General features: G+C 37.2%; 13 protein-coding genes and 1 long non-coding RNA gene across 19 annotated transcripts in view; 7 read left to right on the top strand and 7 right to left on the bottom strand.

Moving 5' to 3' along the window:
• Window positions 1–633: 633 nt before the first annotated feature.
• LOC131326167 (transcription elongation factor TFIIS) lies at window positions 634–6,221 on the bottom strand. 2 transcript variants are annotated; one of them, XM_058358789.1, is made up of 3 exons: window positions 6,083–6,221; window positions 5,782–5,961; window positions 634–1,861 (listed from the first exon to the last, which is right to left on the bottom strand). In XM_058358789.1, exons 1-3 carry the CDS (start codon window positions 6,182–6,184, stop codon window positions 767–769), a joined length of 1,377 nt encoding a protein of 458 aa, XP_058214772.1. In that variant the 5' UTR covers window positions 6,185–6,221; the 3' UTR covers window positions 634–766. The 2 variants fall into 2 exon arrangements, with proteins under 2 accessions (XP_058214772.1, XP_058214771.1); XM_058358788.1 differs by having other exon boundaries at window positions 5,782–5,970; window positions 6,083–6,199.
• Window positions 6,222–19,716: 13,495 nt separating this feature from the next.
• On the top strand, window positions 19,717–21,582 carry LOC131326166 (WRKY DNA-binding transcription factor 70-like). Its single transcript, XM_058358786.1, has 3 exons — window positions 19,717–20,191; window positions 20,496–20,600; window positions 20,948–21,582. The coding sequence occupies exons 1-3, from the start codon at window positions 19,833–19,835 to the stop codon at window positions 21,471–21,473; spliced, it is 990 nt and encodes a 329-aa protein (XP_058214769.1). The 5' UTR covers window positions 19,717–19,832; the 3' UTR covers window positions 21,474–21,582.
• A 9,770-nt stretch (window positions 21,583–31,352) lies between these two features.
• Window positions 31,353–33,722, top strand: LOC131326165 (probable WRKY transcription factor 70). Its single transcript, XM_058358785.1, has 3 exons — window positions 31,353–31,876; window positions 32,523–32,627; window positions 33,067–33,722. Exons 1-3 carry the CDS (start codon window positions 31,521–31,523, stop codon window positions 33,617–33,619), a joined length of 1,014 nt encoding a protein of 337 aa, XP_058214768.1. The 5' UTR covers window positions 31,353–31,520; the 3' UTR covers window positions 33,620–33,722.
• A 6,504-nt stretch (window positions 33,723–40,226) lies between these two features.
• LOC131326164 (uncharacterized) lies at window positions 40,227–42,321 on the bottom strand. The gene is made up of 2 exons (XM_058358784.1): window positions 42,033–42,321; window positions 40,227–41,546 (listed from the first exon to the last, which is right to left on the bottom strand). The coding sequence occupies exons 1-2, from the start codon at window positions 42,216–42,218 to the stop codon at window positions 41,019–41,021; spliced, it is 714 nt and encodes a 237-aa protein (XP_058214767.1). The 5' UTR covers window positions 42,219–42,321; the 3' UTR covers window positions 40,227–41,018.
• A 1,267-nt stretch (window positions 42,322–43,588) lies between these two features.
• On the top strand, window positions 43,589–50,604 carry LOC131326162 (uncharacterized). The gene is made up of 5 exons (XM_058358783.1): window positions 43,589–44,071; window positions 45,331–46,261; window positions 46,830–46,925; window positions 47,066–47,202; window positions 50,184–50,604. The coding sequence occupies exons 1-5, from the start codon at window positions 43,842–43,844 to the stop codon at window positions 50,317–50,319; spliced, it is 1,530 nt and encodes a 509-aa protein (XP_058214766.1). The 5' UTR covers window positions 43,589–43,841; the 3' UTR covers window positions 50,320–50,604.
• On the bottom strand, window positions 46,677–49,335 carry LOC131326163 (uncharacterized). Its single transcript, XR_009199923.1, has 2 exons — window positions 48,945–49,335; window positions 46,677–48,844 (listed from the first exon to the last, which is right to left on the bottom strand). It is a non-coding gene; the product is annotated as an uncharacterized LOC131326163 (long non-coding RNA).
• Window positions 50,605–53,183: 2,579 nt separating the features above from the next.
• Window positions 53,184–60,375, top strand: LOC131326161 (vacuolar-sorting receptor 1-like). The gene is made up of 12 exons (XM_058358782.1): window positions 53,184–53,906; window positions 55,004–55,696; window positions 56,247–56,335; window positions 56,450–56,519; window positions 56,605–56,688; window positions 56,992–57,068; window positions 57,169–57,250; window positions 58,060–58,142; window positions 58,282–58,348; window positions 58,724–58,852; window positions 59,090–59,196; window positions 59,883–60,375. Exons 1-12 carry the CDS (start codon window positions 53,612–53,614, stop codon window positions 59,982–59,984), a joined length of 1,878 nt encoding a protein of 625 aa, XP_058214765.1. The 5' UTR covers window positions 53,184–53,611; the 3' UTR covers window positions 59,985–60,375.
• Window positions 60,376–61,890: 1,515 nt separating this feature from the next.
• LOC131326160 (protein FATTY ACID EXPORT 3, chloroplastic) lies at window positions 61,891–65,065 on the bottom strand. The gene is made up of 6 exons (XM_058358781.1): window positions 64,669–65,065; window positions 63,760–64,159; window positions 63,420–63,587; window positions 62,990–63,036; window positions 62,841–62,878; window positions 61,891–62,274 (listed from the first exon to the last, which is right to left on the bottom strand). Exons 1-6 carry the CDS (start codon window positions 64,894–64,896, stop codon window positions 62,184–62,186), a joined length of 972 nt encoding a protein of 323 aa, XP_058214764.1. The 5' UTR covers window positions 64,897–65,065; the 3' UTR covers window positions 61,891–62,183.
• A 3,044-nt stretch (window positions 65,066–68,109) lies between these two features.
• LOC131326159 (uncharacterized) lies at window positions 68,110–68,702 on the bottom strand. Its single transcript, XM_058358779.1, has 2 exons — window positions 68,395–68,702; window positions 68,110–68,303 (listed from the first exon to the last, which is right to left on the bottom strand). The coding sequence occupies exons 1-2, from the start codon at window positions 68,665–68,667 to the stop codon at window positions 68,172–68,174; spliced, it is 405 nt and encodes a 134-aa protein (XP_058214762.1). The 5' UTR covers window positions 68,668–68,702; the 3' UTR covers window positions 68,110–68,171.
• A 7,151-nt stretch (window positions 68,703–75,853) lies between these two features.
• LOC131326158 (probable LRR receptor-like serine/threonine-protein kinase IRK) lies at window positions 75,854–79,884 on the top strand. Its single transcript, XM_058358778.1, has 2 exons — window positions 75,854–77,857; window positions 78,240–79,884. Exons 1-2 carry the CDS (start codon window positions 76,398–76,400, stop codon window positions 79,678–79,680), a joined length of 2,901 nt encoding a protein of 966 aa, XP_058214761.1. The 5' UTR covers window positions 75,854–76,397; the 3' UTR covers window positions 79,681–79,884.
• Window positions 79,885–86,469: 6,585 nt separating this feature from the next.
• LOC131326157 (arginine-specific demethylase JMJ22) lies at window positions 86,470–89,445 on the top strand. Its single transcript, XM_058358777.1, has one exon. It carries the CDS (start codon window positions 87,309–87,311, stop codon window positions 88,809–88,811), a length of 1,503 nt encoding a protein of 500 aa, XP_058214760.1. The 5' UTR covers window positions 86,470–87,308; the 3' UTR covers window positions 88,812–89,445.
• A 6,475-nt stretch (window positions 89,446–95,920) lies between these two features.
• On the bottom strand, window positions 95,921–100,090 carry LOC131326156 (probable serine/threonine-protein kinase PBL18). Its single transcript, XM_058358776.1, has 5 exons — window positions 99,773–100,090; window positions 97,754–98,437; window positions 97,364–97,621; window positions 97,089–97,208; window positions 95,921–96,953 (listed from the first exon to the last, which is right to left on the bottom strand). The coding sequence occupies exons 2-5, from the start codon at window positions 98,390–98,392 to the stop codon at window positions 96,324–96,326; spliced, it is 1,647 nt and encodes a 548-aa protein (XP_058214759.1). The 5' UTR covers window positions 98,393–98,437; window positions 99,773–100,090; the 3' UTR covers window positions 95,921–96,323.
• Window positions 100,091–107,877: 7,787 nt separating this feature from the next.
• On the bottom strand, window positions 107,878–109,365 carry LOC131326155 (RING-H2 finger protein ATL74-like). Its single transcript, XM_058358775.1, has one exon. It carries the CDS (start codon window positions 108,607–108,609, stop codon window positions 108,112–108,114), a length of 498 nt encoding a protein of 165 aa, XP_058214758.1. The 5' UTR covers window positions 108,610–109,365; the 3' UTR covers window positions 107,878–108,111.
• A 2,837-nt stretch (window positions 109,366–112,202) lies between these two features.
• Window positions 112,203–116,447, top strand: part of LOC131326154 (protein MAINTENANCE OF MERISTEMS-like) — a 6,404-nt gene continuing 2,159 nt past the window's right edge. For 3 of the 5 annotated variants that reach the window (XM_058358770.1, XM_058358771.1, XM_058358769.1), the window contains exons 1-7: window positions 112,206–112,461; window positions 113,412–114,026; window positions 114,497–114,643; window positions 114,906–115,028; window positions 115,102–115,344; window positions 115,422–116,064; window positions 116,202–116,389. In XM_058358770.1, the coding sequence (XP_058214753.1) occupies window positions 112,408–112,461; window positions 113,412–114,026; window positions 114,497–114,643; window positions 114,906–115,028; window positions 115,102–115,344; window positions 115,422–115,715 (1,476 nt within the window). In that variant the 5' untranslated portion in view covers window positions 112,206–112,407 and the 3' untranslated portion in view covers window positions 115,716–116,064; window positions 116,202–116,389. Of the gene's footprint in view, window positions 112,462–113,411; window positions 114,027–114,496; window positions 114,644–114,905; window positions 115,029–115,101; window positions 115,345–115,421; window positions 116,065–116,201; window positions 116,390–116,447 lie in introns of all 5 variants that reach the window. The other 2 variants (XM_058358774.1, XM_058358773.1) reach the window with 2 other exon arrangements.

Here is a 116,447-nt window from a genome sequence, read left to right as displayed (position 1 = left end):
TATATACTTTCTGGTGTATGTGGGAGTCGTGGACACGTTTTTTTCTATTTCTCTAGGATTAGGAAAGCTTACTTGGATCAGGATTTCCTAAAACTATGTACACATTTGAAGCTCGTTTGAGATCAGTTTGTTTCATAAATAAGCCAATAATATATATCTAAAGCTCGTTCAATTTTTAATGAAGCTTAAACACTCAATTGTTCAACTCATTTGGTTCATTTATCTGCCTTACTCAAGTGTAGGATGCAAAGGTGTTTGAAAATCCCATTTTTGGATCTTGCATTGTGTACTATTTAATAATAGTAAATATGAGATTTATCATGTGAAAATTAATTCTGCAAAATAAACTCAAGAATGCTAAATTTAAAAAGTATCTTCGGGGGGACTTTTTAGCATTTTGTTCAAAGTATCCAGGATTAATTACTTGGCATTTTGTTCAAACTTGGAGTTGGAGGGTTCGACAGACCAGGAAATGATAGCGACACCAAACTCTATAAATACTTCTTCTTTTCATCTAAATTTTCTTTGCCACAGACCCAATTCCCATCTGGTTTTCAGTATAGATGGTAGTAAAATCCCATTATTCTTTTACGACACTAGCTGTTCAGGATTTTTCCAAAATTGCCAATACAGTAGCGAGGAATTTGTAGTACTTAAATTACTTATCCAATCTGGCGCTACAATTCTTAAACATTATGATCCAATCCACAAGTCATTCACTACAATTAATAATCTAAAATGTTTCTCTCACCAGCAGAATTCCCTCTTAACAGAACTTCCAATGATTCTGGCAGTTTACACATGTTACAAAGGTTGTCATAGGTTCATCGGCACTCCTGGTCTGCAGTTGAAAGTAAGTAGTTTCTCTTTTACCACAACGACCGCACTTGAATTGATTGGTTGAGGCTTTAGGCGCAGCAGCACGCTCGCACTCGAACAAAGCTTTCTCTTTGATTTGCTCAATCTCACGTTGCCTTTCATCGCTGGCCATTTCTTCCGGGCTCATATCGACTAACCTCTCTGGCTTGACCTGTCCAAGAAGCACTTTTCTTCTTAAATCTGGGTTGTTCACATCCTTTAGGTTGAACATTATAGACCTGTATTTGATCTTCTGGGCCCCAGTAGATCGACCCATTTTCTCAAACATTGCAGATTCTACGGATACAGCAACACGAATTGGGTCGCATGCATCAACTTCATCCTTGAAGTCCTCATTAGCCTCCCCAGGAACTTTCGAGAATGCTTCTAAAAGAAGCTCCCGAATTCTGTCACGTGCAACTTCATTACACTTGATCATAGAAGTCAGCTTTGGGGGGGCACTAGATGCTTGAGGTGGTTTATTTGTGCTGGAAGCCGGTTTCTCTTTGTTGGATATCTTTTCAACCTTGGCATTGGCAGTCTCCCTCCAACCATTCTTCTCAGCCTTGACAGTGTTCACAGTTTCAACTTTCTTCTCAACCTTGATAGCTTCTGATCTTGAAAAAACATGTTCCTCTTCCTTCTGTATCTTAACAGTCTCACTCCAATCCATCTTCTCAGCCTTGAGTGTATCCATAGGTCCTGTTTTCTTCTCAACGTTGATACTCTCTGATTTTGAAAAGCTCCCATGCCTCTTCAAATCGCCTTCAGTTTTCAAAAAATTCTCAACCGTAATCGAAGCAGTCTTACGAACCTCCTCAACTTTTACATTCTTTACCTCTGTCCCCTCAGTCAGTCTCGGACTTCTAATATCAATGCCATCATTTTTCTTCCTAGTTGCTTCATTCACAATAATCTTTTTCCAAATCTCGAGCACATCCACAACCCTTGTCTGAATCTGCTTTGCAGGATGCTTAGTGAGGGGTCTAAGCCTTTTCGCCACCTGAAATTGGGTATCTCATGAAAAATCCAATTGATAAAATGAACATCTGAAGATAGGGGCATCAAGATAATTACATCTAATGTTCAATTAGTTCTTCAAGTTTTTTTGCACTTTTATCTCCTTACAAATAAATATTATTGAGCTGGTGTCCAGTAGCAAGAATCAAGCAAGACCAAGCTTGTTAGAGAAAATCCTCCTATTCCATCACAACTTTAGTCATTTTGTTCTCCAAAGAAATCAATAAATTGGTCTCCGGCTTTCCAGTACACATAAATGGTGCTATCAATATTGTTAAAGCATCCCACTCAAAACCCGTCGGCAATGAGATGAGAGGCCGCCCAGGCTCATATACTTGTTTTCGAGGTGATAATTGGGACAGATTCCAACACTCCCCCGCACGTGCAATCTCCGACTCGCACGGGGAGAGGTCAACAAAGGAATGGAACACACGGCCCCAACGAAGGGAAAAGCCTCCGAAAACCTAGTTCGGATATCATGCTAAAGCATCCAACTCAAAACTAATTGGCAATGAGGGGAGAGGCCGCCCAGGCTCATATACTAGTTTTTGAGGTGATAATAAACCGATGTGGGACAAATTCCAACAAATATTAGAGGAAAACTCCAACTGGTTCGAGTCGTGCTGATGCCAACATTTTTCCATTATTAGGGTGCATATTTTTGTATTGTTCTCTCTCCATTTCCATTAGGTGAGCACAACACCAAACTAGCAACCCACTAAACAAATAAACAATTTCATATCTGCTACACTACCAATAAAGCAATATTGTCATAACTCAAAATTCACAATTTTACAACCGAACAAAAACCATATAGGCTATATAGCTAGGACAGAGTGCCTCCTACCATCTGATGAGATGACAAGGGGCAAACACACTGTAGTGCTGGCAAAGCAGTCAACAGTACCCAGGAAATAGGGATTTATCTATTGACGGCAAGTTAGTGAGAAAGGCAATCTATGACACCTTCATATGTATCAACTTATACCATATATTCATTTATAAATCCCCACAGCAGTAGACTAATAGATCAGTTTACATAAATACATATGATAATCTCTTGCTTGTGCGATACCTATTTCTGAAAAAAAGGAAAAAAAAGAAGTGAAATACTAAGCAGAAGCCCTTGTGAATCATCATATACCAGACCAAATTGAATCTCATATAGGTCATCTTGTTCTGTACAAGTAAAATTTCAATTTGCATCCTTCATTAAACTCAGATGCGGCGCTAGGTGCAACCAACGGAAGTACAATGAATACCCTAGATTAGGAACTTTCAGTACATACATAACCATATGCTAGTCGTGTGCAATTAATTTTAGCTTACTCCACTGTAAATTGAACACTCAAATCACTCTTTTTTCAGTCTGAACACCCATTCTAAGTTCACTCATTCATAATTTTGTTGTTTCACGTTACTTGAATAGAAGTAAGCATAAAAACCTTAATTTGGCCATAAGTAATGCAGAAGAATCAATATTCTACTACATTGTCAGACGTTGTATAACTCCAGACATAACTTACTACATACTAACTATAAAATCTTATGGAGCTAACAATTCATCTGTGATTGTTGTATACACAGAGCCACATCGGATAATTCTAATACATCATCATAATTACATTGTTCTTTGAACATAAAAAATCCACTTTACATGTTCAACTAGAACAATACTTAATTAAGAATCTAGTTTTACTCATGATTTGAGAAGTTCAATTTAATCTATTTAACGATATGATTTGATAAATGCTATCCTATTTAGTAAGTTGGATAATTTAATTTTTGAATGACTACCTAAACCAAAAACATCATCGAACCTCCATGTACCGAGAGTACCTAACAAGATTTCTGGAGCCGCCACTGATTGAAGTAACAATACTCGATTACAGTATTTCTTTTTAACTTACAAATGCTAGGGGCCTCCTACCTTGTCATCCCAATCCCGTTCACAATGAGAGTTGGTAACTTGGCACTGTAACTAACAAGAAGGTCTACATCTTGATCATTGTATCCACTTCTTTGTGCTCTACTTTTTGAGCTTTTAAGTATACCAGTTAGTTTTTCAAGTACAAAGATTTCATAGCTATTAGTAGTTTACATGAAGACATCAATGACAAAGCTGTGGATGTTTAAAAAGGATATGGTATGTTTTAAGCAAAAAAAAATTCGTATTTAAGCTGGCCTTCTACTTTCCTAAATTCTACTAAATATTAGCAGACGCAAAATTTCCTTGAAAATATGAGACGTAAAGGGCTGTGGTTATAAAGGGCTCATGGAAACAGGTTTGGAGCAAAACTGAAACAACGTTCACTACTCTATTATCATATATATAACAGACCAAATTGAATCTCATATAGGTCATCTTGTTCTGCACATGTATAATTTCAATTTCCATCATTGAACTCAGATGTGGCGCTAGGTGCAACCAATGGTAGTCCAATGAATACCCTAGACCAACAGTAGTCCAATGAATACCCTAGATTAGGAACTTTCAGTACATACATAGTACATATCCATGATTCCATATGCTAGTCATGTGCTATTACTTTTAGCTTAATCAACTGTAAATTGAACACCCAACTCACTCTTTTTTTAGTCTGAACACCCATTCCAAGTTTACTCATTCATAATTTTGTTGTTTAACGTTACTTCAATAGAAGTAAGAATAAAAACCTTAATTTGGGCTTACGTAATGCAGAAGGAACAATATTCTACTACATTGTCAGATGTTGTATAACTCAAGACATAACTTACTAAATACTAACTATAAAATCTTACGGAGCTAAAACTTCATCTGTGATTGTTGTATACACAGAGCCACGTCAGATAATTCTAATATGCCATCGTGATTACATTGTTCTTTGAACATAAAAAATCTACTTTACATGTTCAACTAGAAAGATACTTCATTAAGGATCTAGTTTTACCCGTGATTTGAGAAGTTTAATTTAATCTATTTAACGACAAGATTTGATAAACGCTACCCTATTTAGTAAGTTGGATAATTTTAATTTTCAAATGACTAGCTAAACCAAAAACATCATCAAACCTCCTGCTCCCCTCCACGTACCATGACTACCCTAACAACAAATTCTGGAGCTGCCACTGATTGAAGTGACAATACCTGATTACAGTATTTCTTTTTAACTTACAAATACCAGGGGCCTCCGACCTTGTCATCCCAATCCCGTTCACGATGGGAGTTGGTAACTTGGTACTATAACTAACAAGAAGGTCTACATCTTGATCATCGTATCCACTTCTTTGTGCTCTACTTTTTTTGCTTTTAAGTATATCAGTTAGTTTTTCAAGTACAAAGCTTTCATAGATATTAGTAGTTTACATGGTGACATCAATGACAAAGTTGTGGATGTTTAAAAAGGACAGTATGTTTTACGCACTTTTTTTTTTGGTATTTTAAGCTGGCCTTTTACTTTCCTAAATTCTAGTAGTACTAATATGAGACGTAAAGGGCTAATGGAAACAAGTTTGGAGCAAAACTGAAACAATGTTCACTACTCTATTACATTTAAATGACGGGATGACAGACTGTGAAGAACTGAGTATTGCCTTTTCCTTTGGCCAAGTATATAATTGGCCGGTAATGATATTTGCAGTCCACTTTTTTTCTAAATGCACTAAGAAATTTGACCTTTGATGTTTAATTGGCTTGTGTTGTGTGTAATGTTAAACAGAAAAATAATGGGGTGAATTATAAAAAAGTTGGGTGCGAAAATCGTTTTCCTAACCCTAAAAAATCAATTCAAAATCAGATCCCTAAATCTGCAAAAAAAAAACTCCACGACACATGAATAGAAAGACGAAAAAGATCTGAACTTTGCTATAAAAAGCAATGAATTCAAGGCCTAAAAAACAAATTGGAGAAAATTGTTAATGTACCTGCGTTGACACAAGAACATCATAGGAAACGGGAAAACTTCTGAGCTGATTGAGCACATCGAGGCAGCGGTCGACCTTGGGGCCACCCGAGGAGGCTCCTTGGTCCTCCTGCGCAGCCGCATCGGCTGCCTTCTTGGCCGCTTCGAACAACTCCACAAGCTCTCTCTCCATATCTCCCCCTAGATCCCCCTCGTTACAAGCACAATCAAATCAGAGAGATCATAAACAGTTAAACACATGCATGTTACACGAAGTATAGAGAGAGAGAGAGATAGAGATAGGAGTTCATGTATGTTTTTACCAGATCGGATTTTGGAGATGCAAGAAAACGTTGTTGTTTGTTGAAACTGGAGAGCGGAGACGGCGACGAGTGTATCTGGATTCTCAACCTCTGACAGAGCATTGGTTAGGTGTCAGATGATGTTTCAGAGATCGAGCGGTTATTGTTGGTCTAAAGTTAGAATGAAATTGACGGCTGTGATGATGATGATGCTGAGAAAAGTAACCCTGCTGTATCTTTGATCATCGGGTTGGGCCTTGGTTTCTTTGGGCTGTTTACACCTGAAGCCCGCTGCTCTGTTTAAAGGGCTCACTCACCCACAACATGGGCCAACCAGTTTTTTGTCTACTAGTACTGATAGTATAAATACAATAGAAAAATGACGGCTCATGACGTGTTTTGATAATTAAAAAAAAAATTTGGTGTTCATAATTATTACTTTGATTTCTCTATCTATCTCTCTCTCCACTTGTTATCTTAAAAAGCCTCTCTCCAAATCCAAACCAACAGAGTAGTATATTTTTCGTGCTTGTGTGCATTGCATAGCTACCTCGCTAGTCGCCTGTGGTACAATGAGAAGGTGTAGTAGGAGCAAGAAGTCCCTAGTGATGCAGCACATCGCAATTGCGAATTTATGTCATACATGTTTGATGTCGCACAACGTTGTAAGACCATACAATTTCGGAGTGTTAGTAGTATTACGTTGTGGGTTGGAAATTTTTTCATCAAACTGGGATAGCTTCGAGCACGGCAATCAAAAGACACGGATAAATAATAATTCAACTTTCATGTGTTCCTTATATAGTTAATTTTCGGAAATTGTTTTCAAGTTTTTTTTTTTTTTTTGGTTCCTTTTTTGGTGTCATTTATTGCGGTGGGTGCTATGCCAAATTGCCAATGGTAATTTATTATTTAAAATGGTGTAGTACGTGGGACCATTATATTCCCCTTGACTGACTGCCACTCATTTTACGTGCAATATGTATTTTTAAAAATTTTATAAGCACAGTTTGGAAGCTACTACTTTTTAAATTCCACTAAACGTGGGTTATTGGGGGGGGGGGGGGGGGTTCACTTTCACTTCATATAAGCATAGTGTGAACGCGATCCCTCAGGTCCATTTTCAAATTAACCCTACCACCTAGCTACGCATTGCACTGCTGTCAAGAATGTGGGGGTCCAACCTTTGCATTCACACTACGTGGCATTTTTACGATAATTAGGTATACGGGCACATTTACATACACCTTAATTAATTCTGGAAGACCATAAATCCGTCGTCCCATATTACGGCTCCATTTCTACTAACAAAAAAACATTAAGAATTTAACGCATTTTATCATCTCGTTTTCACTAACACAAAGGTTTCAGCATTTTACCATCTTTGTTTTCACTAACAAAAAAGTTTTTACCAACAATTTTTTCACTCACATACCCATCAACAATTTATTCACTACTGGAAATAACTTAACATTTCTCAAAAAACTTATTCAATGTTATTCACTACCGAAAATACCTAACAATTAAATAAAAAATTATAAATTTGTCACTACTGAAAACACTCTCTGCGTGGAATTGGAGTGCAAGATGGAGATTCACTTTTTGGGGGAAAAAAATAAAGACTAGGAGCAGGAGTAGGAGGGACGATCACCGTAGAAGTTTCATATCAGTTTGATCGATGTAGTCATGCGTTCCTGGTAATGAATTTGTAATTAATCAGGATGGCAGAAATTTTGTTTAGCTCATTTTACTTAGTTTATTCGAGTTTTATTGCTGTTGATAAAATAAATCCCGCAAAAAAACATTGTAAAACTTATTCAATCTTAAGTTGGGGGTGCAAATGAACCGAATTTTATCGTGTTTCGAGCTTGATTTGTTTGGCCGAGACTGGTTTATTTACTTAATAAGCCTCTATAAATGAGCCATGCTTTTTCAAGTCAAGCTGAGTTCTAGAGCGTTGGGATCTGCTCGTTTACTATATGAGCCTAAAATTTGAATTCGAGCACAGCTTAATTACTAAAGAGTTGCAAGGGAGCCCTTAATGAGCCGAGCTTCAAGCAGCTCAATTGGTTTACCGCCCTAACCTTAAGTGGAAGCTACATAAAGAGTTTTAATTATTTGACACTTATTTGTGATATATAATAACTCGGGACACGATCTGTTACCAACCATGTTGCAAAGGCGGAACCAGAATTTATTTATACTAAGAGTGATAGGCTCAAACGATATTTGGGCTAGTACTTATACACTTGAAATGTCAAAACTTTTTATAAACAAAAATTCCAGAGGACAGTGCAGATGAGATATTTATTGTAAACTTAAATATGTTGTTCTTGGGGTAGATTTTGTTGAATGGTCCTGAAGAGGCGTCAAGGGTACTGCCGTGTAGAAAGGGGTTCGAATATTTGTATGTATGTATGCATGCATGTATGTATGTTTGCGCGCGCGCGCGTGTTAAGAACCAAATAAGTTCCATCGAATGAAAGTAGTCATGTGTACAAATCATCTAGAATACCAATTTAAGTTCAAACATCGTATTCGTCATTTATTTGAAATACCAAATTAGACCTTTTCATGTACGTATAGATGTTCGGTCAAATTGATTGTCCCTTTATAAATATGATCTTCTTCTCTATGAGATCTACGATCGAGCAATACGATCTTCTTCTCTATGAGATCTTCTTCTCTATGAGATCTACGATCGAGCTGAACAATCAGTTTGGTTCCTTACTTAAGAGAACCACGGATGCTATGTATATACATATTTTTATTTTTTTATATAATGGAAAGCAAATATTATTAGAGCTGTTTAAGTTTTTAGGGCTCTTTTATTATAAACTGATTTAACTGTGACTTATTTGACTCGTTCGGTAATTGAAATTTTTAGGTTCCATAATAGCAGTTAGGAAAATGGTTATTCTTTTTCACAAAATTATGTGGTCATTGAATTCTATTTAATTTGGTTCCTAAAAGCAAAGCATTGGTAGTTTGACACAAGTTTTTAGCAACAAAATGTGTATTAAGGACGAAATTTGGATGGCCTTTACCTTTAGGGACCAAAACTTTTGTTTGGAAAAAGAAATTATGGATTCGGTTGCTGATTCTCCCCTTTAAGCAGCAAAAGTGTTTTATGGTCCCTAATCCAATTTTGTGACTTTTCTCGACCATGTTTTAAGCACAAATCTCGTAACCATAAAATATTGTATCAAAATCTCTATCTATCAAAATTTTAGCTTTCGCAACCAAAATGATTGATTCTTAAAACCATCACATGTCGTATTATTGATGGAAATTGTAGTGATGGAGAGAGCTTAGAACATTTGTTTAAACCCTTCCAAATAGTCACATGTTCTGGTTTCGCCAGAGAATCACCGGACAAAGAGGTTTAGTTGATCCCGATTTTGGCTCGCCTACTTCACCCTCAAGGAGTTTTGTCTCTCGTCTTCTTGAGAGTTTTGCCTACTTCACTCATTTATTACGTGCAATACGTATTTTTGTAAATTTTACTATATGCACAGCGTGGAAGCTACTTTTTAAATTCCACTAAACGTGGAAGCTACTTCATATAAGCATAGTGTGAACGTGATACCTCAGGTCCATTTTTAAATTAACCCTACCACCTAGCGAGGCATTACACTGCTGTCAAGAATGTGGGGTCCAACCTTTGCATTCACACTACGTGGCATTTTTACGATAATTAGGTATTCGGGTCAACGTACGCATACTTTAATTAATTCTAGGAGATCTGATATGCACCCAATAATGCATATTCTTGGTGCTTAAGTCCTCTAGTATGTTGTGTTTGTACATATATGTTGTCGTTTTTATGCAATATTGCACGTAAGGTAGGTTTTTGTGTATTTCAGGTAGTTCGTATAAATAAGGCCCGTTTGAACACCATGGACATGCCTCGAGGGAGTCCGAGCTTACAAGACCAAGTGGCGAAGTGCCACCGTTCTCTAATGAGCAAGATACGAAGCATCGGGTGAAGTTCGGAAGCGTCGGGTGCCAAGTTTTGAAGCTAGAGGCCATTTCTGCAGTTAACAAGGCCGTATCCATACAACCATTTTGGTTGTATCGATACAGTTGCCTTATCTTTTGGGCAACTTCTAGCGTATCCATACACCGTTTTGGTTGTATCCATACAGCTCCTCTACGAAGAATTCCCAACACAGGCTTAGCATCTCGGTATCCATACAACCGTTTTGGTTCTATGGATACAGATTACTTACTGACAGTTTTTCATAGTTTTTCAACCTTCCATATTTGGAAACTTGCTACTTGTAGTAACCTTTTAAGATATTTTGAGAGTCGAAGTTGGTTTTTGTATAAATATATCTCTCCTCTCTCCTAGGAAAGAGTAGTTAGCTTAGGATAGTCTTTTTCCATTGTTGTTGCTCAAGTTTTCAAGCTTATTTTCCTTAAAACTCAAGTAAGTATTTAGTTTCGTTTAATTTGTCGTGTATTAATGTTGTAACTACGGACTAGATTCTTCTTTAAATTAAGTTTATTTTCGGTTCTATCGGTTAAACATGTTTTTCAATTCTAGCATGCTTTCTAGTCTTTTCCTTATGTGTGAGTAGTTGATTAGGCTTGGCACCGGGGTGATTAATGCTTCATAACTTAAGTTAATCTTGCTTTTCTCAATCTTAAAACTTGAGGTTTGGTTTCGGTTCTATCGGTTAAACATGTTTTCCAATTCTAGCATGCTTTCTAGTCTTTTCTTTATGTGTGAGTAGTTGATTAGGCTTGGCACCAGGGTGATTAATGCTTCATGACTTAAGTTAATCTTGCTTTTCTCAATCTTAGAACTTGAGGTTTGGTTTGTAAATGTGTGTGGTTCGTCTTTTATGTAACAAAATTTATCGATGTTAACCTCCGGTGATCATATGCTTGCACATATGGTTCCGTGAGCTATGTCTCGCCTCGTGTTTGCCAAAAGAACCAAAGAACTTGCTCGCTTTCCAAACCATGCTTCTAGTTCTTGACCTTGATATTTAGTTTGAATGCAAGTCTTGGCGTTGTTAATTTCCGGTGATCATGTGCTCGCTCACATGGTTCCGAGAGCGATGTCACGCCTTGTGTTTAGCTTGTTATTCAAACTCTATATCATGTCTAACCATTTTCATAACTAAATCTTCCGGTTGATAGCCTATGCCGTGCGATTCAACCATCTTTTCGTTGAGAATTGTTAGATGGCTTAAGTTACGGGCGTTAGAAACTCCATTGCCTTGCCGCCTTTAATTCTTAGTCCGAACTCATTTTCTAGTCTTTTTCATAATGGTATTTCTCACCTTTCAAAGGAAAACTAATAGTTGGCCGCCTAAACGCCGCAAACTCTTACATCTAATCCAAACAAGCTATATTCGAACTCCCTGTGGATCGACTCGGACTTCCTCACTATACTATGCAAATTTTTAGTTGTAGTCCGGTTAATAAATAATTGAATTTGACGGCCGTTTGGTAAACTTCAACGACTACCGAATGGACGCAATCAAGATAAAAAATGCATCGCCCCATACTACGAGGAATTGGAGTACAAGATGGAGATTCACTTTTTTGGGAAAAAAATAAAGACTAGGAGGGACGATCACCGCCATATAAGTTTCATTTCAGTTTGATCAATGTAGTCCTTATGCGTTCCTGAATGAATTTGTAATTAATCAGGATGGCAGAAATTTTGTTGAACTCATTTTACATAGTTTATTCGAATTTTATTGGTGTTGATAAAAAAAATTCTGTAAAAAAATATTGTAAAACTAATTCAATCTTAAGTTGGGGTGCAAACGAATTAACAGAGTTTTGTCGTGTTTCGAGCTCAATTCGTTTAGGCGAGCCTGGTTATTTACTTAACATGCCTCTATAAATGAGCCATGCTTTTTCAAGTCGAGTTGAGCCGAGTTTTCGAGCGTTGGACTTTGCTTGTTTACTACACGAGCCTAAAACTTGGGTTCAAGCTCGGCTCGATCGAGGAAGCCCTGAACGATCTGCGCCTCAAGCACCTCGGTTGGTTTACAACCCTAACCTTAAGTGGAGAGGAGGCTACATAAAGAGTTTTTTTACTTATTTTTTTTGTCATTCGTTAAACATAATCTATCCTATCTTATAGGACTTGGGGAGGAGGAGAAGTGCTTACAAGAATCGAACTTTGCTAGAGATTGTCTTATATATGCTAAGAACCAAATAAACTCAATATCATCTTGTTCTTTTAGTTGAATGGTCCTGAAGATGTCAACAAGGGTACTGCCATGTAGAAGGGTTCGAATACTTTGGTAGTCATTGTCTCTTTTTTGTTTTGATAAGTAGCTAGAGATTGTCTTATTATATATGCTAAGAACCAAATAACGTTAAAATCATCTTTGTTCTTTTTGTTGAATGGTCCTGAAGATGTCAATTAAGGGTACTGCCGTCAGGAAAGGGGTTCGAATATTTGATCAACTGGGGCTTCAGATTGTCTTATTATATATGCTAAGATCCAAATAAGTTCGATCGAATGAAAGTAGGCATGTACACAAATCATCTAAAATATCAATTTAAGTTCAAACATCATATTCGTCATTTATTTGGTATACCAAATTAGACCTTTTCATGTACGTATAGATGTTCGATCAAATTGATTGTTCCCTGATAAATATATTCTTCTTCTCTACGAGATCTACAATCGAGCTAAACAACCAGCTAATTGCTTTCTTACTTTAGAGAACCACGGATGCTATGTACATGAATTTTATTTTTTTTAATAATGGAAAGCTTAATATTAGAGCTACCTGTTTAAGTTTTCAGGATTCTTTTATTATAAACTGATTTAATTGTGACTTATATGACTCGTTTGGCAATTGAAATTTTTAGGTTCCATTATAGTTAGGAAAATGTTTATTCTTTTCGACAAAATTTTGTGGTCATTGAATTCTAGGTAATTTGGTTCCTAAAAGCAAAGCATTGGTAGTTTGACATAAGTTTTTAGCAACAAAAAAAAGTGTATTAAGGACGAAATTTGGATGGCCTTTAGGGACCAAAACTTTGATTGGAAAAAGAAATTCTGAATTTGGTTGCTGATTCTCCCCTTTTAGCAACAAAAGTGTTTTATAGTCCCCCTAAACCAATTTTTTGGCTTTTCTCGACCACGTTTTAAGCACAAATATTGTAAACCTGAAATATTGTCTCAAAGTCTCTTTGTCTAACAAAATTTTAGCATTCGCAACCAAAATGGTTGGTCTAAAATTTTAGCATTCTCAACACAGACGAGCCATTGTTCACTCGCGTTCAATTCTTTTATTATTTCCCAATCTCTTTATGTACTCCATCGACATCTCTCTCTCTCTCTCTCTCTCTCTCTCTCTCTCTCTCTCATCTTCCATGAACCCAACTGATCTGGTGTCATCTTCTAACCAAAGGACTCTCTGCCGACGATGAGGGTGTCAGTTGTCAGTAATTTATTTTAATCAACAGGTATCTGTAATCTTAACGTGGAGAGATTAATAAGTATTTAATAATATGAAGCTCGAAATATAATTGAGATAAGGACGAGAGTGTAATTATAATTCTGTAGTGTGGTGAATTTAATTACTGAAATAAGAAAAGAAATCCTAATGGGATTAAAGTTTCTTATTTGCACTAGGAGCCCAAACTTATTAATTCTTAGGTAGCGTAGCCCTATATATGTCATTACGCTCTCTAGTTTTGAACATAATTTCAATACATGTGAAATTAAGTTGTGAGAAAGAAAACACAGAGGTTGCGTTTGGAGTCCACGCTCAATTACGCAGTCGAGACGTAAGGGAATACGCTAGAAGATTGTAAGGTACAATCAAGCAAAATTCATGGTATACAGCACTTACAGTTCAACCAGCGTTCGTATCGCTGGAGTTGAGGTAAAACCATAGTTCCGCCTTGTAAGGTTTTGCAGGGGTTTTTTGTTGTCTAATTTGTACGCGTCATTACTGGGTTCTGGGTATCGTTTCTCAACACCGGCGACGACAAGGATCTGGTCGGTGGTCAGGTCAGAATTATGGGCACGTATCGCCAATGTCTTAGGAGTTGATCAGAGAGAGAGAGGTTTCAATCTTCAGCACAAAGGGGCTTGTGGAAGTGGTTTGGATTTAGAACGAAAGTGGTATGGGTTGAGTTCAATAAATATCGTTGAGTTCAATAAATATCAGAGATAGAGAGTAAAGTTAGAGGGAGAGAGGGCTTTTGTTTGATAGTTCAGCCTTTTTTTATAATAAAGAAATAATATATTTTAATAAGATAGTTTTAAGGAGGATTTAATGATAGGTCCACTATAGACATTTTATAAGTCTATAAGTCCACCTAATAGTTTTATAAATTCACAAGTTCACACAACCTAAATCCTATGGGGTACTATGAAAGTGCCTAAAACCCTAAACCCTATGAAAGTACCTAAACTACTAAAACCCTATAATAGAAAAGTGCATTATAAAATCCTAAAAAAAATGTCTAAACCCTAGGGTAACCTACACTAGGTTAATCTACCCTATCATAGGATACCCAATCTTATAATAAAAATGTGCACTCTGAAATCTTATGAAAGTGCCAAAACCCTAGGGTACCATATCTTACTTTACTCTATGATATCCTAAAATGAATTTGAGACCTTACAAAATTAATAGGTGGACTTGTAGGCTTATGAAGTTTACATAATGGACTTAAGACTAATTTTCTATAATTTTAATATAGATAGTCTGATGCAGTAGATATTTTAAAATAGAATAGCTCAAGTAATAAAGTGATTTTTTTCCTCTCTAATTTGGTCCAAATTTTAGAGAGACTGGTGCGAATGTTCTTAGAGCATTCACATTTGTCTCACTTCTTCTCATCCAACAGTATAATAAATAGTAAAACCAAAAAAAACCTCCTGCATCAATCCCTCGCTACTTTGCAATTGGGTTAGCTTGGCTTAGGGCTGCAAACGATCCGAGCCGCTCACAAGCGGCTCGAAGCTCGGCTCGATAACGGCTCGGCTCGGCTCGGTTCAAGACAAAAACGAGCCGAGCTCGAGCTCGAGTCCTGGGCTCGTTTCATAAACGAGCCGAGCTCGAGCTCGAGTCCTGGGCTCGTTTCATAAACGAGCCGAGCTCGAGCTCGAGTCCTGGGCTCGTTTCATAAACGAGCCGAGCTCGAGCCAGTCGAAACTCAGCTCGAATTGGCTCGCGAGCTTGATTATATAATATATTTATATATATATTTATATATATTTGTTTCATAAACGAGCCGAACGAGCCGAGCTCGAGCTCCGTAAATACATATCGAGCCGAGCTCGAGCTCGAGCTCGAGTCCTGCAGCTCGTCACGAGCTCGAGCCAAGCTCGAACCAACTAAATTTTTGCCGAGCCGAGCTCGAACACTCTAAAACTCGGCTCGGCTCGGCTCGTTTGCAGCCCTGGCTTTGCTACAATGGCTCGTGTGTTTACACGAGGCACTATTCATCACATTACTTACTCCCTCCGTCCCTTTTTTAGAGTTCAGTATTTTATTTTGGGCTGTCCCTTAATAAGTGTCCATTTTGTAAAGTTAGTGGGTAAAAGTTGGTGTATTGTCTATTTTATCCCTAAAAGTAGATTTCTTTTTAAAAAGTAAGTGAGTAAAAGTGTAATGATGATGGATAAGTAGGAAAAGTGAAGGAAAAAGTTGATGTGAAAGGTATAATGATGATGTCTTTTTAATAAGTTGGAATTACGAAGCAGGACACTTAAAAAGGGACAGAGGGAGTATTATTTTACTACTATTTAATCTGTATCCTATTTGTTTATGAGTCTTTTGTTATACTTTTATTCTTTTTGATAAATGAATGTCCGGGTCAACTAGAATGCACCCCACATAATTAAGTATTTGTTCTATAGAGTCATAATTAATATTTGTATTATTTTTTTGATAATTTAATCCTAACGAATCATAATTAATATTTGTTTCTATGGCTCTTATAATCAAATATCTGCTCTATAGGGTCCTAAATAAAAAGCATATACTTAATTATAAGAGCCCTATAGACAAAATTTAATTATGACTCTTTAAAATAATATGATCAGAAAAATGAGATTTTCGCCCTAATTCAAACGGATTGAAAATTGAAACACTTAATTTTTTAACCATATTTTTTAATTTATAACCAGTCTAAAAAAAATTCAATCTGCTTGAAACGGGGCGAAAATCTTAATTTTGTGAACAGTTGTTCGTCTTAAATAATGATTAAAAAATAAAAAATAACATTTAAATTGAAAAGTATAAGTATAAAGAAAGAGTAGTTTAATAAAATAAAGTTAGAATAAAGAATTTGATGCAATGTACTCTTGGAAAAGTGAGTTTCTAAAATAGAAAAATGACTTTTTAGATGTAATTTGGTCCAAAGAGGTTCTAGTTGATCCCGATTTTGTCTTGCCTACTTCATCCACAAAGAATTTTGTCTCTCGTATTCTTGAGAGTTGTTCGTTTCGTTTTTAAACAAATATTTCATTTGCAGATCGGGTTCTTTCAGAGACAATGTTACTTTGCAATAATATCTGTGTCAATAGTGCTCTTACACTACATGATGTTCTTGGCCGGGCAACTTATGATGGCTTTGTTAGATCTATAGCTTTTGGAAGTTCATTGGTGCGGTCACACTTAGTTGGAATCCATCTGATCGTCGGAGTATTTGTTGTCTTTTATATTCAACTAACATTTTATCTCTTTTGAGACTGTTGGTTCTAAGTATGAATCTACTGCTAATAGTGATTGTCGTTGTTAGCGTCAAGGTCAATGTTTGGGTTAGAGTAAAAGATATCGATTACCTTGTGTGCTCTCATTTTATATTTAGACTAATGAATGTCCGTACCTGAAGGTACAGCGCAACGTATTCTAAATATAGTCTAAATGAAGTATCAAATTGCACTTTTATGTTTTTTTTTTGTGTGGATATAACTGTTATTTTTAACTCCATCTCACATGAGATGAGTTCCGTGTATGTGTATATCCCATCCCATGTGAGAGTAGGTTACAAATAACCGTTAAGTGGAAAAATTTCCCTCCTCCCAACAAAATGTACTTATCGAAATTTCAAATTCATAGAATAGTCTTACACAACATGTGTTATCAAATCGATGTAATTTCATTAATTGCATCCAAGTATAGAAAAATAAGAACCTTATCAAAACAGGGCCTAACATAAGAGTTTTCGTAAGCTAACATAAATCAAGAATTCTTGCTTAACATAAGAGTTTCTTTAAACTTACATAACCAATAATTCTCGCTCTATTGACTGTAACCTACCCAAACAGCTAGTGAGATAAATAAAGAGAACATGAGATTCAACGAATAAGTCGAATATGTGATAGATACCACAGTATTTACTGTTCTTTCGGAGTGGTGGTCAGCGGGTCCGGTGCTTGCTACTGTGCGTTATAATAAGAATGCCCCAAGCGTAGGGCTAGGTCGGTTGAAAGCATAATACCCAGAAGTCCAGGGTCGAATCCACAGGGAGCGCAACCATAACTTGGTTCGGAGATCAGCTTGTGTAGAGGTTTCAACGTTAGGACCGCCAACCAACTTTGGCGTTGAGACGACCAACTGGACGATTTAGTTAACTGACTACTTAACCTAACTACGGCTTTTTAACTGGAGATTAAACCAAAGATTAGGTTTAGGAATGACTAACACCCATAACTCAAAGATAAACTTGTTCCTCCCTTTTGACTAGAATGTTAAACAAGGTTAAGGCTTAAGGACATTTGATAAACACTTGGAAGGACATAGCTCTGAGCATCATACGTGGCAAGGAATCAAAACCCTTGCCTACACATGATCAAAGAGGTTAACACATCCAAGCTTTGATACATAAAATTACCCTAACCACAGGTTTACCCTTAGAAAATGAAGATTAATAGGAGAAGAATAAGAAATACCCTTGGTTACAGGATATTAATCATCCCGTAATCTAACCTTGCCACACTACTCACCCATAATGAAAGGATGTATGAAATAAGTTAGGGTAAGAGATGTGAGAAACGAAATCATACTGAAAATGAAAATGAATGCTAAATTAATAAAGATCTCAAAGGTACTTACAGCATTAATGAAGCACACCCATCTCAAGACCCAACAATCAAAGCTCCATTTATGAGAGAATGAGAGTTGGTGAGAGGAGGGAGGTAGAGAGAGAAAGAGCTGGTCAAAATGATACCACCTAACCCTAAAAATGTGTAAAGGGTGGTATTTATACTACCCCTTTTTAGTTACATAAGAAAAAGAAAAAGAAAATAGAAGACTGCAGAATCTGGGGATTTCCTACCAATAGGCACTGATCTCCTACTGGTAGAACGACTACAAAGAGAAAGTTGATGCTGCTGAGAAGACTGGGTTTCAACCGGTAGGCTCCGGCCTCCTACCGGTAGGTTTTGGCCGATTTTTTGTGAACTTTTTGTTGGGCATTTGAATCGGTAGGCACACGTTCACTACCGGTAGGGATGAATTTGTATTGGTAGGCACTGATCTCCTACCGATAGAACGACAATTTCTGGCGGCCTTTTACATCAACTTCATCCCAGGCTTGATCAAACTCTCCGAGGTTTCGACGATGCTCCCCCAACTCCGTCAACGCTTCATTTAGACCCTCGGATCCCCGATCCGCGATGAAGTAAGCTCAATATGGAATGGAGGAAGTATGATTATGTAAGTGTAGTTGGATGTAAGTGTCGTTGGGGGTTTATTAATGGTTGTGTTTGTTTTTCATTTTAGTTTTGTTATTGGGTGGAGAGAGAATATGGTAATTATTGGAGAGAGGGAAAATGTGTACATTGAGTAGAGAGGGATAGAGAGAGATGACAAAGTAATAATTAGAGAAATAGGATAATGATTGGAGAAAAAAAATAGAGTAATGATTGAAAAATAAAACTAAAACTAAACTAAAATAGGAAACATGAATACTAATCTTATCTATTTTATTAATGGTCTTGCTATTGTCAGCTCATTAGGCTGATGATACGCACACTAAAAGATAAGAAAAACACGTATTTCTATATACTTTTTATACCCTTTAATACACATTCACACACTTATTATTGTCAGCCCAATTTAGAATTTTCTTTTTATTAATGGTGAGAGGGTAACTTGTAAAAAAAATTCTCCCTCCGTCCCATAATATTTGGCACTTTCATTATTCCAGCCTTATGAGAAAATTAACTATATCTTTTAATCCATAATGTTTTTTATAAGCAATATGGATCTGGTTTGATAGAGTTTGATTTGTTTTATTAAACAAAGTTCAAAAAATCGCCTAAAATATTATGGATTGAAAAATATATGCATTTTAAAAATAGCACGCATTCCTGAAAATGTCAAACATTATGGGACGGAAGGAGTAGTAGTAAAAGGTAGCTGGCGGCTGATCAAAAAAAAAGAAGGTAGGTGGTGGGACCGCGGTGACGAAGTCGAAATGACGGACCGGGTGGAGACATAAGCAAGACGTCAGACCCCTCCTCTCTCACGCACCCATATGGCCCGTGAACATCACGCCTGCCATCACTAAAAATAATGAAGAGTTCAAAAGAAGAGGTATGGTGCGTCACGTGGGGTGTGGAGCGTGGAGATTCAAAGCCTTCCTAGCTAAGGAATTTTTTAAGCAACTTCCCTCTATTTTCCAAGTAAACTTCCTAGCAATTGGCCAAATTACTGGAGCACTCCACTAGTTACTTTTTTTCTTTCATAAAAAGGCTTTCCCGTTATTCCCTTTGTTTACTACTCCAGTACCAGTAGCTAGCTAACAGGCCGGAGCCCAATACATGCATATGGACTCCTCTCCTCCGGCAAACTTATCCGGCGACCGGGAAAAGATAATTCAGGAGCTGATTCAAGGCCGTGAATCAGCAAACAAGCTGCTCACGCTTATCCTTGGAAAGCCGCCCTATGGTGATGATAAATCATCATCTGTGTCGGCCGACGATCTCCTTATGAAAATCTTTGCATCGTTCGCGGAATCTATATCGGTGTTGAACCGGGGGGCCCCACTTGAGCAGGTTTTCGATAAAATTCCGGTAAATACTGTCGGGAGTTTGCCTATTGGCTTGCAGCCCGAAGATTCCGAGGGGAGCAGCAAGAGTACATCGGTTTTGAAACAACGGAGAGGGTGTTACAAGAGGAGGTACTGTACTGATTATCCCTTTTTCCTTTCAGCTGTTTGATCTAATTAATTACCATGGTTTGTTGTTTTTTTCCTGAGCTTGAGGGCATTTTGGTCTTTTTAAAAGAGTGATAGTGAGTGTTTTTCTTGCTATCCACCGTTGGATCCAAGTCAAACGTGAACAAGAAGGAAGACTTTGTCCGTGAAGACAATTCTGTCCCTATTTGCTCCAAAGAATTACAACCAGATCGACCTTGTATCATTATGGAGCTTGAAAGTTGAAACTATGTTTAATTTCTTACTAACCATATGATTTTAATTGCAGAAAGACTAACCAAACATGGACAAAAATCACCCCAAATTTGATCGACGATGGCCATGCGTGGAGAAAGTATGGACAGAAAGTTATCCTCAATACCAAACATCCAAGGTTTGATTTTTCTACTCATGTTCCATCGATTTTTCTTCGTCCCATAAATTCGTATCCTCGATCTTTTCAATGCACTCTCCGGCACATAACATCATAAGAACTGGGGAAAAAAAACGAATCTTCATATACAGCTGTTCGATCAACTTGAAATAAAGAATATAATAATTTCGGTACAGAGAACCTGTCTCCTTGCAATATTAACAATTCCGGCAGGTAAACGCATTTAATCAATTATTGAAAAGATTTTTTTAAATGAGTTTTTGTCGGTGCCCCAGAATAATACTCCGTATGTTTGGTTTTTGGAAAAGTTTTAGGAAGCATAGCTAATTCCAATTTTTGATGTGCAGGAACTACTATAGGTGCACTCACAAGTTTGATCAAGGTTGCCAAGCAACCAAACAGGTTCAAAGTACCGAGGAGGACCCACCAATGTTCCGGACCACATACAACGGCAGTCACACTTGTCAAAATCTACTTAAACCTCCTCAAATAATCCTGGATTCCACTATCCCTGGGGACAGCTCTAATTCAGTTTTCCTTAGCTTTGGTTCAACCAACTATCCAGGCACCAACTTGAACCATGAAACCTATTACCCAACCTTCCCTTTGGTAAAACAGGAATATTCTCCTAACCAAGAGCTGAAGCCTAGTTTCGACCACAACAAATCAACGTTGGCTAATCCTTTATTGACGTTTGATTCATCTGAGCCTATGCTAACGTTGTCATCAGGGTCTGATCACGGTGATATGATCTCTTCTTCCGGAGCTTACTCATGTACGGCTAGCACACATGATGATAGTCATCATAGCTTTGACCTGGATGTGTTTGGGGCTGTTGGTGATATTGATGTCTCTGAGTTTGGATTTTGTTAATTAGTCCTACGTGTATGCTGTTGTATAAGAATTTTCTCTTTTTTTCTTACTTCCTAAACTTGATGTATAGAAGTATGTATCATTTAACATGTATATGTTTTTTCCTCGATCTTGCGCACTATTTTGAATTTAGATTAGTCCTTTCGTTGCGTTACCGAAAAAACGTAGTTATGACTTTTATATCCTGAGATAGATCCAGGCAATAGAAGTGGTGCATCTGTTCTAGTTAAGAACCGACATATATACTCATTGAGAAGTGATTTCACACAAATCTCCAATTGGATAAAAATTCTTCTTTTTTAGGTTATCAGAGTTACACAAAAGTGCATGCCTGTTTTGTTGAATCCTCTCGCGTTCTCCGAGGGGTTCTTCCTTGTATAAAAAAAGAATCTGGCACCGTGCAGTCGGCTGATCATCGGCTTGTACCGAGTTTATTTTCATGATCGAAACTGTTTATGTTGTACGTAGAGCTCGTCGAGAGCCTAAACCACGTCAAAAATCATGTTAATCGAATACTTATTAATACCTAATTGGAGTGAATTTTTCCTTTATTAAATGAGATTTGAAGGGTTTGATACATTGCGGCCATATCCATTTTTGGAAACATAAATGTGATCCGATTAGGAAGTAAACAATGTTTAATTAGCATGATTTTTGACATGCTTAAAGTCCTCGACAGGCTCTACGACATGGATAGTTTCGATCATAAAAATAAACTCGGTATGAGTCGATAATTGGCCGATTGTATAGTGCAGTGCCCATATGGGTACTGCCGACAAGCCAGCTCCTAAAAAAAGTTGCTTATTAAAAATCGGAGAGTACTACTGCAAACATCAGTTTCTACCCTTCATTAAAAAAGGGCTAAATTTCACTGACCTCCCCTGAGGTTCCTGACACAGACAGATACCTCTCTTGAGATTTCTGAAATATCATTGAACTCCCTTGCTTTTGCCGACAATATGATTATTCCCCCTTCCATTACTCTTCCGTTAATTTTTTTAACAGAACTTGGAAATTCACAATGACATCAGCACTCTATACAATTGCAGTACCTATTTTACCCTCCATTAGTCAACCAATTCAACTTCATACAATTTCACACTCTCCTCCCTCTTTCTCCCTCCTCCCTCCTCCCCTTCCCCAATTCTAATATTTTTTTTTTCTCTCTCTCTCTTTTTTTTCGGCATTTTTTTGCTGCAAGTATAAAATAAAAGCTTTATTTTCCGTGTTAAGAAGCCAAAACTCCATTATTCACAAACTTATTTGTAATCCAAACCAAAAAAGAAAAGAAAAAGGAACATGAATTAATTCCTTTGATCCACATTTATAGGCCAATTGAAATCAAAGAGCGCAAGCTCATTCCTTAGGAATCTGTTTGGGGGAAATTTTGATGTAAACCCATAACCAGAGAAGAGAAGAAGATATAGGGACCACGACTTCCCGGCACAAACTCTCAACATTGCGCATGGTCGGGCCGTAATCCAATTTCATAAAATTAAACCCAGGAATTTCAAAGCAAGATCGGTGGGTAATGGGTTGCTTCCATGGAGATGGATGCGGCAACGGTATTTATAGACTTTGTTTATCTAAACAAAAGCAGAAAATTAACTAAAATGATCAATCAAGAATATTAGTGAAGTGGGTTTCAGGTTGGAAAGATAAATGGAGAGTCGAATAGAAAAGGTAGATGATGGAGGCAGAGGTGGAAGGATGTGGTGACAATGGTGTACGTTACTGAGTGATCATTGGGAGTTCCATTGGAGTAGTTAGAAAGAGAAACTGACTTTGCAAAATTGATCATGAGTGACCTTCGGGCAATAGCTTCACATTAATGTCCCATTTTGATGGAACAACAAGGCTAATAATTTTTCAGGGTAATTTTTTTGGTCTTATTTTAAAAAATTTTGCCTTTTTTAGTTTTTCTTCAATTTTATTTCAAATTAGTGGTTCATCTCCACAAGAGAAATTAGAATAAAAAAAAATGAACCAAACTAAAAAGAATCTGGATAATGAAATAAAAATCTAATAAATCTGTTTGCTTTGAATTATTTTCATATTTATTGAACTATTTTAAACTTTTTTTTGAGTTAAAAAAGGAACTATTTTAAAGTTTTGATAGGGATCCAAGCGACAAGCTTATCTCTCAATAAGGAGGCATACCCTGAAAGAAATGTTTGATGGTCGGGTTATAAAATAACCATAAATCTTTACTTTTTAGATTTCTCTTGTTGAGACAAACCAATAACCCCAAAAAATTGACCAAACTAACAAAGCAATTTTTTTTTTGAACAATTAGAGCAATGCTACGTACCCTAAAATGCCTGAAAAGATAAAATCAATGGTTCAGATTCACTAATCTCTCTTTTCGGGATAATTATTTGTAGTGCTTAAAATTCTTAAAATGTTGTTGAAAAGGAGTGCTGTGTAATTAATGTGGATACCAATGATTAGGATTCACAAAGGTGGTAGTATAAGTCAGTAGAGGTGGTGTATAGAACTATTTGATTCTCTTTTCCACGTTGATTTTTAACCATTAAGAAGTCAATTGAGTGGGAGGGTATTTAAGTCTTTTAAACAGTGGGGTTAACGCCATCCATGGGTAGTTAATGGGATGGGGAAATATTGATATTGTCAGTAAAGTAGGGGAGGTTAGTGATATTTCAGAAACTTTAGAGGAGGTCTCTGAAAATGTTAAAAACCTCAGGAGAGGTCAGTGAAATTTACCCTTAAAAAAAGGGCGCTGCTATTCGCAGCCCTCTATTTACTCCCATAGCCTGTTAAAAATTTTCAATTATACTCGACAGTTAGTTACCGAAATTGAGATATATTTTCAGCGTCCAATTACCGAAATATAATATTTTTTTCAACAGATGTTTACCGAAAATGCATGTTCGGCAGTTGTTTACTGAAAGTTGAACATATTTTCGACATGTAGTTACCGAAATATAATCTTGTTTTCAACAGCAATTTACCGAAATGTTATTTATGATTTTCAACAATCATTTACCGAAATTTAGTGGGCTACAGGAGTAAATAGAGGGTTGCGAATAGCGGCGCCCTAAAAAAATTATAGGTGTAAATGGTCCCAAGTCCCAAATACCACTTCTCACCAGGGGTGTCCTAAGAATTGATAGTAATCCATAAGAGGTGACTTTCACACTTTTTTAATTTGATGATGGATGCACCTCTTCTTTTTTTTTTTAGTAGGTGAAGCCACATAAAGCTAGCTTCATGTGTGACTGAGGCTCCGTTCCGGAACTCAATATAAGTCTTTATTTTTTAATAAGGCAATTTTAAGCTCAAAAATAATGTGTTTACGCAAATAATTTTTCTACCAATATGGATCTAGTTTGATAGATCTCATCGAGATTTTTTATACGATGCAAAAAAAATTTAAAAATTATTTTTCATTTACATTATTTTTGAATTTGAAAATGTGAAATAAGTAATTATTTTTTAAGAAGATATTCTGGAACGGAGCCTGAGGCCCTGTTTAAAAAACCTTTTTAAAAAATAAACAGTTTATTTCACATTTTCAAACTCAAAAATAAAGTAAATGAAAAATAATTTTTCAATTTTTTTTGTATCGTATAAAAAGATCTCATCGATATTTTTCAAACAAGATTCATATTGCATATTTTTATATTTTAATAAACCCATAATTTTTGAACTTGAAATTGCCTTCTTAAAAAATAAGAACTTATTTTTTATTCCAGAATAGAGCCTGAATCCACTCTTTCTCTGAGGGGGGTTTTAGGTCATTTGTGCTATATTTGGTTTGGTTTTTGAAAAATTGTACAGGTAATAAGTGGAGAGAAATAGATAGAGAAATGTTGAAAATAGAGAGAATCTAGGGAGAATTTTTTAAATTTTTTTTTTGAAAAGTAAAGAAAACAAGGCATTGATAATTCACTAACACACACAAAATAGAGTGCAATTGTTAATTATTATTATATGGAGTAATATTATAGTATACACAAAGGAGAGTGTGTGTTATACTCCCTCTGTCCCAATTTACTTATCCTAGTTCTATTCTAATTAGATTAAAAATTAGTTATATGAATTTTATATCTAATATGGATCTTGTTTGATAGATCTCGATTTATTCTATAATTCAATGTTTTTGAAATCACTTAAAATATTATAAATTATAAAATATAATTAATTAAAAAATGGTCCGAACTCCAAAAAATAACAAGTAAATTAAGACGGAGAGAGTACTATTCATTAATATTCCTATCCATTGAATCTGATGAATAAAACTGACGCGATGATGCTACAGAATATACTACCCCTAGTACCGATGATGTAGTAGGCTAGCTAGGACCACCCTGTGTGTTTTTATAATATGGAGAGACGTGGGTTTTTAAGCAGGTGGGAAAGCACTCGTGGCTATAACTTGCTAGACAAAAAAGTACTCCTACTGCTAGTACTATAGTTGGATCATTCAAAACAAATAGTGGAAGGGTGCCATAGTGGAATACAGGAGCTTTTAATTTGTCAGAGCCTTTGGAGAAGAAAAGTTACCCGCTTAAATGTTTGGTAGGTAGTGTCCAGGCCAACTGGCCAAGTTATGATACCTTAGCTTGGTCGGGAGTACCGGACCCAATTTAGGTTATAACTTGGATTCATGTGTAGTATATATATATCCATTCGTATATTGGCAATATTTACCAAACCAAAATAAAGTGAAACTAACTGTCCCTCTCTTTACCTCTGACTTTGCCAAACTAGGCTACCCTAACAAATCTTACTGCTTTCCCCGTCCCATTTTGTTTAGGAAAATTCTTTGTATCCCGAAAGAGTACCCAGAAATAATTTGGACCATCGATTTTCAAATTCGGGGTCATTTCTGTGTATTCTTTCAGAGTACCTAGCACTCCTCTTTTATTTGTTCATTTTTTAACTTTGTAATGTTCTAAATTATTTGTCCAATTTGAATTTGACTCAAGTAAATTTCATTAATGCCCCTTCTTTTTTAAAAGTATTACGCACGGAAAAATATGTACTCTCATTTAATGCTAAAAAGAGAGGGGTATTTTTGAAAAAGTTAAGCTTTTCAAGAGTTATCATTATGTTCCTTAAAAAAGTTGAATTCCAAAAATTGAACAAACAAATTAGAACGAAGGAGTAGTACCCTATCGGTATATACTCTAAAGAATTGTCAAACTAGGGTACCCTCTAACATTGCCAAATTAGGGTACTAGCTAGTAAGATTCTTTACTAGGGTATAGATAAATGAAAGATGGAATAAAAAAATAAAAAAAAGGCGTATGAATATAAGATACTAATACTATACTATATGTTTGTGGATGCCGGTGTATGATTTAAAAATCTAGGTGCACATGACCCCTTATCTCAAGACAGATCCGCACCTTAAGAATCTTACTAGCACCCTATTGGTATATGGAAATCATCAAATCAATTATACTCTTGTGATCCTCAAAAGTACGAATGCAAGCTTCAAAATTGGGCTTTTGAATTCGTTGAATTACACAGCAACTACCTGTGAAACTTATTAATTGGATTGAAAGTCAAATATTGTGCTTGATTTTTTTTTTCTTTTTTGAAAAGCAAATATTTGTTTATTGATAAATCTATTTTGATATTGAATTTTTGTCTCCACGTGATGTTGAATTTTTGTCTCCACGTAAATTTCTCGGTCTCTGTTGATCCGTTTCGACATGGTTCATGAATCGGTCATCTGAGTTATCACTCGAGACTTTACTTTGAGAACCACTTGAAGAGATGTTTGCCACAAAAACTCATATGGTAACGAAATTCTAGATCACAGAGTGGTGTAGGTATTATTAGTGTAAGTAGCATATAATGATCTAATTAAGCATGGTTTTGTCTTATTAATAAAGAATACAAATGAGAACGTGTCGTTGGGTGTTGATTGGTCCGGAAGAGGCCAGGGGTATTGCCGTGTAGAAAGGGGTTTGGATTATTTAATAAAACTACCAATATTTAAAAAAATCGTGCTATGCTAAAACCCAAAATATCCCTCTAAATGATGGGTAAAACTGTCAGCTCCTTTTTTTAAACACTTCGAAAAGGGTACCACTGGTAGGTGTAGAAAGGCCATTATAGTCATCTTACCATCCCCTCCAGTTTTACTAGAGGCCTGCTACACACAGACAATTTGTGCATAGATTGTGCAAATATTTCATTGTGGAGCCTACCAAGGGTTTCAAAAAAATAATCCGAGCCGTTCATTAAATGTAAAATAATTTTTCAAGGGTTTTTGCAAAAAATAAACTCAATCCAATACATATAGATACTCAATCCAATCATCTAGCTTTTTATTATCCTAAAATCTGAATGAAAAGTTACATGATTGGATTGAGTACCATAAGCATCGGATTGAGCTGATTTATCTTGAGGGCCTTTAAAAAAATATTTTACATTAATAAACGTTTCAGATAATTTTCGTGAAATCTGTGATGAACCACATAATGAAATCTGTACACATTTTATGAATAGATTGTATGTGTAGACAGACTTTCTGTAAGTCCAAGGAAAACGTGCCCACTTGCATTTTTAATTAATTTCCAATAAACTCCAAAAAGCTAATTGCATTATCATAACGAAGGGGCGCCAGTGGAACCCTTTTTCTTTTCTTTACTTTTTCAACTTGTCACCAAGTGGTGACGCAAAAAACCAAGGCCACGTGACGGAAGAAGCCCTACGTCACCCAACCAATTAGGCCCTCCTACCTTACGCCCCAATATAACCCGTGTAAATCACGCTCGTACCTTACTTTGAGATTTTTTTTTTCCCTTCGGTTTAACACGGTGTTTGGATCAACTTACGCACATCTCAACTAATTTCTTCTCCGACTTGGTCAGAGGCCAGCTATTCATGTCCACGCCAGAACTAGAATATTCTTAAAAAATTATTTTCTTGCAGTCTGACCCTAAGAAACAAATCCTAGTTAATGGTATGAGATGCAAACCTATTAACCAATCAGCCTATAACTCTTGGGCTTTTAACATCTACAATGTAATAATCAAAATCAAAAGGTTGCTAAAGTTAACAATATGTGTTCAAAAAAGTGCTCACTTTGTAATAACCAAACTTAGCAACCTTTTAACAACTTATCAAATTTTGATCTTTTGATAATCAAAACTAGCAATCTTTTGTCAATAACCAAATTTAGTGGACTCCACATCTTCTTAATCAAGTACATCTATCACATGAGAGTAAAACTCACTCTCCATAAAGCAAATGCTTTATTGGTAGGTGAACTCACTCTCCACTTTGGCAAGTTGTTGTGCATTTAATAATATTGATCACTTTATGAATCTTAAGAGCATCCACAATGTAATAATCAAAATCAAAAGATTGCTAAAGTTAGCAACGTGTGTTTAAAAAAGTGCTCATATTGTAATAATTAAAGTTAGCAACCTCCTAACCAATAATCAAATTTGGACATTTGAATAATCAAAAGTAACAATGTGGGACTTCACATTGCTAATTTTAGCAACACTCTAAATGAATTATCAAAAACTGACGTGGCAAATTTTGATTATTCACTTTTGATTATTACATTGCAAATGCTCTACATTTCTATTTATTTTACTAGAATGTCATTTAATGTAGACTATTAGATTGAGAAGAAAAAAATTGACAGTTAGATTTAAATTTTTGTTAATCCATTTTGATTATGGGCAAAAGGTAAACAATGTGGAACTTTACATTGCTTACTTTAACAACCTCTAAATGAATAATCAAAAGATGATGTGACGACTTTTGATTATTCAATTTTGATTATTAATGCTCTATCCACAATGGTATCATCAAAACTAAATGTTCGTAAGGTTATCAACATTTACTCAGAAAAAACTTATATACTGGAATAACCAAACTTAACAACCTTTTAGCAACTCATCAAATTTTAGCCATTTGATAATCAAAACTAATGACCTTTTGCAAATAACCAAATTTGATTTCCTCAAACAAGTACGCTATCATTACACAAAAACTTTCTCTCCTATTTTCAATATGTTTCTAAGAAAAATACTTTTAAAAACAGTTTTCTTCTTTTTGCGAAAACTGTTTTCTTATTAAAACTATTTTAAAACAGTTTTTTTATTCAAAAATTGTTTTTTTTTTTACTTTTTCCCAAAAACCTTTTTTTTTTTTAAAATCAAAGTTTTCAAAAAATATTTTCTCTTTTTCTAATAACCTGTTTTTATTAGTTTGAAAATTATTTTAAAAAAAATTACTCCCTCCGTCTCATAATATTTGTCTGGTCCGCAAAACAAGAACGTAAAAATATTACAATTTTTGCAAGAAAAATTCAAAAATATTTCAACAATTCATTAGATATCGATGAGTTATTGTAATTTATGAAAAAAGTTTAAATATTTTATTGAAAGAAATGTATTATTTTTTAGACCTCATTTTGCGGACCGGACAAACCTTTTAGGACGGAGGAAGTATTTTCTATGTCATTTTTTTAATTTATTTATAATTTTGTAAGTTGAAAAGGTGATGTATCAATTTTTTATTATTCAAATTTAATTGTACCATTGTGGACCTCTACATTATTAACTCTAACAATTCTTTAAATAGATAATCAAAAGATGATGTGACAATTTTATTAAATTTTGATTATTCTACTGCGGATGCTCTTAGTTGGGATTTTTAAAAATTTTAATCAATAAAAGTACCCTCCACTGTGGGTAATTTGTTGAACTATTCCGACGATTTGGAGAATCGAAACCCAACAGGATCATCAAAGAAAATAAAGACATGGGTTTTCTGTCATTGGAGGTGAAATTGCATGGGGTGCAAAACCGATCATATATTTTTAACAAATAAAAGTAGAGTTATTAGAAAATAAGTATTTATTTCATATTTTTAAATTTAAAAATAATGTAAATAAAAAATAAATTTTTGATTTTTTTTCACCGTATTAAAGGTATCATGAGATCTTTCAAACAAAATCTATATTGCATATTTTTAGATTTCAATAAATCCATCATTTTTTAGCTTGAAATTGCCTTCTTAAACATTAGTATTTACTTGGCATTCGGGAATGGGGCCTTATCGCTATTAGAAGTCGTTTTAATCGGTCATCTCCAAGTAAATGATCGGAACAAATTTTAGATGATAAAATTGGGTTTTGCTGGGGTTGTGGTCCAGTGTAAATTGTTTCGATCATGTACTTGCAGATGTTTGATTAAAATAATACCAATAAGTGATGATAGGCATCTCAATGAGATTTAGGTCCAGTTCCGGAACGTGAAATAAATATTTATTTTTCAAAAAGGCAATTTCAAGCTAAAAAATAATGGGCTTATTGAAATCTAAAAATATGCAATATGGATATTGTTTGAAAGATTTCATTGAGATCTTTAATATGGTGCAAAACAAATCAAAAAATTATTTTTCATTTATATTATTTTTTAGTTTGAAAATCTGAAATAAATACTTATTTTTTAAGAAGGTATTTTGGAACGGGCTCTTAAAACACGAGCGATTTGGATTATGAAATTAATGCCGATATCAAGACAAAAAGGTGGCTCCAATGACAGAGAAAGCCATGTCCAAAAATAACGAAGTGTTTCCGGTAGTGAAAAATTTGTAGATTTTTATTTGTAGTTGAGAAGTTTTTAGGTGTTTCCCGCAGTGAATAAGTTGTTAATGGTTTGTGAGTAGAATTACTACAGTATAACAAAAGCAGTTTTTATTAACAAGTTTTTTTGTTAGGGGAAACGAAATGTGAAAATGTGTTAAATTTTTTGTAATTTTTGTTGGTGGAAACACCCTATAAAGATAGTACTAGAAGAATGGAGCATCACGCGCGCTGAAGCGCTAGGGGATTGAAAGATTAATAAAAGTCATCCGAACTAAGGAATTTTCCAGGCAAGCTCTATCCAAACTTCCGAGTAATTGGCCAATTATAATACTATATGTCATTTAGTTCTGAAAATATAATTTATACGCCCTTCATTTTCCTCCATAAAACCCCCTCCCTTTGTTCACTTTGTTTCCTACTAGCACAGAAGCTCTCAATCAAGAAAACACACTACCCATATGGACCCCTCCTCTCCGTCGGTAAACAACTTACTCGGCGACCGGGAAAAGCTAATTCAGTTGCTCGTTCAAGGCAACGAATCAGCAAACCAGCTCAGACTCACCCTCGGAAAACCCTCTGCTGGCGACGATAAATCGTCGGTGGCGGCCCTTGATCTTGTTAAGAAAGTCTTAGGATCGTTTGCGGAATCCATGTCGATAGTGAACCGGCGCCCAATTGAGGGGGTTTTCGATAAAGTTCCGGTGAATACGGGCGGGAATTCGCCTTCATCAAATGGCCGGAAAGCCGATGATTCTGAGGGGAGTAGCAGGAGTACATCCGCGTTTAAACAACGGAGAGGGTGTTACAAGAGAAGGTGATTATCCTTTTTCTCTTTTTCTTTTTTTATTCGAAAGAATTTATCCCTTTTTCTGTCTGTTGATACTCACTCCTATGTTACAATGGTTTATCGTTTTCTCCGAAGTTTGAGGGCTTTTTCTTGGCTCTTCGAAAACAAAAACAAAAACAAAAAATCGGTTTTTTGGGTTCGTTCTTTGCTTTTTCAAATAAATTTGTGTTCCTGTTGTAAATTTTTACTTTTCCAAGTCTACCAATCAGGCTACGTTTCAGTTTCTTTTTAATTCTTGTTTTTTTTTTTAATAAAAAGAATAAGGTAATTTCAAGTTTAAATATAATGAAAATGAAAAAGAAATTTTTAATTTTTCGCACCGTTTAAAAGATCTCAATGAAATCTATCAAACAAAATTTATATTGGTAAGAAAATTAGTTGTGTAAATACATGATTTTTTAGTTTGAAATTAAATTCCTTTTCAAAAAGTACTTTTTAAAAGAAACTGGAATGAGGCCTCAGTAATTTACAAAAATTTAACACAAAACTACCTAAAGGCAATTTAAAACAAAAAAACAAAAAAAAAAACCTCAAGAATACTTTTTTAGAGCCTGGATCTCCTCTATAATGTTTGTGTACGGAATTCCTGAACCGGAAATGATTTAAATTGCAGAAAGACTACTCAGACATGTACAAAAATCACCTCTAATTTGATCGACGATGGCTATGCGTGGAGAAAGTATGGACAGAAAGTTATCCTCAATGCCAAGCATCCAAGGTTTGATTTCTCTTCTTATCTTCCACCATTTTTCCCCTTTGTACGGCCGGATTCTTTGTCCTTCCCGGCCAAACAAATTCACATCCTCTTTCTATTATTGCACTGTGCGTCTTGTAATAATAAAAAAAATTCAAATAAACAAATCTCGATGTAGGATCGTTCAGTTTAAACTGAATTAGAACAGAGAATACGAATCTTGATACATTTGACTTGGTCTCGTTGCGGAATTAACAATTTCAGTGGTTAAGTTTACTTTAATGAATTAGAATAAAGAATAATAACTTGAATAGAGAAGACATGTCTCATTGCAGTATTAACAATTTCCCTATGGGTAAACGATGTTTGTTTGGTACACCAAAGGAATATGTTTGGTTTTTGGAATAATTCAATGAAAAGCCTATAAGCTAATTAATTAATTCCTACTATTTTTGATGTGCAGGAACTACTATAGGTGCACTCACAAGTTTGATCAAGGTTGCCAAGCAACCAAACAGGTTCAAAGTACCGAGGAGGACCCACCAATGTACCGGACCACATACCACGGCAGTCACACCTGTCAAAATCTAGTTAAACCTCCTCAGATAATCCTGGATTCCACTATCCCTGGGGACAGCTCTAATTCGGTTTTCCTTAGCTTTGGTTCAACCAACTATCCAAACACCAAATTGAACCATGAAACCTATTACCCAACCTTCCCTTTGGTAAAACATGAATACTCACATACCCAAGAGCTGAAGCCTAGTTTCAACCACATCCAATCAACTTCGACGGATCCTTTATTCTTGCTATCGGATTTGACGGCTTTTAATTCGTCCGGGCCTATGCCAGTTCTGTCGTCAGAGTCTGATCACGGCGATGTGATCTCTTCTTCCGGGGTGTACTCTTGTACGACTAGCACTACTCATGATGATAGTCATAGCTTTGACCTGGATATGCTGGTGGATGTTGGTGATTTGGATGTCTCGCAATTTGAATACCCTTTTGATAATTAGTGCTACTACTGTTGTATTAGAAGGTTTTTCTTTTTTTGGTTACTTTCTTACGCCCTAAACTTGATGTAGAAAATTTGTACTTATATAAATTTATGTAGTACTATACTAGTGTGTTTCTTCTCTTACAATTTGAATTTGATTAGCCCTTCGTTGCATTAGTGAAGCAAGATTAGCCTTTATATCTTCATGAAATGATGAATCTGTGATATATATAGGCAACAAAAGTGGTGCATCTTGGCTGTTTGTACTCTTGTGAACTGTTTTCTAACATGGTGGATTCTTTGCGGTCCAACTGCAGAGAGTCCCTGCAGTTCAATCACAGCCGTTCATCTTTGTATTCAATAGTCTAAACTTTAAAAACTTAAACTAACTTGGCATACTCCAACCACACCTCTGCAATCTAAACGTGGACTGCAGACAAGCCATCTGCTTCAAACATTATTTTTTGAAGTTCTTGTCTTTTCCTTAATTAGAAAGGGAGCGCAAAAGGTGGGGCATGTGAGAACTCGAATTCATTGAATCATTGGGATGTGAATATTACGCCCTCATACTTGATGAATGCATTTTTTTTTTCCCAAAGGAAGTTACATATGCACTCACGCTAAACTAAATGAATTACAAGCTAATGACAATAGTCAAGTTATTTTTTTTAAAGGACATTTTAGTTGATATAAGTGAGGAGAATAATCTGTCTAAAAATCCGTAAAAACGTGGGTTTTAGTCCATGTTGAAACAACTCTTCTTTTTAGTAATTTCATCATCCACCAAAAGAAGAAAATAGGTTATTTACCAAATAGGACAGCGTCAACATCATGTTCCTATTCATTAATCCGATCCATTGAATCTGTTCAATAATTCTTGTGATGCTAATGAATATGGACGATTAGGTGAGACCGTGAGAATGAAGTACTCCATGAGAGATCAACGATGGGAAAAATTACTCCATTCAGGATGGATGTAGGACCACCTTGGTGGTACCCTGTTTTTTGTATGAATAGTAGTGGCTAAAAAGGGATCTGGGAGTATGAGAAAGCAACAGTGATTGTGAGAAGATTTGTCCGGTCGTTAATTTCAAAGGCCCATAAATAGTCAAGATGTGCAAAGGCTGGCCCGGACATCCGGTTATAAAAAAATTCTCGTGGTTAATTAAAAACTTGCTAGACATAAAAGTCGTTTTTGATTGTTTTCCATGAGGTGACATGTTCAAATTTCATGGAGTCCAAATATTTCAAACCTTAGGGCTATTGGAAGATTTATCTGATCGTTAATTTCAGGAGCCTAGAGTTAATCAAGATACGCGAAAGCTGGTCCGAACATCCGATTATAAAAAAATTCTCGTGCGTGGTTAAAACTTGCTAGACATAAAAGTCGTTTTTTTGTCTTTTGAAAAGCAGAACTAAAAGAGCATAATTTGCCAAGGCCTTTGGAGGAAAAGTTATCCGAACATCGTTGGTGGTGGTGGAGTCCAGGCCAAGTTGGGTTAAATCGATCTTAGGTTCATTTATTGGCAGTATTATAAATATAGGTAACATACAAAATTGTATTTTTCTCCAAACAGCTTATGGTTTCAAATGAGTTGTAATCAACGGGCAAATTAACAGGATTACAATTGTTGATTTTTGGTTGAAAATAACGTGCAATCGTAATCAAATCAAAGTGAGTGGCAGCTCAATCCCTGAAATTTGTCATGAAAAAATTATAGCAAAACCCCTCATTAGTACTCTCAAAATCTCTACGCACGGTTCTAAATAAATTTTCTCTATCTATTTCTCTCTACTTATTACTCTCTAAAACCTCCCTCGAAACCCAAACCGAACAAGGTATCATGTTTGTGGCTTTGCCCATAACAGAATTTTCTAGCAATTCTATAGTAATTGTGAAGTTTGTTGGGGGTTTAGGCCAGGCCAAGGGGTTTGAAGGTTGTACTTAAAATGTCAATGGCTCAGTTAAGGTTTGCACATGATCTTGACATTAACCTTGTATAGGAACGGTTTTAGCTAGGTCATTTAGAGCCCGTTTGGGAGCCGGTGCATTGTGATTATCCACTGTCCAACTTCGTTTTTGGAACCCGGGGAGCTGCATTGTGAGAATGAATTATCTCACAATGCATTTTGAAAACTACACTTTAGAAGCACAATCTCAGAATTAACTGTGGAGGAGGTTTTCCTTTCTCCTTTTGGATTATCTTCCCAAATTCCTAATCTATTTTGAGCATTATCCTCAAAATACTCATTCATAATCTATTTTGACCACTATCTCCTAAACACTACTCTATTCAATTCTAAACACTCTTCCAGAAAATGAAAAATGCAAAAATAATTAGGCTCCCAAACGGGCTCTTATCCACCTCTAACTGATTTTGTAGGAAAACGCTGGTTAATTATATAGATCAATCCAAACAACCTACAAGTACGGTTTATTTGTTTTTAGCAAACTATTCATGTCTGGAACAATGTCATGCCTCTCCAAATACTCTACCGGTTCGACTATCAATTTTTTTTACTTGCACGTTACCTATCGGTACCGGTGACATATCGGGCATCATAATTTATCATCATTAGTGCATTATCCCACATAATAAAATTTAAAACAATAAATCCATTTACCTAGAAAATTAAATTTAAAATAGTCCGATACCCACCAGTATGGGCCAATACCGGCCCATATTTGAGTCAAAACGAAAATGCGGTTCTAGGGTACCAAGTTTGCTAAAAAAATGATACGTAATAGGTAGTGCAGTACGGGATTTAAATCTTTAAGTCGGGAATACTCGATTATTAGCACTCTTATGACTACAGGGATCTCATGACTACAGCTATGAAATTTCTTGTACGGTCACCCTTATATATCATTCTAAAGTTGTTGTATATTTTTCAACCATGTCCACTTGCGTTGCATAAGCATGAACTTGTTTTAGGGGTTGACAAGATCTAAAGGACAAGATTTTTTTATTTATCCTCGATCGAGATAAGATGATATATACCTTTACTTTGCGCAATCATACAATGTACACAATATTCAAACTAGGTTGCACCAATTTGGCCATTTATAGGGCAACAAGACTGATAGTTTGCGTTGATTAAAACCTAAGAACTTTCCATGCATGATATATAGGGTAGAATAATTGGCTGGAAATTTGAAGATTGGCGTTGCATGCGCTCATGTTGTGCTCATCATGATGTAATATTTGTGTCGCCTAAACACTAGCTAATATCTACCTGAAATGTACATCTATATCTACATCTAGCTTATGCATCTTCATTTGTTATTGGTTTTCCACAGTTGATGAAAACGCGTCAAGTTTCAAGGCAATTCATGGCGTAAATTGACAATTTCAAAATTTCAAACCAAACCAAATCGATTTTTATGTCTCAATCACTTGAGATCGGCTAGTGACAATTTAAAGCCCTACTAGCACGTTAATTAGTATATTTTGTAAGAGCATCCGCATTAGATTCTTTACATTTTGGACCAATTTATACCTTGAAAAGTGACTTTATTACTTTAGCTATCCATTTTTAAAATATTTACTACATCAGGCTCTTTAATCTCAATCGTTTTTCAATTAAATATTAATGAAATAGTCCCCAGAGATGAACAGTGTTGGAATGGAGACAAATAAAACGAGCGGGTGAGATGAAGTACAGATTGAAAACTAATATAAAATTTTTTAACTCTTAAAATAAGGAGGAACTGTTGCAAAACTAAAACTTTGGCAAGCGATCCCCACTAGTAAAGAGGCCGATGTGAGGTTGTTTCTTTCATTTTGCTCTTTAAAGTGAAGTACATGGTAATTACTCCCGTGCGGATGCTCTAATAACTGGGTAGGCTTTCTAACATTTTTTTTCTTCTTCGGCCTCCAAATAGATAGAAGAGCTAAGGCCATCCACAGTAGTATAATCAAAAGTAAATTATTTTTAAAGTTAACAATGTTAGTGTAAAAAATAGCTCACAATGGTATAATCAAACTTAGCAGCATTCTTAGAAATAATCAAATTTTGGGCTTTGGATAACCAAAACTAGCAACTTTTTTCAATAATCAAAATTTGTGAATCCCACACCATATAAGTTAATTGGTTCCAAAATTGTATACACACATGTTTCAAATGGTATTTTCTTCTTCGTTTGCTCTATATCTCATTCTCTTTAATCACAAACTGTTTCTCTTTCTTTCCCTCCAAAAGTGAAGCTCATATCTTTCGATCATCTACAATTCAACTAATTGCCGCCGGATTAAGGTATTTCACTTTTTTTTTCCGTTTCTATTTTATTCTTTTTTCGATCCTCTCCATGTGATTGAGAACATGAAGAATCTTTCATTCTTTTCCAAATTCAAGAACACATTTGATTTTTTTTTTTTTTGAGTACATGATTTTTTTTTCCAAATTTATAATATGAGGGATGAAAGTCACCAATTTTTCCCAAAATTAAGGAAGGTACGTAAACGATATATTTTTGCCAAAAAAAAAACGTAATGGAGGAAAGTGATCAATGGTGGAAAACATAAGGAGAGAGTGAAATTGTAGTGAACCCCTTATTTTGGTTATGAATTAGAAGTGACCATTGTGGACCTCAACATTATTAAGCTTAGCAACCTCTTAAATGGATAATTAAAAGCTAATGTGTCAACTTTTGATTATCTATTTTTGATTATACCTATGTGGATAGCCTAATGCATATATATATTTTTAATTTTTCTTGTCAACATCAAGCCTGATTTAATAATGTTATTCAGTGAATCTTCTTCGTAAAGAGGGAACGTTTCATAAATACTAAAATTCAAACTTTTTACGTAGTAGTACATCAAATTTTCCTCTATTTGAAATTTCCTGGTGGAAACCGATCGAGAATATTCTGAATAGGAATCGATCCAGGATAACCACATCACATGGAACCTATGGAGCAATTTCATAGATGTTACATCTGAAAGTGAAAGAACAGAAAAAAAGAAAAGAAAAAAGGAACATGAAAATAGTGCAGAAAGGACAAGGGTATAGATACAAAATTTGTACACAGACCAGTTTTGGGTTCAAAAAAAAAATTGATCCGCTCATTTTGTTTAGCCTGAATTCTAAAGCAAATTGAGATGTATCGCAACTGCCTCTACCGATATTTGATTTAGCTGATTTTTTTTGTAGGGATCGCAAATAAAATGAGCAGCTCGGATAATGTTTTGACCCAAAGCAGGGCCAGAACTGGTCTGTTCGCGAGATTTGTACCGGTACGTGTGTACCAATAGCATATCTGGAAAAAAGTGTACAACTGATCCATTCCTTTCTTTGTACACGGGAAATCTTTTCTACCAGTAGTGTAACTGTTATGAACCATTCCCATCAATCATTTTTTCAAGGTTATTTTCACTTGGAAAAGATAATACTCCGATCCGTACAATAATGTGAACGGGTGATGAGGGTTTTCCCTTATCAAGAAAACTTTTTCAAAGCCTGTGGGAGATTTTTAAGTGGGCCACAACCCGGATTGGTAGCATTGGGCTTGGCTATCATGTGGTTGCTGGTTGGAGCCCTTGGAGGCGAGCGAACGCCTCCTGGCTCCCGTTTGAAGCCCATGAGCCTCCGCCCTCAGGTGCGGTGGTGCGTATTTTGAGAGGCTCCATCATGAGTTTGGAGTCCCTATGTCACCGCCCAGGAGAGAGTTGCTACTCCTGGTCACCCCTCTCTGTCTTTTTTGGAGGATCAAAAAAAATATTTAAGTGGGCTCCCCTTCTTTCTCTACTAAAAACGAAGTGACAGGGAAGCTAGTCAAGGTCATGGCCACGAGGGCTTTTACCATTCTCTTCTTCATCTTCTGTTCACACTTGACAATTAGTATGAACGTAGCGCTTTCAGACCAAGAACACAGGCCCACAGGATTGTTTAACCAATTGATTAGAATGGTTAACAACCAAGAAATCACATGATTGTGCCTTTTTATTTATTTATATATGGGTTTTGATTTCAATATACCTTAATTTTGGCTGTTGAAGTTAAAGTTGAACCAATGAGCAAGGTAGTTTTGAAATTGGTTCGAAATACTGTCGCAAATATAATACAACAAGGGCCCTTATGAAAGGGATTAATAATAACCCCATCGATATCGGTATCATATTAATTGGAGTAAAACAACACATCCCGTACATAGTATTGCATATCCAAAACTTTGGGTTTTGTGAGATTATAAATGTAGTATTAGGTATGTTTGATCCGGATTGTAAGTATTTTAACCAAACACCATAAATTTACATCATCTTAGAATTTTTTTTTCCTCCAACTTTCTGTATATGTTCCCTCTTAAACATAATCCTTCTTTTCTTTTCTTTTTCACAACTTCCAAAACCTTAATTTGTGAACGTCCAAGCCGGCCAATCGGTTATGTGCTTGTTCTAAGTTCACCAATGTCTCGAGTTCGAGACGACTTGGTGTCTACTAACTTTCTAGCGTATGTTGTATGAGTTTCTGTCATTCCTAAATATAAAATAAAAACCTTAATCTGTTTTGTTTATCTTTGATTAAACTTGGTTCCGTCTTCAAAGCACCAAGGGAGAGCAATATGAAAATAAAAGCAATTCGAGAAAAGTTTGTACCAGGCACAAAGAAAACACCAAAATATTGGGACTTTTTAAATCTCCACATGGAGCAAGAGTCTCTTAGAAGATACTTATAGTATTTGTTTTTTTTTTTGGGAACACAAACATGTATTCATAACCAAACAACACAAAATACAAAGGACCCCAAGGATCCGAACAAAAAAAAGAAAAGAAAAGAAAAAGAAAACAACAACAAACATAAAAAATCATGCAAAAGTTGACAGCTCGTGGATGTGGCTTGAGGAAGATGGAGGATTCACATTGGCAACTAGAGCTCAACGTCCCTTCGTTCCACCACAGTCGCTGCTGCTAGGCGCCACGACCGTTGTTGCAGAAGAACCCACAGATCCGTCGCCAAGGCAGATCGAAACTGAGGGCTGAAGACCCTAGATCTGAAAACCAGATAGGCCACACTCTTAACATGGCCGGCCCATTCATGGGTTTTCCTCAAAGCAAAAGAACAAGAACAAGATGGGCCTATTTACCTAGTACTCACAGTTAGTGCATCTGGGCCAGAAAAATTTGTTGGCTTTCTAGGGGGCCACAAAGCCCACTAGTTTCTTTTTGCGATGTAATCTTCGCCTTCGGGCTTGAATGAGTTGACATCTTCAAAACGCACATGCATTCTTAAACACACCAAATCCTTAATAGTCAGCAATTGCGGAAATGGTAGGTGGAATTACTCTCTTACCCTTCCGTGTTAAAAAAATAAAATAGAAATCCTTAATTGACTCATTTTTTGTAGACAGAGGGTTTGAGACAATCTTGTGTCATATGAACAGCCGATAAGACCAACGATAATACTACTGATCGATTTTAACTTTTGCCTTGCTTATTGCAATTTTGATGGAGTTTTCCAGCAAAGTCAAGCACATAAAGCCCCCAAACCAATGCCACTGAGGACAAAGCAACCGGCACGGGACCAAGCATCCAAAAAAGCAGAGAAAAGGTAACGCAAAGCACCCTTTCACCAACCACTGCCAACAAAAACCCTCTCTCCATTATCCTTTGTGTGTGGGCATTAGTATAGATCTGATCATGATCTTCATCTGATGACATCGCATTGATCAAGAAGTTGGCATCGATCAAGCATCCGACGGCCATAGAGCTACACAAGAAGCTAACTAGCAGGAAGAGTGATGCTGAGCCGTACTTCAGGACAAGGATCATATTGGTCTGTGAGCCAAAGATTCTGTTGTTGAGGAGGTGGCTTGCATAATAGGTGTTGTTGGTTAGGCATGCTAATGCTATGTTTATGATAACTGAGATTGAAGCAGTAAGTATAGTGGCCATTAAAGTGTTTCTCAAGCTTTGAACTGCAAGCATACCCTTTTTATCATCACCCTGTGTAAGAAAAGCTTATGTAAGCAAACTTACATTTACAAATCTCCAAAATCGTAGAAACAAAAGGATTTACTAGTACGATTGTCACATGGATATGTATACAGAATGATGTGACGTTGACATTTTTGCAATAAGTAGTTTCAAAGATCAGTGTTTTCTTTCAAATAGATAGATCGACCAAGTCAATCTATCCGATTTTAAAGGGTTGAGGGCAGAATTCAATCTTTGGGACCATGAGGAGAGCAGCATCTCATCAAATGATTCACATCTTCCGGAAAATCATAGCTATTCGATTATTAGTTTGAGACAGAGGTCATTTCATACAAGAACTCGGTACAAATTTTTTGTTTACAGTTTCACCCAAGTCATGCATACGTACAATGTACATATGCATGTGTACATTACAAGCCATGCGATGATTCGTGATATACTAGTAAAATTTTACATGCATACAGCTAGAAAGCAATAGATTGAAGAAGGCCTTGCCTGTTGCATGTCTTGGATCCATGATCTCCTCCTTAGCATGTGCATGCCTATGGTGGTTAGAAAGGGCTTGTTCTTGTAGCTGTGCCATAGAAAGGCATGGTAACCTATTGTGAGGAAGAGGCTCAAGGGGACTAATATGGTGTCCAGATAAAGAATCACTCCCATCTTTCTATCGATCAGTGGCATCCAAAAGATTCAGATCTAGATGGTCTTATAGCAAAATAGGCTATGCCAAAAAGTGATAACCTGACTGTTTATCAGTCATTTGCAGTGGAATTTAGGTCATGAGGACAAGGAAAAAGAAGTGCACTTATCTCGGTTGTTAATGGCTAGATGTGCTTTGGAATATAAAATAATGGACAACAAGATTGCATATTGGGTTTGATGAATGATAATGTTTCTTTACAACTCTGAATTCGGCAAAATGACTCATCTGGTAACCAATCCCACCATCCATCAGCTCGGCCTCTCAATTAAGTTGGGCCGAAAGTTCGTATGGACTGAAAATTGATAAGACGTGAGTGAGAGTCAAACCTCTGACCAGAGGCTTCCTGAAACCCTTGGTTGTCAAGTGGCTAAAAATGGTCTCACTTTTTCATTGAAATAGATCTCCATGTTTGGTTTGCTTTCTTTGCCATAATTCTTCAGTTTTGTATAGCAGTTCAAAATGATGCTCTCCCTTGATAGAATAGAATAAATGTTTCACAAAGTTTAACACTAAAGATAAGGTTTAAAGTTCAAATTAGTGGCATGCCCACTTAGATGGAATCCACCGAAACCAGCTTAAGCGCCATGTTTTACTACATTATCTTATCATCCATTGCTAGGCAATTACTACTTGATTATCTAATCATCCAATCCAATGCCATGTTCCCCTTATTGCATTACAGTACAAATAAAGTAAATTTATATTGTTGGTCGTGGACCAGCATCTTACCCATGTGGGTCGAACCGTGGAGCTTGGAGTCTGCTACGCTTTAGTATAAGAAAATACAGTTGCGCAATTATTATTACCTGCGGGTTTTGATAAGATGGTAAGCACTTAATCCTTATATATATAAATTTACTAACATGTATATTTTCCTAAGTTATAAAGCTGAGTATAACTTTTTTACAAGAATATCGAAATTATATGTGCTGTCAACATGTTTTTCAGTTTTCCAGAACCTAGAAGAGTCAATTTCTATGCTCAATAATTATCTTTGCTGCATGTAGTAAAACATATACTCTATTTAGTTTCACTCACAAGAAATTAAAAAAAAGGACAATAGCTTTGGTCTAAACAATATTTTTTAGCAGTCTTAGATCACCATATTATACCCCAGTTTATTTTACCGCCTACATGGCAAGATATAATCATTTCGACCTCTACTTTTCCTTTCTTTTTAGTCTTTCCTTCGTTTTATATAATTTTTTTTCATCTTTGGTCTGTATTTTTTGTTTTTTCAATTTTTCTAGTTGAAACAAGCGAAATAATATAAAATTTTGACTCAAATCTGATATGCAAAGTAAGCAAAATAACAGCGGCAAAAGTCGAAAATAAAAAGTTAGCCGGGCCGGACCTAACTGACGTCGCGAGCAGCTTCTCGACACATCAAGCGTAGTGTCTCAAAAAGGAAGAATTCTTATCGTTACGATACGGCGCCGTTTCCGTCAGTTCAGCTGAGTAAGGTTTACACGTTACTTTCGTGATCGCACACCGGGTTGTTCCTAAACTCTCATCACTGTCTTTTTCCCCCTCGGCGTTTTCCCTCCGCCGTCCGTCCAACGCACACACCCAGAGAGAGAGAGAGAGAGAGAGAGAGAGAGATGAAACGCGGAAGTTATTGGCTAGGGTTTATATTGGGGTTCCTGTACATTCTGGATTCAATCACACAGGCGAGTGCTTCGATTCACGAGTATCGTAAGGAAGCCTTCATCCCACAGTCCAATGCCTTCTTCTTCCACGGAGGTAGCGAGGGCCTCTACGCTTCCAAGTCCCTCGATTCATCCCCCGCTGCCCCGGACGATAATCCCTCCAAGGGCAAATCTTCCATTAGGTATCAAAATTTTCTCACCTAAAGCTCTAATCTTGTTTAACTAATTTTAGTCGTTTGTTTGCATCACTTTCATTCTTTTTTTTATTAGTTTGTTTGTGTGTTAAATGTTGGGAATTTGATGGAATTGAGTCAAGAGGTAGCTAATGGTAGGAGATTGAGTTGCATGATCCTGTAAAATGGACTTGTTTTCATCTCCTGCTGTCATTTTCTGATGCCGATTTTGATTTTGTTGTGTATATGGTATTTCCTTTACCGGCATGAATATGTTGATTTTTTATGCCTTAGGGAGGTAGAGTTTGATGTCCTGCCCTGACTCCTGAAGTTTTGAAACTGAACTTCCATGTCATGAAATGTGATCAGAGTATAATATGCCTCCAAAAAGGTTCGATAAATGTTTTCCTCAAGCTGTAGTTGTATAGTTGACAATTTGTTAGTTAATATGCGGATTCCTTTTTATACTTCAAATAGCCCTGTGGGGGTTATGATTTATGGTTCATGTCATAAAGAATTGGATTTTTCGTGAAAGAAGACTAAATCGTTTCATAAATTACTAGGTGGAAACAATCTTTGATCATTAACTGATCAGGGTACACTTTTAAACCATAACCTGCATTTACTGGGCAATTGCACATTATCTTACTGGCCACTGCCAAGTCTATAAACTACTCCCTGTTTGCTGGCTGAAGCTAGACCGAACCCGACCTCTGAGAATAATCTCCACGATGCACAACAGTTTCCTTTTTCTTTAATTGGGTTAAAACACATGATTATCAGGAGTAGGGGAAGCTTGATCTATTTCAAATAAAGCTAAAGTATGAAAGGAATGTGTGAAATTTGACATGGAGATGATCTCCTTAGGAAACTAATCATGCCATAGGCCATAGCTTCTCGATTGGGAGGTAGCAGTCTTTGTTTTTTTAGAGGACCATGGCTTATATGTTTCCTGTAATTTTTGCTGTTTTGTATGGATTGATACTCTCTGTCTTGCAATTGGTATGCAATTGCTGTTTCAATTGAATTCAATACAAAAGACCGGAACTCTTTTGGAAAATGAAAGATATGAGAACCCCCAAAGGTATGACTATGGAGCTAACGACTAAAATTCAGAAACTACAATAGCTGTTTTTCCCCAAATGTTCCCTAATCTAGATTAATAGTGCAGAAGTTTCTGATCTCCTAAATATTACTCCTGCACTTTTATCTCTAGATTCTCGCTTTGTTATTTCTCTCAGATCTTACTATTGATTGATAACTTGCAGATTTGAAAATGTCCTCTTCGTGAGAACGAAAGAGTCAAGCGATAAACTGAATGAGATGCAGAGTAAGACTGGATTGGTTGAAGCTATTATACTTGAGGTAAAAGACAGGGAAAAGATTGGAGGTGCTTTTATAAAGTCTGATGTAATATGTTGCACCCCAGAACTTTCCCGTGATGGATCCTGCAAGGTAGGGGAGGTTATTATTCAAAACGTAGACAACCCCGAGGGGCCTAAACGCATTCAAACCTTCTTTGAAGGAAATAATCCAGAAGCTAAGATGATGGCTCAATCTGTTGAAATAAATAGTACTGGAATGTACTATCTTTATTTCATGTATTGCGATCCACAGCTCAAGGGCACAACCATTAGCGGTAGGACTGTGTGGAGGAACCCAGAAGGTTATTTACCGGGGAAGATGGTCCCTTTGATGACTTTCTATGGAGTCGTGTCTTTAGCTTATCTTGCACTTGGTCTAGTGTGGTTTTTGCGGTTTGTACAATTCTGGAAGGACATTATACAGCTGCACTACCACATTACGGCAGTCATTGCTCTTGGAATGTGTGAAACAGCTCTCTGGTATTTTGAGTATGCAAATTTAAATGCTACGGGAAGCAGACCGATGGGAATCACGCTGTGGGCAGTAACCATTAGTGCTGTTAAGAAGACTTTGTCTCGCTTACTTCTGTTGGTGGTTTCAATGGGCTATGGTGTAGTGAAGCCTACCCTTGGTGGTGTAACCTCAAGAGTACTTCTTCTCGGTCTCATTTATTTTATTGCCTCTGAGGCTCTTGAGCTTGTGGAACATTTGGGGAACATCAATGATTTCTCGGGAAAAGCTAAGATATACTTGGTGCTTCCTGTTGCTTTCTTGGATGCTTGGTTTATTTTGTGGATTTTTTCCTCATTATCCAAAACATTGGAGAAACTTCAGGTATTCTCTCTTAAGCCTCCACGTCCTATTGAGTTTCATCTAGTTGGACTCTTTATCAGTGTTGTTTATCTACTAGACATGGGTTGTAGGATTGTTTGTGTAGATGTGTCTTGGCACATGGTGATTGGGCATCATGCATTTGTGTTTGTTTGTTGGTTGGCAATCTGATTACGCAAGTAAATTTACCGCATTGGTAGTGATATGAGTATCTTAAAATTTGTCAAATTGAGCCCATTACTCATGTAATTTTCTTGATGCATGACTTGGATATTGTGAATCTTTTTGTTTTTTCTCCAACTGTTCGAATGACAGCGGGATTGAGTGCTTGAACTAAGAATTCAACTGCTTCTACAAAATTAGTGAGTTAATTTGCTGAAAGCATTTGGGCTAACTTCAATTGGTTTGTTCGTTTGTCGGGAAAATACTCTTACTCTTTTGTCACATTCCTTGAATTTTTGGGGCCTTAATGACAAGGTGGTTAATGGAGTACCAGAAAATTTGTTTTCTGTGGATGATACAGCCACTGATTCTTCTGTGGCTCTCCCTTTCCTGTCTCTTTTGCATGCAGATGCGGAGAAGCATGGCCAAACTTGAGCTATATCGGAAGTTTACGAACTCCCTTGCTGTATTTGTGCTGCTTTCTATTGCTTGGATAGGCTACGAGGTAGTGTTTTGGTTAAACTAATATGTCGCATAATCATAGTTTCATAGATCTGCACAGTAGAAGAAAACTGGTCTGGTGTTTATTCACCGTCATCTGACTCATCTTTTATGAATGCTGATTACTGACTCATGTTGGCTCAGTTGTACTTCAATGCAAGTGATCCATTAAGTGAGCTGTGGCAAATTTCCTGGGTAATTCCAGCTTTTTGGACTCTTCTAGCATTCTTCCTCTTAGTGGTGATATGTGTACTTTGGGCTCCTTCAAGTAACCCCACCAGGTACTTGCTATTGCACTGACATCTCTTTCACTGTTATGTTATGTGCAAATTCCTGAAGTATCTGAATTGTTTGGTTACTGATGTTTTATCACATTAACAGTAGTTCCAGGCCTAGTTGTTTGTGACAGAACACTATGAACGTAAATCCGAGTTTGGTAGATGGCTACACCTAGCAAGAATGTCATAATTGTGAAGAAACATTAGGCTTCGTATGTGGATTTGGCAATGTCGCACCCCACTGAGCAGCATGGTATTACCTATTTACTGTGCATAACAAGTGTCAAGGTGGACACGGGAATGAGGTTTCTGACATGGTAAATCTCTAGATTCCGTTCAGTTGCCAAGAATGTTATGCAGGAAAGTTGTTCTCAAGAAAAGTGAAGTAAAGTAAAGTAAAGTAAAAGAATAAGAAATCTATTTTCCTGGGAGTGTTCATTTGACCAAAGAATTTGCAGGAAAACTAAAGTTTAGTTGTTCATTTGCCAGGAAAAAGACACTTATGAGAAATTTCTTTATTTTTATTCTCATGGCTAATTTTTTAAATAAAAGTAACTTTGAGAGCTAAATAATTGGCTACCATATTTCAAAAACTAACACATACGGAACATTTATTTTATCTAATGCAAAGCCTTAACATGAAATGGAAAAATTGACTTGCAATTCTCTATTCAATTGGCTATCCTTTGAATGGTCATGCAAATCCCCTATTCAAATTGACATCCTTTGATAATCAGTCGTAAAAAATGTTAAACAACCGTGCTTGATTAGTTGGCAATAAAAAAATCCACTGATTATTAGTTAGTACAAAACAAAACTGAAAACTAATGACAAGATAATTAAATACTTCCAAAAAAATATACTACCAGTCTTCTTCCACAAAACAATTATCTCAAAAAGCACCATAGTAGTTGCTCACGTAAATATCAAAGTGCCTTTCTAAGAACCTAATTCGCATCTGAACGGAATACGTCATAAATGCCTTCGGTTTAACTTCATCATGCAAAAGGTTCTCAAAAGCTTCAGCAATGCTATCTTGATTTAACCCTTCGATTTCCTTGAAAGCTTCAGTCAAAACGAGAACTATATGTATATATATGGAGTATGTTCTTATTAGCAATATTAAACTAGAGAAATCAAAGAAAAGAGAGAGAAACACTAACCTTGAAAAGGACAAAGGCTAAAAGCCAAAAAAATTGACTTGAGATGGAGAGTTTTGCAGGGTTGAATTCCAAGATGCTGCAACTATATTAATGGGAAGCTAGAAGCCGCCAAAACAAAAAGTCCTTGTTCTGGCGCCATTTTTTGTGAGTAAAAGTGTTTTGGCGCTATAGATCCATTTTCCCACGACAGAAAATCTTGCCAAAATGGCCGGATCAGTTTTGTGGAAAAGTAATCATGCAGGAAAACTTAGAAGTGTGGGTCCCATAATTTTCCTGGCAACTGAACACTATAAAAGTTATGGGAAAGTTAGTTTTCTCATCCTTTCCTGTACTTTTCTGGCAACTGAACGGGGCCCTAAGAACTGTAGATTGGAAAAGACCTAGTTATTTTCCATTTGGTGACAAGTAATTGTTAACAGAACTACGTTCTAGATCTTAAGCTTGGGCCCCTGCCAGCATTTTAGCCATGGTCCAAGCATTAACTGAAGTGGCGGTGGTGGGTGGATACACATGCAAGTGCAAGTACTTGTAGCCTGTAGGCAGATAGTATATACGTGGATACACATGCGTCCAAGCATTAACTGAAGTGGCGGTGGTGGGTGGATACAAATGCAAGTGCATGTACTTGTAGCCTGTAGGCAGATAGTATATACGTGGATACACATGCATAATTGTCGACAACTCTCTTTTCTATAAACATGCATATTTAGGACCTCATTTAGAATTGAATAGGCTCCCTACTTCCTTTCCTTGACCATTATTAATGAACAGATACATCGATGGCTTAGCACTTTCCATTCACATTTTGATACTGATCCTGATCCTGATCCTTAAGATATAGGCACTTTGTTCACTAGTCTTCATTGTCATATAATTGTTCCCCTCCTTGCTTATCAGTTATTTGGAAGGATCCTTAAGAAATGTAACCTCTCTCTGTGCACAAACACCACATGATGCACAAGGGTGCTATATCATTCTAGGATGTTTCTTCCAGTTCCATTTCCAGCCGTGAAGACTCCATTCCTGCGCCTCGACCTCGACCTGTCCTCCTTGGTAGGTGGGACAACAATGCCATAGAGAAGCTCAAAAGCACTCAATCACTACCTCCGGCTCCCAATCCTGCAATGTCTTAGAAAATAAAGGCTCCTAAATCCCTCTCTGGCCAATGATCCTGGGATAATCCTCCACGGAAAAAGTCTGGGAAAGCTACTGAAATAGGCACATCCCTGCACAAGAAATCATGTCAAAGCTGAATTTGAATGCCATCTCCAAGCTCAAATTTATGTGGTTACTGAAACCTGATGACAATTGGTTAAATCTTTCCAAGCACCCGCCCCATGTTAATCAGGCCCTGCCTTAGAAGTCCTTCCCACACTGTCTACTCCAAAACTGCAGTCTATCACTCCTCCATAAGCAGCCACCAAAAGGTCCAAAACATTCATTCTACACTCTCGCATGTGGCTACACCAAGGACCAAAGTAGTCCAAATCTACAAATGGCATGTAGAGGGGCCAACTTTTGGAGACATGGTGGCTCAAAAGGCTCGTTTAGGTGGAACATATTTTTTGTTTTCTATTACAGCATATGGACATACGATGAAATAGTGTAAACCCAAGCACCATATTAACAAAGGGTCTAGCTTCTGGAGGGGTGATGGACACTGAGACTTACATGGCCCTACTTGAATGGAACACACACAATATTGGAGCAAACTTTTTGTTCCTCTCTTTTGATCCTAGTGAAATGCAGTCTATGAATGTGGACCAAACAAGAATCATTGCTGTTTTGCTGATGTGTAAATTTGGTGGGTGTGAATTTCAGGTATGCATATCCAGGAGAAGCAGGGGAAGACTTTGATGAGGAGGCCATCTCACTTGCAAGTGGAGTGAAGGTAACTGGTGCAACAGATCCTGTAACTGGGCTCAGGGAAGGTCTGGAGGAGGATAAGCGAGAATAACTGTTTAGCCTGTGCCTCTGGAAAGGTGAATTGCCTCATTGAAGCTGTGCTTGCTTGTATAGCAATCTGCCTTTCGTCGTGGTTATACATTCTGTGTCGCATGTGAAAATGAAAGCGTGGAAGGTTTACTACAATTAACTCCAATGAACTTGATAGTGGAATCATACAGCCCATGTGCAGCTTTCTTTATTCAATATGGTAGAGAGAAATGATAGCTATGTTTGAACTCGTGTATCTATTCGGGATTAGCATATAAAAGTGGAATGAAGCTTACTTCTTGCTTTACATATTTCCCAAATGTGCGATACATCATTATCATAGAATTCATGATACCCTCATTTCGCTTAAGACAAGCTGTGTCTTTCGCCTAGGTGCTGCTGGTTTATCTGCTGGCCGAAGGCTTTGAGCTATTTTTCGTAATGCAAATACAGTAGATCGAGTTATTAAGTACGGTTAACGATGAGTTTGGTTTTATAGCTTAACAAGGGGCCATCTTATGGCATTCTTGTGGGTATGGATACAGGTGTTGCTCCATGGTAGTGGATTCTGGTCTAGGGTAAAGATCAAAAGAGAATCTTTTGTATAATGAGAATATATTTGCTAAGTTCACTATTAATCCCTCTTCACTATCGATTTCAATCCCGATCTATTTATGAATATATATCCCTTCAACCTATAACACTAAAACGTATCAAACGAGACACAATTTGAGTCCTATTAAACGGATGCCGGCATTCTCCTCTCCTACACTGCGGACATGAAGGTCTCTGCTAATACCAGCTACATAAATTTGCAGAAGAGGCTGTCGAACGTGGATGAGATATTGAATTGGATTTCCATATGTTCACCTAATTAATCAAATCAAAATGAAACGAGCTTATTATTTTGTTTAATTTTATTGATCAGCCAAACGTGCTTTGATATTTCTAATGCAAACTACTATATTTTGTTGATAGCTCTTACAGTATTTAGTAGTACAACTATCTTTCTAGTGTAATTTTTTTTTAATCACCATATTAAAATCACATATGGCTCTCTTGTCAGGCTTTTTAATTTTATAGTGCACAGGACTCTGCCGTTGATATTAAATTGGATTTTCTGATTTTATGGCTTTATCTATATTTGTACTTCATGGTTATGGAGATTTGTGATTCTTCTTTCTATTTGGTGGAATTCTAATGAATTAGATTTATAAGAAACTGCAAAGTCCTTGCTTTTAATCTTTAAAAAATTGGTACACAAGGGGTCCATGAGGGTTTTTCGGGCTAAATCCTGCGCTTCAAATATTTGAGAATAAGTGAATTGATTTTCGAGAAAAAGTGTTTTCTTTTTTTTTTTTTTTTTATAGAAATGAACAAATGTAGTTTATATTAAGAAGAAGATGTGTGATGGAAAAAGGATTGGGGCATGTCCTTGGCCGTGCGGCGGTGAATTATTTTTCCTTTGAAACATGGCTGCCAACAAACAAATGTTTTTCTTTTCTTTTGTGATCTTGCCAACAAACAAATGTTAGAAAGCAAAAACAAAAAACAAAATGTATGATTTTAAAAAAAAATTTAAAAAAGGTGCATGAAGCGATACTCTAACTCCACGTGGGCTTCGTGAGTCACACGTGCGCGACATGCGAATGGAAACAAAAGAAGTTTCCGCAGGTTTTCTCTCTCGTCTGTGGAAGTTTCTTTAATTCCAAATTGCAACCCAACATTAAAACCTTTCTCCTAACTCCTAAGCTTGCTGCTCTCCGTTCCAGAACACCTTCTTAAAAAATAAGTACTTATTTCACATTTTCAAACTCAAAAATAATATAAATGAAAAATTATTTTTCAATTTTTTTCACTGTATAAAAGATCTCAATGATATCTGTCAAATAAGATCCATATTGATAGAAAAATTATTTACGTAAACACATGATTTTTTAGCTTGAAATTGATTTCTTAAAAAATAAGTACTTATTTCCGTTTCCGGAACGGGGCCTATCCGGTCCATATACATATATATATATATATATATATATATATATATATATAGAGAGAGAGAGAGAGAGAGAGAGAGAGAGAGAGAGAGAGAGAGAGAGAGAGAGAGAGAGAGAGAGAGCGAGAGAGAGAATAGTTCCAGTATATGATCCAATAAACATTACTTAAATTTAAATACAGTACTCCTACCATTCTGTGTAGCAAAGATAGTATGCCATATTTGAATCAGAAAAAAAAAAAAAAAACTACTTTCCTGCGTCCTTTTTTATTTTTACGAATCAAATTAAAGATCTCTATTATTTTTTTGAGAAGGTCCCCATTTGCATTTTAATGCTCGGTGCATAATATGAACTCTTCTTAAAAATATGTACTAAAAACTTTTAAGAAATGAAGTATGACCCCTAAGGAGGTGATAACAAATAACCAAATCAAACAAAACCAAATCGAGTTTTATGTCTTAATTAATTGGGATCGGCTACATAAATTATTATTTTTCTATTGAGCTCTGTTAAGGTTCTCTTATTCACTCAAATATATTAAACTCATATCTTTACACACAATATCCCTTGAGGAAGTGATAACAAATAAAAGAAAAAAAAAAAAGGAAGGAGAAGAAGGAGCCTTTTTTTACTAGAGTAAATAAATAAATATATTCCGATCTGAGGTGAGAAATCCAATCACCAGATGGATACGTGATCCACATGCAAAGAGGCTTTGCCTGGTCAAACGTCAACGTTTTCACAAAACCCAACAGGGCTCGGTCATTTTAAAAAGGCGCGACCAGAGCACTCTGTATTCTTTTCACACTTAATCCTACCCCAATTACATCTGAACCGTCCATTTTGATCTATCCCGATTTAAAAACCAAAGGCGTTTTTGTTTTGTCACTCTCTTTCATAGAACCCCTATCTTTACTTAATGATTAAGGAGGTCTCCTCATCAATGGCGGTTTAGATCTCCAATAACTTCCAAGTGACGGGTCCTGTATTGCCTCCTTATTTAACAATTCCAAAAAGTCAACTCAAAATAAGGTTGTGTATAGACTCTCCAAAGCCATCAAGCTTAGTTTTTTCCTCTCAGATCAGATTTCTTGTTTTCCGAACACCCAACTCCAGTTTATTGGTTCTGTCATATTTAGCTGAAAACCCAATACAATTACTGAGGAATAAGTGAATTTAAGCTCTGATCATTAATGACTGTGATCTGGGTTTAACATAATTTCGTGTAAAGTTTGTTTTTTTTTTTTCCATTTAGTTTTGAGATTTGGATCGCGTAATTAGAATCTGGGTTTTGTATACTCGGGTTTTTTCTTCGAAACCATGAGGGAAAAGCTGGGATTTTTGGTTTGCGTTTGGTTTATTGTGTGTGGGTCTTGTTTGGGTAAGTTTGTGGTGGAGAAGAACAGCTTGAGGGTGACTTCACCGGATTCATTGAAAGATGTTTACGAATGTGCAATTGGGAATTTTGGGGTTCCTAAGTATGGAGGAACCTTAGTTGGTCAGGTGATTTTCCCAAAAGCAAATCAGAAGGCATGTCAGAGCTTCGTTGATTTCGATCTCTCTTTCAAATCCAAGCCTGGTGGCCTCCCAATCTTCCTTCTTGCCGATCGAGGAGGTATTTTTACTTTCTTTTCTTTTTAGAGTTAATAAATTTCGACGTTGCTGAAAAGATACTGTTTACTTTTTAGAGGTTTGTAGTATTCAATTTACAGTCTTTGTTTTAGATGATGTGTAATCCATCCACAAAAGGGAAAAATGGTTTTATGTCATGTAATCTTTCCAAATAAACAAGGATTGACTGCATTGTTACGTAACGATTGGATGTGGTTGTAAATATGATTATGGTTGATGAAAATATGTAACGAAGCTTATGTCTCTGCAAATTGCTTCCAAAAAAAGAATTATTGATTGTTACATTTTTGTTTGTTTTTTGGGGTATTATCTTGGACTTTTCGGAGTTATATTTGTTAAGGAAAGACCAAGGACGGAACCAGGATTTCATATACGCGGACAAAAAATTTAAAATTTTAAGGTTTATACCCGGTGGAGAGAAAAATTGAGGTGATTGGTGAGTTTCTTTTTGTGGTATGAGAGAGAAATGAGTGGTGGGCCTGTTGTCCCAAAGGAGAAAGAAACGTGTGAAAAAGTGATCCAAGTTTGTAACTCCTATTTAAGTTCTCTTGTATATGACAAATTATGGGGCTAACATATAAGTCTTGTATGTTAAAAAATCTTAGTTAATTATAGGTTTTTTCAAATTGGGGGTGGCATGGCCCCCGGTAGCCAACCTTTGTTTACGTCTTTGAAGGACACATATGGACGTCTCACAAGGTTATGATCCATAGTTGAAGTATTTGGTTTAGGGTTCCGTGGCTGATCTGCATTAATGATGTCTTTGCATTATATTCAAGCTTTGTCAGTCTATTTTCTTTCCATGTAGCGCAACAAATTGGGAGTGTTAGAAATTTGGTGGTAGATGAAGAAGATTTGAAGTATGGCCCTATTTTTAAGACTGATAGTTTCCAATCCAAATGTCTCTTACTCTTGTATATATGCATATTTTATTATTACTGTGTAGGTTTTCCTTTCATGTAACTAGCATGGGTAACAAGTTATCAGCTGTGACTATCTACTTCCATGCAACTGTTTTTATGATGTGCATGAACCATGTAGTCATCTTCGTTCTTTATTTAAAAGCTGCTGTTTTCCCAGATTGTTACTTCACCTTGAAGGCATGGAATGCACAGAATGGTGGAGCAGCAGCTCTGCTAGTTTTGGACGACCGGGTCGAGCCTTTGATAACCATGGACACCCCAGAAGATGAGAATAAGCAGGCAGATTATCTGCAAAATATAACCATCCCCTCTGCACTTATTACCAAAACTTTGGGGGATAACATCAAGAAAGCCTTATCGAGTGGTGAGATGGTCAAGATTAGTCTTGACTGGAGAGAGGCTCTTCCGCATCCTGATGAGCGGGTTGAATATGAGTTCTGGACGAATAGCAATGATGAGTGTGGTCCTAAATGTGACAGTCAGATTGAATTTGTCAAGAGTTTCAAAGGAGCAGCTCAGATTCTTGAAAAGAATGGGTACACTCAGTTTACCCCGCACTACATAACTTGGTATTGCCCAGAGGCTTTCCTCTTGAGCAAACAGTGCCAGTCTCAGTGTATCAACCATGGAAGATATTGTGCTCCTGATCCTGAGCAGGACTTCACCACAGGGTATGATGGGAAAGATGTTGTAGTTCAGAATTTGCGTGAAGCTTGCTTTTTTAAGGTGACAAATGATACTGGAAAACCATGGCTTTGGTGGGATTACGTGACCGATTTTGAAATTCGGTGCCCTATGAAGGATAAGAAGTACAACGACGATTGTGCAAATGAAGTTATCAAATCACTTGGTATGTTATCGATTCACATTTTCTGAATGTTTTATTATTTCATCATCTTTGCTTTTGCACTAGTTTATGTTTGCTCAAATTTGGTTAACAGCGCTTGAAATATTATACTAGAAATTCCATCCTATGCCCAAATCTTCATTTGTTGGCTGTGATAAGAGTGCATCCCATTTCTTGGTACTCTTTAACCAACTAGTAGCTTAGAAGTTGCTTTCTTAGTCTTGATTATTGAAATGTAACTCCTGTATTACTTTTGTATAGTCGACTGTGGCAATGTTTGTTTGAGTGGTTGAAGTTTGTAGAGAGAATTTCTTTCGGCCTTCCACAACTTGCAATATTTTTATCTAGCTCAGCCATTGCTCATCACTCATCATTTGTGATCCAATGTCCATAACTTGTCTGATTTTTAATGGGAACAAGGATCGCATAAATAAGCTCTTTGCATTCTCAGTAATTTTTTTTTTTGATGATCCCATAATTGTAATTTATCTTCTAGGCTTGTGATACTTTAATCTAACAAATAAGTTTATTGTTTCTTTGGTAAACTTTTAAGGGGTTGATGTCAATGAGATTCAAAAATGCATAGGAGATCCTACCGCAGATGTAGAGAACCCGATTCTTAAAGCTGAGCAGGAAGCACAGGTACTAAACCTCAGAGACAGATTCTTCTGATGATTGTTGTAGCCTTTTATTTTGACAATACTTTCTTGGAGCATCGTGTTGATAGCATTTTATTTTCATGGAATCTGATCTCAGATTGGCCAAGGCACACGTGGGGATGTGACTATATTGCCAACGCTTGTCATAAACAACCGACAGTATAGAGGTTTTTAGAAACTGTACTTTGATAATTATACATGCTATCTTTTTCCATGAATCTACTTCTGTGGCGTAATTCTTCCTTTTCTCAGGTAAGCTGGACAAGAGTGCAGTTCTGAAAGCCATCTGTTCAGGTTTCCTGGAGACCACGGAGCCTGCAATCTGTTTAAGTGCAGGTAATATTATACGCCATTTCTTCTAGGATTATAATATTGTTTTTATGCATGAGGTTTCACTTTTACTGTTGTTCGTCTGCGTTGGCCGAGCAAATAGAATCCATTCAATATCTGAGTGGATTAATAAAATTTTATCTTAGAAATTTATTTTATTTTATTTTTGTGATATGATGTTACTTTTTGTTAAGCTGCTACATTTTAACCATCTCCGGTCATGTACTTTGACAATCAGACGTATATATTGTGTGGTATTTGCAAGTTTTTTGATGGCTGATTCTTATCTTTTCTTGTTCTTTCTTGAAGATATGGAAACAAATGAGTGTCTAGAAAATAATGGTGGATGCTGGCAGGATAAGGCAGCCAACATCACTGCATGCCGGGTATGTAGCCATTTGTGCTTGAATGCTTGTGTGGAATAATTTTTCGTGTCTTTTCCAAAATAAATATGCTGGTTCTCTGATATTTAAAAACTTCTTGTAGGATACTTTTCGAGGGAGAGTGTGTGAATGCCCAATTGTGCAGGGTGTACAGTTTAATGGCGATGGTTACACTCAATGTGAAGGTAAATATTTATTCAAATTAACAAAGCCAAGTTTTCTATGCTGCTCGGCGCTCATGATACAACAGTCTAACTAATCTAGCTAATGAAGTCATTCACTGATTAATTGTGGCAGGAATTTCATGCGTTTTTAGCTAAATCAACTACAAATCAAAGTCAAGATTTAGGATTCAGGATATTGTTTTAGCCTTTAAGGTAGATTTAAATGCATCAGCTGCCTATAAAAACCTTCACCATGTGTTGATGATCGTGGTAATCCTCCATGTGAATTTTTTCTTTCTAATTTCAGTTCATTTTTAGATGAGCCTAGATAAGCTTTTGGAGAAAAAAAATCCAGTGAAACAGTTATCATGTGAAGTTGCTGTAACCTATAAACGGATCACTGTTTGAGTTATTTGTTTGCGACACTAAACAATTATCGTATGTCGAAACAGTTTTTTGACTTCTTGTTTCACGTATTAGATTGTGTGATGGCTGCATGTCTGTAAGGATATTCTTGAAATCAAGCAGTTCTCCAATTTAATTCATGGTCGAACTCTAAAATAGTGCAATAAGGAGTTTGTGTTAGATGTAGGACAAATTGTTGTAAAGATGTTTACTAGTATCCTGTGGCCATACCTATTTCGTTTCATGAATGGCACCAAGATTTTGACTATTGTACATAGAGTGCAAAGTACTATTGGCTCGGAAAGATGGATGTAAACTCTGAGAAAGGAGGCATATTTCAATTTGTAACGGCTGTTGAAATTATACGCAGTGGATCATTAGGCAGCTTATATTTTCATCGTTCTTTGGCATATTTGGTTTGACAGCCTCAGGTGCTTTACGTTGTGGGTTGAATAATGGAGGATGTTGGAGGGGCACCCAGGAGGGCAAGACCTATTCTGCCTGCATTGTAAGTGCTTCAGCCTCACTACCCTCCCTCCTCTTTCTCTCATGCACACATTTCATCCGTAAGAGTGGTTGCATATTTTGACACTTGGTTTTCTTGTAGTGTCTCCTGACTGTAGACTTGTGCTTAATGGACTTTTCAGGATGACCAATCAACAGGTTGCAAGTGTCCACTAGGATTCAAGGGTGATGGAGTCAACACTTGCGATGGTACCGCATCATTTCTTTGTCGTTATAACAAATAAATATCATGAGACATACAGAGATGACTGGTTAATGCCATTTTTCGGTGGACCTTGTTGATGAGCATGCTTGAAAAGTCGTGTTCAATGTTTTTATCTTTTCTAATTCTGTATTTGTTTTCTTCTTCTGTATGTATACCTTTTATGTCTTTTTGGTTAGAGCCTGATGCAGACTTTTCCTGCACATAAAAAGTGGATATATAGCTTGGATCCTATGTATTGTTTAGTCTATATTGGTTTGTCAAAGTCACCTTTTGTAGATGATACGCATTTATAGGTTGGTAGGCTGTGTGTCTACGCAGTTCAAGCCTTCTCACTTCTCAGATTGTTTAATGTCTTTCAGATATCAATGAATGCGAAGAAAAGTCAGCCTGCCAATGCCCCCAGTGCAAATGCAAGAATACCTGGGGCAGTTATCGGTGCAACTGCAGTGGCAACTTACTCTACATGCGCGAACATGACACATGCATAAGTGAGTATGACCATCTGTCCAATCTTTTGGTGGAGGGAACAGTAAAAGTTAGTCTAATTTGTGGTACTGGAATAGCATCATGTGGCTGCTGGATTATGACACTGTAAAATTTAGCCATATCTCTGGATAATTTTCAAATTGAACTCCATATGATATATTGCACTTGAAGTGCGCTCTAGTTGCCTTGTTATCCTTGCTTGTTTCTGCAGCTAAGTTTTTTCTAACGATGAGATGCAGGTAAAGATTTTAAAAGCGAGCTTAGCTGGAGGTCCATTTGGGTTATTATTCTCGGTTTAGCTGCTGTTGGGGTTGGTGGATATGCAGTTTACAAGTACAGAATCCGGGTATGCCTCCATTGCTCTGTTCATGTAGTTGAATTTTTTTGTTCTATCCCTTGAGGTGTGTCTAAAGTTGGTCTTGTCTGTGAGGCTTCGGAGTCTTCCAATCAGGTTGTAAGTAAATGTTGCCGGAGGTTTTCATGGTTGATTAATTTTGGAAAAAACAGTTGTCATTGGGGCTGACAATAACAGAATGTAAAATACATACAAATAAGAACGAGGAGCAGAGGATGTTTCATTTGTCTTAATAACTAGGTTGGTGGCTCTATAGAATTGGTCTTTTGGGGAGGGATGAGACCTTCGGAAAGAAAGAATGAAAGAGTGTCCCTTCGTGAGCTTTCAGTGCATAAAGGTTAAGTTCAAAGCACAAAAGCACACCTCCCTCCCCTTCGTACCAATCCTTTGATTACGTGAATAAGCTCATAAATGATGGAGCCTGAGATTATTAACTAAAGTGGAGCGGAAGCTTGGGGAGTGAGAGTGAGAAAACAGATACATAGGGTTTTCTTGTTTTGTTTTTGAATTTGGCTTCCAATTGGGCTCCTTTTTCCCTGGTAACGGTTTGAGCTTACATTTTGAATTTGGCTTCCGATTGGGTTCCTTTTTCCCTGGTAACGGTACCATTGAGCTTACATTGAGTTATTGGGTCATTTCCACTTGTATGTATTGTGATTGGGATTCATTCGGTGCAGAGATACATGGACTCAGAGATTCGGGCAATCATGGCCCAGTACATGCCACTGGATAGTAATCAAGGGGAGTTTTCAAACCACGTTCCTCATGGAGGCGTATGAAGATGATCGATGAAGAGGCGTATGAAGATGACTGACGTACTCTACTCACAACGGGAGATGAAAGTTCCACTGCTACTGGATGCTGGCGACTTTCTCTTTCATTTCCTCCATTGAGAGCTTTTTTCCCCTTTCAAAGAGTCTTATTTATGTATCCATGATCGTGCACATAAACACCGAACATGGCACCTTTTCCTTGAAACTGGCACATGATGAATTAGCATAGTTTTTTTTGGTCATATGCTTTTTTTTACCTCTCTTTTCTGGTTCTTCTTATTGTTTTTAGAAGTCCATGTTGATGCCCAGAGAACACACAGAACACATTCCTAGTTCATACGGATGGATCCTAGTTCATACAGATCAAAGGAGCCGTGATGATTATTTGATTGATCAATTATTTGGTGTTGCTACAGGTACCGAAATTGGGGGACCGAAATCGGACCGACGGCCGCCGGCGGGCCGTCTCCGGCCACCGGACGGCCGATCCGAGCCGTCCAAAAATTCTAAAAAAAAAAACCGAGGGGGCCCACGCGGGAATCAACATCATCCGAGGTGTGTAGGGTGCTTGATCGGAGCACCCCTTTTCGTGTGTATATACACATATACACACGAAAAGGGGTGCTCCGATCAAGCACCCTACACACCTCGGATGACGTTGATTCCCGCGCGGGCCCCCTCGGTTTTTTTTTTTAGAATTTTTGGACGGCTCGGATCGGCCGTCCGGTGGCCGGAGACGGCCCGCCGGCGGCCGTCGGTCCGATTTCGGTCCCCCAATTTCGGTACCTGTAGCATTTTTGAATTATTTGTGTCAATTTTTGTTGCAATATAGAAAAAAACCAACAATCTTGTCAAGCAAATTATCTTAATCATGCTTCTTGTTTCTGCTAAATGATGTTGGGAAATCTAAATTGGTTGTACGTTTCAAATTGCCTTCTTATTTGAACATTAGCACATAACCTAATAATAGACTAAAATTGTACCATTCCATTGTCGGTCCAAATTTTTTTGTTTTGTTTTTGGTTCGAGATGTCTGAGCCAGTTCACGCGCTCCTCAACTAATCGCTCCCCAGTCTGGTCAAAAGCAAGACATTCATGCCGGGATTAAGAATTCACAAAAAATTTCTTTCTTGCGGTTTGACTCCAAGAGTTGAACCCTAGTCAATTGTGTGAGTAAACTCACCAACCAACCGGACTAATCCTTGGGGCTCGTCCAAACAAATTTTGTGCCACAGGGATAGGCGAGCAGAAGAATTTTTTGAGTCAATTTCATCCTCATCTTCCATCTTCCTGTAACTTTTTTTTTATCTGCTCCTCTAACCTGTAGTGCACAAAAAAACACCAGAATGAAACCCGCACAACCAACAAAGAGAGAATGATACTTATGTGGTCTAACAAAAGTTAGACTCACCAAATGAATACAGGAAACGCTCGCAAAACCAATACAGGAAACCTGTTCGAGTTCCTCCATCAGGCTCAGTCGCTCACCAATATGCTGCCACCATTTGAGCTTACAAACGCATGCCCCAAATTGATCTCCACAAAGTCAACAAAAGGAAATCATTCCAAGACCAATCTTCAGCCAATCACACATGAGAAACATGTGCTAAATTTCGAGATAACCTAACTGAAAATACTAAAGGTAGGGGGCCAAGAACAAGAGAAGCAATCAGGAAACCTGTAAAAGCATAGTCTTTCTACCTACATACTTAGCTCACCTTTCCGGAGTCAAGGACAAATTGATAATACGAGACTACACCTGCCGAGAAAACTGAGAACCTAATGTATACGAGTCATTCTAGGAAGTAGGTCAGATGGTCAGCTCATATACATCATACAAGCGGCTGATTATCATAATCTGAATGACGGGAGCTACCATTATCACCCACGATTTTAAACAGGCCACTATTCGTAGATTATCCACATCCAAGGGGAAGATGGGATGGATTTATTTCACAAAAAGTCAATCATCTATCCTGCTTGGCTAAAAAACAAACCCACATAAAGCGGAATACAATTTCAAATATCAACTCTCCAACAACGCAAACAAATTTTCCTTCGGAGATACAAGTATCGCCTGACACCTCGAATACATGAAAGGTGGTTGCGCTTCTTCCACCAGGCAGGTCGTGCTTGATCCCTGAAAGCCATAATCCTGTTCCTCTAGCATTTTGCAGTAGTAACTGTGCTTTTTTCCACAGAGCATTAATTTTCAGTGCCATCTTCCAAGTTTGATGCATTTGTCTGTCCGCCATTCAATCTGATCCTGTAAAGAAAGAACGCAGCCATCGCACCACTGCATGGAGAAAGCCAGTTGTGAGTTAAATGTCCATTGATTCTCAAAAGCTACTCCAAAGGTCTACATACTAATTCAAGCTGGCATGAATCAAAGCGGATATTGGAGTGGGTCATTTTTTTTAGTCTTAAGGTTTGGGATTTAAGTACATACAATGGTGCTGAAACATCTAGAACTCAATTTATCTGAGTGTGCATGATACTGCAACTACCGTGATAAATTCTATCCAAAGTTGCTATTAGTATATAGTATCAGTTTTCCAGTGTCCCATGGAAGGATTAATTCCATATTCCACACCTGAGCATAATTTTATTCAATTCATTAACCTTGGTCAAATCCAGTTTCAGTTCTACTAAATTTTTCTATAAATCCATCAGGTAAGGCAATGGAACAACTCAAAAGTGACTCCCCAATATGAGGTCATCAGAAGGAAAACGAAATACAGTGTGGAAAATTCAACTGAAAAGATAGGAAAACTGAACACAGCAACAAGAGCACATTTGAACCCATATTTTTCAAAATGGACTAAATAGAATAATTTTTAAACTGCACAACCAATCAAGTACCTGAGAAGGACTGGCAAAAAAAAGGTAGCTGGTGGTCTCTACAAGATTTAAGAAACATTAACATCAGAAAATACCACACGTTGAATCCTTGTTGAGGACTTAAGAAGGTGTAATCGAAACAGTAGGACTGTAGGAGAATGATAACTTACCTCAAACAGCAAGCGTATCTCTCTTAAAAATAATATGCTGGCTATTGCTGCAGAATTAACAGTACAATCAATCAACTTTAACCACAATAACTAGAAGCAAACTGTTCTGGCACCAACTGTTTTCTTGTTTTCTATTATTAGTACTGGCATTGTAAGTAAGAAACACACTACAAAAAGTAATGACGAGGAACTCGACCTGCTAGCCTCACAACATATTGCACAAAGTATCTTTTAAAAATTATGCTCATATATACGTTTGTGATGACTGGAGTTGTATCATGCAAGGCAAGCTCTGTGGTTAAGCTGTAAGTTTGTAACTACATGCAGTTGTTCCGACGCCATCCAACTCAATGATCAATTAATCGGCATATGGGTCACGTTAATAACAGATACATGATTTACATAATAAACGATTCCTCCATCCACTAACCTGCTTGCGCTTTCAAGGCTAGAGGATATGACTCTCCTCTTTTCCACGATCTCAGACTTAAGATACTTAAAGCCAAAAGCGTACCACCAAGGATAACACCGAACCTAATAGCAGAAATGCTTCCACTAACCAAGAAGGAAAGAAGGCCACCAAATGAAAGAAGGATACCTGCAAAGAATAAGAAATGTGATTACTGAAACTTGAAGTATTACGTATCATGTTCAAGATGAGGAATAGTGCAGAAGCATAAACCACCGATACAAATCCTGAGAGTGAAAGTTTAGGATTTCTTGTTTACTAACATTGATAGTCAAGCTTAATTGCTCAACACGGTACATACCATATGGTATCCCAAGGAAAAAGTCAGGGACTTCAGAAAATTTTGTGTCTTGATTAACAGAAGAACCAACTGTTGCAAATGTGTCAACAATATCTTTTACTGGTTCCGGGGATTTCTCTGCCGCTGTGGACAGATATTCTTTACCCTCTTCACTTATTTCCTTCACAATCACACTTAAATCCTGTCTTGCCTTTTCTGCTTGAATTTTTAACTGCTCAGAAGTTTCTTTTAAGATGACAATGGCTTTCTTGGAGTACAATTCATAAGCTTCTTGTGACACACTCTGCATCTTTAACGCTTGCTCTTTGAAAGAGGCTAGAGTCTGTTCCCATGCTTCTTCTGATTCTTCAGCTCCCCCTTTCAGATCACTCTTCTCCTCCTCCAAGTCAATTTCCTTAGGCTTCAAACAATCAAATGGAGGAAAGACCATCAAATACGAATGCACTTTGACATGTAATCAAAACACTGAAAACAGAGTTCAAGAATACAGTCCTCACAAACCATGTGAGTTTGTGGTGGATGCCTATGAAAGAACGTTAAGAAGAAGATAAGATAAGAGCATCTATGTGAATCATTACTTAACTACCAAACAAGCATCTTCTTCCCCAAAATCAAACCCGATTATAATTATCCTAAATTTTACCCCCGATTATGAAAGACCTCGATGGAAACAATCCAACAGTTGTCTGTTCCGCCAAACTTCATCGAAAAACTGAAATTCCAATACTAATTAGTAATTATACTAAAAATACCAAAGCAGCAGTCGTCTTTTAACGCTGAAATACGCTGAACGCTCATTACCCAAAATTTGCCTTTGTACAATTCTAAATGGAGCAATTATGAATAAATCTCAGAAAATAAAAATTCCACAAAATTACGAAATGGGGAGAGTCAAGAATTCAACTTTACCGATTCCTCTTCATGGGAAGCTGCGAATGCGAACACCGACCGGTTCCTGAAGTCATGACGATGCAGCGGTAGTAAGCCGAGGCGGAGGCCGAACCCCCTTGAACGAACCGCAGTCGAGACCCTGTGAGGTCGAAGGAGAGATTGCGACGCCGTTGCTCTGTTGGAGAACAGAAGACTCAAGCTAGGGTTAGGGCTTTTAAGAGCCAAGGACTCGAGCTTAACACTCATTGTGTACGGAATCTAGAGAGAGAAACTGAGAGTGTTTCGGAGAGAGAGAGAGAGGGGTGGGCGGAGTAGACGATGGCGCGGGAGGGTTTTAGACGAACCTACAAAAGCCGGCCCGAGTTCGCGAAGCGATGCCTTCTAAAGTGCGCCTAGGTATAAGATGCGCATCTTCACCTGAAGGATTTTGTTTTGTGGGGTTGCCATGTGGAGTAATCACTTTTTGACACGTGACAAAGCAACGTGTCCAGGGTGGGGCCCCAGTGAATCTGGTTGGGTGTTGTGTTTCTGGTGGCCGGGGATCTCGTAGTGGACATCGTGTAGTCAATTTTTCTATCATGCCTCAGCGTGGTATTGGGGTATAATGTCTCATTTATTAATATGGACCATTTGGTTTTAGGTTAATTTGGGCATTTGGATCAAAATCACTTTTAAAAAGTAAGATAATTTTGCGTTTTTTCGGCAAAAAAAAAACTCATTATACTTACCATGAATACTGGCTCTTCTTATTATATTTTATACTGATATTTACCACAAAATAAAGCATATTTACCAAAACTAAAAGTCATACTTCAACGCTTTTTGCCGTTTGTCTCTCTAACTCGTTCTCCAGGTAGCCGATTTGGGTGCGAAAATGAAATTTGTGGGCGGAAAAATATACATTTTTGCAGAATTTTTTTTAATTATTAAAAATTTATAAATTCACACCATTTTTTGTTCTATTCACCCTGCTTTTTGTCATTTTTCTAATCATTTGTGTAATAGACTATCAAATATTGGGTGAAAATATAAATATAATTTAATAATATTTAATTTGTAAACCAATTTTTTGAAACTAGATCCTTAAGCCAAAAAAATTTCTTCATTCCAATTTCATGTTATTAATATATTCCATTAAATTATTTTAATTAAAAAGTGTTTTACAAATATTATTGAGAAAACATTTATTCATTTATTGTTTTGAATAACTTACAATTAATGTTGTTAATATATTCCATTAAATTTTTACTTTGTGTATATATGTTTCTTATAATAAATTTTTAAAAATAATAAATATAAACCATATAATTGTAATAATCTCCTAATTATATTTAAATAATTTATTTGAAATGATGTATGCAATCATTTAGCGTGATATTATAACAATTAGTAATTATTATTGACATTTGACTATTCCATTAGTTGTAGGGTGACGAATAATCTATATAATCGAGTATAATAGTCAGAATCATTTGACTGAAAGCTTAATTGATTGATCATATTCAATAAGTGATGATATAGTAATGATTGAGTATTGATATACTAATTGGCTAAAATGAATTGGTTAATGTAGGTTAATAGTGATCAATGTTATTAGTAGAAGTAGTAGTTAACAGTAGTCTTAGTTGTAATTAATAAGTGATTGATACAATTGGCTAATGTAAGAGTAACCACTAACTATTGATCTTTAATGACCCATTCAATAAATTATTTAGTTTCAGTAATCATTAAGGTATGATGCTTTAATTTCAAGGTAATACAAATTGAGTAGAACTAATTAACATCACATTTATTGTGGTAGTTACCTTATTAACTACCATCATTATGGTGCATTAGTTATGTTACATAAATACGTACATATCTATCATTAATGTCATATTTACCACAAAATCAGGCTATGCATACCACATCATCTGATTTTTGTTACCATCACAAAATTGGACTGTTACTTCATGGTATATGTGTACATACCACAATTCTTGCTAGTACTTACCTTTTGAAAATGATTCACTTACTTTCGAAAAGGATTCACTTACTTTCAAACTTGTGCAATAAATACTTACCTACCCTACATTATGTCATTAAAGATACGAAATTACTCTCTACCTACCTTAAACTCCTCAAATTTATCCATTTGATTTTTCACTTTTCCACACATATTCCTTCTTGTCTCAGAAAATGAATATTGAAGAACCTCTCTAACTTTCATGAACAATAAATTAAAGAATTTGACCAAGTAAGTTTATCCCCATTATGAAGTCTTATTTTAGTTGTGATTTTTAGATATTGAACATAATTTATTTTTTTTAGTAAAAGATCAATGATTATGTTTTTGGTTTGTTGTTGGTTTGTCAAGATAAAAATGACCATAATGTATATCAATTGATTACCACGATATGTGGAAATACTTACCACAAACTATGGTCATATTTGACTAGATTCAAAATTATCTCCATAATGTGTTGCATTTTTTACTACTATATATAAAAACATTTATAAACTATTATCCATTTGTCTATTCATTAATTATTATAACTTTTAAACTATACAGGCTGCTGGATGGTCAACAAATCAAAATAGTGTTCAGGCCCAATTCCTAGGCAGCAACTTTAGAGGATGGTCAACAATTTCTGGCAACGGTTCTAAAGGGTAAATCATTCCACAATGTAGTATGCAGTTTGAAAATGTAATGTAATCGTAACATTTGTTTTATGTAACGTCTTTTATTTGTAATCGTAAGAACATCCAGTATTCGTGATAAGTATGTTCATTGACATGGTAAGTACCTTCAGTTGCTAGTTGTTTCTTTCAAAATCTGTGGTAAGAATGTTCAGTTTTAGTTATGAACACCCTGCATTCGTGGAAAGAATGTTCTTTAACATGGTAAGTATCTTGAGTCACTATTTTTTTCTTCCAAAATTTGTGGTAAGAATGTCCAGTTTTAGTTATATACATCCTGTATTCATGGTAAGTATGTTCTTTGACATGGTAAGTACCTTCAGTCACTATTTTTTTCTTCCAAAATATTTTGTAAGAATGTCCAGTTTTAGTTATGTACACTCTATATTCGTGGTAAGTATGTTCTTTGACATGGTAATTACCTTCAATCACTATTTTTTTCCTTCCAAAATCTGTGATAAGAATGTCCAGTTTTAATTATGTACACCTTGTATTCGTGGTAAGTATTTTCTTTGACATGGTAAGCACATCAAGTTTTATGACATGACCACTAAAATGATAGGGTATCCCTCCATTCACAATAAGTAGGCATAAAATTCCTCAAAATTCATCAAAACAAAGAAAAGCTTTGAAGACATTGAATACATATCATAAGTTTTAGGTAATTCCGGATAATAAAAGGCAACAATCTACATGAGCCACAATATCATTAGTAGTAATCTACATGAGCCACAATATACATTTAAAAGGCAGTAACCATGCTAACAAAAAGGCAGCTGCATTTACATCTAAAATACTACACAATCAGCAGCAATATGGATAGTTTTTCCTCCACAATATTATCATTTTTTCCTTTTAGTGCTGAGATATTTCTTTTTAGCATTCTCTATAATCTTTTCATTGACATTGTTCCCTTCAAACATGATCAAGTCCAAAACTAAGCCAATCCTACCCGCTACAGAACTGAACTTCAGCTACAATTAAGAAATTAAACCAAAAATTAGAAACAAGATTTAGGTATATAAACTGGTAGAAACAACATTATATGTAAAACTAGTATGTTACCATAATCAATTCGTCTTCAATAAATTGCTCCAAATTAAAGTACTTGGCGGTGTGCATGTCACAATTACCACCTTGTTGAATTGGAAGCCATTTCAGTCTTTCAAATAATAGCATACTAAATTTTTTGACTTGTGGCTCATCCAAGTATTTAAATAAATCATCCAAGAATTTTACCACACGTGTGATCAATTCGGCTCGTCTTTTATTTTCCGTTGGAGATGGTAATGAATCAAGTATGTATACAATCACATGGCGGATGTTTACTATACACATAAGCCAATGACTGTTTGAATTATTTATTGAGATGTACACTTGTTCACATGCTTGGGGTTCCTTCGTGTATCGATGAGTTCCAGTATAGAACCTTAGTCACCTACTTTATGCCTCAAACACAATTCATGAATTTCGGTATATTCTCCTTCAAGGATCACCATTTGGCTACCACATGACAATCCTAAAATGTGGTTCACATCTAGTGGTGTAATTATGCAGTTCCTACCATGCACATGCAAGCAAAGAGACACAAGATCGAAATGTTGCACCAACCACTCACAAATATATCGACCTAACTTCGTACATTTCAGTTGTAAGATACCTCCAAACCCCTTAGCTTTTACACTCTCTACTTGAAGCGGATCAAGTTCTTACATCCTACCATAAGCCGCCTTAAGTTGAGTCCTTGAAATAAAGGTGTTTTAAACACAAAATCAACAACTCTAATCAATTTCGCAAGAGCAATAAAAACTAAAAAGTATATGAATGAACATTAATACTATTACCACCTTCGGAGCCTTCAGAAGATCAAACTTAATTTTGTACTCTTTTTTATTTCTCGGAACTCCAGATAGATTTTTTCTTGTACTTTCGCTTAGCATGGTCTCCTAAAGCTTTTCACTTTTCAGAAATTTCCTCCATTGACTACAATTATTGAAAGAGTACAAATTCTAGCTTGAGAAGTTCAAAATCTACATAAGTGTAAACACTCATATAACAAAAATTAAATAGTGACCATTGACTTTAACGAACCATCATCCTTCAACTTGCATTGTTCTTGGCTACAACCAACAAATTACAAATCTAGAATATCACAAATCTATGTCATTGCATTAACAGATGCACAAAGCTGCAAAAAGACATACCAGAAAAATATCCATGCATTACGAGGGTACGTACTTCGGAATTTCATTATGGCATTCTTCATCCATTTCTTTCAACTCTTCAAATAATAGACCTGTTTTAAGTTAAGGAAACATTTAGCAGCCATGGGATAGACAGAGAGCTAAAAAACAACCAAGCTAGAGCTGTCTAGGAAAAAAAATCAACCAAGCTAGATACCCATAGTTATCTACCCTCAAACAAACAATCAATCTCTTCCTTTAGCTAAAAAATAGTCCAGGGAAAAAAATCTAAAGTTATACCCAGTAATTATTTGCAAGAGTTATATCGAAATACTTACAAGAGTTATACCAAAAAACATTCACTGCAAAAACAGGTCAGGAAAGTTTAAACAATACCCTAAATCTGCCCCGATTTTCACAAAACCCTAAATCTTCCCTGATTTTCCCTAGCAACCCACACTATGTGTGTGTTCGGCCCAGAGAGAGAGAAGGCGGGGGGGTGTGGGGGGGGGTTTCACAATCCACTTTTTGTGTGCGTGTGTGAGTGTTTTGGTGAGAGGGAGGGAGATCGGAAGTGCCTCGAGTGATGAACTGCTATGGAGGAGAAGACGAGATGCTATGGAGGAGTTGGTGTGGAGGGGCTGCTATGGCAGATTATAGGAGAAGAGAGGCACGGCCATAGCGTTAGGGATTTGGGGTGGGGAGAGAGAGAGAGAGAGAGAGAGGGAGAGAGAGAGAGAGAGAGAGAGAGAGAGAGAGAGAGAGAGAGAGAGAGAGAGAGAGAGAGTGTGTGTGTGTGTGTGTGTGTGTGTGTGTGAAAGAGGAGTGCCGCCTAAAAATTGGGTGTTTTCAAAATAATTTGAATCGGTGTAGGAGGTTAACAGGAGAGAGAGAGGGGGATGGATCCAAGGGTTGAGATTGAAAGAGAAGATACAAGGATTTGAAAAAAACGGGGGCATGATGCCCCAATATTGCTTTGGGGCATGGTAGCCAGACCCTCGTAGTGAACCCTATAATGCGGTATCCGACCATTTGTTTCCGTGACCGATAGTTTAGATTCGATGAAGCACTTTTATCGGTCAAAGTTAGCTATTACTGGTAAGAATTAACAAACATATTTTAACTACTGATTGTCATGATGAATAGCTCGGTCCGCTCGGATGCCACAGGATATGCACTACAAGACTCCGTTTTCATGTTTAGATGTGTCCAAGCTTACTAGCGCGCTTTCTAGAATTGAAAATTAAATTATTTTTGAGAATTCGTGTCAACAAAAGATATCTCAAATGAGGTAACAAACTTACTAAACTACTCCTATTTTGGTGGAGTACAATTCTTCCTCTTTTAAGTTTACTGTTATTTCCTTGAAATTATTACTCCTCGGTCCCCAATTATTAGTGTTTTGGCACTTTTGCTGTTCCGAAAGATTATCCTTGTTTAAAAGCAATTGAAAATCTCATTTTTCAAGAGCCCTTATGAAAAGATGATGGCTTTGTTCTTTTACCCACCATTTTCATATTTATTACTTCTATCTATAATAGGAGTAAGAAAATGCAATGATGTTTCCGAAACACTAGGAGGGTAAAATGAGGAAACAAATATAAGGCAAAGTGCAAAAGAAAGTAATTAATGTTTTAGCAAAGTATAGGTCCCTTCCAAGTAAGAAAAAGTAGGAGTAATAAAAATTCAATGTTTGAAGACTCTTTTTGGAATGCACTTATTGCAAGTAGTAACTCTTTAACATGTCACAAAAGCCATAGTATTTGGTAAGTAAAATATTGGGAAAATACTAATAGGTACATACCCACCAACCACATTCTTCTCACATTGTTTGAACCCCACATATATAATTATGGATGGTAGACGTGTATTGCATTGTTGAAAATGTTACGGCCTCCCTTAGAGATTCTCTTATCGTTTTATTTTGGGTTATAACATAATAGAACATTGGCTCTTAATGACTGTTTCTTCCAAAAATACAATAAGACAAAAATTTCATATGAACTTAACCCTTACGAGAGGCGATAGCAGCTTGACAAATAGATATTCGTTTAGAGTAGATTCTTTCTTGAGTACAAGTTAAGCCAGGATGATAACATGGTCATGGTAAACCAACTGCTTTATTGGCAGGAAGAGCAAGGAAAGAATTGATGCAACCCTCTTGAAGTGATTAAAGAACAAATTAAACAAAAATCTTGCCTTTTCTTTTCGGCTCTATACTTCTCTCCCTCTATATTGCAACTCATCAGCCCCATAAAAACACTTCTCTTAGAAATGACCACGATAGTCGTGTGATGTAACAGGGTAATATTCGAACGGACCGGGTAACTACCTGCACTTATATTTTATTTGATTTTCACCAAAAGAAGAAATCCTTAAACATTTTCCATTAGCTACAAGTGGCCCTTTTCACATCCCAATGCAGATAAACGGAATGGGCTTAAGGGAATGAAGCCCAACATTCTACCCCTAAAATGAGTGAAAGCCCATGCGAATCAAGACCGCTCTTTGCAATCCACATGACAAGGGCCCGTTCTGGATCCAACGTGATGACCCAAGCCGTTAATTTTCTCGATCAACCTATTAGCATGTTCTTGGTGGGTATTAATTATCAAAACACGTTATTGGCCATCATTTTCCATGCAAAAAATCAAGTTGAGATATATGTATCTAATTGATGAAATCAGATTTGTATTTGAAAAATAAATGGTCTATACATGAGCTCTACAATTTTCCAAGATTACTATGATTTGATAGTGCAAATAATGACGTTTGGTTGAAAAAAATAGACAAGTCAACAATTTGGATCATCAAAGTAGGAGTCAGAATAAGCTTATATCACTCGAATTGCTTGTGTGCCTTCTGGATTGATGCTGTAGAGAATAAAGCACCGTTAGACAAAAGGGTGAGTTTAAGCTGGTTTGCGCTAGTTAGCCGAAACATCTAATTATAAAATATAAATCAAACCAATTTGTTGTTAGGACAATTTTTTTAAAATGTTTTTTTGCGAGATGGCCAATTCCTCCTATAATTAATTAAAGAAAAGAAATCAAAAGTCACGCCTTTCACGCCACTCTCATATGCAATCTCATACTCCTTTTAATGCAAAAAAACACAACCCCCCAAGAAACACACTTTTGAGGATTGAGACCCACTTTTGCTTTAATCAAACTTTGGATTAGGGCCATTAGGCTGATGCATGGATGAAGTGAGGAAAAAAAATAAAAAAAAGGATCCGAGTAAAGTCAATTTACAAGTATAGATTCAAACAAGTTCAGTAGACAGTAGCATCGGCACAACTACCTCAAGAAATAGATCGATAAAAACAAAAAAGCTTACATAAAAAAGGTTAGAAAGCTTTCATTGTCATTACCTTTGCAGGTGAAGTTTTTAATTTATTACTCCTATTTGCATTTAGTTTTTTTTTTTTTTAATTTTTTAAAGCTCGCGGGGCCATAAATCCTGTAAAAATTCGGGAGAGTGTTAGCACAGATCGAAAATTGAGAATGGGAGGTTTGCACTTCGCAAGAGTGTGAACACAGATCGAAGATTATTTCTGCACACCTCTACATTATGAGGTTTGCAACTTAAGTTATAAAAATGACATGAATCCTCTCTAGACCATAAATAGATGCATGATCTAGTTTTGCTACTTGTGGATCTTTTTTCGTACCACCTCTTAAGATCCAACCCTTTCATCTTAGATAATCATATATTGTCTTATAGTTTGATCTGATTGTGAAATGTATTTACCTTGAAAAATGAAATTTTAGCACTAGATCGAAAAACCATTTAATCTATTTATGTTAAGATATATGCATTTCAAAATTCTATCTAACTTGATTTTTAATCAACTTAATATGATTAATGTTGGGGTTGAAATTGAATATTAAAGAGTGTATGGCTTACGCATAAAGTTGTAAACAATAAAACTAGCTAATTCATGTCCTTTTAAAAAAAAGGACATTTTTTTTTTATATCTTTCATTTTCAAGAAGAAAATTTATTCAGTGCTCGTGGTGCTCTAGGACCATTATCCACCACAAAAGGGAGGTGGTTCGGTGGAGGACAAGACAAAACGTATAAATCTCACAACAATGTGTGAGAGAAAAAAAATTGGGAATGGATTTCTACACTATCTTTTTTGATAACATTCTCTTTTGGATTTTAGTGTTGAAATTGTATATATTTTTTTTGCTAAAAAAAAAGTGTAGATATCAAAAAATAAAAAAAAGAGAGTAGAAATCAATGGCTGCTGATTTTGCCACTCCTTTTTTTTGTTAATATCACTCTCCTGCAAGTGTATTTTTGGTTCAAAAATATATTTATAGGAGAATGACGTTACAAAAAAAAATTTGAGTAACAAAATCATTTTCCAAATGAATTCCCAAAAAATTATAGAGCAGCACGGGATGTTAAGCAGGGGCACTGAATAGAGTAGAGTAAACTCTCTCTCCTACGGATCGGATTTGTTTTTTAGGGGTAAAAAGACGAGCTAGGCTTGTCGTTTTACTGTCTGCAAACGTACGTATCAAGAGGAGGACCCCAACTTTCCCACTGTCATCTGACAACTCCTTTTTAGGACTTCACCTCACCTGGGGACGACCAAATTCTTGTTTGAGTTTTGACCCATCCTCACTTCTTTGCCAATATTCTCTCTCGTCTTCGTAAGTGAATCCTTCCACGGCCACCGACGGGTCATCAGTTCTTTGCCAATATTGTCTCTCCTATTTGAGTGAGTCCTTTCGCAGCCACCGACGGGTGGGGCTTATAGAATTTGGGACTGCTCTGGCTTGTTCATCGCCATTTCTATAGTACAGTATTATTTTGGTTCTAACCACAACTCTTAACAAAATAATAATTAGACCAACTCAATTTTATATTTTTCGGGCCCGTATGTACCTTTGTGATCGAAATTGTTGAATTTTTGGAGTTTGTCGATAAGCTCAGGCCTAGTTTTCTAAAATAAGTTTGGAGCTCTTTTTTGTTTTGTTCTTATTCAATTTTTTTTTGAATTTTTTAGTTTTGCATCAAATTTTTGTTGATTGTTGGTTTGTCTTGATAAGAGGAATCTAAAAAGTAAAAAAAATTATGACTTTTATTCAAATATTTTTGCAGACATCCAAATTTTTGCAGTTATAGCTCAACCTTTTGAACTAAAAGTGCTAAATTTTGGATATTTTCAGAAATAAATTATAATTTTTTACTTTTTCGATTCTTTTGTCTAGACGAACCAATAATTAACAATAGATTGATGCAAAACTAAAAAATGCACATTAAAAATGAATAAGGACAAAACAAAAAAAAGCTCCATGCTTATTTTGGGAAACTAGGTCTAAACAGTGCCGACAATTTCATTAATTGCATATAATTACACAAATGAGTTTTGGTGTATCAATTCATTAAGTTGTTGTTCCTCCTCGGTAGCCCGGTGGTGGAGCAGACAACTATTGGCTAATCGATCGTAGGTTCTAATTTTACTTTGGAAGGTTTGATTCCTTATGCATTCTTTAAATTCATGAGCTAACAGAGTTTACTTTGATCTTTAGGAGTCGATAATCCTGTATTTTACATATCAAAATGCGGTTGAATCTCTGGACGAGCTCTATCTTTGAAATTTTGCATAAAATTTGGGCATTGTAAATTTGCATAAAAAAACTTCAAATACATGAGAAAAAGGACTTTCAAGCATCCCCATAAGCATCATAAGTTTTTCCCATGCGCATATCTCCGGGCTTGTGCAGGAGCCATTGTCGTACCACACCTCGGATTCTTCTTTGACCCAATCCAATACTCCTGTGCTCTTTCTTGTTGAGCGGTAACACTCTTCTGTTTTCCCTTTTTTTTCTCCCTACGTGTAGGTCAACTTACGTGTACTCTAACTAATTTAGAAGTCGTAAAAATCGGACACACTCTGCACTCTAACTAATTTAGAAGTCATAAAGTTAATAATCGGACACACCCTCCGATAAGGCCAAAGAAACACTCCTCTTTATCGACACTAATTTAGAAGTCGTAAAGTTAATAATCCGACACACCCTCCGCCAAGGAAACACTCCTCTTTAATCGATAAAGTACGTGAAAGGTAAAGTTTGATGTGTATACGCTGCTCTGTTCTCGCCATTACAAGCACACGTCTCCATAGAAGAATAATGGTGCTCCTTCAAAAAGAAGGTCGCTTTTAATCGTCTGCCATGCCTTTGGGGACCTCAGAGGAAAAAGGAATCATAACTGTCCAGTCCGCCCCCACTATCACCACCTAGCACAGTCCAAGAGACCCCTTTAATGATTTACAACAGGATTCTTTTTCCTACTAATAAAGGCTGTTTTCACAGTCTCTTCACCTTTCCCGGCCAATTTCCCGTCCACTCCACCCCACTGCTTCTGGGTTCCGGCTACAATCCCGCCCTAACAGTGGCCCAATCCACCCCCAAAGACCCTTTGCTCATACACTTTCCCTGGTGATTTTCATCTCTCTCTCACTCTCTCTCTCTCTGACATTTAAACCGTTTCTGTGCTCCAATTAATCATCTTGTTCGTTTTAGCCGAATTAGGTACAGCCTTTACTAGTTTATTACAGTGGGTTGGTACTACAATTTCAAAACAAAAGGAGCTTCTCGAAACCCATTAATGGTAGTCTACCATGTTTCCATGTCTCTCTCTCTCTCTCTCTCTCTCTCTGACATTCCAACCGTTTCTGTGCTCCAATTTATGATCCTTGTTCCTTTTACCTGAAAAAGGTTGAGCCTTTATTAGTTAATTATATTGGGTTGGTATTACCATTTAAGAAAAAAACGGAGCTTCTTGGAACCCATTAATGGTGGTCTACCATTTATTCTCCTGTGTTAGACATTTCGTCCGTTTGAATTGAGATTGAGAGAAAAATATGGCAGTGGTTCTGTTTACTGTTCTCTTCTTCTTCTTAGTACCACTTCTGGTGAACTCCACAAGCCCAGCTTTGAACGACGACGTTTTGGGCCTGATCGTCTTCAGAGCTGGCCTTACTGACCCACAGTCCAAACTCACCTCATGGAACGAAGACGACAACACCCCCTGCAACTGGGTCGGTATCAAATGCGACCCGAATACGAATCGGGTCACGGAGCTTGTCCTAAACGGATTCTCCCTTTCTGGCCATATTAGCAGAAGCCTCCTCCGTTTGCAGTTCTTGAAAATCCTCTCCCTTTCGAGAAACAACTTCAACGGGACGATCAATCCCCTTTTGGCCCAGTTACGGAGCCTGCATTTTATTGACTTGAGCGACAACAGTCTATCCGGGTCGATCCCGGGTGAACTTTTTAGACAATGTTGGTCGTTACGCGCAATTTCACTTGCCCGTAACGACCTATTTGGGAGTATCCCTGATTCTTTGAGTTCATGCTCAACCCTTGAAGCAGTTGACTTTTCCTATAATCAGATTTCTGGTTCATTACCCTCTGAGGTTTGGTCTTTGACTAGACTAAGATCACTTGATTTGTCGTACAATTTGTTAGAGGGTGAGATTCCTAGTGGAATTCACAATTTGTTCCATTTAAGAGAGGTTAATCTAAGGAATAACATGATCGTTGGGCGTATTCCAGAGGATATTGGTGGTTGTTTGCTGTTAAAATCACTTGATTTAAGCCAGAATTCTCTTTCTGGCGCCCTTCCGGAATCCATGAAAAAACTCAGTTTGTGCACTTCATTGCGCCTAAGTGGGAATCTGTTCACTGGTGAAGTTCAAAACTGGATTGGAAACATGAGAAGCCTTCAAAGTTTGGATCTTGCTGCAAATAACTTTTCAGGTCAAATTCCAAACTCAATAGGTGACTTGCAGTTTCTGAAAGAACTGAATTTTTCTGTGAATGGGTTCACTGGAAGCTTACCGGAGACGTTAACAAGTTGCGTTAACCTTTTGGTATTGGATGTTAGCATGAATTCGCTTACAGGAAGCCTTCCTCAATGGATTTTTAACATGGGTTTACGGTCAGTTTCTCTCTCGGGGAACAAACTGACTGGAAGAATGGATTTTCCTACCCTGATATCAAAGCCAGCCGCCCATCAAAGCCTTCGAATATTTGATGTATCATCTAATGCCTTATCCGGTGAGATTCCATCAGTTATAGGGAGCTTTAGGAACTTGCTGTTGTTGAATATGTCCTGGAACTATTTAAATGGTTCTATTCCAGCAAGTATAGGTGAATTGAAAACCACAAAAGTTCTTGATTTGAGTAGCAATCGGATACATGGAAGCATTCCTTCTGAAATTGGTGGAGCAGTTTCACTCCAAGAACTAAGGATGGAGACAAACTTCCTAACAGGGAGGATTCCAAGTGAGATCGAAAATTGTTCATCCCTGACCTCATTGTGAGTAATTTATCTTGCACTATTTTCATTTATTCTATGCCAAGGTTATGTGATTCGGTACGAATAATGACATGAATTCCACAGTCGTCGTTTCTTCCGTAAATATCCATTGTATTTCAGTTTTGAGGTGTAGACGGTTAATTGATCCACGATAGCCTTCCATAGTCTAGCAAGCAGTTAATATCCCCATTTAAGTTGGTCTTTGTTTAAGCAGGAGTTCAATCTGTAGTTTTTCTACATGCAATGTGTCTTTGACTGAATTTTCCCGTTAACAGTTATAGAATGAGTCATTTGTTGTTCCTTTTGGGCTCGTAGCATGAGTTAGGGGGACAAGTAGTGACTTTGACAAACTCTAATTGTTCTTTTCATTTGAACTCCACAGGATATTGTCGAAGAACAATCTTACCGGTCCAGTCCCTATAGCCATTGCAAATCTTACGGATCTCATTACCATTGATTTGTCATTCAACAACCTCTCGGGAACCCTACCCAAAGAGCTCACGAACCTCTCTCACCTTCTCATCTTCAACATATCGCACAACCATTTCCAAGGGGAGCTGCCGGTTGGTGGCTTCTTCAACACCATCCCTCTCTCATCCGTCTCCGGTAATCCCTCCTTGTGTGGCTCCGCTGTGAAACAATCCTGCCCATCTGTCCATCCCAAACCCATTGTCCTCAACCCTAATTCTTCAGCCAATGGAAGTTCATTTTCTTCGGATCTTCATCACAAACGAATTGTACTCAGCATCTCTGCCCTCATTGCCATCGGTGCAGCTGTTTTCATTGGTCTTGGTGTGGTAGTTGTCACTGTCCTCAATCTATGTGTCCGGAATACTATGCCACCTTCTGCTGCTCCATTCGCATTGTCTCGTGACGGTGATCTCAGTCATTCCCCTACCACTGATTCCAATTCTGGAAAGCTTGTGATGTTTTCTGGTGACTCTGGTGGCTTTGTTGCTGGTAATAATGCACTTCTCAACAAGGGAAATGAGGTAGGGCGTGGTGGATTTGGCACTGTTTACCAAACTGCCCTTCAAGATGGACGCCCTGTGGCTGTCAAAAAGCTAAACATTTCGAGCTTGATAAAGTCCCAAGAAGTTTTCGAAAAGGAAGTCAAGAAACTCGGAGAGATCAGACATCGTAATTTAATATCACTTGAAGGGTACTATTGGACTCCATCTTTGCAGCTTCTAATCAACGAATACGTCTGCAGCGGGAATTTGTATAAGCATCTCCATGAAGAGCAATCCATAAACTGCCTTACTTGGCAACAAAGGTTCAACATTATTCTTGGGACAGCAAAAGGCTTGGCACATTTGCACCAAGCGAACACAATTCACTACAATATGAAGTCGACCAATGTTCTAATAGATGAGTCTGGTGAGCCCAAGGTAGGAGACTTTGGGTTGGCGAGGCTTCTGCCAACGCTAGATCGTTACATCTTAAGCAGCAAGATTCAGAGTGCACTTGGATACATGGCTCCTGAATTTGCGTGTCCAACAGTAAAGATAACTGAGAAATGCGATGTCTATGGGTTTGGGATTTTGCTTCTAGAGGTGGTGACAGGGCAGAAACCAGTGGAATATATGGAGGATGATGTTGTGGTGCTTTGTGATACGGTGAGAGGAGCATTGGAGGAAGGCAGGGTGGAGGAATGTGTCGATGGGAGACTTAATGGTAATTTTCCAGCAGAGGAAGCAATGCCTGTTATAAAACTCGGCTTAATTTGTGCATCTCAAGTGCCATCGAATCGTCCGGATATGGGAGAGGTGGTTAAAATTTTGGAGTTGATTCAGTGTCCTTCAGAAGGAGAATGGGTTTAGAATGAATTTAGGCTGTAGAGATAGAAAAAAAACGGAAAATGTTTTTCCGGCGAAGAGGAATCCAGTGTGCTTGTTTGAATACAAGAAGAGAGAATATGTTGTTCATGGTTCATTCTATTTTCAACTCTTGTTATCCCAGAGTTCTGTTCTTGTAATTTTTATTTCTGTTACAGTTATACTATTATTGGATTCCTTTTCGTTTTACTTGAGGATTTTTTTTGATGTTCTAAGATCGTGTGTTTCTTGTTTCTAAACATCAGCACTGACTCTATGTTCTCTTCTTTTTTATTTTTTTATTTATTTTTTATTTTTTATTTTGGGGGGGGGGGGGGGGTCTTGTTTTTCTGGTTGTTGCTGCTGTTGTTGTTCGGGAACTCTTGTAAAGATTCAATTCTAAATCCTAATTCACTTGCTCAGTTCTCCTCGTCTCGATTTTTGCAGCTCTGCGAAATATGCCATCCAGATTTTTCCAATGAGGTGTACTGAAAGTCAACAGAAAGAGCTAAAAGCCTAAAACTACAAAACTACAAAAAGGAAGGCTTTTGCTCACATGTTGATGTTCCACAGAATCTGAAATGGAAACTATGAAGAGGAAACATGGATGGAAAAAGAAGAAAGAGATGAATAAGAAGCAAAACTATAAAATTACAAAAGGTAGGGAGACTCAGTAATGACGCAAAAGTGACAGAAATGAACAGGCAAATGCAGCTTATGATGATGCAGTCGGGCAAAAGGAGAACAAAAAGCAGAAGAAAGAAGAAATAAAAAGGGAAGCAACATAATGCTAATGTTAAAACAGAATGTACCCTGCCAGTTTTCCTTTACCCTATTGCCAATGTTTTATGATGCAGAAATGAAAAAGAAAAAGAAAAGTCCAATAATACAAGAAGGCCAAATTTAGGTGATTTTATTTGATGGGGATTGGAAAGAGTATTTTATACTCTATACATAATGTCAGTTTCTACACGTCTATTTGAGTGAGGTTGGTTTTGATAAGTATAGCTTGGATTTGAAGTTTTTTGTAATCAAAACGATTATGACATATAATTAAGGACTTCACATGGGGGGAGGGGGTCCTCAAGAGCACTTGTCTCTCTGAAACATAACATGCACTGAGTGCCTATCAATGCTCATTAGTGCTAGCCATAGCATGCAACTTATTATGGGTTATTTGAATGCTGCTGGTCCAGGCCAGGCCAGGCCTGCTGCTTTTTACTGTTTAATATGTGAAAACTAAGCATCAGCAACTATTGAGGATTCGAATTTCATTGTTCCTAACAGATTCGAATTTCAAATATTTTTTAGATATGCAAACATAGATTGTAACCACTAACCAATAAATATTTAGGTTAGGACTCCTCTCAGATTCCTTATCGCCCGATGCTGTATACCTATATGGCTACACATACACTTATGTTGTATATTTACACATTTGGCCCGAATACTTATAGAGTTATAAATATTTTACTTTGAAAAAAGTTTTTAAAAATCACAAAAATCACTCTGTTGTGTCACCTAGAATGTCGGGTGTCCCCTGGTCACGCGTGCCAACATAATAGAAATATATTTAATTAATAAGCACGCCACATGGTGTGTCTAATGCGTGTCCCCAGATTATCCGGCACGGATACAGTGATATTGGCGCTTCATAGCTGGCTATGCTTGAACCATATGTTGAAAGAAGAGAAGGTTTTAATGTGAATCAAAATACATCCTTTAAACCATTCTGATTGTACATTTCAAGTTACAGCTATGTAGTTGAAAGTAGTAGACAAAGTTGAAATAGACTTTGCGAACATTTATGAAATTAGAGTAACTATTGCATGGCCTCCTCTATAAGCAATAAGCTATTAAAACAGTCATCTGCATTGCAAATTTGCAATACAAGTACTACTAATTGTTGGTTTCCTTCACTTTGTTACATTGAGGAAAAGCAGCTTTTCCAACAATCCCCTCAAGCATATTGGGAAAGAAACTAGTGCAGAGACAATCCGAAGGGCCCTTGACCTTGGTGTCAATGTGAAGATGATCATTGGCGACCAACTTGCTATTGGGAAAGAAACTGGGCGTAGGCTAGCTAGGAATGGGCACCAATATGTATCCCTCATCTTCAATTCTTGGCCAGAGCAAGGACGAGTCAATCTCTTCGATACCCGTTGACGAGCTCATCGAGAAGGCTGATGGATTAGATCAAAGAAAACAAAATCGATTGACCATACAGAATTCAAACTTTGAACACGTGGCCGCAAACTTTGAACCCATGGCCGCAAACAATTTTACCCTGGCCACAAAACAACAGTGGCAGAATGACTCTTGGCTGCTAGAACCTTTCTAAGAATTAATTTTGCAGAATTTTTTTTTAGAATTGATACACGTATAAGACTACTTTATTAGGAAAGCAGCAACCCCAACAAGGAAGTCTTTCTGGATTCGTTTTCCTTTTTTTCCTATTCTTTGTAACAATATAAGAACAGCTATATATGTGGATCAAAGTGAAGTATAGAGTTAAAGACTACTCCATAGAAGACTTCAAGAGGAATCTGGAAGGGATTAGAAGGACAAAGATCTAAATCATCTCTTGCAACTTCAACCAGTGTGTGTGTGTGTGTGTCTTTGTTGAGCGAGTTGTGGTGATCACGTTTGGGCTGGCAGGGGTTGTGGTCTGGTGAGTAGGTGAGGGGGTGTGTGTGTATGGGGCTATATGGATCAATGCGCCTCAGGCGCATTTCGTTGCGCCCAGGGCTCATTGAATTGCGCCTCAGGCGCCTAGGTACTCTACAATTTGTCAAACTTTGCGGGTTTGTTCCGAACACTCTAGAACTCCGATTTTCGCAAGGTTTGAACCATTAAAAAGCTTGTTGAGTCTACTTTCTAACCCAATTAGTTTGGATGCAATCTTTTTTTCACTTCAAAATATATGACTATTTTACCCTCACCGAGTCATAAAATAAATCGTTCCTATAAAACACTCACATCTCTTTCATTTTAAATCGGATAAAAACCTATTATATATTGATAAAGAGGATTTTCAAAGTACTAGAAGATGATGGAATACAACTATACAAATAATAAAGTTTAGCTTATGAAAATGAGTAAAAAGCAGACCACTTCAAAGATAATTATGGGAGCGCTACCACCCCTCCACCACCAACATTGTCATTGTAAAACAACTCCTCCACCACCATCACTTCACCACCTACACCACCATCACTTCACCACCACCACCATCACCACACTTCCACTCTGCTACCACCATTGGCCCCATACTGGGGACATATTGTATTGTTATAGAGTGAGGGGAAGGTCTTTGTGTACTGATATAGAGTGAGGGGAAGATATTTATGTAATGATATAGAGTGTGGGGAAGCTATTTATGTGTGATGCTTTGTGAGTATTATGTGGGTTTCTACTGAGAGTGGGTGGTGATCAATGAGTGTGGTCTTTGGCTAAGGGTGCTTCAGGGTGGTGACGGGAAGATATTTATGGTTGTACTCTATCTGCTATGGTTGTACTCTACCTCGACCGATGATCAATCTTGTTGAGACCTTGCTGCTGCTACTTGTTCTGCTTAAATTGGAGATGAGGATGGTTGATGCTTCTACTTTCTCTACTTGAATTGTTGAGGTCTTGCTGAGGCTACTTGGCCTATCTGTTGCTGCTGTTTTTTCCTTAAAGCTGCTGCTTGTTTTTTTTGATTTGAGGTTTAAAGGTGATGTTGATGTGTGCTGGTCTATTTGATGCTGTTGCTGATTTGTTTTGCAGTTTTTAATGGTGTCACTAGTTCACTTGTTGGTTCTATTTTGCGTGTGTGTCCTTTGCCAACTTTTCGGTGGACATTCTGTTTCTCCCTAGCTCGTGGCATGTCATAAGGCTTGTGTTCATGCTAGGTCTTTTCTTGATGTACCCTTTATCGAGCTCAATAATATTTCTTTTTGCAGATAAAGGGAAGAAAGAATGTTGTTCACCCTTTGAAACTAGCGCCATTCTGCACAGCTAATGAATTTGCCACGTGGCAGGAAAAGAACTCCCAAAGAGATGGGCTGTGAAAGCCAATAACCTCTTGAGATGCCAACTGCATTTCAACCCAAGGTATATATATGGAAAAGAAAACATGACTTAGCTATCTGTAACAACATAAGAACGGCTATGTGGATCAAAGTGAAGTGTAAAGTTAAAGACAACTCCATAGAAGACTTCAAGAGGAATCTGGAAGGGATAAGAAGGATAAAGATCTAAATCATCTCTGGCAACTTCAACCATTTTGTGTGTGTGTGTGTGTGTGTGAGCGTCTTTATTGAGTGAGTTGTGGTGATCACGTTTGGGCTGGCAGGGGTTGTGGTCTGGTGAGTAGGTGAGGGGGTGTATCTGTATGGGGCTATATGAATCAATGCGCCTAAGGCGCATTTCATTGCGCCCAGGGCGTGCTGAATTGCGCCTGAGGTGCCTAGGAATTCCACAATTTGTCAAACTTTGTAGGTTTGTTCCGAACACTCCAAAACTCTGATTTTCGCAAGGTTTGAATTGTTAAAAAGCTTGTTGAGTCTACTTTCTAACCCAATTAGTTTGAATGCAAATTTTTTTGTACATCAAAATATATGCCTATTTTACCCTCATTGAGTCATAAAATAAATCGTTCCCATAAAACACTCACATGATCTCCTTCATTTTAAATCGAATAAAGACCTATTATATATATCGATAAAAAGGATTTTCAAAGTACTAAAAGATGGTGGAATACAACTATACAAATAATAGAGTTTAGTTTATGAAAAATGAGTAGAAAGCAGACCACTACAAAGATAATTATGGAGCGCTACCACCCCTCCACCACCAACATTGTCACCGTAACACTACTCCCCCACCACCATCACTCACCACCTACACCACCACCACCACCACCATCACCACACTTCTACTCTACTACCACCATTGGCCCCATATTGGGGACATATTCTTGTAATGTTATATAGTGAGAGAAGGGATTTTGTGTAATGATATAGAGTGAGGGGAAAATATTTATGTGTGATGCTTTGTGAGTATTGTGTGTGTTTCTACTGAAAGAGGGTGGTGAGTGAGTGTGGTCTTTGGCCAGGGGTGCTTCAGGGTGGTGACGGGAAGATATTTATGGTTGTACTCTATCTGCTATGGTTGTACTCTACCTCAACGGATGATCAATCTTGTTGACACCTTGCTGCTGCTACTTGTTTTGCTTAAATTGGAGATGATGATGGTTGATGCTGCTACTTGCTCCACTTGAATTGTTGAGGTCTTGCTGAGGCTACTTGGGCCTATCTGTTGCTGCTGTTTTTACCTTAACGCTGCTGCTTGTTCTCTCTGATTTGAGGTTTAAAGGTAATGTTATTGATATGTGCTGGTCTATTTGATGCTGTTGCTGATCTGTTTTGGAGAAATTAATGGTGTCACTAGTTCACTTGTCAGTGCTTTTTTGTTGTTGTGTGTGTGTGTGTGTCCTTTTCCAACTTTTCGGTGGACTTTCTATTTCTCCCTAGCTTCCATTTGCTCGTGGCATGTCATGAGGCTTGTGTTCATGCTACGTCTTTTCTTGATGTACCCTTTATTGAGCTCAATAATTTATCTTTTTGCAGATAAAGAAGAAATAATGTTGTTCACTCTATTGAAACTATGCCATTCTGCAACCAATGGCAACGTTGAACATGGAAATTGTGAACTATTTGCAGATACGAAGAAATCTGGTAAGAGAATCAATGAAAGGAAATGCTCCGCGCTGTTAACTTTTGTTGTGAAACAATATATATACGAGGAGGAGACTCAGGAAGGTTACGTGAATGCAAAACCAATCTTCTACTGTTATACCAGAGAGAGAGAGTGAGATTGCTCTGAGTCCTCTGGGAAACATTCAAAGCCATATGACAATGCTATAAAACATACCCCTCTAGGTGATTGACCAAAGTAAATTGTGGTGCAGTGGTGAGTGGATAAGAAAGTAGTGTGTGTTATCTCCAATCCAAATATCCAAAATATAGACTGATATAGTATTTACTAAAAAGACACAAAGACAACATCACTATTCATCTCAAATCCGAATCTCTATTTTTTTTGTCAAATACATACATTGTCTCCTCAAGTTCAAAATATAGATCTTTAGTTTATTTACAAAGTTGATCTTGCGTTAAAGGTGTCATGAATATCATCTTAGTACTTCAAATTTTGGAGAAGTAAGATGGAAAATAACAAAGTTGATTTTGTTCTGGATATGGATTTAATTTATTTTCTTGCCATTCCTTGAGACAATGAGGGTAAGTTCACGTTATATTTTTGTCTTCAAACTAATACCAAAATACCACTTTTATTTATTAAAATATCAATACCATTTAGTCCATTTACTTAAGGAAAATGAGTTGTCTTGAATAATGGGTATTAGCGTAAACTCGTCTTGAAATGAGGAGAGAGACGGAGAGTCAATCAAGGAAGTTTCTCAAAAGAAAATTGATTTTCGCATTCATTTCTTTTATAAATACACTTTAACTTTATGTTTTAGTGCTTCAAATTGCACACAATATAAGTAGTGTTTAAAGTACATTATTAGACAAAATTCAAAGTGCATTCATAGAAAAAAAATAGATGCAAAATTTTATTTTTTTTACCAAATTGTTGTAATCGAATGTCTGGAAACATCCACTAACAGCGGGGGAATGAGATGGGGCGAATCGGGAAAGTGATATGCAGAAATTAACCCGGAGGACGGAATTGTAATATCCAGTACCTCAAGGGTCTTAATGGCTTAATCAGAAACCTCAGGGCAGTTTTGACTAGTACATACAGTATGAAGGAAAGTATGGGCCATGGGTTAGAGCATCTCCACCAGCCTCGCTCCAGCTCCGGCGAGGTCAAAGTGGCCAGCCAAACTCCTCTTTTCCGGTTTCCAGCAGACTCGGCAGCCCCTCGCCAGTTTGCTCCCTCGCTTCAGCCCCTCGCCTCGACCAGCGAGGTATGAAAGGCTCGCTTGCCCTCTGCTCCTTTCTCTCTCCCCCAAAACACACCGGCGACCACCGGCGATGAGATTTCCTACTCCCACGAGTCAGTGAAGGCGTGATTTCTCATCGTCGTTGTTGTGAAGACTAGTGAAGATGAACATCTGATTTGCAAAATCCAAGGTCGGTTCCTATTTTTGTAGCCCAAAATCAAAATTGACTGATCTTGGTGGCTTTGGACGCTCGATTCCTTTCTTGTAGCTTGGAAATTGAGATTAAAATCGACTGATTTTCCACCTTTCTAGATTTGGGTTTGGGGTTTCGTTGGAGAGAATTGGGAAGTCCATGGGAACGTCAACCTGAGAGGCGAGATCTGGGAAGTCTTGGGAAGTCCTGGTTTGACAGCTGTATTCACTTTTATTGTATTTGACAGCTGTAATCTCTTTTGCCTTGGCTGTTGGGTGTCTCAACCATTTGGTGGCTAGCTAACTCATTTTTCCTAAGCAAAATGGCTAGAATTTTGATTACTCTGTTGGAGATGCTCTTAGAGGTACTATCTGTGAAAAGAAATGAGAGATTTTTTTTTTGAAAAGAAATGAGATTAGAGTAAACAGAAGTGGAGAGTGCGAAGAAGAGACGACGGCGCCGAGAACAGAGATTGGGAGCCTCTCTACGATGCTAAGATCCAAGATTTTGCCGTTGAAGCCCAGAAATAGAAAGAGAAAGAGAGAGCAAAATGTTGTTTCCAAAAATCAAGAACCACTACCCCTAACAGTAGTGGAAGAAGAAGTAGAAGAAGGTTTCAGCTTAAAGACATCAGCTCCATCACACAGTCATGGGGTCCAACCACTGGGTAATCTCTACTTCAACCCATCCTCACACAACTCTAGAAACACTGGCCTTGGTAATCTCCAAACCCTAACTGATGAGCTTGTTCTTGACATTCTAGGCTACTTGAGTGGTACCCATTTGGGTATTTTATCCATTGTCAGCAAATCTTTTTATGTCTTCTCTGACCATGAACCCCTTTGGAGGAACCTTGTGCTGGAAAACTACGGTGGTGGTTTTTTGTATAATGGGTCTTGGAAATCTTCTTTTGTTTCTGCTTATAAGCCATCGTTCGTTGGTTCTTGTGTTGGGTCTTTGGGTTTGAAAGTCAGAGACTTTTATTCTGATTATTTGTTTCAGAGTTGGCTATGTGCCAATCTTGTTATGAAACCCGAATGGCTCGAAAGGGATAACATACAGAGGAGGAGAGGAATGTCAGTTGATGAATTTATATTGAATTTTGAGGAACCAAATAAGCCAGTGCTGCTTGAAGGGTGTACGGATAATTGGGTTGCGTTGAAAAAATGGGACACAGATTATTTGGTTGAGGTTTGTGGTGATGTGAGGTTTTCCGTGGGGCCGGTGGAGATGAGGCTCCAAGATTTCCTTAGTTACTCGGATCAGGCAAGGGAAGAGAGGCCCTTGTATCTTTTTGACCCAAAATTTGCAGAGAAAGTTCCAAGGTTGGGTTCAGATTATGAAGTTCCAGCGTATTTTACTGAGGACCTATTTAAGGTTTTGGGTGGTGAGAGGCCGGATTACAGATGGGTTATTATTGGGCCTGCCGGGTCCGGTTCATCATTTCATATCGACCCTAATTCAACCTCGGCATGGAATGCCGTGATCAAAGGGTCCAAGAAATGGGTCTTGTTTCCCCCTGATGTGGTCCCACCTGGGGTGCATCCGAGCCCAGACGGGGCTGAGGTGGCTTGTCCTGTTTCAATAATTGAGTGGTTCATGAACTTCTACAATGCCACGAAGAAATGGGAAAAGAAGCCCATTGAGTGTGTTTGCAAGGCGGGGGAAGTGATCTTTGTACCCAACGGATGGTGGCATTTGGTGATCAACTTAGAAGATTCCATTGCAATTACCCAAAATTTTGTTAGCAGGAGGAATTTAGTCAATGTTTTGGATTTTCTCAAGAGACCAGATGCTAACACACTAGTATCTGGAACAAGAGACCGGGTGAATTTGCATGACAAGTTTAGGAAGGCAATTGAGGCATCTTTCCCTGGAACTATTGGTCAGTTGATTTTGGAAGCAGGGGAGAAGAAGGCTCAGCAGAAGAAACCTTCTTTCTGGGACTCAGTAACAGATTCCAAGGCCGGTGCATTCAAGTTCTCTTTCTAAATAAGCACCGGTGCAAACTATAACTAGGGTGACAGATCTGCAAATACTCTTAGCATATGCCAATGTCTGCTTTGGATGGAGAGGCATGGTTTGCAACAGTTTTGAATCATGTTCTTTTACTAGATTTCCACATTAAAAAAGTGAGGGATGGTTTGCAACAGTTTTGAATCTTGTTCTTTACTTGCATTGAGTAGGGAACAATTTAAACAGAGTGGCATGTGGTTTAAAACAAGCAAACAGGAATGATTGAGTTTTGGTCTTGTCGACGAAAAGGGATTAGAGTAGCAAAGGTAGGGAGGACGAGGTCCCTATTCGAGCAGCGAAGAAGAGACAATGGTGGCGAGGACAGTGATTGGTTCAAAGCTGGGCCAAAAATGGTTCAAACTAATCGCCAGCTAAATTAGGGTCCCTTTCCCGTACCTTTGTCCCTTTTCCATGCCTTTGTTTGTGTGCTTCGATCTGTGGTTTGCTACTTTTTTAGTGTATTCCTGAGTTTATATGCAATAATAATCACTTCCTGTTTAAACATTCTGTCTGTGCATGTAACGGCACATTCCCTCATGTCAGGACTTACAGGTATGGTCCTTTAATCGAGTTTATGATTGAATTCAAAGTGTTACATTTTGACTGTCTACCCACTTAGCAAGGTTTACTTTGAGGGATTTATTTTGTTTTGTGAACTTTATTCCTTACTATGTGGTCATATTAGAGTATTGTATGCTAATAATGACCGAAGTACTTTTTTATTCTGATGTGCAAAGTATAGTCAGCATTGAACTTATTTCACTTGGTGAAGTTCCTCTTTGGTTTAGTATAATTTTTCCATTGCAATACCCTCATAACCAATGTTCTTCTGTAAATTCTGCTTGTGCTTGATGGTGTTGCTCTAATTCTATTTACTGCGCACCTTATCTTGTTTGGTTCCCCCTACCCACTGTACCTGAATATTTTGAGGTCGACACCATTAGGAAATCATGGATTTTACGTTGGAAAGATGTGAGAAAATTCTTTGAAGTGTTTTGTCCAATGTTTAAAATTTTTGCCTTAATGCTAACTTCAAAACATTGATTCCCAAAGTCAAATGCCTTGAGTCTCTTGCGCTTTAGGTCCTATTATATATAATGGTTTGCAGTTTTTCACAAAACTGCACAGAGGTTTAGCAAATATAGTAGAATGGAAAGAGTACTACCACATATCCTAGGTGACGTTAAATCTTATAGGTAGTAAAAGTATCTTAGATGGAGTTCTCAATATTGTGGTGATCCTTAATGAATGGGAAAGATATTCAACTCAAGCTAACCATTGAAAAAGAATGTGACAGCATTAACTTGGAGTTTTGGAAGACGGTGAGAATGGTGGGTTTTGGTGATAAATTGGTTGATTGAATTTTACCTCCTTATCGTTTAGAATCTGTAGGTGATAAAACCATGTTGCCAATCCTATTTATTTGTTGGTGGTCTGGATCCTCAAAGGGACCAGATGAGAAAGCCTGATCAAGGGAGTTGATCTTGGCCAAGGATTTGTGTCACTAACTCATGTGCTATATGCAGATGGTACAATTGTGTTCAGTAATCTAGATGTCGGGAAAACATAGAAGTGTGAAAGTGTGACGTATGTTGGCACATCTGGGGCGTTTGCTGACAATGCCAATAAGATGACCTTGGTACCCAACCACCTGTCATTGAGATGTTCAATAGAATTGGTTGTGTTGAAATAGAATACTTATCCTGTGTAGGCTGATACATTGGTGGTCCTCTCAGATGGAAGCAAAACAAAAATTTCTTACTCGTAATTATCAAAAGTTTGCGCTAAATGCTGAGGAAGAAAACTGTACGAGCTTTGAATGACTTGAAGAAATGAGTTTGAAGCGATGTGTGCAATAGATAATACAACACTAAAAGACTAGAACAATATTACTTCCTGAATTGATGTGTTCTGTTAACTTGTTCTTAATTCCCAAAGACCATCCTTCTCACTAAAAGCTGAGAAGAATTGCTGGTCTTTGTTGAAACTTTTTACCCGATTGCCCCTCAGCATTACTCCTCAACCCCATTAGCCTATCTTCCTTTCCTACTGTCACAATAGAACATACTTAGACAAAATACCTGCTTTCATTCCTTCATAGAATCCCCTTCACTGCTCGCCAATTGAGTAAAAAGCTTCAACAAAGACCAGCAATTCTTCTCAGCTTTTAAATGACAGATTTGGGAGGTAGAGATAATTAATGGAGCATTCTGTAAATTACTCTGACATTTAGATATTTGACGAAGTACTCAACAACAACCACCACCAGTACCGATGCATATATGCAGACACAAAACCTTCAGTTTTGCCCCATTTCTCCTGTCCACTCGGCTGTACAAACGCTATTGAGATTTAGCCTCACGTACTTGCACTCACTCTTGCTTGTTCTTTTTTCCCTATACTAGACATGTTGTAGGTCCACAAAATACATCCCACTCTCCATTCTTTTGGAGTCACAAGCTTGCCTTCCTCCACAATCAGCCTTTCCCAATGCCTTTCCCGGCCACTCCAACAATCACAAGCACCAGTTTAACTACCTTATTGAAAGTGTCCAACCCCACAACTTTGTTGTATTGTTAACCGGTGTCTATCTTCCTCCAACAAAGTGTACCTCATAACGTCTCTTAGACTTGGGGTTATCTTTGTATATTTACTTACTTTTGCATGTATTCCCTTATCTTCAATCCTCTTGTTCCTAAAGTAGAATTGCAATAGTTTTACTTTTTTTGATAGGCATAGAATTGCAATAGCTGATCAGAATTCAGCTTTAACCAGAAAAGACAGAATTAGTAGAACACAACACAAACTAGGATAAACAGGTATAGTCTTTCTATTCGAGTTTATGGTTGAATTTGAAGGTGTTACGTTTGGCTGTGTACATACTCAAGCGAGGTTGATTCATCTTGTTCTTTTCTTGCATTTGCAATATATTGTTAGGGTTTTACTGTTGGGGGGTTTGGCTTCATTTCTTTATTCGTGCGAAGGTACGCTTGTTTTGATGTGGTATTTCTATCTTGTGTATTTGACATTGAAGCCCTTCACTAGCATCCTTTATATAGAATGAAATCATCGAGGTAGCTACAACAGAAGTTACATTTTTACTGTAGGTATTTTTCACTCCCAGCAGCCTAATGGACGGGCGAAAAGAGTCTTCATAGTGCATAAAGTGTTCTTACAAAATTTGGTTTTAGGGGCTTTGGGTTGTTACAATCCAAGCATATAATTTTGAGAAACATGGTACAGAATATGCAGATTGCTCAAACTCAATCTCTTTTACCCACTTTTGTATGTATTAAGCCTCTCAAACAAAGAGAAGAATATTGAAGGAATAGAACAGAACGGAAAGTCTGTCGACACAGACTTTGTAGACACAGATCTATTGTGGGGTTCACTACGGGTCTCACACAAATAATCCGAATAGTTCATTAAGTATAGAATATTTTTTCAAGGGTTTTTCCAAAAAATCAGCTCAATCTGACACCTTTAGATATTCGATTCAATCATCTAACTTTTCCTTATCGTGACATCTGAATGAAAAGTTAGATGATTGAATCAAGCATCTAAAGATATTAGATTGAGCTGATTTTTTGCAAAAACCCTAGAAAAAACGTTTTACATTTAATGAACGGATCGGATCGTTTGTGTGAGACCTGTAGTGAACCCCACATAAAATCTGTGTAGTGTATTTTTGCTGTGTGGGAAGCACTGCTGAGAACAGAATTTCCCTCAAGCAAGAAAGAATAAAGTGATAAAAACAGTTTGGATGCAGAAAACTTTGCTTATTTCGCAGCTTTGGCACCAAGTTAGACTTGTTTGTTGTGAAGCTGAGATAAGCTTCCTACACCAGCTAATATCACATACCATTGCCACCTAATTTATGATTTCCCAAACCCCCGAGTTTCGCCAAGTGGGCATGAAAAAACAAGTGTTTACCTTCCATAAGATCACATGTTCGAATTTCACGGATATCAAACATTCCAAATATTGGGCCACTAGAGAGTTTATCCGTCGTTAACTTCAGGGTTAGAAATTAACAAAACGAGCATAAACTGGCCAGGACATTCGATTATTAAAAAAAAAACTATTAGTGCATGATTTCCCTCCTAAAAGTCACGTATTGAAACTGAAGAAGACGATACTGCTTTGCATCAAAGTCAACATTTGTGGTTTGAAAAGAATTTGAGACACCAATTGGACTTGCTTCAGTCCAAGAGAGATTTCCTAGAAATCGAGGTGGATTTGCAGCAATCTACATCATTTTGCAATTAGCGCAGTAGGTTCGTGCTGCGCACTTTTGAGCAGTCGAATCGTGCATCCGACGGTTTGGATCTCATCTCGGCAATAAACGGCTCACAATTGTTGGTTGTCGAGATGAGATCCGAGCTATTGAATGCACGATCCAATAATTCGAAGATGCGCAGCACGGTGCTAGGCACCGCACCTCACTGCATAGCAGCTACCATCATTTTGTGGGTGTGGAATTGGAATAGATATTCTGGTCCCGGAGTATTTAATTTGTCAATAAACTTTCATCCAAATTTGGTGGATATATAAAGAAGGAAATGTCCAATTGGTGTATCTTAAATGGTGAAGTAATAAATACCCGAACCATAATCTTCCTAATTTCCAAAGCCAATTGATGCTCATGATACATTGGCGCATGTATAGTACAAAATGCAAAACTTCTATGGTGCTCCCTAGTGGTATGGGAGCACCATACTCTCAATAAACTTACCACATAAATATATGTTATATACCATTGACTAAGGCAATATTACTATCTTATAAGGCTAAACTTACTATAGAGTATGACAAGACTTACTATCTTAAACAGATAAATCACAGCAGACAGTATGAAAAGAGAAGAGCAATCAACTCTACATTGATACTGCTCATGTCTTATAAAGATTGTTCAGTAGGCAGTATGAAAAATAAATTTTTTTGATGGATGCATTTTCATCCGAAAAATTAAATTGATTTCGCAAGTTACGACTATTTATCATTTAGTTCTTTTCATTTCCAAAGTATATCCAAATTTTTCAATAGAAATATGTCATTCTAAGTTTTTAATTTGCATACTCGACAAAAATGCTATGGAAACGGGCGAAAGCTCACGTGTCAGCCTCATTTTTACTAGGTGAAATTTATATGTATCAAACGGTTTCAAACACATATGTGCTTGGATCTATGCGCTTCTGTATGTATTCGTAACATTGCTCATTTGCTCCTTTCAACGGGAAATTAGCTGTCACTGGGGCATGCTCCATTTTTCAATTTTTTTTTGTTAGTCATTTCAACTCTTTCTCCTTCTTGAATCGGTCAAAAAGGCATGTCATCCATGTCATCACTAAAGGATATTTTTATCTTGCGGACCAAAAAGTTGACAAATTTCAAACTCAAAATGTCTGAATTTACTTTCTGATTTTTGCCACCTCTCTAATTTGCTGAATAAAGCCATTATATACTCCTCCATACGCAATGCAGAGAGACAGAGAGAGAAAAGGAACGTCTTTCCACGGTGGCGGTACAAGCTCAGTGGCTTGTGGGAAATCCCATTCGCCACCAGTTTTAACACCATCTTTAGCTTCCCAAAATCTCTGCTTCTCACACTACCTTGTTAAGCTTTCATCACACACAACTACTGCACACAAAATGCAGTATAAATAAGTGGGGGAGATACTCATCAATTATCGGTAAGAAAATGGAGGGTGCAGAAGTGATTCTGAAAAGGTTTGGGGACGAACAGAGCGCACTGTTGGACCGGTTCGAGAGGCACTCGTTCGAGGTCCAGTTGAACCAGGCCATTCTGGACCGGAGCCTCTCCGAGCCCAGGGTCCCAAGAACCAGAACCCAACCACCGTTTGTGCCACTGGTACTGGTGGCTCCGCCGCCGCTGGCTATGGCGGCCCAAGTTCAGCAGGGGCGGCGACGCGGGTCGGGTTTCAAGAAGGTTCTGAAGAGGCTGCTCAACCCGATTCTTGGAAGAAAGGGTGGGAGGAAGGAGGTTGTTCCGGATCCGAATGACCTGAGGTTTTGGAAGGCGTTTAGCAGATCCATGAGGGTTTGAATTGTATGCGTTATTTCATTGTCTTATAAATCCATGTTTGAGTTGAGCCTCTGTTACATTCTTTTGGGTTAATTACCTTTTCTTACTTCGTAATTGAAACTTGCATCCTATTTAGATGGAGTGATTTCATGAGAAATTTTAAGAAATTACTCATTTAAATTGAACATTTTTGTGAGAAATTGAGAGAAAAATACAAAAAAGAAATGGTTTGATTGATTGGCCCCTTCTCCTTTCTCACCAAATCTTACAAAAAAATGGTTATATTTGGAGAGAAATAGCTCCCCTTTCTTTTCACCACCTTTCTCACCATCAAAGGGGGTGTTAGTTCTTGATTATTCTTTTACTTGTTATATCCCTTTTCTTTTTCTTTTTTTGATAAAATTAGTATTGCTGCTAAACAAGAGGAATGGCAATTCAAGCTGGATTTTGCAATGCTGCGATTAGGAATGGCAATTTAATCGGTACCATGATTAGTGGATGGTAGAAATTATCCTGAACATTACTCATTGGTGTGCGTAAGTGACAAGGATAGCATGAGTTCTTTATATAAAAAGAAAAAGAGGAATGACAAAGCATTGCATGTGATTTTATAAAATTGTTGTAAGTTTTTCATTTTCACAGGTGTTCTAGCACTAAGAAAGTGTACCACTCCATTGCTTATGAACTTAATCATTTAAATAAATGCCTTCTGCGAGAAAAGATTGTCTGGTATGAGATCGCTTTGTTATAGTAGTAACAAAACATGGATTCGCAAATGACACTCGTTCATTAATTTTATAAAAAGATTAGCATATTACACTCATTCAATTATTATTATTTTATATAAAAGAATTCTGGGTTCATTGCAGTTTTATTTTCTTTATTTTGACTCATGAAAGTGAGATCACGTTGGTTAGGCAAAATAAAGACTATCAATCAAAGAAGAAGCCGACCTTCAAATCCATAAGACTACGAGCTCAAGAAATGGCAAAACATTTTATTTGCTCACAAGTATTTCAGTTCTCTAGTCTCATGCTGAAAAAAGTCATGCCCGCGCCATGTTAAATCACATTGTATTAGATACACAAAGAAACAGAACCAAAATGAACAATGAACTCATGGAGGACATACTTTATCTACATAGAGCTATGCCTACATCATATGTCACCAGTCTGTCTTTTATCACCGGAGATGTGGTTCATAAACAGTATCCACAAAAGGAACCAATCATGTGTATCTAAGGAAACGGAGATACAAGACAGTGACGGAAAACCCACCCGTGACACGTATCATTTTATATCTACAAAAAAAAAAAACTATCCCCAGATTATCCTCCAGAGGAATGCGAAGGTGGAACCAAGCTTTTCATCATCTATGTACCATGTAAAACCAACCAAAAAACCCTAGAAAAGACCCGAAAAATGAGTGCTATCTATCACTACTCAAAATCCTTCGACATCTGCCCTTCGAAGCATTGATGATGATGATTTCCGGCTTTCCTGGCGATCAATTCCCTCAAAAGTGATAACAGAGGAACAAGTTCGCGGATGAAGAGACATTGGCAATGCAATTGGCCTTGTTGGAGCAATAGATGGTACAGTTGTTGGTGGAGATTGAGAGAAACTTGACTTAGGGGTAGGCATAATGATCACATTTAGGCTTGCAGATCTTGACATGTTCTTTCCAGCGATTGCTCCAGGTTCTTGCAATGGAAATCTACATGAATATTTCAAGTCTTGTATTGTTTTCAAATGCTCCAAAACGGTTCTCATTGTCGGCCTTTCAGATGGATCCTTGTGAAGACACCTTTGGGCTACATCGGCCACTGTTCGAGCTGCTTTGGCAGGGAATCGGCCTTTTAATTGAGGGTCCATGATCAATGACAATCTGCAATCATCGGCCAAGAAAGGACGGCTCCACTTGACCAAGTTCATCTCTTCCTTAGGATGACGACTATCCAGATTCTTCCTGCCTGTCAGCAGTTCAAGAAGCACAATTCCAAAACACCAAACATTGCTCTTGGGGGTAAGCACTCCCCTCTCAAGTGTCTCCACTGATACATTTGCCAATGCCTGGATAAGATAAGCACATGAGACAAGAAGCTCATGAGCGGTGATCTAACAATATCACTACAAAAATAAATAAATCATGGAACAGGAGACAAATGAAATAAAGAAGAAAATGATTTTTCACCCAAGAGCACTTACAACTGAACTGTTGCGGATCTCGGTCTCTGGAATGTGATTAACGCAACCGTATCCTGAAAGTTTTGCACTAAAATCTTTGTCAATCTGTATATTGGCAGTTGAGAATTCGTTGAACATTGCCTGCAAGTACCATGAGAGCATTCCGCAGAATCTTAGAACTATTTTGCACAAACAGAAAATGTCAACAATTGAATCATAGTGTGTCCCTTCATGCATTCTTTGAACCGTTTTATTAGAATGAAATGGTAATACAGCCACTAAGAAGTTCTAAGTACCTGGAAAGGCCCTTCCTCATGCAAGAAAGTGAGACCCTGTGCAGCACAAAAAGCAACTTTCATTCTGGCATTCCAATCGACGGTGGGGCCGTCTGATCTCCCATACAATAGTCGGTCTAAGCTGCCATGGTAAAGCCTCTCATAAACCAACATCCTTTGTTCTGAGTCATCACGTGCATGGAAACCAATCAACTTGCAGAGGTTAGGATGTTGCAAAGATGCAAGAGTGTTCACCTCGTTCAAAAATTCCCTCAAACCCTGGAAAAGAGGATAAGATTCTCTCATGAATAGCTCAAAAGTTCAATATAATGAAACAATAAACAGAAGTTACAAATGTCAAGTTGCATAACTGAGAGTTGGCAACATCATTTATTTTCTATCCAGTAGTACCTGGGTGTAGGCCTGAATGCGAGTAACGGTGGCTTCAAGTTTTTTGGATGAAGAATTATCATCCCCAAGAGAAGCTCTATATATCATGGAAGAAAGACCTTCTGACATACATCGTTCAGGAGAGAAATTGTGACAGGCAGCTGAAAGTTCCTCGTAAGAAAAGTACCGGAGTGTTCCGGAAGGAGGCAGGGGCAGCGGTCCAGAACCATTTAGAGGGCCACTGGAAGTCACTGATTTAAAGCTCCCCATAGTCTTCAGGACAGAAGAACTTTGAGTCTGAGGTGATGGAAGAGGAAGAGGTTGAGGACTTGGGGACCTGTGCTCCTTCCCTAACCCAATAGTACTCTTGGACTCTTGCTGTTGTTCCTCACATTCAATTGCTGAAAGAGCATCTTGTTCTGCTGCACTGAGGCTTGACGGGGCAGACAAAGTCCTTGTTCTACTGTTTGTAATTTTGTGTATTGGCTGAGTAGGTTTCGCTCTGGTCCTAAAACTTGGGGGTGCAGACTTCAGTGTGCGGGTTTGGATGTGTGGTTCAGGTAATGTAGTTGGGGAATGTTCTTGAGCGTTGACATGTTTGATATTAGTGGTCTGCTCATATTTTTTCTTCTTATTCTTCAAAACAGGGAAGCAACCCATTTTATGTTTGAATCTTGAAGCTTAACAAGGTGATTCTATACAGTCCTGCCATATGGGGAAACAGAAAGAATGCATGTTAACACCCATGACACATCAAACATCAAAAGCCTTCACAGTGTTAATCTAGAGCGCATATCAAAAGACAACTACTTTCAGCCCCCGTTTTCCATAAATCCTCCTAAATAGAAAATAGCATTGAACCAGGAGAGTCCCAGTGTGCCTAAATAGATTTGGAAGTAGAAACCGTTATCATTGCTATGACAGTATGACGCCAATACCACTCCAACCAGAACATAAAGTAACCAACCGCATTTTATATAAGCAACCAGAGGACTTTCACAAAAAGTCCATGTTGTTCAGATTCCATACATGCCAAAGCAGTGAATCGGCTTAGTTTCCACGGAATCAGAAGCCCAACATATCTGTCAAGAAAATCCCATGATTCTAAGTTGTGTTTGGCGTGTTGGAAGTATTCTGGAAATAAATGGAATGGTCAGGCACTACAATCCAAATGGAACGGCAATTCACCTAAATTGGTGAATGATGATTCAATTAGCCATATACAGTCTACAATTGTCTATCCAATCCAACATCGAAACAAGCATTTTAAAGATCATTCTATTTCAGCGACCAAGCACTGCCTAAGTTTGACGGTATAATCGTGAAAATATGCAAGCACTTGCATATCTAGACATGTTTATATGTAGGTAGGTAATTCACAGGTAGAAATCAAAAGACATCTCAAACTTTTGGTCATAGCAAATTTTGACCCATGAATTGAGCGATTTAAAGAAAAACAATAAATCATCTCATTTCCAAATACGCTTGGGATGAGTTTGGCGTAAATTAATATTCTTAAAGGCAATCGGTATTATTTCACGTCAAAAATTTTGGGACCAATTCTTGACGAGCAGTATTAGAAAAGTATAAAAGCATGTCGGGAAAAAAAAAAAAGAAGAAGAAGCCCAGGTAAGAGTCCTAAGACGACACTCAAGACAATAAAGACAGTTGTTTAAACTCTTTTTCAATGTTTCTAGAGAACATTTTAATCGTAAATTTTTTACTTTTTAATATTCCTTGACGAATGATTAATCCAATTTTTTTGGGCATGAATCTAACAAAAATTTAGAAAAGACCAACAAAAACAACGAGATATTAATTTAGCCCAAAGGGCCCCAAGTGAAGCAAAAGTTGATATGGACAAGTCCAAATTCATAGACTACAAAACAGCAATTACAAGCCGAACCAATAATAGGCGAACGAATCAAACAGAACGTGAAAGCATAGCAACATTACCCTCTCCAATTTACTAGTATAATTTCTCGAGTGAAATTCCATTCTGAATTGCAGTTTAGCAAAAAAGTAGATAACAATTCAAACCTGATATCAATGGCTGCTTCTTCTGATCTAGAGCTCTTCTCAACAAATCTCGATCCGTACCCGTCTCGCGTGGATCGGTTAGCTAACAAAATCAAAATGAGCAATTTGAAACCCGAGCTGATTTGGGAGGTTTGATTTCAAAACAAGTCGAAACAAATGCAAATCTATAAGAAGATAGAGAGATTTTGAGAGAGAGTAGGAAAAATGATGTATGAGAGAGAGAGAGAGAATATTGTTAGAATCTGGTGAGAGTATTGGAGGAAACTGGAAAGGAGGATTTATTACAAAGGCACTGGTCAAACCAAAACCAAAAGCTCCCCTTTGAAATTTCAAGTAAAGAATTGGTGAATATGAAAACGGAAAAATACAAGTAGCCTTTTTTATTACCCTTTTGACGTTTCTGCCCCCAGTTACTATTTTCCACAACAAAAGGCTCTCTTCTCATTGTGTGGTCTTCGATTTTGCAAAATTACTATGAAACCCATTGGGCTTTGTTTGGTAAAGGGATTCTTAGAGAGGTTTAGGGGATAATATTAAGTGGAGAGAGATAGATAGTGATATGAGAGTAATAACTGAAGAAAAAACTTATTGAAAATTGTGCTCTGATTCTGAGAGGAAGGATGGTTTCTGAGAATAGAACCTCGAGTAAACGAATATTCTTTACTTCATTACTATTCTGTAACTTTGTTTCTTCTTCCGAACAATACAATAAAGAATTAGGACGGTAATAGAATGGATAATAGCCAAGAAACTAATAAATAAAAGGTTATAGAAATTTTGGAAGAAAGGGTCAAATTTACTATATTATTGCTAATTTTGTTATAAGTGCCTCCTAAATTATTGGTCTTTTTTTTAAGATTATATTATTTTCTTGAAAAAGATACTCCCTCCGTTTCTTTTTATGAGTCCTTTTCGAAGAGTCCAACTATCTAAGGAAGCTTAATTATTACCTTGACAAAAAATTTATTTTTCTTTTTTTGCCCCTCAATAGTTTTGATGTTGGAGTCTTGGAATTTAGGTGGGGCATTTTGTGCAAAACTGACGACTTCCAAGGAAAACTCAGAATTTATGCTTAAAATATGGGTGGCAAATTGGTCATCTTTCGCTTCTTTCTAGCCTTTTTAAAGTTGTCATTTCATTTGTTGAAATCAATAGTTAAGAGTATTTAAATTTGAAGAAGAAAGGGCAAAATGGAAAAGTTGGAGCTTTTTTTGTGTTATACTTTTAAATTGGACTCTTATTTTGGAATATCCAAAACAGAAAAGTTGAACAATCAAATAGGAATAGAGGTAGTACAATACTTTCATACATATTCTTTTTCAAACTTTTTGGTATACTTAATTGAAATAATGAATTAAGATCTTTGAACTAGTAGAAAAAAATGGAAAATTATGCAATCAATGGAGTATTTACTTAATCACAAAATGACACAATCTTTGAACATGAAGAAATGATATGGACAAGGGACATATATACCGCACGTCTGGAATGCTTTCGAAAGATGCTTTTATACTCGCAAAGTTCATGCACGCGCGTTATGTGACTCAAGTTTTGATCATAACACGTGCAACTATGACATATAGGACTAACAACGAAATTAGGGTTTGTTTAAAAGATTCATGGGTATAATGGTAGTTTCGCAATGATTAGGATATTCAAAGAAGAGGGCCTTTGATTGAAGTGACGACATCTCTAGTCAAACCTTTTGAAAAGTCTAGATAATCTCGTCAAATTTTCTCCTTAAAAAAAGCAGATTTTTCATGTGACCGGTGCGGTCAAAGAGACCCATCAAGAGGGGTCTTTGACTGTGAATTGGACCCGTCAGATTTTGAACGTCGGCGTAGAGATCGGACGGTTCCGATTTCTTCGCCATTAAAAAAGGATTTCCGTGGACCCACTGCCATCAGCTATTTTGTTGTTAAAAGCTTCGGTGGTTTCACGGGCCTATGGAATTTGAATTCTCCCAATCTCCATTTTAATAAAATTGGGGGAATTTTTATTTGTACCCTTGTACTTTGAGCGATTCTAATTTATACCCCTTCCATTCCATGTCATTTTCCATACCCACTCTCCTTCTACTTCTAGCTAATAAGTGATTCTAGCTAATAAGTGATTCTAATTAACTTTGTTAATTAGAGGTCTGCTGTAAAAGGACCAAATGCCTCTCTGGAGAAACCCACTACCAGAAGAATTGTAGACTCACTCTCTCCAAAGCCTATATTGAATTTTACAATCAATTTCAAATGTTTATGAGGTATTTATTTTAGCCATTCCACTTGTTTTGGGCTTTCTAATGCCTGTTTTGGTTGTAAAAAATTGAGTTGTATTGTTTGCTATGCTTTTCCTAATGATATTATGGAGCTTGGGCAATATCAACCAAATTTTCATTCAACATTCACTTTCAAATTAGATTCAAATATGTGATGTAATTTTAATTTAAGAGAGATATAGTTATGGAGGCGACCGACTACGGAAAGTGATAAGAAGAGTAATCATTTAAATATATGCAAGAAAAACTATATATTTCTCTTTATTATCTATATAATATGGAGCAGCAGTTTTTGAATTCTTCATATTTTAGACCCTCGGATTTGTACATTTTTTTTCTATGGTTGAGATTTACGGGTAGTAAGACTAAAAATATATTTGGAAATAATGAATATTTGGAAGAAGAATGAAATAAAAACTAAAATTGATGTTTCATAATCTTATTCTGATTCTTTATTTTTTAATTTTCCTTACTTTTCTAACAGTTATCAGTAAAAAATGATTACTGTGATTTAGGGCTGTTTCTCTCTCCCTCACGCGTTAATTCTAAAATAGATTCCAATTTTGAATTCAAATCTGCTTTCTCTCTTACACACACATTTCGCATTCTCTCTCTCTCTCTATATATATATATATATATGTGTGTGTGTGTGTGGGTCCTGTCATTTTTTGAAATGTGTTCATATTGCTAATTGTTTAGTTGGTTGAGTGATTGAGGGGAAAAAATTGATTAATTATATATTTGATTATTTGATTCATTGCAATATGTTGGTGGCAATAAGTGTATTGATTTTGTTGCATTTTGATTTTAAGTCATAGTTTCATCTTCACTTTCATCGGGTTGAAAGTTCAAAGCCAACGAAAATATATATGTGCCTGTGTTTCCACATTTGAGTTAATTTTTGTATTCAACTTAATTTTCTATAGTATATAACACAAGGGCGTAGTGAAGACCAGTTGTTACAATGGATGATTACATTGATTCAATGGTTTAATCTTATTCTCCTCCTTTCAGTAAAATACTCATACATTTAGCACATATTACACAATTGCCATGTGAGTTTATTGACTCCTAACAATTATACATTAATGTCTCTGTAATTTTTCAAAAAGAGAGAGAGAAGAATACTAAAACTTTTCAGATTATGTGTTAATTTGAAGAATATATATATCGGGACGGTTCAAGGGACACCCAAAAAAGTACCTAAAAAACACCCCAAATCTTAATCTCATAGTTTCCGATCAAATTTTTATGATTCGAACAGGTTCAATGTGTGCAGAATGTGATTTTAAGGGTGCCCGCGAGAAATTAGCAAGAAAAATGACCGAAAAAGACTTGATTTGAGCAGTTTTTATTTGAACCGTTCAATAAAAAACTGTTTGAAATTGTTTAGATCAAGCCATTTCCGGTCATTTTTTTTGCTGATTTTTCGCGAGTACCCTTAAAATCACATTCTGATCACATTGAGCAGCTCAGATCATCAAAAATTTGATCGGGACCTATGAGGTGTTTTTTTAAGTGTTTTTTTGGGTGTCCCTAGAACCGCCCCGTATATATATATATATATATATATATATATATATATATATATATATATATATATATATATATATATATATATATATATATATATATATATATATATATATAGAGAGAGAGAGAGAGAGAGAGAGAGAGAGAGAGAGAAGTGTTTTGGGAACACCAAAAAAGACACTTCATCTCAACCATTGAAGCTAATGGCTGATATTAGAAGTTCACAAAAAATTACTCATTGCTGCAAAGAATTACTCTTGGCTGCGAAGAATTACTCTTGGCCGCAACGAATTACTCCTAACAGCAAAGATTTACTCTTGACGCGAAAAATTACTCTTGGCCGCCAAGAATTACTCTTTGCCACATATAATTACTTTTGGCCGCAAAGAGTTGTGAGACCATAAGTCATTCTTGGTGGCAAAGTGTAATTATTGGCGTCCAAGAGTAATTCTTTGCTGCCAATAGTAATTCTTCGCGACAAATTCTTTTTCTTTTTAACTACTCGATAAGAGAACAAAATTGTTGTTCAATACAACTTGAGTTTTTGATTTAGATGATTTGGAGTTTCATGATTTGTCTGAGATTGAAGATTGTAGGTTTTTTTGTTGGAGCCTTTGGGTAGTCAGAGTTTCAAACTCTGTTCTTTACTTTATATTGAATCTTTGAACTATTTTGCTTTTCTATTTTTCTAGGTCAGTTAAAAAAACAAATGCGATAAATGTGTCACTTTTAAATGAGTGGACGTTCAGAAAATTGAATTCGAGTTGGAATCTCATATGATCATACATTCTTAATATCTCTGATGCTATTCCTTAATGCAACTAATTTGAATTACACAGATTTGGTAACATTTATTGTGTTAGACTATTTTATGAACTTGGTTAGATGGACCATGTTTGAAACTTATTCTTAAAATTATAATTTCTGAGAAGTAGATTTTGTTGGGAGAAGAAAAAAAATTTTGATTCACGGTTATTTGTAACGCTCCTCTCGCATGAGGTGGGACCATACGCATATCCAGAACTCACTTTATTGAGATAGCGTTAAAAACAACCGCTATATCCAAAAATAACTTTAAAAAAGTAAGATTTGATACTTCATTTAGACTATATTTATAAAGTATTTCGCCATGCCTTTAGGCACGGGCAATTACTAGTCTTAGTCACGATAGAGCAGCGTGAGATGACATAGGATATCGGAACCTTCGATAATAAACTTTATTTAATAATTGAACATTAGTATTTTTCCCTTCCTTTTATGGAAGTTACTATAATCGTTAATAATTATGTTTGACAACATATAATGATTGTTATTTAGCATGTTATGTAAGTAGCACGAGATCAAAGATTTCATCTCGGCATGTACCAATCTGAATCGTTCATTGCTGAGATAAAATGCAGGGCAAATGACAACCAAAGACATGTTTTGATAATTAATATCCGCTAAAGACGTTTTCAGCATTAACAATTATTCTTAGCATGTTCTTGAAGGATATTAATTATCAAAACACGTTTTGGGCCGTCATTTTTCCTAAAATGCAGACTACTAATTACCGCAATGGACTGCTTGAATGTCGCACTACAATTCTGTGGTGCATCCCTCCATTACATGACCCAAGTCCGAAGCTAATTGGTGCTAGACAGTGAGGGTTCACATAAGTTGATTGTTGGGCCATCCTAGTGATCAGTAGTGGATTCTATTGCATTACACTACTAGTCTCGTTTTTGGGCCCGACATACTAATGGCCCGGGGATCAACGCACAACAGGTTGTCGTGCCTGCAAAACAGGTTGTTGTACAGGAGAAATTTTTCAGTGTCGAGCGGGTACCGCATGGTGTCCGCTCAGTGCATCCGGGCTGTCCATTTAAGTTTTGGACGATTCAGATTTGGAGAAAAATGTGAGATAAAGAGAAGAGAGAGTGTTTCAATCTGAACCATCCAACACACTTTTGGACGGCTTGGATGTGCCCGCTCTGGCACCACGTCAGTCGGGTGACGTGGTACCCACTCGGCATTGAAGAATTTCTTGTTGTACAGAGTTCAAAAGAATATGATCTGAACTGTTTACTTTATAGAGCTTAGTTAGTGCATAGAACAATTCCATAAAAAATCAAGTGAAGCGGCTTCGGTAAGTTAACGAAAGAAACTCATTTTTGAGTTTGATTTTTCGGACAATGATAAAGGCAATGCGTATTGAATTGATTATTTACGGGATTGATTTTTCGTTTTGAACTCTACAAGATGAATAATTTAGGTTACGTTTTACGGCTCGGGACGGTGCCCGTTACATAAGCACAGCAGCCTATTGTGCCAGGGCCTGGTTCCTGTAGTAATTAAAGCTTATTCCAACCTTATAGGCCATGTGACTTGGAGATCGGCCCTCCAAGTTCGAAATACACAAGTCTGCAAAATACTCTCGCTCGTACGCTGTCTCCGATACAACAAATGTCTTGATTTTGTGGCTAAACACGAGTGATGTGGAAATGTCTTACGTTGATCGATCAGATTTTACGGGCAAATATGCTGTTGCAATATTGAGCTAATGCTTGGGACAATGATACATCCACAAGATTGCTCAAAATTTTCTCTCTAATGATATATCCAGTTCCCTAGGACTAGCCCTGAAATAGAAACGTCAAAAAATCCGAGGAACTCGACTTTCTATTCTTAAGAGGATCCGAATCAAGCAGCGCAGTTCAACCAAAAGGGAGAGGTGATCGACTGCCCGTTGATTCAATTTCTGGACTAGATTTTGTATTTCTAGACTCTATGTCTTGCAAGGTTACATAATTTATTTGCAAGTTAGAGCTATAATTCATCATGTTAATATGGTTGAACACACTGGAGTATTTCCATTCACTGTCTCAAATTTATACTGTTAGCAAATAATACGGATAACACCAAATATCTGTTGCGGATTACACAAATATAAATGGGATCGAAGGCTTGTCTTACGAGCCCTACCAATACGCACGCCTTGCACGAAATTATTATAAACCCTTCAGGTAGAGCGGCTACTAGAGTCCTTCACAAGCTTCACACGTTTCAAATCCTTTGGGACTAGATGGTGCCCTAGAGTCTAGAGAGAACTGAGAGAGAGAGAGAGAGAGAGAGAGAGAGAGAGAGAGAGAGAGAGAGAGAGAGAGAGAGAGAGAGAGAGAGAGAGATTACTAATTGATAAGTGAGAGAAAATACAACTAATTGATGAATTTTCTATCATAGGCTACGGGTATACATAGATGATATAACATGAGATAAGACTTACTTATTTCTATCACTTTAGTTGTTGAGTTCACTTAGGATGTATCACATATTCAAAATACCTTATAAATACAACTAAATATTATTTCATGTGGACACACCCTAGATCCCATGCAACATATAGTACTAAAAAGAGTTTTACTCAGATAGAGACTCATATTTTTACACAAATATTCCAAGATTATTTCTTCTAAATAAAATTTGTTACCATGCCATTAATGAAAATTTTGCTCAAATTGATTTACATTTGTCAATTAAAGTTTTTCATATTGAATGACACTTTACTCAAATCTTTACTCAATTTTAAGAACAAAAATGAGTAAAGGCGGGACATACTCTAACTAAATTTAGAATCGATTGCTTCGAGCGAAGTTTTTGAAGTTTTTGTAGCAAATTTGCTACGAACCCCTTGAGACAAAGAGCTTTTCACAACTAAGAAAAAAAGAAAGTTTTCTTGAAGGAATATTTCAGTTTTAGCTACTGGCACTTTACTTTGTGTGTCTTGATCATATGAAGAAACAAATCTAAAAGTAGAGTGTCAAAATCACATCCTTTTCTCGAATACCTTAAGAAAGAGAAATGCAATTTACCACCGTTTGGCAAAAATGCAATGCTTCTTTTGCCTCTTCTATTACACCATTTACCTTGTTCCGCTAAGTTTCTTATTTCTTGTAAAAGAAAAATGCAATGCTTATTTTGCCTCTTTTATTACACCATTTATCCTGTTCCGCTAAGTTTCTTATTTTTTGAAATACTTATTTCTCGTTTTACAAGACATGTCATTCTCCTACAATACATTATCTTTAATTTAAAAAATAAGTACTTAATTGAATCATTTTGACACACCCCTCAATATTTTGACAAGTAATTATTACTTTTTTTTTTTGTCAAAGTGCACTTTTGTTCATGGACATTTTGCATCACCTAGTTTGTGTGGGGACAAACATCGATCTCACCACAATAACTAGTAAAATCATTAATTTTTAAGTTTGAACTTTCAGCCTCTTGCAAAAATTCAACTGAATCCCACAATGGTAAACGCTTGACCAAACAATACTCATTTCGCTTCATAATTTTAGATAATGTTTTGATCAAACATTTATCACTATCTGATTCAGTTGATTTTCGCTGTATAAACTACAAAAAAAAAAAAATTCAATCTTTACAAAAACGAAAGGACATGATCGTCGAAGTGAGCTCGGTATGCATTCCGTTCCAAGCGAGTAATATTCCGTTCAAAGCGAGTAATATTCATCCGACGATACTTTATCAACAACTAAACCAGCGGCCGAGGTGCGGCGGCTTCACCTTCTACACGTGAATCCGTAGCTATTTCAACCAACGAATGGCGGCAATTGGGACACGACGAATGCGACAACAGCCACCTGTCAATGCATTTCACATGAAACCCGTGGTTACACTTTGGCAGCACCCGAACCCTCTCACCCTCCACAAACTCACCTAAGCAAATCGGGCATTCAGTGGCCGAGATCTTCATTTCGGACCCGTAAACCGCCACCGGAATCTGGCGCAAAGCGCGCTTTTTGAGGCCGCGGCAGTTGGACTCTGCCGCGGAAAATCTGCGCCTGCAACGTAGAGCGCAACGAACTATTGTGTTCAACCCGAGTGCGAAAATCAGCGCGCAAAGTAAGGATGCCAATACGATCACCATAGTCGTGTCGAAACTGGTGTCGGTATTGGTGTATGAAACATTTGCGTCGTTGGGATTTGCTGGCGGAGATGTGTGGAGGATGCGGCGACGTAAATTCACCATTACTCAAAAGTCCCAACGGGGTTCTCTGATGCACCGTGGATTGGTCTCTAGATTACAGCGTAACCTAGTGTGGACATCTAAGTAATAAAAAAAAAAGTCTTGACTGCTTTCGGGGAATTGGGGGTCTATGTTTTAGAAGAGGAAATTTACCAGTGAAGAAAACCAGTGTCGTCACTTCTTCTACTTTCTTGGTGTTGGATGTTAATGATTTTCGCAATCCCACGAACACGAACACGAACACGAACACGAACACAAAAACGAATACGAACGAGCCAAAGAACGAACTTACTAGCAAAATCGATGGGGCATAACAGAAGAATTTACCTGGCTCGACGGACCTCTATTTTCAACAAACTTACTATTGATAGCATAAGCCAAAACATACTTGGCTGATTTTCTAGGAGGAGGAGGAGGAAAGTGTTTGTTTTGGTTAGAGAGATGTTGTCAAGATTCGAACTAGAAAAAGACATGGAAAGGGCATCTTGTTTGTATTGAGGATAAGGAAAAAGAGATTGGAAAATTTTGGGTATTGATGGGGTGGTGGTTATCCGAATTTGGGGACCGTTTTGCTGGGTGATAATACAGGGGGAAAATGGTCCTGCTCTCCTTGTTACGTTGCTCTACTTGGAACCAAAACCCAACTCGATAGCAAAAGATGATTGAGATTGAAAATGATCAATTGTTACAGCCTTAAAAGCAAAGGGTTTCCTTTCTTTTGAGAGAGAGAGAGAGAGAGAGAGAGAGAGAGAGAGAGAGAGAGAGAGAGTGTGTGTGGTTGTGAGGCTAATTAAAAGTGGCCTGAGAAATGAAAGGGCCAAAAGACAAATATATGGAGTTATGGACACATGAAACAGAGGAGGGCCAGATGATACAAACCATCGGTTACAAAAAGTAGTGCTATGGATTTATGAATGTGGGTGCTCTGCCTACCTAATCATGATTAGGATCTTTCCAAATCCAAATTCTTAGTACCAAATACAATCTTAATTCTCTTCACACTTTTTTTTCCACCTTCTGTCTGTGGGACCTCGTTATTGACTAAAATAAAACAAATATGGGACCTCATCTCTTTACACTTGTGAGATGGCCAGGTAATTAGGCGTGTAGGAGTATAAATTTTGTGGTATGTAAAATCTGTCCATCCAAATTACCTTTATTTTGACAGAATATTCGGACTAAAGGGATTTTATTCAGAGAGATAATAATGAGTTATACTCGTAGTTAGTGGATTTTTGTAGCTTTTTGTCTTTCCTTTTTATTGAACTAACCATTCGTCTTTCGAATTATAGAAGAAATTATAGTAAATATTATCCAAAATTGTCTTCTTTGAATTACATTTGTGTTTCAAATTTTGGTAATATAGTATTTTTTAAGCCTTTTAGATTTTCTCGTTAAGGCAAATCTTTAATCCAAAATTTCTTTCGCAAAACTAACAAAAGGGTTGAGGACCAGTAGAATAGAATTTAAACACAAACTCCAATCTTTCTGAAGTTAATATCTTAAATTAAAGGGTTAACTTTAGTAGGGGACTCTTGAATGAAGTAGTACAACTAACTTACCTTCTTGATTAGAATGTTTTATGTCAAAGTGTTAGAAGCCAAATATGACCTGATCGAACTACTTCCTGACCCTTATTAACAATGTAGTTAGTTTGGTGGGAGTAGAAGAAGAACCTGTTGGGAGTTGGACCAACCCCATACTATTATTATAGGGATTGTTGTCTTTGTGTTATGTATGCTGATGTCCCTACGTACTCTCAGCAATCCAAAACCAGAATTACCTAACTCATGTCATGTAAAACAAATATTGATGTATGGATGGGTCCGAGCCCTTTTACATTAGAAAAATACTAGTAAGTGTTTTTAGGCAGTGTCACGTAATGCTCCAGATCAGTAACTTATTACTCCTTTTAAATGCCTTCATTCGATCAAACTCCCCGCTCTCCTAAGTAAGTTCGGCTCATCTACGCGCTGACCCTTTTTGTTTGGGTCATCAAATCTCAATACAAGGAGAAAAACTAGATAAAAAAAATTAAACGAAATATGTTCTTTTATTGTAGTAAATTTTGATACTAGATTCGAAAAAGAAAAAAAAAGGCAACTTAAAACTACAAATAGGACATGAGCGGATCGAATTAAACAATCTTTCATAGATTGGGATGAAAGTGAAGAGACTCAAAACTGGAGACTTAGGCTGGGTTCCAGAACAACAAAAAGTTCTTATTTTTTGTCCAAAAAGAACCCCCGTTCCAGAAAGTGTTGTCTTCTTATTTTTAAAAAAAGTAAGACCAAGATGTCCTCTTCAATAAAGAAGAAGAGGGAAACGTTGGCCGGCTGGCTGTTTCCGGTTCAAGATGTCCTCTTCAATCTTTCTCCATCCATGTAGGGGCATTTTGGGCATTACACAAGTCACCTAATAAGAAGAGGGCTTATTATTTGGGTTTTGTGGAACAAAGGTTCTTATTTTTGAAAAAGAAGTTTCAAAATAAGTACTTATAAAATAAAAGGGTTTTGGAACGGGATCTTAGTAAGATTTCAAGCCGGGGGAAAGCGGCACGTGTTTGCGATTTGTTGGTGGGACTAGTAACTGTTAGCCCTTATTTGATAGTATGTGACATAGCTTGAAGAGAATTGGTAGTGAGAAGGCAAGGAATGGGAATGGGAAGGGCTTTAGTGCACCCGTTGCATTATACCATGTGGTACGGTCAATTCGGCAGTTTATCTCGACATGGACGGCTCGGATTTAATTTAAGCTCCTACAAATTTTAACCGTCCATTGTTCGAATGAAAATTCAAGCCGTCCATTGCCGAGATGGACGGACGGATTGGCCGCACTATATGGTGCAAATGGGTTTAAAGTCGGTGTTTTGGTTGGAGGTAGGAATTGTTAAAGCTGGAGTATTTGTTTTGGTTGAAGAGTGAGAGGGAATTACTAATAAAAGAAAGTATGAATTGGGTTCTAAATTGCTAAAATTAAGTAGAAAAAAGCTATAGTATTTGTTTTGGTTGGATTGTATGACCGGTCTACCCCAATAAAATGGCAACCAAACACCTGACTTTTTGCATGTCATTGCTAGTCGAAACCCACCTATGACCTACCCTGTTACGCCGACCATCTGACAAGGCCTAAGAACATCTCTAGCCCTTACTTTTTCAAATTCAAAATTTGAGTAAAAAATCCTTAAAACTCACCCAACTCTTTCTATTCCCTATCAAATTTGCTACTATGCCATTAACAAGTACTCCATTTTTACTGAAAATTATACGCTTATGTTTGAATTTGCCAATTTAGAGTTCTTCATATGAAGTTTTAACACCTTTTTGTTTTTTTGGGTAACTTTTAGTAACTCCTAACTTCATATGCTCTAAAAGAGTGTGATTTTAGGCCCATCAATAGATGAGAATTTGTATTGGGCCTGGCTGTACTAGAAGAGCATATGAATTTGGTTTTCTCTTTCCTAATAAAATCTCCCGGCCCAGACACCCCACTCCACTTGTGGAAAGAAAGAAATTGGTTGTCGGTTTTCGCTCCCTTCGCTCACGCCACGAATATTTTTGAATTTCGATAGCAGGGTAATGTACAGTAGTAGCTTCCCCGACAAGCGTCAAAACTGTGTACAAACTGCCAAGGCTTTGGCTGTTCTCTTCTTCCTCTGATCATAACCAGCTCTCTCTCTCTCTCTCTCTCTCTCTCTCTCTCTGTAGGGCTCCTCTAACTGCCAAGGCTTCTGCAATTCAACGCTGTTGCTCCTCAAGAAGCACTTGATCTTCTTTCCTAATCTTCGATTGAAGTTTCTCTATGGCGATGAAGACTCGCAGATCTTCCGTTGGATTACAACAGGAACCCATTTCGGTACTTATTTTTCTTCTCTTTTGAATCTCGTATTCTTGTTCTTTATACGACTGTGTCTGTGTGCCTTCTTCTTCTTCTTCTTCTTCTTCTTCTTCTTCTTCTTCTTCCTCTCTGCATTTTCAGTATTTTCGATTATTTTTTTCCCATTTCGGTATTTGTAAGCAGTGATTTTTCCCTTTCAAAGTCATCGATTAGTTTGTTTTCCTCATTTACGTTTACGGACAAAGATTGTTGCATTGTCTTTTCACGCTGGGAAAAACCACCACTTAATCGGCACTAGTTCACCTTCTCCCTTCGTTTAGTCAGCGTTACACTGATCCATGGATTTTAAGCCTAGGTTTAGTTCAATAACCCAGGGAAAATCACCTCTGCTGTACTGGTTAAGCAGTGGAGACAATTAGTTGCTTGTATTTTGTGCAAAGATTTTACCTTTAGTCTTGCTCTTACGTAAATTCCACTAAATTCCGTTTCAAAAAAAAAGAAAAAAAGAGAGAGAGACTAAATTCTCAGTCAAAGTTGTGCTAAGAGGCAAATTGTTGCTTGTATGTATTGGGAGGGTTTTACCTTTAATCTTGGGCTTATGTAAAATTGACTACATTCTCATACGAAATTTCACTATGGGTGCTAATTGACCTTTATAATGGAATGAATTCTACGGATGAAGAATCTTTCAAGGAGAGTACATATGGAGAGAACATATACGTCACACGCTGGTTTTTTAGATCTGACAGATTTGATAACTAGTGGAATCAAGTTTTGATTTTTTTAGAACTTATGCATTAAGAACATGCAAACTTGGGAGGGGGTTGTAGTATGATAAAAGTATTGTATACTGCTGCAGAATCACACAATTGTTCTGATGTTTCTTCAGTTTGTCTCTGGATAAAACTATTTCTACGCACACATATTGGTGTCCAAGTGCACTGAACCTTGAATTTCCTTTCCCGCAGGTTCGTAACTTCAATACTAGATTTTCTTTACAAACTTTTGTCAGAAGGGTAGAAAAATTGTCTGACAACCAGAAAACTGCCATAAAGGGGATGGGGTTCGGACACTTGATTCAGATGCCATATCAATCATTGTCGAGAAATCTTCTAGCTGAACTGATGGACAGATGGGATTGTCAAAAACGTGCTTTTGTATTTGTTCCTGGGGAGATTGCCATGACCCTTATGGATGTGGTACTAATTCTTGGTCTACGGGTGACTGGTAAACCTGTAGTCCTCAAAGAAAGTGAACCGTATATACAATTAGAAAGAGAATACGGTGCTTTAATTTGGAATAGGAAGATTCCAATTGCTTCAATTGAGGAGAGACTAGACTCCCTTGGCGAAGCTGTAAACAATGATTTTATTCGGTCATTCTTATTGTTCACCTTTGGGACAATACTTTTTCCAAACGCAAATGGAAAGGTGGATTCCCGCTATCTCTCTCTTCTCCAGGATTTGGATGAGGTTTGTCATTGTGCATGGGGTGCTGCTGTTCTTGAAAATATAGTCGACTGGTTGTGTAAAAGAAGGGAGACAAATGTGCAACATATGGGAGGTTGTCTTATTTTCCTTCAAGTAAGTGTCCATGTCTTTTGATTTAATTTGTACAGGGCCATTAACTTTCACGGTTGAGTTACTTTCACAAACCACACAATGTATTCTTTACATTTGATCATTTTCTCGAGTTTCCAATGACACCCTCTACAGTCTTGCTTAAAACTTGGTTACTTCAGAAATTTTTGTTGTACCTGCTATAGGCTATAGCCTCCGACTAATCCTATAAACATTTTTTTTGCCCAGTGATCCTTTGACTTGTTTTCCCACTAGTGCAGCCTAAGCAAATAATTTTATTAATTGACGTATCATTGATGTTTGAGAGTGTAGTGTTATGTCATAACATGAGGTTATCTAATTGCACTTTCAAGAATTGAGTGTCTTACATGACTTAAAAAGGAAGATCATGTTCAGTTATATTTTCAAGATGACATTGTCTATTAGTTGGTCCTTATTTTTATCTTACTCACATTTAAGTTTACTATGAGCAGATATGGTCCTATGAGCATATAGATATTGGTCGGCCTACTTTGCTCGATTTTCCTATGACTTTCCCCCGTGCTTGCCGTTGGGGAAGTATCAGGTCTCGTCAGAGACAGTGGTTCACCTCTAAGTTTAAGGAACTAGGAAAGGATCAGGTATTTGTAATCATCACTTACAATGCTTTTGTTGTTTCCATTACTGTACTTTACTGGTAAAGCTTTTGGGCCTTGAGAAGCCCTACTTTTGCTGTTGCTGCAGTGCATATATCCCTATCGATTGAGCTGACTGCTGAGGATAATGAGTTGATTGTGTTTGAATCTATGGCATTTATTCACTTTGATAGTGGGTGATGCTTTAGTAAATTAGTATAAGAATTTATTTTCACTCGATTCGTGGCATATTCTTCGATCTGTCCAGATAGTGTGGAAGCTTCTACTAACTTCTGAGGAGTCAAAAATGGATACAATCAAAGAGTTATTAGAGGCACAAAGCGATGGCGAAGAGCTTGCTGCTCAGAGATTTAATGTTTCAATTGACAAGGTATTATTTCCTTTTTGTGTGTGTAATATCTTATGGATAATACTTCTGTGACAGTAGTTTATTATTCTAACAGGTGAATAATGGGAGAACCAGACTACAAATTATGGGCCAATGGATTGCTGAAATGGAATGTGAATCAGAAACGAATATAGCAAAAGAACTCCATGGAGTTGAGGAAGATTCTTCCAAAATAACGAGTCCAAGTAAAAACGAGGATATTTTAGAAACGTCTCATAATGAGTCAAAGGTGCAAGGAGTGCGCATGGAGCACCCGTGGACAATTTCAGACTCTTCCTCACCTATTATCATTAGTGATGTGAGTTTCATTGAATGTTGTTTTCACATCATATATAAAGTTCCTGTACTAAGGGGCAAATTAAATTGGTTTTACAGGAGGACGATGAGGATTACTTGAGAGCAAGAGAGCAGAATATGAAATTGAAGAGAGAGATTGATGTGCTGAGGAAAGAGAATCAAGTTCTTAAAAATCAGCTGTTGTCATGTTCCACGCTTGAAACGGAGAACGACAAGTTGAGAAAGGAAGTGGGGGATTTGAGACGGGAATACCAACTTGCTAATAGTCTTGTGTCTCGACTAGAAAGACTAGTACTTGGTGAAGATGGCAATGCAACAAAAGAACAGAGTTCACCATACAATGGAAATGGGGAAACATGCAACTGGAAATAGCACCCCCAAATATTTAATATTAACTATATCTGAAAAGAACAAGATGCTTTAAACGTCGACAATGCTTCTACAATCTGTTCATCCTTTTCTCTCTTTGCAGAACATTCTGCACTAACTCATGATCTTCCTGGTTAGCATGTACGTTGGCAACGTCGGTTTTTGCTTCGTCTTCATACTTTACAGGGGTATACTAGTACCATTGAAAACGATTTGGTTGCTCAACCAGTCTGCGGTGTCCGATTTGGGAGAAAAATTTATGATTTTGCGTGTAAATACATTGAATAGTGGATATTACAAGGAGCAAGGATGCATAAGTGGACACAAACCTGAAGGCAAGAATTGCAATCAGGTGCACTTCTGCTCTTTCTCTGGTTTCTTTGTTGTCCTCTCTTTTGCTTTGGGGTAAAGCCTTTGTGCTCTCCAGCAATCTACAGCCCCTGTATACGGAATGGAAAGTTAAAGTTATCAGCTGTGTGGTTTCTGCAGCAAATCTTAGGGTCCTAATTGTGGATGCGGGAAAAAGTTTATCATTGCACTGCCGCAAAGAGCAAAATTACTGGGAAGGGCGTTCTTGTTCCATTCTTTTGGACCAGAATCAAAGGAAAGCAATTTACCTTCGGTGGAACTGCTTTGTTCACCAGATAGTTATGTCCAGCCCCGCCTTTTAGAGTCAGGTAGGCGTTTATGGGTAATTCGTTGGATTTTGTGTTGATTTATCAGTGAAACTTCAAG

The sequence above is a fragment of the Rhododendron vialii genome, chromosome 5a (genome assembly GCF_030253575.1).
Source record: "Rhododendron vialii isolate Sample 1 chromosome 5a, ASM3025357v1".
NCBI lineage: Eukaryota > Viridiplantae > Streptophyta > Magnoliopsida > Ericales > Ericaceae > Rhododendron > Rhododendron vialii.
The sequence above is the reverse complement of the archived record's forward strand: the minus strand, read 5'-3'. Positions and strand labels throughout refer to the sequence as shown.

What these genes read in the sequence shown, in the direction of transcription:
- LOC131326167 (XM_058358788.1), bottom strand. Translation starts at nt 6,184, where the DNA reads ATGCTCTGTCAGAGGTTGAGAATCCAGATACACTCGTCGCCGTCTCCG. An exon ending in CATCTCCAAAATCCGATCTG is followed by an intron (nt 5,971 to 6,082) that starts GTAAAAACATAC and finishes GCTTGTAACGAG; the next exon opens with GGGGATCTAGGGGGAGATAT. An exon ending in ATGTTCTTGTGTCAACGCAG is followed by an intron (nt 1,862 to 5,781) that starts GTACATTAACAA and finishes ACCCAATTTCAG; the next exon opens with GTGGCGAAAAGGCTTAGACC.
- LOC131326166 (XM_058358786.1), top strand. Translation starts at nt 19,833, where the DNA reads ATGCATATGGACTCCTCTCCTCCGGCAAACTTATCCGGCGACCGGGAA. An exon ending in AGAGGGTGTTACAAGAGGAG is followed by an intron (nt 20,192 to 20,495) that starts GTACTGTACTGA and finishes TTTTAATTGCAG; the next exon opens with AAAGACTAACCAAACATGGA. An exon ending in CTCAATACCAAACATCCAAG is followed by an intron (nt 20,601 to 20,947) that starts GTTTGATTTTTC and finishes TTTGATGTGCAG; the next exon opens with GAACTACTATAGGTGCACTC.
- LOC131326165 (XM_058358785.1), top strand. Translation starts at nt 31,521, where the DNA reads ATGGACCCCTCCTCTCCGTCGGTAAACAACTTACTCGGCGACCGGGAA. An exon ending in AGAGGGTGTTACAAGAGAAG is followed by an intron (nt 31,877 to 32,522) that starts GTGATTATCCTT and finishes TTTAAATTGCAG; the next exon opens with AAAGACTACTCAGACATGTA. An exon ending in CTCAATGCCAAGCATCCAAG is followed by an intron (nt 32,628 to 33,066) that starts GTTTGATTTCTC and finishes TTTGATGTGCAG; the next exon opens with GAACTACTATAGGTGCACTC.
- LOC131326164 (XM_058358784.1), bottom strand. Translation starts at nt 42,218, where the DNA reads ATGCCACTGATCGATAGAAAGATGGGAGTGATTCTTTATCTGGACACC. An exon ending in GGATCCAAGACATGCAACAG is followed by an intron (nt 41,547 to 42,032) that starts GCAAGGCCTTCT and finishes TTTCTTACACAG; the next exon opens with GGTGATGATAAAAAGGGTAT.
- LOC131326162 (XM_058358783.1), top strand. Translation starts at nt 43,842, where the DNA reads ATGAAACGCGGAAGTTATTGGCTAGGGTTTATATTGGGGTTCCTGTAC. An exon ending in AAACATTGGAGAAACTTCAG is followed by an intron (nt 46,262 to 46,829) that starts GTATTCTCTCTT and finishes TTTTGCATGCAG; the next exon opens with ATGCGGAGAAGCATGGCCAA. An exon ending in CCTTCAAGTAACCCCACCAG is followed by an intron (nt 47,203 to 50,183) that starts GTACTTGCTATT and finishes TGTGAATTTCAG; the next exon opens with GTATGCATATCCAGGAGAAG.
- LOC131326161 (XM_058358782.1), top strand. Translation starts at nt 53,612, where the DNA reads ATGAGGGAAAAGCTGGGATTTTTGGTTTGCGTTTGGTTTATTGTGTGT. An exon ending in TGGTTACACTCAATGTGAAG is followed by an intron (nt 57,251 to 58,059) that starts GTAAATATTTAT and finishes TTGGTTTGACAG; the next exon opens with CCTCAGGTGCTTTACGTTGT. An exon ending in TTTACAAGTACAGAATCCGG is followed by an intron (nt 59,197 to 59,882) that starts GTATGCCTCCAT and finishes CATTCGGTGCAG; the next exon opens with AGATACATGGACTCAGAGAT.
- LOC131326160 (XM_058358781.1), bottom strand. Translation starts at nt 64,896, where the DNA reads ATGAGTGTTAAGCTCGAGTCCTTGGCTCTTAAAAGCCCTAACCCTAGC. An exon ending in CTTCCCATGAAGAGGAATCG is followed by an intron (nt 64,160 to 64,668) that starts GTAAAGTTGAAT and finishes GATTGTTTGAAG; the next exon opens with CCTAAGGAAATTGACTTGGA. An exon ending in AGCCTTGAAAGCGCAAGCAG is followed by an intron (nt 63,037 to 63,419) that starts GTTAGTGGATGG and finishes TTAATTCTGCAG; the next exon opens with CAATAGCCAGCATATTATTT.
- LOC131326159 (XM_058358779.1), bottom strand. Translation starts at nt 68,667, where the DNA reads ATGTGTATAGTAAACATCCGCCATGTGATTGTATACATACTTGATTCA. An exon ending in TTGAAGACGAATTGATTATG is followed by an intron (nt 68,304 to 68,394) that starts GTAACATACTAG and finishes TCTTAATTGTAG; the next exon opens with CTGAAGTTCAGTTCTGTAGC.
- LOC131326158 (XM_058358778.1), top strand. Translation starts at nt 76,398, where the DNA reads ATGGCAGTGGTTCTGTTTACTGTTCTCTTCTTCTTCTTAGTACCACTT. An exon ending in TGTTCATCCCTGACCTCATT is followed by an intron (nt 77,858 to 78,239) that starts GTGAGTAATTTA and finishes TGAACTCCACAG; the next exon opens with GATATTGTCGAAGAACAATC.
- LOC131326157 (XM_058358777.1), top strand. Translation starts at nt 87,309, where the DNA reads ATGCTAAGATCCAAGATTTTGCCGTTGAAGCCCAGAAATAGAAAGAGA.
- LOC131326156 (XM_058358776.1), bottom strand. Translation starts at nt 98,392, where the DNA reads ATGGGTTGCTTCCCTGTTTTGAAGAATAAGAAGAAAAAATATGAGCAG. An exon ending in GCATTCAGGCCTACACCCAG is followed by an intron (nt 97,622 to 97,753) that starts GTACTACTGGAT and finishes CCTCTTTTCCAG; the next exon opens with GGTTTGAGGGAATTTTTGAA. An exon ending in ATGAGGAAGGGCCTTTCCAG is followed by an intron (nt 97,209 to 97,363) that starts GTACTTAGAACT and finishes TGGTACTTGCAG; the next exon opens with GCAATGTTCAACGAATTCTC.
- LOC131326155 (XM_058358775.1), bottom strand. Translation starts at nt 108,609, where the DNA reads ATGGTGAATTTACGTCGCCGCATCCTCCACACATCTCCGCCAGCAAAT.